The sequence below is a fragment of the Pipistrellus hanaki genome (assembly GCF_964339955.1).
Source record: "Pipistrellus hanaki genome assembly, chromosome: 6".
NCBI lineage: Eukaryota > Metazoa > Chordata > Mammalia > Chiroptera > Vespertilionidae > Pipistrellus > Pipistrellus hanaki.
The window spans coordinates 48960453-49093975 of record NC_140508.1 but is presented as its reverse complement, the minus strand read 5'-3'; the positions used below and the strand labels follow the sequence as shown (position 1 = coordinate 49093975).

At 39.2% G+C, this 133523-nt stretch overlaps 1 protein-coding gene across 3 annotated transcripts; it reads left to right on the top strand.

Annotated features, from left to right (window-relative positions):
- The first annotated feature begins 25538 nt into the window (after positions 1-25538).
- On the top strand, positions 25539-133134 carry RTTN (rotatin). Of its 3 annotated transcripts, XM_084887962.1 has the most exons (49): positions 25539-25645; positions 26001-26188; positions 27385-27562; positions 29759-29848; positions 32975-33065; positions 34380-34494; positions 35621-35771; positions 39301-39466; positions 40523-40704; positions 44047-44162; positions 50866-51036; positions 53409-53621; positions 54848-54960; positions 56226-56352; positions 61509-61634; positions 62743-62859; positions 63586-63725; positions 67261-67432; positions 69061-69160; positions 71135-71223; positions 71621-71738; positions 72618-72714; positions 73351-73419; positions 76973-77161; positions 77836-78075; positions 79410-79554; positions 82758-82912; positions 85456-85675; positions 85992-86120; positions 86588-86698; positions 88414-88572; positions 88882-88953; positions 92690-92879; positions 94160-94251; positions 99842-99935; positions 104310-104502; positions 105619-105709; positions 107103-107256; positions 108411-108548; positions 111104-111321; positions 114587-114692; positions 115745-115842; positions 116953-117030; positions 120986-121112; positions 123324-123526; positions 126976-127243; positions 130299-130402; positions 131415-131484; positions 132507-133134. In XM_084887962.1, exons 1-49 carry the CDS (start codon positions 25615-25617, stop codon positions 132590-132592), a joined length of 6690 nt encoding a protein of 2229 aa, XP_084744088.1. In that variant the 5' UTR covers positions 25539-25614; the 3' UTR covers positions 132593-133134. The 3 variants fall into 3 exon arrangements, 2 of the variants coding, with proteins under 2 accessions (XP_084744088.1, XP_084744089.1); XR_014795341.1 differs by lacking the exons at positions 126976-127243; positions 130299-130402; positions 131415-131484; positions 132507-133134 and having other exon boundaries at positions 116953-117025; positions 123324-123460; XM_084887963.1 differs by lacking the exons at positions 114587-114692; positions 115745-115842; positions 116953-117030; ... (4 more) ...; positions 131415-131484; positions 132507-133134 and adding an exon at positions 113093-113372.
- The last annotated feature ends 389 nt before the right edge of the window (positions 133135-133523 follow it).

Here is a 133523-nt window from a genome sequence, read left to right as displayed (position 1 = left end):
TCAAAGGCACCGGCTGTGTAAGAAGTACTGTGAGTTGTTTTCAGAGACTGGCTTCGCCTCCAGGATCCACGTTAATGTCACCTTGGCTCAGAGTTTTGGCTGGAGGTTGGGGAACAATAGGTGCTGAGCACCTTACACTAAGGGCTGAAGTAGGCCAGATTTGCAAAAGGAATGGCTCCAAACCTGTTTCACCAGAATTAGCCAACCTACCTAGCTTCAGGGAACAAAAGAGATGTGTTCTCTCCTCCAACGAGAGAGAGAGAGAGAGAGAGAGAGAGAGAGAGAGAGAGAGAGAGAGAGAGAGAGAGAGAGAGATCTGAGAGAGGAGAGAGGAGAGAGGAGAGAGGAGAGAGGAGAGAGGAGAGAGGAGAGAGGAGAGAGGAGAGAGGAGAGGGGAGAGGGGAGAGGGGAGAGGGGAGAGGGGAGAGGGGAGAGGGGAGAGGGGAGAGGGGAGAGGGGAGAGGGGAGAGGGGAGAGAGGAGAGAGGAGAGAGAGAGAGCGCGAGCAGGGTTGTTGCCTCCCTATGGTAAGCCAAAGGATGAGACACTTCAAGAAAACCAGAGGGCCAGACTGGTGCCCTTGAAGAGGCAGGTTGCACCTGGGAGTGAGGCAGGCCAAGGGGAGGGAGCCACCCGTGGACTCTGTGGACCTGTGGACCTGTGGACCTGAGGTAACCGACAGCACTGTGCCCTAGAGGGAATCAGAGAAAGCATTCTCCGACACTTGATATAACCGTGAGGAAGACTTTATTGTGATAGTTTTGAAGACTATTGCAGTGGGAGAGAGAGCAGGTTTACCTCTGAAAACAGTAAAGAACAGCGGGAGATTCATAGCCAACAAGCAGATTGAAGGCAGGTCAACGAAGGGAAAATTACTAAGAAGATACATGAGGTTAGGGGTATTCTTGCTAAACTATCACCATTTTTTGAGGAGACTCAAGCCCCAGTAGGCAAGCACTGAGACCTCCGGCCAACAAGCACTGCATGAGTGAGCCATCTGGAATCCCAAGCCTCAGACAAGCTTTTGGATGACAGCAGCCCAGTCCACACCTTGTCTGTAACTTCACAAGGGACCCCAAACCAGAACCATCCAACTAAGTTCTTTCTGAATTTTTGCCCCAAAGATACCATGACATACTATGTGTTTATTATTTATCCCCCCCCCCACTGCATTTTGGGGTGATTTGTTATACTGTAGTAGATAACTAATGTCCCCCATAACACCCCTCCCCCTTAAAGAAAGTGAGGAGTGATTTTCAAGTGGCTAATTTGTACATGAATATGCCCAATTTCAGAATTTTAAAGACTTTATCTAGTTTCATAGCAACATTGAGTAGAAAGTACTGATAATTATTTTGTAATCATAAAGCCCTTTTACATATTATATTTGAACTTATTCAAAACCTGGTATTAATTGATATAATAAAGATTTTTCTGTGTTCTTTTTATTAAAAAAAAAAACTTTGTGTGTGTGGAGGGAACATATTTGCCTTACCCTGGTTTACCTCCCTTCTCCATTAATATGAACCTGAATTATAAAATGTAATTTGTCACAGACTATATATTTCATCTTAGTCACTTAGTGAAGAGTAATGTTTTAAGAAAATGACATGCAATATCTACTGGTGAGGGTTCCAAATACACAAACTGCTTAATTCCAACCCATGTCCTCATCAACAGAACCCTGAGCATGTTCTTCACGTTTTTTTCTTCAACGTTGACATGAAAGAATCCCTCGCCATATCCATGGTAACCAGATTTTAGGGAAGACATGATGGCACAATCACATGACAAAGGTGAGGAGTGAACCAGTTTTCAATTCCATCTCATTCCTAAATTTTCGATCAAGGGAAATTGGAAATAACTGAAATGTAGAGTTTATAGTTCGCCGTATATTAATAATTATTACAAGATAAAGGCTAAGTCAGCCTCCCATGAACCTCTCCTTTGCAGAGGACCTACTGGGTCCCCGGTGGGTCAACTCATCACCACTGGAAACAGAGAATCTCTCAACTGAGTCGCTGCTAAGAATTGAGGGGCAGTGGAATAAACATTTATTCACAACAAATGGCTGGAGTGTAGTTAAGTTTTTATTTCCAACTGGTGCCGAGAAATGGTATTAACTTTTAGACAGATGGGGTTTAGGCCTACCGTGTGCCCACATAAAAGCTGGAGATCAATCCTGCCAGTTTGCTCAGTGGTTAGAGCTGACTAAAGGGTCCTGGGTTTGAGTCCAGTCAAGGGCAGGTACCTCAGTTGCAGGCTCAATTCCTGGTCCCGCTGCTACCAATTGATGTGTCTCTCTCACATCCTAGTTTCTTTCTCTTTGTCTCTTCCCACTCCCTTCCACTCTCTCTATAAATCAATGGAAAAAAAATATTTTTAGGTGAGGGATAACAACAACAAAAGGCTGGAGAACAGACTAGAATCCATCTAACTAGAAGATTCTTCCTATCTTGGCCCATGGGTTGTCCTAGGGCCTTGCTGAGGGCAAGGCCAAAATACCTCACAATAGGTGTACTTGTGCTCTGTCACACTGACAAGGAACAAAGTCTCCAATTTCAAAACCATGCTTTCACATAGCAAAAACTTTTACCCTAAAACAATTGTGAAGCAGTTGTAAAGCAACACAAAACTCAGACCTTTTCTGAGCAATAAAATGAATGCTCTTTATATTTTCTAGAATGTTATTTACTATTTTGTGTCTGTTATACACATTGAAAAAGGTGAATATCCATATACCTTCCTATTTTGAATAGCAGCAGACTTTCAGAAATACTATGATTAAATTTGCTGCTCATTTACAAGGACCCATTGCCTCAAAACACACGGGTTGGAATTTTATTTTAAGTCAGGGAATGAAAGTATTCAAAAGTTATTGTCTTCCTTAACCTTATTTATGCTGTTTAAACTCTACATCAGAGACTTTTAAATCAATTACCTAATATATATTTTTAAAAATTTCATCTTATGCCCTAACCAGTTTGGCTCAATGGATAGAGTGTTGGCTGCGGACTTAAGGATCCCAGGTTTGATTCTGGTCAAGGGCATGTACCTTGGTTGCAGGCACATCCCCAGTAGGGGATGTGCAGGAGGCAGCTGGTCGATGTTTCTCTCTCATTGATGTTTCTCTCCATCCCTTTCCCTTCCTCTCTGTAAAAAAATCAATATATATATATATATATATATATATATATATATATGCAACTGGGTCTCTAGCAGCCTGTGTCACTCAGCCCCAATCCACACTGGTTTTACAGTCTGTAGTTCTTATGCCCATAAGGACTTCTTTCCCCAGCTCTGGAATCCTGGGCTAGGGTTCTGGTGTGGGGCTGGGACTCCTTGCTCCTCCCGGCAGCCCTCAAAGAGGCAATCTCCCTTCCAATTAAAAAAATGGCACACTCGGGTTCTGGACCAGCCTATTCTGTGCCTCTACACCTCCTACCAATCTCAGTATGCTTTCTTCTTTACCTCTCTATTTGTAGTACTTCCACTCAGCCAGCTTTCCCACAGTTCTGAATGATGGTTGTTCTATAATTTAGTTATAATTTTGATGTGGTTGTGGGAGGCAGCAAGTACAGGTGTTTACCTATGCCACCATCTTGGTTCCTTACAAATTATTTTATGCTTATAAATAATCCTATCTAATAAAGACAGAATATGCAAATTGACCATCACTTCTTGACAAAGATTTGGTGCCTACAGCCAATAGGATGGAATATGCAAATTGACACAGCAAAGATTGCAGCAGCTGGGCTGGGATGCTTGCGTTGTTGCCATGGTGATGACACAGATGTTCCACCCCATCCTGGCCACTCCAGGCCTCTGTATGAAGGCAGAAGGTGGCTCTGGGCTGGAGCAAAGGTGGAAGATGGTGGCCTGAGTGAAGGCCTGGGTCCTGGGTGCCAGCAGCCAGGGGAAGGAAGGTTTATTCTTTTTTTGTTTGTTTTGTTTTATTTAAATATATTTTAATGATTTTTTTACAGAGAGGAAGAGAGAGGGATAGAGAGCTACAAACATCGATGAGAATCATCAATCAGCTGCCTCTTGCACACTCCCTACTGGGGATGTGCCCGCAACTAAGGTACATGTCCTTGACAGGAATCAAACCTGGGACCTTTCAGTCCGCAGGCTGATGCTCTATCCACTGAGCCAAACCAGTTTCAGCATGGAAGCCCTATTCTTGCACGAATCTTCATCAGGCCTCTAGTCTATATTTAAAAGGCAAGATCAGAACTTTCCTGTTAATTTTTTTAAATAACTAAAATAATAAAAGTAGTAGGCAAATTTTTATAGTTTCTTTTAATGTATCAAATCAGTGGGAATAGCCACACTGAGCTGCCCCTAACCACTAATTTTAGTGTTTCTTTTAAAAAGAGTCAAGCCCTGGCTGGTTTGACTCAGTGGATAGAGTGTTGGCCTGGGGACTGAAGGGTCCCAGGTTCAATTCTGGTCGAAGGCACATGGCCGGGTTGCAAGCTCTGTTCCCAGTAGGGGGTGTGCAGAAGGCAGCCAGTCAATGATTCTCTCTCATCATTGATGTTTCTATCTCTCTCTCTCTCTCTCTCCCTCTCCCTTACTCTCTGAAATCAATAAATATATTAAAAATAATAATAATAAATAAAAGAGTCAAATACCATAGCTGGTTTTGCTCGGTAATAGAGCATTGGCCTGTGAAATGGAAGGTCCCAGGTTCGATTCTGGCCAAGAACACTTGCCTGGGTTGTGGGCTTGATCCCCAGTAGGGGTGTGCAGGAGGTGGCAATCAATGATTCTCTCTCATCATTGATGTTCCTATCTCTCCCTTCGTCTCTGAAATCAATAAAAACATTATAAAAAAATTTTAAAGAGTCAAATGTTGCCCAAGAGTAGCAATAGTTCACTCTATCAGTGTCAGAATAAAACTTCAAAACCTTAATATCTGGAAAGAAGTAAAATAGTTGTTTTTAGAGTAAGAATCAGAACTGGAGCCTTGTAAAATATCTCCCAACTGCTTATCAAAGCCACCCTGAGTTCACAGCAATCCCAAGTGTCTTTCAAAACAAAATCCTTCTCATCCTAAATTAGTATTAAACATTTCTTGTTATTGGAAATGCATCCAGATTATAGGAACATCACTTAACGACTATTTGATAAATAGGAAACCCCATCACTAAATTAGAAAACAAACAAAAAAATCTTTATCTCAAAGTCCAGATATTCAACAATTCAGTCTCATTTCATTTACAAGATGTTCCAGACACAGGAAATTGGCTGCATGGTTAAAATCCCTGAGAGAATTTCTAGGAAGAAAACAAACAAGTACTCTGAAGCCCTACCCAGGTCTGGCTCTATGGGCTTGGGACCAGCACAGTTGCCCAGGATCCACAGTCAGAGGGGTCTCACAATTGTGGGTTAATCTCTGTGCTGGAATTGTGAATAGCTTTCTCTTCAAATTTGAATATTGTGAAATCCTGGGAGACAATGGAACATGCCCTGGGGCAGTAGTCCACAAACTCATTAGTCAACAGAGCCAAATATCAACAGCACAATTGAAATTTCTTTTGAGAGCCACATTTTTTAAACTTAAACTTCTTCTAACTCCACTTCTTCAAAATAGACTCACCCAGGCCGTGGTATTTTGTGGAAGAGCCACACTCAAGGGGCCAAAGAGCCACATGTGGCTCTCGAGCCGCAGTTTGCTGACCACGGTCCTAGGGGCTTGGAGCCTCAGCTCAGATAGTCCAGCTCCCACCAGTCAGGTTCTAAGTCACCTGTTCCAGGTCCCTGGTCCCTGAACTCACTTGCTGGCCCCTTTCTGGCTTCCTAGGGTCTACCTGGGTGCTGATGCGGGCAAGGGACCACAATGTTTTGGCCTGAGCATGGCGGAAGCTGTCCCCACTGTGTGCTGGCAACAGTGTGGCTCATCCAAGGTGACTGACAGGACCAGGCTCTTGCCCTCCCTTGTTCCAGGTGCATAGTGGGTCCCCCAGCGGAAGCTGCCGTACCTTGGGCAAGGCAGCACGCCTGTGGGAAGGGGAGATGCTTCCACTTTCTTGCCCCTCAGCTCAGGCAAAGGCATGCTGGTTTGATGCTGGGATGCAGTGGGACGAGGAGAACTGGGGATGAAGTGGGACCTAACCTAACCAGGTTGGGGATAGGGAACACCTGTGAGGGTCTGCCTTACTCTGCAGGAGGCAGCATAACATCAAAGAGCAAATAAAAACCACCTGGATGGGGAGAGCCAGGCCTTTAGGAACAATGGCTTTGTAAGTAACTTAGCATTTCCCAGAAATGGGGTATCCTTAGTAATGCACACAATTCTGTTACTGACGGACAACTTCTTCAGTAGGATCAGCAAATGGCATTTAAAACAAAATCCTGCTTGTGAAAGGAACCCTTTGCTTTAGATTGGTCACTTATGCTGCTTAGCATCTGCTTTCCACTCAAATCCATTCCTCACCCTTCTCTGCTCTGCACCTCATTCTATGGCGCCATCACCTGGGCCTCCTTACCCACTGGTGTCCAAGCAGGCCCAGCACTGTTAGGAAATCATATGTGAGTGGGCCCCAGAGCAGAGAGAATTCAGGGTGCTTGCTTCCCTCCCAACCCCTCACACACCCCCATCCTTCTTGCTGAGCTGCAGTTTGGACAGAGACTGCCTTCCTTGGCTCCAGATCCTGCAGCTGTGCCTCTCACCCACCCTCCCTCTCTCACTGGAGCTGTCCCTCTTCTTGCCAAATCAGGCCGCTCGGGGGGCTACGCACTGTTGCCAGTTCCTGGGTGTCATTGTCCCTAGTTATCTTGAACTCTGCTCACCACTCTGTGCACTGTCCCTGCACCAGCTGTCTACGGTTGGTTTCTCCTTCGGGTCTGCCTCTGTTCCTGCTCGCACTCTGATGGGTAGAAAGCCTCTTCTCCCTGGCAGGTGAGCGGATGGAATGCAGGCTTGCAGCGTGGGGGAGTTTCACTGGAGCGTACACTGCAGAACTACGCTGTCGTTTTTGTTTTCCGGGTAATCCTTATGCATACGCTGTGGCCTGGTAACGTGCTAAGTTGGAGAGGCTGGATGACAGTTCTGGGAATCCTCGTCTTTATAGATTTCTAGTTAGGGCAAGCCTCAGAGACACTGAGGGGGGCAGTGAAGTAGTAGTCCTGTTACTCTGATGTCGGGGAGATCTGTGGAAAGGCACAGGTATAGTCTCAGGCGTGTGGTTCTTTCCCTGCTGCCCCCCTCCTCGGGGTGGGCAGTACCTGGCCGGGCAGCTGCTTCGCCACCCCACATCCTCCTTTCCCTTCTCTGATGCCTGGGCCAGGCGTGTTTAGGTCTAAGATGAAAAGTACCAGCTTCCCCTGCAGGACGCAGCATCACCTAGTTGCAAGTGATGAGAGACTCGCCAGGCTTCAGTTTGCCTTTGGGGACTGCTGCTCATGCTCAGGCATCCCAGATCCGTCACTGTCTTTTCTTCCTGCCTGTGGCCCTGCAGACCAAAGACCAAACACCAAAGAGAAAGGCAACCGCCTTCCAGAGGCGGCCTAACCAGTTCCCATGGTTGTGTAGGGTCAACCCTTATACTACTACTTATATAATGAGCAATGTTTATAGTAGTCTGTGTGTCTAGTAAAGCCCTCAGGTAGTTATGCCACCATTCTTTTATCTTCTCACTAGAGGTCTGGTGCACAAAATTCCTGCACGGGAAGGAGGGGGGTGGTCCCTCAGCCTGGCCTGCACCCACTCACAATCTGGGACCCCTCAGGGAATATCCAACTGCTGGGATTTGGCCTATACTGGCAGTTGGATATCCCTCTTGCAATCTGGCACTGCTGGCTCCTAACAGCTGGCCTGCCTGCCTGCCTGCCTGTCTGATCACCCCTAACCACCTGCCTGCCTACCTGTTCACCCCTAATTGCTCACCTGCCTGCCTGATTATCCCTAACCTCCTCTGCCTCGGCTCCCGCTACTGCAGCTTCATCTGGAAGAACATCTGGAATGATGTCCAGAAGTTTGTTCAGCTGTCCAATCTAATTAGCATATTATGCTTTTTTTTTTATTATAGATATGTACATGTGAAAATGCGTTGTCTTTCTTCTTTACTAATGCTATTTCAACTATAATTCCAGAACCTCGTTAGCTTCTGAAATATCTTACAGATAACACTGAAATCTTATTCTCTTTGAGAACAAATTAACTAATTAACATCAATCTGATGCCTGCTTTGAGGCCATTAGCATCCTCGCAGAGGCTAAGATGCAGAACTAAAATTTGAATGAGCAATTTTTGTTATTTATCTAAGTATTTTATGATAGTTACCAGGCTTTGTAAAAATATTCTAAAAGTCATTAACTTATAAATTTTAAATAATCTGTGAATTTCATTTATCTATATTAATCCCTTTCTATTCCTTTTCTCTTAGGCTTATAAATATCTAAACTGGTCAGAAAATTTATTTAGTCTTTTGTTAAACTACTTTGAGTAGTTCCATCCCAGGGTTTTATCAATGGAAGGTAAAAACCTTCTGTCATTGGTCCAATAAAAATCCCTCCATTTGAGCTCATTTCTGATTGTAATATCTGAACTCTTTATGTCACCCATGTCCTCTGAGTGAAACAAAGGTTTTAATTAGTCTTTTTTTTTTTTTTTCAAGTCTGGAAGTAGCTACATTTTTATTTTCTTACTTTGGAATTTTTTGTTCAAAGTTAAGACTCTAATGCATACGTATATTGATTGTCTGATATCCATGATGTCTATCATGATAGAAAACAGGAATGACAGGTAATAACTTTCAGAACAAATTATGTCAGGACTTTCTTTTTTATGAAGGCTTTCACTTTTATGGATTGTATAATATTGTAGATTGTATTGAATATTTTTATATTAGAAAAAGGAAAACGTTTATTCTTGTAAAGATAGGAGTCATACACATGACCAGCATATCTAAGAATCACAAGACCTTTTCTTTCAAAAGGATTAAAAGGTGAGGAAAGTAGCATCTTAATTTATTAAATTAACACAATATTGAGTTATTGAATATAACACAAAACTATTTAGAAGGCAATTATACTTCAAAAATCCTTTTACATTCTCTAGCCTGAAAAAATATTATTTAATATAATTAGTAAAATGAGAGTTTCTCTACTACGTGAACTCCCTCTTATGGGATAAATAAGAACACGAATATTAAGCAGAACATACATTGTTCTATTTAATTAAATGACATTCCCAATGGAACTCATCTATCTGAAGAGAATAATGGATTCGGGTCATGTCACAGCTTTATAGAAACTAAGCCAAGACTTTCTTCTAATTTTAAGAACTATTTTCTAAATCAAATTACATATATTGGTAAGATGTCATTTTAGTCTAAAAAATGTTTATTTTAAAAGTAATTGGCCCAGAACCTAGACAATATTATATCCCACTAATTTTATAGTCCTGGGGAGCTCACTACACCTAGATGGGAAGTGTGGTCAGCCATTTCCTGAGCCCAGGTTTAATTTATAATTGACATGGTTTGTTTAAATCGGGTGAAGGAAGGGCAGAGAAACAAATTCATAGGACAGTCATATGAAATCAATATTAAACTTTCCACAGTAAAACATATTGTGTATAATTTATACTAACAAGTTGATTTCATTTGTATGATATATACTCCATAATTTTCTAAAATATAAGCTATCATGATAAACAATAATACCAAACCACAGTAATTACCTAGATTAAAAAAAAATACTGAAAAAGAAGCAGACAATTTCCATCCTGTTTTTAATGAGGAGATAAAGAAAGAGAGCATTTAGCCTTATAACTTTTACTCCTTGTTTAATGTGAAAATTATTGGAAATTTTGGGGAAAAAATATTATTATTTCAACAGCAGTTGAAAATTACCAAGAAATGCTTAGACCCAGAATTCCTAGTGGAATTCCCGTCAAGAAAGGTAAAGTGCTCGTTTCCTTTGCAGGAAAATAAATTAATGAAATTATCCTCTTTTAAATAGGTTTTTAAAAATTACTTTTGAATTGATATTATTTGATTTCAATATTTTATATTTTGTAACAATGAAATGATACTTTCACATATTATAACAATATTAAGCATGTTATTTCTCTTGGATTAGATGCCTAGCATTTGAGTCCATATCAACTTTTTACATATTCATGAATTCCCTAAACCTTAAGCATGGATGCTAGCTCTTTAACTGTCTTAACACCTTCAGCTGAACAGAACATTCATGTGCATCAGTCCAAGTATATTTATATATCTTTACAATGTCAACTACGTACCTCACCCTGTTGATTTTCAGCAGCACTAATTCACAGAGAAATTTTGCATGTTGCACTACTGACTGATTTCCTACGTGAATTCAAAGACAAAGATTGTGCTGTTTTAGACCTAGGAAACTTTATCGCCAGAAACACGTCTTCAGTGTTCTAAGGCTATGCAAAAATAGTCATGGGACTTTTCCTCACTCATATTTTTAATTTTTGAAGTAATGGGATATCAGTTCCACAGTATGAATTTTCATTCTGGAATATAACTTGCAATGCTAAATTTTTAACACAGATGAACCTATTTTTTGGATTGTTTGCCATGAAATCACCATTCCTTTGTTTGGACACTCTAATCCATTGCTCCTCACTCTGTTTAGATAGATTTATAGACCTATCGGACATATAAAGCTGATGATCTAGAAACGTTACTTAATGGGTTGCACCACAGTTTTGCACACTAATAACGTTAAACTTTCAAAGCAGTTTTGGGGAATAGGACTGACTCCAACATTGTTTTCCTTTAGGAAACTGCAAACCTTTAAAGATAATGAAAATGTGTTAAAAATATATAAGCATAAAATGTAAAACAGTGCATCAAAAACCTAAATGAAAGGTGTTCTTTGGAAATTAATATTCTTATTGCCATTTATTATCGTTTCATGCTTCTGCAATATTCATCCATCCATCATCAGAGCACTATAGAAATTTAGAAAATTTTAAAGAAGCAAGTGATAAACTTATTGTTTTATCTGAGGTTTAAGATAATGTTCCCTGCATGAATTTCATGCTTACTCTTTAAAAAGATCTCTTGTTACAATGGTGAATGGATTGCTTGATATTCAGCAGTTTGTGAACCCTTTGGAAAGGAAGCCAGGATCATAAGACTATGGCATGGTTTCACTAAAAACAAGTGATGTCACACTAACCTTATTTCTTTTTTAGGCAGTGTGACCAAAGGGGTAATTAGGGAGCATGCTGTAGGTCCAGGGTATTTCATCTTAAGAGCTCTCATATGATATCTTTGAGGATTCAGTAGAGAAATGTTAGCTAGAGGCAAGAACCGATTGAACTCAGGGTGAGTGGTCATAATGAAAAAATGTCAAATGATCATAATCACGGGCAAGCTTTGTCCTTGGCCCTTTGCTGATCCAAATTTATGAATGGGTTGGATAAAAAAAATATAGAGCCCCTTAGATTCCTAGCTAGTATAAAAAAAACTGAATAGAAAGAGCTGGACAACTGGATTGGATAAACTAAGATGGAGTTTAACACAATAAGTTCTTGATACTTGGTCTTAAAACATTGAACCGTATGGCTGAAGGAAATTTAGTTCAGCAATTTCAGTGAAAATATGCATCAACAGGAAGATGTCAGTGACCTTAGCAAAACTATGCTGACCTTGGGCTGCTTTACTGGGACTATAATGTCTAGACAAAGAAACATGTCACAATTGGAAGAAAGCAAACTATTGGATATAGAGGTTTTGAACTATACGGTTATACGGTTACTCACATAACTTGGGTGCATGGGGGGGGTCTCAGGTAATCTCCAGAGAAAAGCAAACAGAAATGTCTGCCAGTCAGCCCTGCACCAGGGAGGTTCCAGCACAGGAACAATGACCGTTGTGAGCACCTCCATCTGGAAGAAAGCTGCCCCCTAGTTCCTGCCCTGATGCCAGACAGTCAATTTCTCCTCATATGTGTCTGGATCCCTGGCACTGGAGCTCAGAGGACACAGTAGCTTGTAAATTCAGTTCGTGGTGCTGACCTTTTAAGAGGAGCAGCTGGCTCTCCAGCAGTCCCAATCCACACCGGTTTTCACAGCCCGTGGTTCTTATTGCCCGTAGTTCATACTGCTCTTGAGGACTTCTTTTTGCAACTCTGGGACCCTGGGCTGGGCATCTGGTGTGGGCTGGGACCCCTTGCTCCTCCAGGCAGCCTCGAAGAGGTGATCTCCCTCCTGATTAAAAAGTGGTCTAAGTGGGTGCTGGACCAGCCAGTTTGTGCCTCCGCACTTCCTACCAGTCTCAGCATGCTTTCCTCTTTACTTTTCTAGTTGTAGGGCTTCCATTCAGCCAGCTTTCCAATGGTTCTGGATGATGGTTGTTCTGTATTTTAGTTGTAATTTTGATGTGGTTGTGGAAGGCAGTGAGAACAGGCGTTTGCCTACATCGCCATTTTGGTTCTCATCCCCACTGGGAAATTATATTTTCTGGGTGCAAATTGGAGCATATTTGAGAGACAGTGACCAGATCGGAGTCACAACTACAGAAATGGGAATGTTGAATTGGGAGACAAGAATAATGAGGGCGTCTAAATTCATGGCTTTAAAACATTGAAAGGGTAGCCAGAACAGAGGAATTAGACTTGTGTATATTCCAACCCAGTAACACAGACCATTCTCTGCAGAGATTAATTGACAATCGCTTATAAGTGTGGAAGGAAGAATTGATGGAACTTGAAAGTTACCACTTTACAACTGCCATTGCAACCAATTGGGGGATCAAGTCCAGAACCCAGGCATGTGCCCTTGACCAGAATCAAACTGGGGACCCTTCAGTAACTATGCCAATGATCTATCCACTGAGCCAAATCAGCCAGGGCTTATTATTATTATTATTTTTAATATGAGAACTGTTTTGTGATTATACAGGAGAATATGTTTTTTAGGAGATTCATGTTGAAATTGAGGCAAAATGTCATAATGTGTAGTGTGGTGGTTCATCATAGTATTCCTTCCAATGTATGTTTAAAAATTTTGACAATAAATAGTTGAAAACATGAATAAAACAACATGAAAAGTGAACAAAAGAATTGGAAACAGGCTACTATTAATATTGGCATTTCACGTTAAAGTTGTTGTGGTCAATTCCTGCTTGAACACATCCAATTTTGTTTACTGGGCAGAAAAACTAGACTAATTACTGTCAAGTCAATATTAAAGTGCCTGGTATTAAAAATTACAACTCCCCTTCATTGAGTAATGGGTTTCAGAAAGTTATATTGGAAGACAGTAAATAAATGAAGACAGTAAATAAATTATTTATTCATGTGAAACCTAGGATAAAGTGATAAAGGAGAAGGGTATTCTGAGGAACTATACAAAGTTGTGGAAAATGAGCAGATACTGTTAGAAACAATTTGTTTAAGTAAAGCAAACACAAAATCTATGAATAGGTTTGTTCAAAATATTAGTTCTGAGAGCAGAATTGAGAAGTCTTTGCTTGCTGGTCTTAGGCGGTAATACATTAGTCTTGCCTCCAATTGCTTTGCTCCTCATCGCCTCCCCCTCAAAGGAGATTATGTCGAGAAACTACTGTGTATAAGTTTATCTTTTTTTAGAATACTATATATTTTATTGATTTTTTTACAGAGAGGAAGTGAGAGGGACAGAGAGTTAGAAACATCAATGAGAGAGAAGCATTGATCAGCTGCCTCCTGCACACTCCCCACTGGGGATGTGCCCACAAGCAAGGTACATGCTCTTGACCGGAATCGAACCTGGGACCCTTCAGTCCACAGCCCGACGCTCTATCCACTGAGCTAAACCAGTTTCAGCTATAAGTTTATCTTAAGTAAAAAAAAAAATTCAAGTTTTTAATAAGATGGAATATTTTTGAACTAGCAAAAAAAGACAATGTCATTTGGGAAAAATAGCAGTTATGTGGCTTATACCATGTAAATCTGATTTTACTCTTACTTAGCTTTAGCACCACGTGTGACAAACTATAATCACACCATGGTCACCCACGATTTCATTACAGCTCTTACCTACTTGTCGGGCTTTGTTTTTTCTTTACTTTGGCTTCTCTTCAAATCGTTAATCTTTTACCTTTTCTCTAACGGTGGGAAGAAAATAGATTTCATTTACATGAATCTAAGAAGATTTAAATATAAGGTCTCCCAAACTTGAAAGCTGATGACCAATATATAAAAATAGTTAGATTCTAATTTTTACTCAGATCCAAGCTTTCATTTACTCATAGAGTCACAGGCCAGAGCAAAATGAAGTGTTACAGAGAACAGTGAAAAAATGGGAGTGAGTACTAGGTTCTCAGTACTGTCGGTGGTGAATTAGAAGGAAGGTGTGGGCAGTGTTTGGATTCGGCCGAGACTCGGGGAGCAAGCAGTTAAGTACTATCGGTTCTGACTCTGTCTGAGGCCAGGGTGTTGGAGTGAAGGGGAGACGGGAGATACTTCGAAACCCATGAGAAAAGAGCATTTCATGAACTGTCCTGACAAATGGAAACGTCTTGGGGATGATTCTTCTGCACACTGCTGATAGTCAAGCTATCTCTCTTATTTTTAAGTGACAAGTGACTTATCACTTGCTCTCTAAAGTCTATACCTCCTAGAATGCTAGCATCTGTTGTAAATGGTAGCCATAGTTTCTTGACCACCGATGGCATCAGTCCTTTGTCTCAGAGGGGCCCACTGTTGGAGAAGCGCAGGAGGAAATAAACAGGTTGATTCCATTTCCCCCCACCCCCTCTCCCTAGTGGTTATTGCAAAACTGATTGGAACATACACTCACTCTTCAAACTCCCCCCCCCCCCCCCCCCCCCCCCCCCCCCCCCCCCCCCCCCCCCCGGCTTCTAAAGCAAAAGAAGAAACAAACGCTCCACCTTTTTGTGGCCTTTCTTTTCCCTCAAGGGAGCCTTTGAAATTTATTTAACTAGATTCCAGCTGGACAACAATTGATGGTTAGGAAGAGAAGGAAGCCTATAATAAGATTATGTGTTCCCCAATACTTCCTAGAAATTGCCCTGTGTACCACATTCCCCTAAGGGATGTCTTGCTGTGGTATCGTCCATAGAGCATCTTATAATTATACAGCCATGTATTCCCTTTCCTGCTTCCAATTCCACTGATTGACTTATCTAACAGTGCCATTATAACCCACATACCATTTTCCACTATTAATCAGTTATTCATGAGTTTTATCCATCTCTGAAGTCTGTTCATCAGGAAAAATAGCCTCCATTTGCATTTTAATTGACCAATGTACAGTGGTATCTGATAAAACAAATGGTGATCCCTGGCTAAGTAGAAACTTAAGTTTAATAAGATTAAAATCATCCTCATTTTATAGTTCTCTGATGAGATTTTCATAAATGCACTAAAGGAAAAAGTAGGGATTGCTTGTATGTCAAGCTGGTTTTACTGATAGCCATACAATTGGGGTTGTCAGAGAAAATATAGGAGACCCACTGAATTTGAATTTCAGGAAAACAGCAAATAATTTTGTACATAAGTATGCATACAATATTTGTGGCATACTTATCTTACAAATGTTCATTGTTTATCATCTCCTAATATAACGCTGATGATCAGTTAAACTTGGAATCACCAGCCACTCTAATTTCTGTGTTCTCTCATCAGAATATTGGAACATTGATTATGATAGAAATTATAGGAATGATTTTTTTGGCTAGATAAGACTCTTCTGCAGAAGTCTTCCTGTATGACATTATGGGAAGGTGGGTATTGCAAAAAGAAATGGTATGTGCTTTTATTTTTCAGTCAGTGTGCATTTTTGCATTGAAGTTCTGAGTTGTTTTATAGGTGGACATAAGTAGATATTTATAATTACAGTATTGTCTACTTGTGATTCTAAACAATGCAATACAGCTGATGATACAATGCAGCTTTTTAAGTGAAATAAGTAATTCTGCTTTAAATGTACTCCCACACTTAAAATATATGTATGGAAAACCATTGATATAAACTAGTTATTTTTCATGTCTGCCTACCTACTCATCTAGCTATCTGTCTGTTTATGTATCTATGGATCTATGTATCTATGTATCTATCTATGTATCTATCTATCTATCTATCTATCTTCTTTCTGTATCTATATCATAATGTTAGTAAAAACAAAGAAAAGCACAGATTATCAGACCTCCTTAACATAATCACTGTTAAAAATATTGCTTTACATTAGTTTTTATTCCATCATCCATGTAAATAAACAAAGTCTTAAGTTTTTAACTTTTATGAATCTGAAAAGGAGCAATACATTTCACTTTTCTGTGCATTGACTTTTTTCTATAGATAAACTGCAATATGTTTGAAAAGTATTTTCCATTAAATGCGAGAAAGTGTTTCTGAGTGTGTGTTGTTACTGTTTCCACCCACTAAAACAACATTCCATTGCTGCTCAAAAAATGTCACACTTTTTCCTCCAAAACATTGTCAGATATTTTCTTTTTAAAAAAATTCTTTGCTGGGGTATTAGGGAGTGAATATTATGCTGTAGACGTTTGCCTTATGTACCACTGCAATTAGGTTTTGAGAAAAATAATTTTGAATAAACAAAGAGATAAAGAACCAGGTATTTTATTTGTAACCACAGTTAAATCATATGCGATCCTTTGTGTCTGGACACGGGAAAGGCAAATATGAGGCAGATCCCATTAAGTTTTCGTGCCCCGGTGGGTGAACTGTGTTGTTTATTGATATTCACTTTACAAAAAGGGTTTTCACACAGATTCAAGCTATTATGTATTATTTGGAATTCCTTCAATTAACCCGTATTTTGCTTTGCATTGTAATGCCCTACAGATTGTGTAAAGAAATGTTATCACTGTTAAATGGAATTAAAAAGAAAGACTTTAAAAATGACTTCAAAATGTTCAATAAGACTATTTTTTGTTTGTTCCTGGCTCCAATCTAAACATCCCAGTAAGCCTGCACCAGTTGGTGAGTTTTCCATTGTGCACGAGGTGTCCCCTGTTGCTGTTGTTTGGATAAGCCTGATACTTCCCACTGTGGCCTCTACCACACCCCGGTTAGTTTTTCCTAACAGAGACACACCTTTGAAAAGTATGCAGGATGTACTGCCTCTTTTTCCTTGTTAGAAAAGCTCACCATTGCTCGGGTTGTTCAAGCCAGTAAGTAAATCTGTAATGAATAGAGAAATGATTCTTTATGGAAGGGCAGTTGTTGAAAAAGGCTGCAAATGTTCAAATAGGAATTGGACTTCCTCTGAATACCTTCCTTCAGTTATGGAACATGCTCTTCAAAGAGATTGTTATCTCGGATTCAATTCTGTCTCCCAACAAGTTGGAGTTAAGATGGCCAAGAGCAATGGTTTACAAATTGAATTTCCAGAGTTGTACTCTCTTCAGATTTCGTGAAAGGAACCACCCAACTCCAACCCAGAGAAGGCAGCCTGGATGCATGCTGGCCCATGGGGAGGTGCTTCCGTGACGGAGCTGGTTCTCCAAACCAGCACAACACCCTTCCATCTTCTGACTCAGGCAGAGGGCCCTCCGCCCCTCCTCTTCCTCGGGTCATGAATTCCTCCCCACAGGCACACACACAACAGAAGAAAGAGAAAAGAGGAAAAAATGAAGCGGCAGTGATAGTCACTCAAATATTTTCAGGATACTTATTGGCCAGGCACTTTGGCACATAGGTCCCAGTGAGCCTTGGCTGGTTTGGCTCAGTGGATAGAGCGTCGGCCTGGACTCAAGGGTTCCGAGTTCAATTCCAGGCAAGGGCATGCACCTTGGTTGTGGGCACATCCCCAGAGGGGGTGTGCAGGAGGCAGCTGATTGATGTTTCTCTCTCATTGATGTTTCTAACTCTCTGTCCCTCTCACTTCCTCTCTGTAAAAAATCAATAAAATATATATTTAAAGAAAGATAAAATAAAATAGACAGTGATTAAGTCTTATTAGACATCACACCGTGAGGGTTTAGAGCCAGTCGCCCCAAGGTGTGTCTCAGTGGTGAGCAGATTTTTGGAGCTAAAGGCAAGTTAGTCTCAGGTTCAAAAGAAACTTCTGCCCCCCCCTTAACTGACTAGATTAGAAGAATTTGAAATAGGGGCCTTGGCCATGACAAGTGATTGTCCGAGATAACAATCTCTTTTGACCTGTCTGTAGAACAGGTCAGACTCATTCACTAAGCATATGCTTGTCTCACCATCCTGCAGTAGCCCTCAGAAGCCCCCAAAGCACCTCACCTCCTCCCTGGCTCAGGATGTATTATGTCCCATGTTCTTCTTCTGTCGCTGAACCTCTGGTGTGTTTGGGGTGCCTGACTCTCTCATGTATGCGGGGTTCCCGTATGTATGCATTACATTTGGTTATTTGCTAATCTGTCCCAGGTCTGTTTGATTATTAGACCAGCCAGAAGAACTTTGGGCATACAGGAAAGTATGTTTTTTCCCCACAACGCATATACCTGGTTGCTCCACAATATAAACTTGTTTTTATTTCCCCCAAGTGTTACCCAATTTAGCTTGCTTAGGAAAAAGGCTAACGGTTTTCAAGGGAATGTGTCCTTTTCTGCAATAAAATAAGACTCCTAGCCACTAGGATTTCCTGCGGAACTGATCAATACTTCTAAGTGGAAAACCTAGTTTGGTAAAACAAGATCTTAACAAGGAAGATCTTTATCCTTCCTCAGCCACTTAATAGCACCGAATTCAACACTGTCTTGAGGGACAGCTTTTCCATTGGGAACAACACTTGTTCATTGCCTATTACTCTGTGTGAAGAAAGGTAATATATGGCCAGAAAATATTGTCTGAAAACAGCCACAGAATTTTGTGACTGTGATTGGGAAATAGGATTTCGGTTCCTTAATGTAAAGTGACACTGAGTACACTGTAGATGCGGCCACAAAGGAACTTATACATTATTCAGTACACTTTTAAAGAAATGTTTTTATTGATTTTAGAGAGTGGAAGGGAGGAGAGACGAGACAGCAATGAAACATGGATCAGCTGCTCCTTGCGCGCCCCCTAGTGGAATCAAGCCTGAAATCTGGGCATGTGCCCTGACCTAGAATTGAACTGGTGACCTCATGCATGGGCCAACACTCAACCAATTGAGCCACACCAGCCAGGCTGCACGTTTATTCTTATGATGCTGGAAATAAAATTGCTTCATTTGCTGTCAGATGTACACCAGTTAATGACATAAGATATTTCTGCAATTTCTAATGCCAACCAGCTCATGTAATATTTACCTATATGATGTTTAGGTAATTGTATACAAATTGTGTCTATGTGCTACATATTTTACATGCCCTTGACCGGAATCGAACCTGGGACTTTTTAAATAGCCGCTGACAGGACAGTGACTTGTTGTTGGGATCTTTGCATCCATCACCGTGTCTCTCACCACCCCCAGGTGAGCCCGGTGGGCTGAGGCCTGAGGCAGCTGCAGGAGCAGCTGTGTTGAGCTCACCCCTTCTGGTCCCAGGAAGGACATTGCTCCTCTTGGAATCGGCTCTTCCTGACTGCCCCTTCGGGCTGGAGAGACTGTGCCCCACAATATAATTAGATGGCAATTCTAATCTACTAATTTAACTAACACTTCTTTTGAGCATTGTGCCACTTGGCACAACATTTCTGAGACTTATTGGAAAAGGGAACCATTTCTGGGCATCCAGCCGTCACTTACTGGACCACTCTGGCACCTTCACTATTGGATTTAAGTATTCTGTTCTTCTGTGTTGTGAGGTTTTCAGCCAAACCTATTGATGTGTGTGTTCATGAAGACGAACGGTCTGCGACGCACCTGCCTTCCTGAGAAAGGATCTTATTACCAAAACAGCCAGTTCCCGCCAAGAAGAGGGCTTGCGTCTCTTTGGCTGGCTGGGTGCTGCATCAGCGGCCTGTTTGGTCTCTGTGGTCATTGTGCTGGCCCAGGTTTCCCCCTTCTCCTTTTGTTCTGGGAAGGCCCCACTGCAGAGAGCTCTCCATCCTCTCCCTTGGAAGCAGGGCCTGCTGTGCCCAGCGCTGCATCTAGATTGTGCTCCGATATGGGAGCCATTGTTCTAGTTCCTGCCTCCTTCTCAGGGGAGCCATTCAGGCCAGAGGACATCCAGAGAGTTACAGTGGGCACCTCTCCCTCCCGCCCGCAGCTGTCAGCAGACACAGTACCCTTTCTCTGCTTCTATTCTGGTCACCCTCCTCCCTCCCTCGTTAGAGGACTCCCACCGGACTCGGTGAAGGCAGGACCCGCAGAGTCAGGAGTTGCACCACAATCCCTTCCTTTGTTCCAAGGACAGCTAGTTCCAGCAGCGCCCTTAAAAAGTGGAAAGGCTCCCACAGGGAAAGCCAATTGAAACTCAGAATACCTTGGTGGGAAAGAGAAGCGGAACCTCCTCCAGCCAACTCTGTGACCTTGACCTCGGTTTCCACATCGGACAAAGGCGAGAGTGGACGAGAGCCCTCTCTTTGTTCTTCTTCTTCTTTTCTTAAAATATATTTTTCTTGATTTTTTACAGAGAGGAAGGGAGAGGGACAGAGAGCCAGAAACATCGACGAGAGAGAAACAACGACCAGCTGCCTCCTGCACACCCCCCACTGGGGATATGCCTGCAACCAATGCACATGCCTTTGACCTGAATCGAACCTGGGACCCCTCAGTCCGCAGACTGATGCTCTATCCACATCTACTAGTAATGCTTGGAGAGTCTGGTGAAAGCCACAGAGTAATAGTGCACTTGTACAGATAAAAATATTATAAACAAGCTAGGCACTGACTGACACTCTGGAGGCCCCTGGCCACTGGGTGGAAAACAAAGAAGTCAACAAACAAAACTATGACCGCACTGCCTCTAAATCCATTTGGGAGTCTTACAATCTGTGACTCTAACCTCCTCATACAGGTTCTGGACCTGACTCGAACGTCCTCAAAGACTACAAGTGGGATCCTATAGTATTTGTCCTTATGTGTCTGGCCTGACGTAATATAATATATTCAGGCTCATCCATGTTGCAACATATGCTGGAAACGAAGATCAACAGTAATTAATATAAATGTGAGGAGTCCGCCAGAGGCTGGATTTGGACTCTCTTTGAAACTCACAGGGTGAACTTCCATTTTATGACCATTTAGGCTGCCTCAATGGCCTAAAGCAAACACCCCAAAACCTGATAATCTTACTGTTTACTATAAACATCACCATTAATATGTCTGTTTGCATTCCAAAAAGGCAGTTGTGTATTCTAGTAAACAAAGCAGCTGGGTAAAGGAGACTCAGTGGAACTTGACTGCCCTATTGGAGTTCGCCCTGGCCTCCCCCCATAATAATTAAATTATTCTTGTCTTGTGTGTATCATTTGTATGTTCAAAGCTCTTTGTCCAAGCCTTTGAACCCAAAAGCCACGCTGGCCGTGACCTTTCACAAGCATGTATTATAATTTCATTCTTTTCATTATTTTTAAAATTTTATTGATTTGAGAGAGAGGGAGACACAGAAATATTGATTTGCTGTTCCACTTATTTATGCATTCATTGGATGTTTCTCCTAGGTGCCCTGACCAGGGATTGAACCTGAAACCTTGGCATATGGGATGATGCTTAACCAACTGCACTAACTTGCCAGGACCTATAATTTCATTCCTTTTAAAGAATATGTCCTTGTATTGCCGAAGCCGGTGTGGCTCAGTGGATAGAGCGTTGGTCTGCGGACTGAAAGGTCCCAGGTTCGATTCCGGTCAAGGGCATGTACATTGGTTGCGGGCACATCCCCGGTGGGGGGTGTGCAGGAGGCAGCTGATCGATGTTTCTTTCTCATCGACGTTTCTAGCTCTCTATCTCTCTCCGTTCCTCTCTGTAAAAAATCAATAAAATATATTAAAAAAAAAAGAATATGTCCTTGTATAAATGAGCCACATTTTGTTTATTACTCCATTGACGGATGCTTGGGTTGTCTGTACATGATGGCTCTTCTGAATAATGCTGCTATAAACATTCATGTACAAGTTTTTGTGAATAACATGCTTTCATTTGGTGGTGAGGGGAATAGACCTAGAAGTGAAATTGCAGCATCAGACAGTCACTCTACATTTAACTTCTTGAGGAACTGTTGACTATTTTCCAAAACTGTTGCAACATCTTACATTTCAGTGCATAAGGGTTGCAATTTCTCCATATACTTGCCAAAAGTTGTTATTCTATGACTTAAAAAAAAAAAAGTTCCATTTACTTTTTTTAATTGAGGGGAAATTCACATAATACAAAATAAAAAATTTTAAGTGTACTATTCAGTGGAAAATAAAGAGATATCTGTACATCCTGTAAGAAAATAACTTTTGCAAGACCTGGCTCTTAATGTGGCATCTGCAGCTTTCCATTTGGCTATGAGATCTCTTTATTAATAAAACCGTCTTTTATTTTAAAAAGTAAAGTGTACAATTCGGCAGCATTTAGTAAATTCACAATGTTGTGCGACCATCATCTTAACTAGGTCCAAAAACGTTTCCATCACTCCTACCAGGCTTTGTACCCATTTATCATTCCCCCCGTGCGCGCACCCTCCCCCCCCCCCTTCCCTTCCCTCTCCCACCAGCCCCTAATAAACAAAAATCTGCTTTCTGGCTCTATCAAATTTCCTATTTTGAATATTTCATATTGTTATGGACTGAATTGTCCCTCCCCCACACCCCCCCAATTCATAGGTTGAAACCCTAACTCCCAATGTGACTGTATTTGGAGAGAGTTCCTTCAGGGAAGTAATTAAGGATAAATGAGGTTAAAAAGCTAGGGCCCTAATCCTATAGAACTGGTATTTTTGTAGGATGAGGAAGAGTAAACAGAGAGCTTCTCTCTTTCTCTCTTTTTTTTTTCTTAAAGTATATTTTATTAACTTTTCACAGAGAGGAAGAGGGAGGGATTGAGAGCTAGAAACATCCATGAGAGAGAATCATCGATCAACTGCCTCTTGCACACCCCCTACCGGGGATGTGCCCGCAACCAAGGTATTATACATGTCCTTGACCGGAATTGAACCCGGGACCTTCCAGTCCGCAGACCGATGCTCTATCCACTGAGCCAAACCAGTTTCGGCGAGAGCTTCTCTCTCTGTCCCGCACTCAGAGAGGAGAAGCCACTGAGGTCTCAGTTAGAGGCAGCTTTCTTCAAGCCAGGAGGAAGGCTCTCACCAGAAACTAAGTTTTTCCAGCATCTTGACCTTGGACTTCTCGCCTCCACTGAACTGTGCAAAAGTAAATTCCTGTTGTCTCATCCACCCAGCCTGTGGAATTTTGTTATGGCAGCCTGAACAGACTAATACATAGATACATGGAATCATATAATACATGGCCTTTTGTGACTTGCTTTTTTTTACTTAATATAATGTTTTCCAAGTTCATGCATGTTGTAGCAGGTATCACTACTTCATTTTTTCTTAAGGCTGAATATACAAATTCCTCCATGGGGTACATTTGGGTTGCTTCTACCATTGACTATTTAAAAAAAATTACATATATATATATATATATATATATATATATATATATATGTATATATATACTATTGATTTCAGAGAGGGAGAGAGAAATACCCATAATGAGAGAGAATCATTGATGGGCTGCCTCCTGCACACCCCGTACTGGGGACCAAGCTTGCAACCTTGGCATGTGTCCTGACCAGGAATTGAACCATTATCTCCTGTGTCATAAGGTCAACCCTCCAGTACTGAGGCACATCAGCAGGGCCCGAGGTTGGTTAATGTAAATAGTGCTACAATGTATGAGATTTCCAATTATCTCCCCGAAGTCATTTCCTCTATTTTTGATTATAGCCATTGGGCCCCGCCCATTGGTCGATTGGGCCCCGTCCACCAGGAACTGTCACCCAGGGTGGGGGAAGGCAGCCACTGTTAAAACCTTGGCCAGGCAGGCCTAGGGATGGGCTAGTGGAGTCTCAGTTAAATACCCACACCTCTCTTTCCTCCCACTCTCTGATTTCCACAGCGACAGGAAGCCACGGGCCTGGAAGGCTGGAAGGTACAGATCACTTACTACTGCAGAGGATGACTGAGGGGGGAGCAGGAGTTGGCAGCAACTCAAGAATAACCAACAGGCTATCAGCGCTCCGTCCCAACTCTCCCCTCTCTCCCCTCCCCCCAGAGCTAATTTGGTCACCTATAATTTCTCATTCCCCTTCTTTTGACAGACTCCCCCTGAATCCTTGCCTTTTTTTACATGTAGTATTTTCTCTGGCAAGAATCCCTTTACTCCATTCCTTTGCCTGGCAAATAAACTCCTACTTAACTTTCAAGATTTGTTCCAAGGTCACTCTCTACATACGCAAAGGAAGCAAGGTCCTAAGAATATTAATACAAAGAAAATTAAGGCCAGATGCTTAATTCCCCACTTACTAGCTGATGTGACCTTGGGTGAGGCACTTCTTTGATTGTAAACCCCTTCTCTCCCCGCCCCCCCCCCCCCCTTTTTTTTTTTGGCAAAATAGGAATGGGAATAGCTGCCTTGACATCCCTTTCCCAGGAAACTGAAAAGGTCAGTGAGATAAAATATTCTCTAAAATGCAAACCATTTTACAAATTCAGTTTTGTCCTTGCTTTCCCATTGCTTAGAATGTTTCCCCTCTTTGTTCACATGTGTTAGTGCAAAAGTCAACTTTGGTGCATTCAAATACGAATTCAAACTTTTACCCGGCCCCCCTTTACCCAATTTTACTTCTGTCTGCAGCACCTTTTTTTCTGCTCTCTTATCTCCTTTTCCCCATCTCTCTCCTCTTGTGGGTTGCTTGTTTATACTGAACTTGTTGGACATTGTTTGATTTTGGAGGTACATTACACAGTTCAAAGAGGGTAAGTCATTTAGTAACGCGGAGTATGGGAATCAAATCAAATCAAATCAAAACAAAACAAAACTCTGCATTCTAGCAGAAACCGGTTTGGCTCAGTGGATAGAGCGTAGGTCTGCGGACTGAAAGGTCCTAGGTTCCATTCGGGTCAAGGGCATGTACATTGGCTGCGGGCACATCCCCGGGATGTGCAGGAGGCAGCTGGTCGATGTTTCTAGCTCTCTATCCCTCTCTCTTCCTCTCTGTAAAAAATCAATAAAATATTTAAAAAAAACAAAAACCCTCTGCATTCTAAATTGTAAAGTTCTGGGCCTGGAGAAGCCAGATTGGCAGGGTCATAAGCGAATCGCTGCAGAGCGAGGGTCACGGCTGGGCCGGGGTTCTGTCGCAGCCCGCGCTCAGACGCGGGAACCCAGGCCGGCGGGCGCGGGGGCGGGCCCGGAATTCCTGGACTGGAGCACGGCTGGGCCTGAACTACAAGTCCCGACGTGCCCAGCGGTCAAAGCCGGTTCCACCTCGGCTTGCCTTCTCATTCTTTCCAATCCCTACCTGCGAGATGGCTGTGTGGGAACTGCGTGGTAACCATTATAGAAAAACTCTTAAGCTTCCCTTGGGACGCAGGGCCGGGAGCAGCTAGCGGAATGGCTCTCACCGGCCGGGTGGTTCGCCCCGGCGTCGCGGAACCCGCTGTCCCACGGCCCGAGTTTCCGGGGGGACAGTCATCGTGACCGGACGCTGTGGCGCGGCGGTTTAATTCTCCGGCGGCGGCGGCGGCTGAAAGAGAGGGACGCGATGGTGTTGACGGGGCTCATCAGGAAACTCGGTAACAGTCAGAGCCGTCCTCGCGGGCTTCGCCTTCCTGTCGTTGTCACTGGCTGACATGGCCGTGTCACGTTTCCCTTCCGATCCCGGCCTGACCAGGGCAGTCCCCGGGGACCCGTGTCGGACTTGATGTCAACGCCGCAGTGCGTTAGCCCGAGGCACCAGCGGCCCAGCTGGTGGAAGCATTGTTCCTCTCTGTCCTCCTGACCCCGCCGACCCCCGCCCTCTGACCCTGCGCCCTCCTTTCCCTCCCCCGGCCCCCGGTCTCGCGTAACCACGGTTCTGGGGCAGGTGGCGGGTGGGCGGCTCGGGGCGGAGGGGAGCGGAGACCGGCTGCGAGCGGCGTGTCCCCGCAGGTCACCAGCTGGCGGAGATCCGCGAGCGCGCCCTGCGGACTGTGCTCTGCAAACTGGAGCTCAGCCTGATCGCCGCCGCCGACCTGGCCCGGGACCGGCTGCTGTTCGTGCACCTGCTGCAATGGTTCAACTTCCCGTCGGTCCCCATGAAAGTGGAGGTTCTCGGCCTGCTGAGCAGGCTGGTGAAGGTGCGAGCATCTCGACGTAAAGAATCAGAGGAGCGAGCATTTGTTGGAAAGTTCATGTAAAAGATTTTTGATTTTTTACAGAGAGGGATAGAGAGTTAGAAACATCGATGAGAGAGAAACATCAATCAACTGCCTCCTGCGCACCCCTCACTGGGGATGTGCCCTGCAACCAAGTTACATGCCCTTAACCGGAATCGAACCTGGGAATGTAAAAGGTTTTTGAAAAACAACCGGGGAGGGTGCATTTTTAACTCATCCGGTTATAGGACCATGTTTCCTTTTTTCTTTGATTTGTGATGTTAAATCTCACATTGTTGCCACTGTGCTTTGAAGTGACACAGATCTTATGAGTTCTGGTGGATTCTGGGTTTCGGGATCATCTTGGGGAGATTAATAGCTGTCATTCTGTTTTTCCCGGGTGTTCTGTTATTTGCATGTTAAAAATTGGGCGGTGTCCACATGAAAAAGGACTCGTTTAACAATAATGTTACAGACCATTATGGTTAATACATCTCACAAGGGGTGTTAAATTGCCTTTCCTATATTTGTTTTTCAGATTTATGTTCCTCAGCATATCTTGAGAATAGTTAGTTGCCAGAGTCAGATGTCAAACTGCAAGTTTAACCGTTCAAAACTGTCAATCGCTGTGCAATTGTGGGTGATTTTTTTTTAAAGATGTATTTTTATTGATTTCAGAATGGAAGGGAGCGGGAGAGAGACATAGAAACATCAATGATGAGAGAGAATCATTAATTGGCTGCCTCCTGCATGTTCTACACTAAGGATTGAACCCGCAACCTGGGCATGTGCCCTTGATCAGAATTGAATCCTGGGATCCCTTTGGTCCACAGGCCAACACTCTATCCACTGAGCCAAACTGGCTAGGGCCAAGGTGATTCTTATTACTTTGCATCCTTTGGCTGGTTGGAGGTAGGAGAGATAGGGTGAATGTCAGTAGACAGAAGTAATAAGTAGGAATTATAGTGTTCAGTGTCTAGGTTTTTCTCTCGTAGTTGTTGTTAAATGTTTTATGTCTCTATAAACCTGTGTCCTATTCATGGAAGTTCTTTACTTTTGGGTATTTAAGTGCAAGATTTAGTTTTTAAAAAAGGAGCATCTTTTTTAAAGTGTTGTAAGATAAAGTCTAGTCTTTGATATATACTGTTATTCACAAGACACTCTTCTTATGCTTTCAGTATTCCCCAGCAGTCCAGCATTTGGTTGATCTTGGTGCAGTTGAATTCTTATCTAAACTTCGTGCTAACGTGGAGCCAAGTCTACAGGCTGAAATCGATGGCATTCTGGATGGACTTTTTATTCTTCCTTCAGAAGTCCCTGCCCTGTGCTCTGCATCTTACCAGACAGATCAGACTGGTAACTCTTTGGAATCATTCTGATGCATTCAGTTAAAATATAAATATACTAGTGGCCTGGTGCACGAAATTACTGTACATTAAAAGGGAATTAATTAGAGGAAATCTTTTAATACTGCTATCTGCCCTTTCTCTATAATAGAAGTGTCAGAGATGAAAGAAAATTAGTAAAATGTATATGAAAATCTCCCTCTTGTCAGAGTCTGAGGTGCACCATAGGACCCAGAGTCAAGTCCCTGCCCACTTACGTGCACCTGGAAATCAAGTGAGACCCAGACCCGGCTGGTCCCACTCCCATCAAGCCCGGCAGGGCAGGGGGTGCAGCCTCAGGTCCCCTGGCCCCAGCACGAGGGCATGAGGGCATGATGACCATTTGCATATTAACTCTTTATTATATGGGATTGGTTCTAGTGTTTAATGGCTCTAGTGTTAATTGGCTCTAGTGTTTATGAGGAAAGGGACCTTAGATTAAAAAAAAAAAAAATCCCCCCAACTTAATTTTCTTGTGTTAACACACATGTGCTTGACCTTTTTTCTCTTCCCTACTGTCAGAGGAGGATACACTTGTATTTATTGTTGTTGTTTTTTTAGAATATGTTTTTATTGATTTCAGAGAGAGGAAGGGAGAGGGAGAGAGAGAAACATCAATGATGAGAAAAAATCATCTATCCACTGCCCCCTGTCTGGGGATTGAGCCTGAACCTGAAGCCCGGATCTGTGCCATGATTGGAATTGAACTGGACGTGATTCACGAGTCCATGCTCAATTCCCATGCCACACAGGCTGGGCTTTATTTATTGCTTTTTTTTTGGTGAAGTGGCCTAAAAGTTTCTTTTTGTGAGACCAGTTTGACACATTATTTATTTAACAATAACAGATTTTTTTGAGCACTCGTTACCATGAGCTAGAGATTTTTCTCAATGTTTTACACTTGCTTTTTTGGACTGTTTTTCATGTAAGGGGATGTTAATATGGGCCCTAGCTTATGACTTTTTTATGGGGTTCAATCAAAATGAGCTGCACATGGTATAGTGTATAAAATCAGAGTTAAAGAGACATGGATTTCAGTCCCAGTTCTGCCATTAATTTTGTCACTTTGGCTAAGATTCTTAACAGCTCCAGCCTTTAGTTTTCTCAGCCCAAAACTGGTACAGCGAGAAAGAACATTTTATAACATTATTGTGAGGATTAAATGAGCAGTGCCTGAAAAGAGCTCAGCATGAGGCCCGACATCCATTAGCCATTGAGCTGTTAGTGACTCTATTTGTGTTCTTGTTATTTTATGCCCAATAGAGTGCCTTGAATGTGGAAGGCATTTGAATTGATTTAAAGAAAAAAAAAAGGCTCATAAAATTTATGTGATGGGGTGGTAAAAAGTGTTTCTGCTACCACATTTTCCTCTGTATTAGTGTTGTACTGCTGTTGCTGTGACTGTTGGTACCACTGTTAACAAGAACAGTGGTAAATGCCACTTATTGGGTCCTTGCATGATTGTGATTTTTAACAACGGATTGTACAATTTCTGTCTAAGCCATAAAGTAGAATCTTAAATTGTGAATTTTCAAGGTAGTTCCTTATAGATGAGGTTAGAAGTATGGTCTAAGGCAAATGTTTAATATCTGAATTAATATTAAGAACTGTTGTGAAAACTTCAAACAGAAAATTAGAAAATGTAGTTTTAACCTTTTTCTCATTCTCATTGTCATTGTATCTACACTGCTGAATATGTTAGAATCATGAAAGACATTGAAAGATAGTGCTTGACCTCTTTGACTTTGACAACTTTTTAAAAAGATGTTAATGAAAATTTTAGTGACCAGGCACTGTGTAATTGGAATACAAGAGAGGAAGGAGGTAGACTTAGAAGCAGAGATGAACAGTCCTTGAATAAATACTTTGTAACAGATTCTTTATGTACATTGTAGATATTTTATTCTAACAAATAATTATATTAATGGTAAAAGAAAAAGGGAGGAAAAAACCATTCAATTTGAAATTAGCTCAACATTCACATTTTTTATCTGTTTAGGAAGACAGACTATTCAGAGAAAAACAAAACAAAACTGGGTTATGTTTCTAATTTTTAAAATGATTTAAAAACTCAAGAGAAAACATTAATTTTGAAATGAGTACCTTTCACTTGTAGCAAATAATGAATCAATAATAATACATGCAGTAATATGTATTTTCTTTTCAGAATTGCCACAGCCGCCTGAAATCTTAACGGGATATTTTCCTCAAGATAGAAGTCATTTCCAGCAGATGGAAGTGCCTCCAGCACCCTTGGGTGAGTACATGTAGGGAAGTAGATCTGCTGACCTGGTACATCAGAAATTGATGTACTTTTACTCATTGTTGTGAAGACACATTATGCTCAAACTTGAATGTTTCAGCACCATGCTGAGTGTTTCCGTTTCCTCAAACTAGTTTGGGATGTAGAGTCTAAATGGTAACATTTTATGTTATTCTAACTGCATTTGAGCAACTGGATAGGCGGGTGGTAATGGTGGCATTAGTACTGCCGTTGCTTGTTGGACACAAACCCTTCATCAGGGACTGTGCTGTGCACTGTGCGTTCTCATCTCATTCTCCAGCTCACTCAGTGTACGTCTTCCAGACACTCAAGCCAAGACACAGCGTCTTCTTCATGTCTTTATTTGTCTTTATCCCAACATCCGCTGATTCTAGAGTTCTGTTTAGAGATCTCTTCTGGGACTTTTTGTGTTGGGTTGTGTCCTTCTCTGCTCACATGCCACCTCCTTAAAGAGACTTTCTTGAGGACTCTATCCAGTGAACACTTTCTGTTTAGTTTTCTTCTTATCACATACCATGATCTGAAGTTATATGTTTATTTCCTTCTTGTTTCTGTCCCAATAAGCTTAGTGATAGCTGCAAACACAGCTTTATCTCCCTGTGCAAAACGATGCCAACCATGTATTAGGCACTCAGTGTATACTCTTTGCATAAATGAATCTTCATGAGGTCCCAATGAGATTATTATCAGTGTCCCCGTTTTACTGATGAGGACACTGAGGCTGAGAAAAGATGAAACCTTTATCCTTGGTGCCCCTGCCAGTTCGGAATGGTTAAGTAATCAAGTGCTTCACATTTTATTGCCTGTGTGGTTGGAAAAAATGTGTGTTCTAGGGTATATTTGCTGACATCAGGGATTCAGTTGAACTCAGTTTGGGTGCTTGTTTTTCAAAAGGTTCTTTAGAAACTCTCAGATTGAATAATAGCATAAGATAGAACAGAAAATTTGTTCAGCTGTTAAAACACTTTATCTTCCCTTTTTGGAACAATTTTGTTAGGCTTAGAGGGAGCTTTGGATTTGAGATGGTAGTCCTTTGTGTGTGTGGCTGAGTGGCAGTGAGAGGTGTCTGAAGGGAGCAGAGCGTGGTACTTGAGTGAAGCTGCTGAAAACAATAAGGACACTTGTGGGGATGCTTTTGCAGGTGAGTTGCAGTGTGTGGATTAGTGGTCTGCCTTGTTTTGGACACATTTTTATGTGCAGTGTAAGCCTATCCTTCCCTCCACCCACCTTTTGCTTTTCTCTGAGAAAGCAAACCCTGCTTTTATGTTAGCACTTTTATTTATTTATTTATTTTTAAATAATTTAATCTTTTTTTTTTTTAAATATATTTTATTGATTTTACACAGAGAGGAATTGAGAGGGACAGAGAGTTAGAAACGTCGATGAGAGAGAAACATCGACCAGCTGCCTCTTGCACACCCCCTACCGGGGATGTGCCGGCAACCAAGGTACATGCCCTTGACTGGAATCGAACCCGGGACCTTTCAGTCCGCAGGCCGACGCTCTATCCACTGAGCCAAACCGGTCCCAGCTATGTTAGCACTTTTAAAAGATGCAATTGTGCGGGGACCGGTTTGGCTCAGTGGATAGAGCGTCGGCCTGCGGACTGAAAGATCCCGGGTTAGATTCCTGTCAAGGGCATGTACCTTGGTTGCGGGCACATCCCCGGAAGGGGGTGTGCAAGAGGCAGCTGGTCGATTTTTCTCTCTCATCGACGTTTCTAACTCTCTGTCCCTCTCAATTCCTCTCTGTGTAAAATCAATAAAATATATTTTTTAAAAAAAGATGCAATTGTGCATTATTTATGACATTAATAATAATTATCTGAATATAAAGATTCCATGCTCTTTTCAAAGCATTAGGAACAAGGATTGTTTATCATTTGGAAGGGTTTTGTAGATACTATTTCTCAGTGTTGCTACCTAAACCTGTACTATATAAAATCTGCTAAAAAATGTTAAGAGAGTAGATCTTTAATGTTCTTACCACAAGAAATAATTAGTAATTATGTGAGAGGTTGGAGAGGTTAATTAACTCTACTGTGATAATCATTTTGTAGTGTATGTGTATTAAATCACCATGTTGTACACTTTAAACTTATACAATGTTAGATGTCAATTGTATCTCAATGAACCCAGGGAAATATGCCTATTAAAAATTAGTTTGAACTGTGGTAGTTTAAAATTTTGTTGATTTCTCGTATTTCTTTTAATCTTTGAGGTTGAAGACATTTGATTTTCAACCTTACAGTCTTCAAGTCATCTTCAAAGAGGTTTAAGCATCTAACACCATTTAGGATATTTAAACATGACTAATTAGATATAATATGAGAAACACCACATGACCTCACTCATTTGTGGATAATAAAGAACATTATAAACTGATGAACCAAAAGATAGATATAGAGACAGTATATCAACAAGTAGACTGTCAAATTACAGCGGGGAGGGGAGGAAGATCTGGGAGAGATAATAGATCAACCGAAGGACTTGTACACATGCATATAAGTACAAGCAATGGACACAAAACTCTGGGGAGGGAGGGGATGTGTGGGAGGGAGGGAGGGGGGCAAAAAAAAAAAATCAATAAAATATATTAAAAAAAAATAAAAAAATAAAAAAAAATATATTAAAAAAAAATAATATGTGATTTTAAAGTCATTTTTAATTTCTGTAATTAAAGGTCTCCAAATACCATTTCTTTTTATCTTGGCTTTATATTCTGATCAGTCAGTAAAATAGAAAATGCAATTGAAACTAAATGTCATGGGAATGGCCGGGGAGAGGTCAATGGGGGAAAAATGAGACTCATGTAATACTTTAAACAATGAAGAATTTAAATAAAAAAAACACACACTCAACTAAATGTCATTCAGTATGAGTTTGTGTTTAATGCTCTTCTAATTAAAACCTATGAGTTTGTTTAAAATACGAAAAGTGTGCTCTGTTATTTATCTTGTGGGTGGACACATTTGCAGCTGGCCTTGTTTGGTGCATTGTAGGCTCCTGTATATGTAGCTTCATTTGGGGACTTAGTTTAAAGGTGAGTCTGTCAACATTGTCTTCTTTGATGGCATAAGTTGTGCTTTTCCATTACCAGCGACTCAGACTGTGAGGTGTTTGAAGTTTTCTACATTTCCTTGGCTACCCCTGACCTCAACCGACAGACACGTCCTCTCCTCTAATGAAAGGTATAGTGCCTGATGTGGTTCAGCTACTTTTGCTTCACTTCTAGCCTTGCACCTGGTAGTCACTACTATACAATTTCAGCAGGAAGAAAGACACAAGTGGCTGTGAATGGAGTAATGGGACGATATGCATGATTTTCAGTATTTCAGAATATAAGCCAGAAAATTCCTGTTTGCCTCTAATCAGGCTGCAGATTGTGGCTAAAGTCTCATGTGCTCGTTCATCATCTCTGATTTACCAGCCTCCGATTGGCCATTGCTGTGCCTTTGCTTAGTGAAAATGGAGAAATTAAACATAAATGCAGTCTTTTTAGTAGACAGTATGTTTATTTCAATTAGGCTTTGTGATAGGTTAGGGACCCCTGATCTTATGTAATGGATGTCATTACCTCAATCCCAACATAGGCAGTTGATATATAGAAATTGGGAGAGTATCTTAATGTCTAGTTTCTTTTTTTTTCTGAAACTTTAATTTCTGTGACTACTACAACAAACACGCACATGCGTGCACACCTGCACACACACATGAATCTGGAAAATAAAGACCAACTTGCTAGCATTAGGACCAGAGACAGGAAGATGCTGTGAAGTGATTTTTGCTGATGGCACTTCTGAGGCCTCAGTAAACTCTCTTGGAAAAACATATTGAAGAGGTAGCTGCACATGGGGAAGGGGCAGGACGGACATGATCTGGCAGTTCTGAGTCAGTCCCTTAGGGAGAGAGATGCTGTCCAGTGCACAGCTATGGGTGGGGGATGGGGTTGGTGGACTGGAGCTGGGCTGAGAGAGGGGGGTTGGTTTCTTGGGGTGGAGGGTGAACCACTGCTACATCCCTAGGAGGGAGACTATTGTCTGAGAAGCTGAGGGTTATCCTCTGTACAGAGGGGCCTTCCAGCTTGAGTCACCTAGAATAGAGAAGAGCAATAAGGAGCCTGATTCCTATAATTAAACTGTATAGTCACTGTTATTTTTTCTGTCTTATTTCTTAATTCGCATAACAGATGTTATTGAATTCTGTGCCCTTTGACCTCCTTAATCTCATTTAGCAGCATTGTGATAGGCTCTGGGCATGCCATCTTGAGAGGGGTCTAGTGGGGGTACAAAGCCCATAGTTGACATAGCAGCAGATCCACTACAGGCTGTGGAAGAAGCGCCTGTCCACAGTTATTGTTTAGGGACCAGATCGAGGAAGGCTTCCCAGGGGAAGCGATGTGTTGGCTGAGACCTGGAGGATGTGAGTAGAGTCATTTGCTACTCAGTGACTTAGAATCTGGGATAGGTAAACTCTTTTAAAAAACAAATAATGCTCTTTTGTAGCTCTTTAAGAAGTAGTAACCACACTTTGATCTGGAACACCTGTGAACTATTGAAGGACGTTATCATGCAAGATTTTCCTGCTGAGATTTTCCTTCAAAGGCCGAAAATTGTTCAGGTGTGTATGCTTTTTAATTGTTTTAGGTTTTGGAACAGAGAATTTTTGGAAGGAAACAAAATTTGCAACATAGCAGTCCTTAGGAAAGAATTGTGCACTGCTGTATTTGAAGGATAAAATGTTTAAACCACTTGTTCTCTGACTTATTTGGGTAGTGGTAGTTCTTCTGATAGGAGGTAGCCTCATTTGACACATGTAGTCCAATTTGGCTATTCTGAATTTACCACTTCTGGGTCACTTAAAGGGTGAATACTAGTAGACTTTGGAAATTGAGGGTAGGCAGCAGGAACCCTCCTAACATTAAGAATAGCTTGTTTTTCTGATTATCTGGTATGTTAGGCACAGTGCTGGATGCTGAGGGAATGTGATACGAGCAATGAAGATGGGTTCTTTGCAGTCTGGTCTGTTGCTTCTACAGCAGAGACTTTGGGACCCAGGCTTGTACAGCGGAGGCACTGGGACCCAGGCTTGTACAGGAGAGGCACTGGGACCCAGGCTTGTACAGCGGAGGCACTGGGACCCAGGCTTGTACATCAGAAACACTGGGACCCAGGCTTGTACATCAGAAACACTGGGACCCAGGCTTGTACAGGAGAGGCACTGGGACCCAGGCTTGTACAGGAGAGGTACTGGGACTCAGGCCTGTACAGCGGAGGCACTGGGACCCAGGGCTGGAATTGGGGCATATCTCAGAGAATGACAGTTATTAATCCATATGTGGCCGCTGTCAAGTGATAGCAGAGGAAGAGCTATTAATTACTAAAACGTAGTAAACTGACCTAGCTGTTTGAGATGTGGAAACCTTGATGTGTTTTTAGGAAGTACTGTGAAACTTCATGTCCTGAATGGGGAGTAAGACCTCATCCTGTGTTCTCTCAGAACAGGTGCTCACCTAACAGGTTTTAGATGTAAGAAACACTGACTATTCTATTCACATTTAATTTTATTTTGACCCATATTCTTGCATTATGCCAAATCACTTTTGCCCATTTCTGTTTCTTGCCTTCAAATATTTGGCAACTTATTTGCTTTGATTATTCACTTAACCTTCCTTCAGCTTCACATCCTCCTTTGAAGTTGAGCACTTGGTTCCCGTGATCATTTTCATGGTTCTTCTTCATTTCAGAGCCTTTTCTCTCTGCTGAAGCTGGCCTTTGGAGGTGAGGGAACACCTCGCTTGGCACTGCAGTCAGTGTCCTGCTTGCAGCAGCTGTGCATGTGTTTACGACACAGACTTCACTTCTACCGAGATCCAGGCTTTTTCTCTAGCAAACAAGGTATTTATATTTATTTATCCATTAGTTACTGGTGGTCTTTGCATATTCTTCTGAGAAAGAACCCCATTATACATACTGTTAGGAATTACTGTATTGTCACAAGGTAAACTCCCATTCCTCATTCCTCAGCTAATGATCACCTTTGAAAGCACACTGTGAAAACAAAGTGTTGTTGTAAGCCAGGAACTAGGATTCTGAGCCTAGCTGTTTGGGTATTTTAGCAAATTATATGTTGTGTTAATAAATTGTTTGGATTGAAAAATACCGATTTTTATATTATGACAACTATTTTTATGTAACTTTTGATGTCAGAATTTATATCATCACAATGCCTGACTTTTCATGGAAAAAGCACCACCTAATGGACAAATATAGTACTAGGCTGGCCTTCTCAAAACTATTTACAATTTACTGGTAGTATTTCAGTGCATTGAAAGTTGAATACTGATTGGTGATCATGCTAATCCCTCCTGCAGCCCCTGGTAACCTCTAGTTCAGTGATTTTTTGCCAATCTGAAAAAAAAAGAAAAAAAAAAAGGGTATTATTTTGATTCATTCACATAGGATGGCTGTTGTTGTGTTGACTATTGTCATTTTTTTATTTGACAGTCTAAAGGAAAAGAGGTACCCTAACTAAGTAGTCAGGTATTACAAGTTTTAAATTTTTTTGTGGCACACTGGTTGAAAATTGCTGCTCTAGTTTATTGAATTGTGTGTTCTAAGTACCTCATACAAGTGTAATCCATGCAAGGGGAACCTGGCTTATTTCACTTAGCATAATATTTTTAAGAGTCATCCACATTGTAGCATATTCCAGGACATTCTTTTTATGACAACAATTTTCCATTCTAGTATATGCCACATTTTATTTATTCACTCATGTGCTGATGGACTCTAATGTTCTTACCTTTTGTTATTGTGAATAATGCTTGGTGAACATTGGCATATCTATTCAAGCCCCATTTTCATTTCATTTGGGTGTATATCTGAGAATGCAATTTTTGGGTCATATGTTAATCCTATGTTTCACTTTCCTAGGAACTGCTCCTCTATTTTCCACAGTGGCTGCCACCATTTTACATTTGCATCAACAATTTATGAAGTTTCCAGTGTCTCCACATATTTTTTATTTATTTAATATATTTTATTGATTTTTTACAGAGAGGAAGAGAGAGGGACAGAGAGTTAGAAACATTGATGAGAGAGAATCATCGATGAGCTGCCTCCTGCACACCCCCTACTGGGGATGTGCCTGCAACCAAGGTACATGCCCTTGACCGGAATCGAACCTGGGACCTTTCAGTCCGCAGGCCGACGCTCTATCCACTGAGCCAAACCGGTTTCAGCGTGTCTCTACATCTTACCAACACTTGTTATTTTCCTTTTTTTAATCATAGTCATCCTAGTAGTTGTGAAATGGTACCTCATTGTAGTTTTGATTTGCATTTCTCTCCTGACTATTGATTAATGACTAGTGATTACCTAGTGACTCTTTTTGTGCTTATTGGTCTTTCATACACCTTACTAGAGGCCTGGTGCACAAATTTGTGCATGAGCGGGGTCCCTCAGCCTGGCCGGTGATTGGGGCTGCAGGAGGTTGGCCAGCCGGCCCTTATGGGGGCCTATTGGGATTGGCTGGCTTAGGGAAGGGGCCAAGGGAGGTTGGCTGCGGGAGTGCACTGACCACCGGGGGCAGCTCCTACATTGAGTGTCTGTTCCCTGGTGGTCAGTGCGCATCATAGTGACCAGTCATTGGGTCATTCAATCATTTGGACACTTAGGCTTTTATATACTAGTATATAGGTTTAGAGAAATGTTTGTTGAAGTCCATTGCCTATCTTAAAATTAATTTTTTGTTATTGAGTTTTAGGGGTTTTTAATATATCTTGGTTATTAAATCCTTATCTATATATATAATCTATATATAAAGAGGTAATATGCAAATTAGGCTGGGATGCTGTACTGGTCATGATCAGATCAGGAGGAGGGGCCTGGTGCGGGCCCAGAGTCTGAGAGAACAATAGACAGGGTGGCCTCAGAGCCAGAGAGAACAACACACAGGGGGGCCAGCCCCTAACCCCAGCCCTGCGGCTGCGGTGCTGGTCTGCTGAGGCTGAAGAAGAGACAAACCTGCAGGGGGGCTGGGTTCGATTCTGATCAAGGGCATGTATCTAGGTTGCAGGCTCCTCCCTGGCTGGGGCCCAGGTCAGGGCTCATGCAGGAGACAACCAATTGAAGTGTGCCTCTCACATTGATGCTTCTCTCTTCCACGCTCTTTCTATCTGTGCACAAATAGCCACAGACCGAAGCTGGCACCACATTTAATTGAGAAATAATAAAGGCCGTATTTTCTTAGGAATTTGTTCCCCAATAAATGCAGATCCTAAAGGTCCCAGCATAGACAGAAGGTGAAAAAAAGAAAAATAAGAGTACCAGAAAACAGTCAAAACAATCACAGGTTACATAAAAAGTACTATGATTTCACAAACAGGTTACATAACAAATGAGGGTGATGGGGAGCAAAGTGGGAGGTAGGTATTTGTTTCTCTCACATTGATGTTTCTTTCACTCTCTCTTCCACGCTCTCTAAAAACTAATGGGAAAATAACCTCAGGTGAGGATAAAAAAGAAGAAAGAAATGTTATATCCAATGAAAGAGACATCTTGAAAATCCCTAAAGAAAGTTTGTCATTTTTTTCATGGTGAAGGGACTAGAGTCTATGTTAATGAAAACACTTTGGCGGCTGTGGCGGCCAGCAGTGGCAGCAGCAGTGGGGTGCTTGGGGTGGTGCCTTCCCCTGATCAGCCCGGTTGCCTCCCACAGAGGGAGGCCAGACTGTGGCTTAGGCCTGTTCCCCACCTAAGCCATCAGTAGGACATCCCTTGAGGGCTCCCAGCCTGAGAGGGAGCAGGCTGGGCTGAGGGACACTCCCCGTCCCCAGTGCACAAATTTGGTACACTGGGCCTCTAATCAGATATATAATTTGCAAATACTTTCTCCCATTCTGTATGTTGTCACTTTTTTTCATAATGTTCTTTATTTGACTCATGGAACTTTTTAATTGTGAGGAAGTTCAGTTTATTTTTTGGTTGTTTGTGCTTTTGGTGTCATCAAAGAATCTATTGCCAAATTCAAGATTATGAGGATTTATCCTTATATTTCTCTCTTAGCTTTAGGATTTTAACTCTCATATTTAGGTTGCTGATCCATTTTGAGTTAATTTTTGCCTGTGGTTTGAGATGGGTTTCTTGGGGAGTTTTCAGCAGGGCGTGTGTGATCTGATGTTCTGCCTTGACCATCTTATGTCATAAGTGAATAGTGTTGGCTAGACGGCTTCGTATAATCAGACTAGATAGAAACCTAGATGTGCTGAGTGAATATTTGCAGGAAAGGTTGACCTTTGTTTTTATTTTTACCCCTATAGAAGTATTCCTAATACATTAGTTTTGTTAGAAATATTGCATATTGCATAATCAGTAATCTGTCTCTACTAAGGGATAATTTTCTTCTTTCCCCCCCACCCTCCAGATACAGTTTCCCAAAATTCCTCCTTGTCTTACTGCTATGAAGTAAGAGTTACTCATCATTCTCAGAACCCTTCTCCAGGAAGCAGCAGCCCCCGGCCTTCTGTGGTTGGACGCACAGGCCAGCGCCCTAGAGGAGATGGCCAGGATTGGGATGCAGTGTCGTCCAGGTGACTGTGGGAAAGCCTGGTTAGCTTGTGTGTGGGTTTTAATTTCACAGGAGATCATTATTTTTCTCTGTCTTCTCTTTTGTAACATTAGCTCAGGTATCGCCTTGGGTTAAACCAGTGGCTTTCATACCTCTTTGATCACGACCCACAGAAAGACATAAATATTATATTACAACTCTGTACTCAGCACACAAGCATACAATACACTCCGCTTGTAGATTTTGCTCCTAAGTGTCAACTTCCTCATTGGGCCTTTCAGAGCTTGAGAGAAGTTGGCTTATTTCCATATTTTTAGGATGTTTTGGATATGGAAATTGAAGAAGTGACAGAACAAGTTCTACATGTGCAGTAGCATTAGTGTACCTCTGTGACTCAGGTTCACTTGTGGATGACATTAAAAGTCCAAATTTTAGGATCTTTGCAAATGTAAGTTCAGGACTTCTATACATATTTATCCCCACTATACCACTTTACACCCAAAGTAAGGATCTTTTTATAAAGAAAGCCAACATAGATAGGATGTTTCATCTTTTGGTGTATTTTCAAAAACATTATGTGATGTGGAATATACTAACTGAAGTAGTCTATTTCTTTTGCTTTTCTGGCATTTTCTAGCATTCTTCAGTTAGTAACATTGGCTTACTTTGAATATTTGGTGGAAATCACAGAAAATCTAGTCAACTAAATGAACTATCGAGTTTTGACTTTATGAGTTAATTTCAGAAGAACTTTGCATTGAATTTTCCTGGTTTCCATAAATGAACAGGCTATCTTTGCTAATGCCGATTGCTACAGTAAGAATGTTGACACATTTCTAGAACATCAGTTTGAAAAGCAAAATAGAAAGGCGTTTTTGGTTCCATTGGCGATTTTGAGCCATGTTGATGGAATTTAATGCTGTGACTTCGTCAGAGTTTCTACAAATCCAACCAGAACTGTTACATGAAGCATTAGACGCCTGTCCAACCTGAGGCTCCCAGTGCATCATCACAGAAGTGCTGTCCATCTGTGTGTGGACCATCTCCTTATTCAGGGATTGTCCTGTTTGTTTCACAGTGGGAGCAGCAGTCATGAGCATGTGAACTCCAGGATTTCCGTCCCCTCACCTCTGGATGTGGCACACTTTGACCTGCCCGAGCTGGAGGCAGAAGATACTCTGCAGCTGCAGTTCCAGCAGCTCAGCCTCCCCCAGTTCTGTGTCTGTCTCCTGGAGTCCACAGTGCCTCTCTTGAGAACAGGTCTGTTGTTTGTGAAATCATAGTACTTTTTATGTAACCTGTGATTGTTTTGACTGTTTTCTGGTACTCTTATTTTTCTTTTTTTCACCTTCTGTCTATGCTGGGACCTTTAGAATCTGCATTTATTGGGGAACAAATTCCTAAGAAAATACGGCCTTTATTATTTCTCAATTAAATGTGGTGCCAGCTTCGGTCTGTGGCTCTTTGTGCACAGGCTTCACTCCGTGTGGCCGCTTTAAATGTAATAACTGAGAAATCCATGCTATTGCAGTCATTTAGAGAAGGTGAGCCACACAAATAGACCAGAATAAATAAATCTCTGGCTTTTGCTTCTTAGGAACTTTCTGATTTGCTTTCAGTTCGTTCTTTTTACTCGGTTGTTACTTAAGCTATGAATATGTTAGAAACACACCTACAACTGGATTCTTACCTTTGCAATAATTTTTCCTAAAAAACCCCCCAAAACAGACAAATAACAAAACTTAAAAAAGCCAAATGTTTAATATTTTCTTTCCAAGGTACTAAGTAAAGTTGCAAAGGTGTATTATATATATACACTGGAATGTAGTTGTAATGTTAGTGACTAGTTATAGAAAGATACCAAAATGGCGAGGGGCAGACAGTCCAGCAATCAAACAACAGTTACTATGAGTTGAGCTGCTTGGTTTCATGTGCATTGTTTCATGCTTGCCTCACACCTGCCCTCTTCCATTGTGGTAGTTCTGCTTCTATCTCCATGTTACAAATCAGGAGTCATTCAGAAACTAGTTCAAGGTCAGACAGCTAAGAACAGACTTGATCCAAGGTTCTTCTGAAGCCAAAGTCCACTCTCTGAAGCACTTTGCATTTTGATGGTAAAGAAAGATTTGGAAGCAATAATGATTTTTATTCTCTAAATCTATACATTTTCAGTAATTGATAAACTTGTTGAGATATAAATACAAGTTTTGCCTTTTTTTTCATTTATATTGGCTGAGTAAAGAATGTATCACATGCTAATGGTTCTTAAGTCCTATGGCTACTTTTTGCCTGCTTGAGGGTGATGGGGAGCAAAGTGGGAGGTAGGTATTTGTTTGGAAAGCATTAAAATTTTTATTTTATCCTGAGGAAAACTGTACACCTAACTTCTGATGGAGTGACTTTGCTTCTGGGAGATAGGATGTATAGTAAATCAGGTACCAATAATGTGTTGAAGGAAAATTTGAACTTAGCATTATAAAGTCCTAGGAACCCAGTGAGTGATTCCCAATCATATGGCTCTGCCCACCCTCGAGTTGCTGATCCGGCCCTGACTCCCTCTCCAGCTCTTGAAGCAGTTGTGGCTGCTGATCAGGCCCTCCCCCAGCAGAGGCCCCAGCCACCCTACCTCTGATGTTGTGTGCACAACCTCCTCCTATCTGGTTGACCCGTTTTGACATCCCGGTTAATTAGCATATTATTCTATTCTATTTTACACACACACACACACACACACACACACACACACACACACACACACTAGAGGCCCAGTGCATGAAAGTTGTGCACGGAGGGGGATGTCCGTCAGCCCAGCCTGTACCCTCTCCAATCTGGGACCTCTTGGGAGATGTCCAACTGCCAGTTTAGGCTCAGTCCCTCAGTTGGACATCCCTCTCACAATCTGGGACTGCTGGCTCCTAACCACTCTCCTGCTGCCTGCCTGATTGCCCCTAACCACTCTGCCTCCCAGCCTGATAGCTCCCTATCACTCCCCTGCCAGCCTGATTGATGTCTAACTGCTCCCCTGCTGGCATGATCGTCCCCAACTGTCTTCCCCTGGGAGGGGGGGGGGGGTGCTGAGGGCACTAGACACCGCCATCTTGTGTCTGTGGACACAACCATCTTGTGAGGAAGTGGCAGTCAGCATATTCCCCTTTTATTGGCTTTGGGTGCCATTATATTGTGAGGGTGTGATGGTCAATTAGCATATTCCTTCTTTATTAGATAGGATACTCACAGCCCTGGTGGTTTGCCTCATCCCAAGGCAACCACAGTGGCTGGCTTGGCCCTCGCAGCTGTGGCTTCATCCTGGAGGTTGTCCGGAGGGATGTCTGGTCTAATTAGCATATTATGTTTTTATTATTATAGATATGTTTGTCTGCATGGTGTACTGAGAGGAATAGTTTTAGATTTAATGGTTTTGCATTTAACCTTTCCTTAATTTGCTGTAAAAAGTCAGATAATTATGAAGCTGTATCTTGATACATAAAATTTTCTAAATGTTCTCTTGCTCTTTTGTGGTATATTATTGCATAATTTATAATTGTTCAATATCATAAGAGATTTCTAAAAGAACTTTCTCCAGCTATTCTGATGAAATGATTAATCTAGACCCTAATGATCTAGTAGTTTACTTTTATTCATTAGAAATTGACCTTTGGTATGTGGACAGGAAGGCTGAGGAATGTCCATCTCACTTAGAATTGTGGATTATGGCATATAGAATTTGTTATTATGGCTGTATGGAGAAGGGCATTATGCTGCTGGGTGTGGCACAGTTCCTTAGGGACATTTTTTAGAGTTTAATGTGAGCATGGGCTTGAGAACCTATTTCAGATAGAACTTTTTTTTTCTTTTAAAATATATTTTATTGTTTTTTTACAGAGAGGAAGGGAGAGAGATAGAGAGCCAGAAACGTCGATGAGAGAGAAACATCCACCAGCCGCCTCCTGCACACCTCCCACTGGGGATGTGCCCGCAACCAACGTACATGCCCTTGACCAAAATCGAACCCGGGACCTTTCAGTCCTCAGACCGACTCTCTACCACTGAGCCAAACCGGTTTCGGCCAGATAGAACTTGTTTAAGTTTCTTCAGCTAATGCTAGCATGGACATTTATTCTTCAGTTGCTCCAGTCCAAGCTTAGCTTCCCAGGCAGCTCCTGTGCAGGAAATACAGTTTATGACGAGGCTTAAGCCTTGTGGTACTACATAGGAAATCCTTCGAATGTGTTTTCTATACTACCCTGGTGCTTTGTCACATGTTCCATGTGACATGGATGGTCTCTGAATTTGAAAAATTAGTTTAATCTGTCTCACCATACTTATAGTTAAATTACTGCCACTCTCTTCTTGAGTATCTTTCTCACTATGAGCACATTTGATTCTTTGTAGTTAAATAGAGTATGATTAGAATAGAAGTCTTTAACGGTGGCTGTAGATTGTGGCTTCCCTGTTTATCTCTTTCAATAGTTCTAAAAACATATAAGATATTAAAGAGAAATAGGAATTTGGGGGCAGGACTAGAAAATTGAGCAATATGGCATTTAGTTATTGATTTGAAAGTTAACTTTTTTCTTCTCTCTCTCCTGACTGTTTTTCTAGGTAGCAGACAGATGATAATAAGAGTTCTGGAATTGCTTGCAGAGGATTTAATACTTATTGGTGAAGCAATTTCAGTAGATATCTGGGACGACAGCAGTCTTTTTGCTATAGATATGGTGAGAATCAGTTATTTCCTTGGGATTTGGGTAGTAGCATTTTATTTTATTTTATTTTATTTTGGTCCTTTAAAACTGGCATCATTGTCTCATTAGGCTTTGAATTTCTTTCTTTTAGACACAGCAGTCCCAGGCTTATTTTGTGAATAGTCTGGAATAGGCCAGTTCTCCAGAGATTCTGGTTTCTTTTAATGGAGGAGTATGTATCAAGACCAAAACAAGCCATTAGGGCTGCTTTTTGCACATTTTTTTCATGTAGGTGTATGAATATATTTATGTGGGTCTTAACAGTTTTAATAAAGTATAATTGTCATATGATAAGCTTGCACATGTTTCTTAAAGTTTGTTGCTGCATTTTGACATATGGATACACCCATGATAATAGATTACCTTACATTTTTTAGAATTTTATATGAATATATTCATTGTTTGTATGCTTTTTTCACCTCTTTTTCCCCCCTTTAGTTTGATTATTTTGAGTTATAGCCATGTTGTTGCATTTATTAATTTTATTGTTGGGTGCTTTGTTTTTTGCTATTTGTATTTTAGTAGGGGAAATATTTTGGGAAATATGGCATTACATTTTATTTTCTTTGAAAGAAATCTTTTGATTAAGTAATATTTTGCATGAGCAATCAGTACATGTACAAGAGCCTTAAAATATTATATTGTAATATAATATTTAAGACATCTATGAACTACCAGAGTGTTTCCATGTAGTTATAAATTGTATCCTTTTTTACATTTCAATGTCATAAATCATTTGTCATTTTATATTATTTATTTTGCTGTTATTGGATAAACTTTGTTTTCTTGAAGAACTATGTTCTGTATTTTAATGTAAATTGTAACAGCCTTTTTTTCTTTCATTGTCAGAAGCAGAAGTAAAATTTATTAGTTATAAAAATATATATTGACTCTTATAGTTATGATAGTTTTTTCTTTTTATGTTGTTTTGACCTAGGTCTGTGTTTTATTAAACTTTGTTATATGCTGCCTGAAATCCTTATGAATAGAGGTTAGACCATGAAAAAAACCAAACACAAACAAAATACTGATTTTACTTACTATCAATACCCATTTCTAGAACTCCCAAACTTTCTTTTAAAAACAAAAATTTATTGAAAAGAAACAAGTTAAATATTTTTCAGTTGGTATAATATATTGTTCAAGGCCTTCAATTTCTTTATTTATGAAATAGGGATGATAGTTCTTCATTTTAGTCTTTCTTTAGCCCTTAAAGTTACCATACTACTTTGTAGTACTTTTAGAAGATTTTCACATATTGAAGGATTTCAACAAGTGAGTTTTTTCCTTAAATGTGTGAAGACTGCTTTATCAGTTGCTTCTTAAATTAACTTAAATTTTGTTGGCCAGAACATTTATCTGTAAAAGTTAGTCGTTCACTTTTAACTTTTGGCTGCTAGTCTTTTATGATTCAGTGAATTACTTTTACTTTAAAGGTTAAATCTGTTGTATAAGTGCCAGTTGGTATGTTAGAAATGTTAAATAAAAAAGTATTGTTTGACATCATATTTGATCTACTTGTTTAAAAGAATAAATTCCTCAGGAAAAATCTCAGTGCCTTGACTATCTAAATAATAAAAGCATAATATGTTAATTAGACCAGACAGCCGAACCACCTTCCAGACTAAGCAGTGCTGCGAGGGCTGAGCTCCTTGCAGGAATTTTGTGCATCTGGCTTCTAGAATATTAATAAAAATAAACAAGTAGAATTACTTAATGTTCTACTTTTGCCAAGTTTAAAAAGAAAGAAGTGTTTTTGTTGACTCATTAAAGGAACAAAATAATAAATGTGTTGTTACCAATTCAGAAATTAAATACCCGAGGAATCAAATCTCTAGATCTTTCCAAATAGTGTTAACAGCATTCATGTCTGGAACGCTGTCACTCAGTTTGTGTACGCATAGCAAAAAAAGGGAAAAAAAAAATCTCCACAGTTGAATATTTTTTATTTAATTTGAAGTAAACAAAGAAATACGATTTTTATTAAAATTATTATATTTTGTTAAATAAAAAATTCATTGATAAGCATTGTAAAAGTTAGGTTGACCTGAAGGGTGCCGTCTCTTTGCTTCCGTTGAAGCCAAGGCTGTTTCCTTTTTCACACCGTAACTTAGGTCCAGGGAGAAAGGAGCCTCACCTCCTGCCGCATAAACCCAGACGGTGGGGCTGGGCTCTGTTCATTTTTGCCTTCTCTGTCACTCCTGTCATCCCAGTGTCACTGAAAGCAGTCTTTTCTCCTTTTCTACGATTCATTGCTTCTCGATTCATGCCAGACCTGCTGTGAGCCAGTAACTTAGATGTCTGGGCCCGTGGGAAGACTTGCTAATTGGAGTTCAAGTGGGCTGAAAGGGTTGAGAGCAGGCTTCATACCCAGTGAGGACTCACTGCGGGGAATGGACCAGACTGTGAACTTGTAACTGGGTTAGTGGGGTCTCTAACTTACATACACCTTCCTTGCTGTTGCCCTAGTCAGAGACAGTTATTTTAGTTCACCACACATTTCTGATGGCCTGTCATAGGCCAGGCACTGCAGTACAAGATGAATGAGGGGCAGCTTTCACTTTGGTGGGACGTAGGTCTATTTATTGTGACACTAGTAAAATGGAGGGAGGCATGAATAATAGCTAAATAAAGATCAATTAGACATTCTGCTTACTAGATAGATACTATTTAACCACACTGCTTATGAGGCCATTTAATCATCACGACCCAGTAAGGTAGATATCCAGGTATAGATGAGAAAATGGAGGCACAGTTTCTTTTTCAAGGTCAGTTCTATGTTTTACTGCCAAGGGTGCTTTGAAAACATTGCCATTTTAGGATCTCGGGAAGAGCTTTTTGTAAATCGTGACTGAACTGAGTCTTACAGTAAAATTACGACTTGGCTAAGCAAATTAAAGTAGGCTGTTTTACCTGGTGAGGGAAGAGAATGGCTGTTTGGTGGTAAAGGGTGGGGCTAGTGGGGCAATGAAAGTTACTATGGGAGGTGGAAATGGCACAAAGGGCTGGGAGCCTGCTGAGGCTCTGCTTCCCGCTGGTGCTGAGTGGGTGGCAGTCGTTCTGAAGGCAGGTGAGCTGCCCTTCAGAGGGGAAGTGCCTGGTGAGGGCCACACTTAGTCTAGTGATGGGCTGCAGAGTGGGAGGGAGAGGGGTGTGAGGCTGGAAGCATATGGGGGACATCCTGTGCCAGTCCCTATTTCAGATGCTTTACGTAGTCCACAATCTGTTTCATGATGTGCAGAGACTGAGAAATCTTGTTTGCACTATAAATTCTGTTTCAGTGGGAATATTTAGAATATTATCCTAATCGGGTATTTTAATTTTGTACCTTCTTTTGTAAAAGCTGTGAATATCTTCTGAAAACTGCCCACCCCCCCCCAACAACTACTTTACAGGTCTTTAAACATTGTTTTAGCCCAACAAATTAAAACTGGACTAGTTACTATTTTTCAATCCTTTTTTTTTCTTAAAAAAAGCTAAAAAGAAACCACTTTTATTTGGCTTAGAAAAAATGCTGAAATTGTGAAAATCCAAGACTGATTCACATAGTACTTCCTTTCTGCACTAGAATAAGGAAAATTATTTGGAACAATTTCACAAGTAGATAGACTTCTTTTTTTTTTTTTTTAAATATATTTTTATTGATTTTTTTACAGAGAGGAAGAGAGAGGGACAGAGAGCTAGAAACATCGATGAGAGAGAAAGATCGACCAGCTGCCTCCTGCACACCCCCTACTGGGGATGTGCCCACAACCAATGTACATGCCCTTGACCGGAATCGAACCTGGGACCTTTCAGTCCGCAGACCAACGCTCTATCCACTGAGCCAAACTGGTTTCGGCACAAGTAGATAGACTTCTAATAAAAGCCCTCTAATACTGAGATATTAAATATGTTCAAAAAAAAAAAAAAAAAGAAGGAATTCTTATCATTTGCAGCAACCTGGATGGAATTAGAGAATATTATGCTAAGTGAAATAAGCCAGTCAATGAAAGAAAAATACCACATGATCTCACTCATTGATGGATAATACAGAACATTATAAACTATTGAACAAAAAGGTAGATACATAGACAGTAAAGCATCAAACAGACTGTCAAATTACAGCGGGAAGGTTAGGGAGAGGTGTGGGAGATAAGAGATCAACCAAAGGACTTGTATGCATGCATGTAAGCATAACCAATGGACACAAAACTCGGGGGGGTGAGGGCACGTATAGGAGTGGGGGGGGCGGGCAATGGTAAGATATGTACACATATAATACCTTAATAAAAAAATGAGGGAAAAAATAAATATGTTCATTGATTTACTAGGTGTACTTGTTAATAATGCCGGATTTTGTAATCAAAGAAAACATGATAATTTCAAGAGAAACATCAAAAGTGCTTTATTCAAAGTAATGTCCATCGCTTTCTACACATTCCCCCCATCTTTCAGGAAATTTGTGGATACTGTCCCAATAGAACTTTTTTTGTTTTGAGGCAAACCATTCAGAGACCCAATTTTCCACTTCTTCATAGTTTTATTTTTTTTTAATTTAATTTATTGATTTTTTACAGAGAGGAAGGAAGAGGGATAGAGAGTTAAAAAAATCCATGAGAGAGAAACATCGATCAGCTGCCTCCTGCACATCCCCTACTGGGGATGTGCCTGCAACCAAGGTACATGCCCTTGACCCGAATCGAACCTGGGACCCTTCAGTCCACAGGCCGACGCTCTATCTACTGAGCCAAACCAGCCACAGCTCTTCGTATGTTTTGAAGTGCTGCTCAGAAAGTGCATGTGCCATCGATCAGAACAAGTGGTAATCTGAAAGAGCAGGGTTTGGTGATTATGGTGTGTGGGTTAGTAATTCCCACAAGATCTTTTAATGTGTTTTTAACTGGTTTTGAAGTGTATGATGGTTGTCATTATGAAGGAAAATTACTTTGCTGTGTCTTCTGGCATATTCTGGTCGTTTTATGATCAAATTGTGGTTCACATGGATTATTTGTTGTCAGTAGTGATCAGTATTAATGGTTTCACCTGGCTTTAGAAACTCATAATACACTACACCTTCCTGATCCCACCAAACACAAAGCATTGTCTTCTTTCTGAACCCATTTGGCCTTGCAGTCGGTATTGATGGTTGACCTGGATCAACCCATGATTTTGTGCATTTGGGATTCTCAAAATAAATCCACTTTTCATCGCCAGTCACAATTCGAAGTAATAAAGAATTTCTTTCATGCTGTTGAAGCAACATTTTACTGATGACTTCTCAGTTTTCCATTTGTCTTTCATTCAGTTGATGAAGCACCCATTTTCCTTCCTTTAAAATCTTTCCCATTGTTTATAAATGATCAGAAATTGTCTGCTGAGCAACATTTAATCTTTCTGCAAGTTGTTTTTGAGTTTGACACACATCTTCATCCAATAGTGCTTGTAATTGTTCTTCAAGCTTTTTCCATTGACCTGGACGTTCTTTGTCTTTCACATAGAAATCATCACTTTTAAAGCATTTAAACCAGCATTCACAAGCATCTTGAAATGGAGCATATTCACCATAAGCTTCCCGAAGTATACAATAACTTTTTTTTCAAAATAAAATAATGAATTATAACTCCCCGCAAATGCTCTCTTTTAGGCACAAAATTCGACATTTTTAAGCATAAAAATATCTATTAACACCTTCAGCAGATTTTACATACAAAGTTTTGAAGCTTGCTGTCAATACTACAAAATAGCATACACGTCAAATTGCATATATTCCAACATATGTGTAGCTTCATCTATTGAAAAAAATCTGCATTAATAACCAGTACACCTAGTAAATTGTAAATTGCCAAAGTTAATCTTGAGTAAAAAAATATGTTGTAGGAATATACAAGTATTATTTTAATAAAGAAGTGTGTAAAATTATTGCCAGCTAATGTGATAAGATTGTCACTATGTTTCTGAGTTTTCTCTAGTCCAGTAGTTATTATTAATATAATGGCTCTTCATTTTTTTATTTTAGTTTAGTTTTGTAAGCTTTGCCCTTATTTTGGTTTTAATTTTACTTTTATTTCCTTGGGATCAGAGAATATAGCCTTAAGTATACATATATTCAAGTTCTTTTTGTGATTAAGTAAATGGTTGGTCTTTGTCAATGTCCTTGGAAACTTGAGGAGTTGTATTCTTTGCGATTTTTAAAGTTTATATCTATTTATTTTATTAATTAGGCTCAAAAAGACTGAGTGAGAACCTGTAAAATCCACCTTCATTTCAGTAACTGGTTGTACTTGATATTATTGTATGTTATTCAAACTCATTCATATTTGGTCCTTACTATTAATTATGCATTTCATCAACAGACAACGACCCCTTTTACCCAATCCTTTTTTTAATCATGAATTATTAAATTATTAAATACTTTTATTTTATGTATTTTGTTAATTTTTCACTACACATTTAATTTTTTACTTTTTGTTAGAAGTCATCAAAGTAAATGCTTAAAAAACTGTTAGTTTTTAAAAAAAAATTTAGATGTGTTTATCATTCTTTGTTAGCAGTATTGGCTCTTCTTATTGAGAGGAATAATTGTTTTTTGTTCATTTTTGTTATTTAATGATAATGTTTTAAATTGTCCTCTATGACATTTGCATACTGACCCCCAAATTGGTTGTTTTCCCATTTTGTGTTTAAATGTTTGTAGAAAGAGAAGCTGCTCGCAGTGCTGGGGTCCCTGGGAGAAACCATGTGCTACCATCAAAGCAGCGTCGGTGTGGAGCACCCAGAGGCCCTTCGCCAGCTCCACAGAATGGCCTTTGTCAGCATCTCACTGTTTGCAGCTCGGCTGCTGCAGGTGCTGCTCCCTGTTGAAAAGGTAAGGCACTACGGTACATCTACACAATGGAATACTATGCTGCCATAAAAAAGAAGGAATTCTCATCATTTGCAGCAACCTGGATGGAATTGGAGAACATCATGCTGAGTGAAATAGCCAATCAATGAAAGAGAAACACCAGATGACCCCACTCATTTGTGGATAATAAAGATCATTATAAACTGATGAACCAAAAGATAGATATAGAGACAGTAAAGCAACAAGCAGATTGTCAAATTACAGTGGGGAGGGGAGGAGGATCTGGGGGAGATAATAGATCAACCGAAGGACTTGTATACATGCATATAAGTACAAGCAATGGACATAAAACTCTGGGGAGGGAGGGGATGTGTGGGAGGGAGGGAAGGGGGCAAAAAAAAAATCAATAAAATATGTAATAAATAAATAAATAAATAAATAAATAAAATGAAAAAAAAAGAAAGAAAAAAAAGAAAAGGTAAGGCAGGGAGTGGTGCTCACCTGTAGCTTACTGAATGTTACATATACACATAGTAAATCCCTTCTGATCATTCCACGGTGTACAAAGTGGAAAATGGCTAACAGTTTTGACAAATCATATGATAGAAAAAAACATTAATTCTGTAAAGTTTCTTTCTTTCTTTTTTTTTGTTTTTTAGGAACTTTTAAATATGATGGTGTAACATGTTTAGACAGGTACTTATTTGGGCAGGAGTCATTTAAAACAGAGATCAATAAATTGTTTTATTTTGACTTACGTTAGTGTTAGAAAAATGAAAAGCCAGTTCTCCAATTTTTTTGAAGGTAGTTATTTTTTATTTATTTGGCTTTGTTTTTAAAGGCAAATCAATACCTGTAATTTTTGGTAGCTCTTCTAAATATATTTAAAACTTGGAAGTTCATTAAAATAGTGAATATGGTCATTGAAGAGACTGTAATCAAAGTATTGATTTATAGATGCTTGTAATTGTTTTGATTGGTTAAGAACTTTAACATGAGATCTAAACAAAGATGTTACTCCAGTGCTGTTAAATTTCTCCTCCCGTTTATTTAAAGACAAGGTTATGCTGCCCTCTGCCTGTTTCTAACCCACCAAAAATGGAAGTAGATTTTGACTGTGAAACTTTCTATCTCATGAGGTTGCCAGTTCCACTGAGTGTTAGCTTCATGAGGGCAGAGGTTTCGTTTTGCTTCCTGTAGTGTTTCCAGACCTGCACTGGTGTCTGCCATGCAGCAGGGGCCCACAAGTATTTGCAGGGAGGGAATAGTAGGTGATCAGGTAATTCAGTTGCTTTCTCTTTTCCCCCACTAGGACAGTTCTTCACAGAATAATGAAATTTTGCTTGACTTCCCAATAGCTATTGTCTTAATAGTCTGGTTTTATTTTTATGCTTAGTAACCTAAACATTTGATTCCTATTGTTTTTGATATTTAGTTGGTAACTTTAAATTCCTTTGATTTAAAGGAATGATTTAGCTGATTCAGCTCTTAATCTTAGTCTTTCAGGCAGTTAATGATTATTTTTAAAATAGGTTACTTATGAAATAAATCATGTCCAAACTTTCTTTAGTAAAGACAGCACTTTCAACAAGTAAGCTCTGCCCAATGATTTTCTCTGCCCAATATTGAATTTTTAACTTTTTATTTTCTTAATTGATGTATAAAATCCTATCATGAAGTTAGACAATTATTAAAAACACACACAATATTTTCAGTTTAAATAATTGATTTAAGGTTATAAAACATCTAATTCCATTTGGGGCCTGTTGACTTTGTACTAGTTAAGGATCAGTTTTCTGTGAGTGTTATAGAACTGCTTTAAATATTTTATTGAATTTTTCCTTCCCCCTCAGTATAAACAAAACCAAATAAAAGCGGTTTCTGTTTAAATCCGTCTTTAGTTATACGTGGTTTAGTGTTATTCAAAGCAGCATGTACTTACTGAGCCCTGGGGTATGTGCTCAGCTATGGTGGCAAAGTGTTCTTGTTTTCAGGAGTTTATTGCATTTTTTTTTGTGTGTGTGTGATTGCGTGTACATATACAAAATACTTAGAGGAAGAGATCTCATGCCTTAAGTTTATAGCAGAGGTAGACACAAGATGCTGGGTCCAGGGGAGCATAATTCTAAGCGTTGGGGTGGGAAGACAGAGGTATCCTATATCCCAAGCTTGGAAAAGAGTTGAAATTTGGACTTGAGATATTCTGGGATTAGGAAAATTGTATTGAATAAAGCCATACAGGTAGAAGGTGTTTTGGGGAATAGAGGTTTCTTTAGAAAAACAGAGATGTGGAGATAGAGAATTACTTAGAAAGTTGAACTACATTTATACTTTACCATCTTTATCTAAAATGTTTTTTAATTAACTTTCTTCTCCCCCCACCATTTATCAAGGCAAGCCACTTTTTACCAGAGTCTATGTCAGCAGCATTATTTCTAGTTTCCTTGGACATGCCTATTTCTTTGGAATATCCCAATATTCACGAAGCTGCTGTGGCCTATTTGGAACAGCTGAGTTCTGAAAACTACAGCGTTTATAAACGAGCTGCAGAGGCCGTGTATTCCATTGAGTGTACCTGTAACTTCCTGTCTATTGTTGGGAAGGAGGTAAAAAGCTTTATTAATATCTCTTTTAAATTCCTTTGATAAAATATTTAGAAAGTGTAACCTATACTTTTCAAATTGATAGACATACAGTAGTTGAATTGTGAGACATAGGATACATTGTTAGTGAATGGGTCAGTTAGAGTAAAGTAAGAATATGGCTTGTATAAAATTAAAATGAAGACTTTAGGTTAATGAACAGTGTATATAATGAAACCAGTAGTATGAAGAAAATGAGTAATTATTCTCAGTGTCTTAATATTTAATAGTGAGTCTCCTCTTTGAAGTGGCATTGTATATGAAGAGTAACACAACGTAAACAAAATTATAAGGACCATTTTAGTGCTTACTTGGAGACACATTTTTTTCTTTAATATTTATAGACCCTTATTTATTCACATAAAGAGCCTGATATTGTTATTAAATAAAGTCATGAACTAGATTGTAAGGCATAGGCTTGCCTTTGGGTACAATGTTGTAGCAATAATTATGTATTGTTCCTTATTTCTTTTAGAGATACTATTAGGATATTCTTTAGAATGTTATAAATGAAAGGGTTGAGTCTTAAGGTAGACACTGACTACAGTAATTGTTTATTGTCTGGAAATATCAAATTGGGTCCTTTAGATCTTAAAAAAATTTGGGAAAAATTTTTATTTTTGCTCTTACAGTGGAGTCTGTCTGAAGCTTATATTTCTAATTTTCCCACTATTGTTTTTTACCGTCTTCTTTTTGCCATATCTTGATTCCCTTGGTTTCTTGTTTCCTCCATGATAGAATTTTGAATTGTCTTTAAGTTGAATTATTTCTGTGGCTTTCTGCATTGTCAAGTTAACCACACATGTATTGATTGCTCTCATGTTTTCAGAACTGGTCAGGATTCTAGAAGGGGGAGGTGTATTATAAGAACATGAGCCCTGCCTTGAGCTACAATTAGCAGGGACATAGGACTACAAACAAGTAGTCAGAGGACCAGGCCATTCAATTATAAGCTTAAACCTGCTCAGAGATAAATAATACACAGTCTCATATGGTAAATGTAGGGATTCTCTCACATTTTTCTTCCTGGACTGACATTTTAGATGATTGTTGAGAAAATGGACTTAAGCAAATGTAAAGGAATCTCAGGGTCTCTGAATAATGCAATTTCTTAAAGCTGCTTAGATAGCTGTGGAGAATTTTGTTGTATATGAATTTGACATATGTTTTTTTTTTTGTTTTTTTTTCAGGGAGAGAAGAATCTTTTAGAATTAGTGGAGATGGCAGACCATGCCTTGCAAAGCTTTTCCTATCATTATCATTTATCTCTCATAGAGGAAATCATCTACCTTTGTTCAAAGATGTAATATTTTCTTTCTTAATATGATTATATTATAGGACATTGTGTGCATGTGTGTGTGTGCATGTATATATGTGAAGTTAGGAGCATTGAAAATGAAATTGGTCTTAAATATTGTTATTTTTTAGTTTAAATTGCTTTTACGTGTGTCTGATCTTTGAACTGTATAAGAACTGTATTAAGACAGTTTACTGTTTTATTCAAGAGTAAACTTTAAAATGCCATGCTATAACCTAAGTGAATTATTCTTGGATTTTACACATTTTTAAATAATTTTTATTTTTCCATTGATTTTTAGAGAGAGTGGAGAGGAGACACACACACACACACACACAGAAATTTAGATTGGTTGCCTTAAGCCTGCAACCAAGGTACATGACCTTGACCAGAACTGAGCCCAGGACTCTTCAGTTAATGGGCCAAGGTTCTATCCACTGAACAAAAATGCTGGGGCTATACATTTCTTTTGGTATCCGTTAGAACCAGATATTTCATTTGACATCATGTCCTTTGGGTTTATCCATGTGACAAATGGAAGGATTTTTTTTTTTTCTTTTAAGGCTGAATAACATTTTATTGTATTTATATACAGCTATTTTCTTTATTCATTCATTGTTGGATGGATACTGGAGTTATTTCCAAAAATTGACTATTGTGAATAGTGCTGGAATGAACATGGAAGTACAGATATCTTTTCAAGATATTGATTTAATTTTCTTTAAATATATATATGTAGAGGTTGGATTGCTAGATCATATGGTATTTCTATTTTTTTGAGCAACCTCCATGTTTTCCATATGGTTACACCAATTGATATAACAAGTATACTTTTTTAAAGACATTGTTAGTGTTTTTTATACTCTTTTTTTAAAAAATATGTTTTTATTAATTTTAGAGAGAGGAATGGTGAGATAGAGAGAGAGATGGAAACATCAGTGAGAGGGAAACATCAATTGGCTTCTTCCTGCATGCCCCCTTCTGGGGATTAAGCCTGCAACCTGGGCCAGGAATCAAACTGTGACTTCTTAGTTCATGGATTGACACTCAACCATTGAGCCACACTGGCCGGGTTGTTTTCAGTACTTTGTGAGAGAATATTCCTTACCATGAAACAAGTGTGTGCTTAGGTAAACACTAATATTGGGTTAGTTAAATATGATCTCAGTTAGGAAAATTGTAATAGGAAGAAACTTCTTATACTATGCCTTTCAACTTCCTTTGTTTGCTATTTCCTTGCCTTATATGTGGATATTTTATCTTTTTGTTAGCTGGAAATCAGCACAGGCCAGTCCATTACTACAAGGGGAAAGTCAGAAAGTGTTTCTGCGTATGTTGTCTCACCCATTGCTACAAGTGAAAGTTGAAACTTATCACTGCTGTCTGGAAATTGTTAAGGTGGGTTTTCTGTCTTGTGAACTAACAGTGGATTTCCTTCTTATAACTCCAAATTAAAGCACTTGACCTTTTAATCAGAATTATTATCGTAAAAATAGATGGCAATTATTAGTCAACTCAAAGAAATTTGAATCAAATTCCCTTTATTTATATAGTAAGTCTGCCAATTGAATTGTTTTATTAGAGGGTTTTTTAAATAATTACATTTATGTTGTGTTATTTAATGATGGAAAACTCTAAGGAAAAATACCAGGTATTTAAAAGTGATCTCTATGCTCAGGAAATACTTTATGTTATTATGGCTCAATTTATGTAATTTCAGGTCTGTTAAAATATTTTTCTTTTGGAACATATTTGTTTTCTATGTTTTTAAATTATAAAAATATTTCAGCATAGAATAATGCATAGAATATTAACTATTTCAATATTGAAAAGACCATTGTACATAGCACAGTATTGAAAAAATATGTTTTTCTGTACACTTGAAAATGTTCTCTTGTATATAACATTCTTGCAAGTACTATCTATATATAATGGATGTTTACATTTTGCCATTTTACTTCCTTTTTTATACAGAGAAATAAAAATATTACAGTTTTGGCGAAAGCTTCTTTTCTTTTCCTTCTTCCTTTTTCCACCAAGGTATCCTTGCTTATAAAGTTGGCGTTTATCCTTCCCAACCATTGCTTTTATATTTCTTTATTATATATGCATGTCTTTATAAATACTGTATATATTACTGTTTTATACTGTACATATGTTTTTGTTGTCTATTAGTTTCTTTCTTTTTTTTTTTAATAAATTTTTATTGTTCATATTATTACAAATGTTCCTCCCCCACCCCCTCCATTGCTCTCCTCCACCAGGTTCCCACCCCACCCTCTGCCCTTTCCCCACACCCCATTGTCCTCATCCATAGGTGCACAGTTTATGTTCAGTCTCTTCCCACATCCCCCTCTCCCCTTTTCCCCAAGAATTGTCAGTTCACTCCCCTTCCATACCTCTGATTCTATTATATTCAACAGTTAATATTGTTCATCAGGTTTTTTTTTTTTTTTTTTTTAAATTTTCTTGGTTTTTAGATTCACTTGTTGATAGTTACATATTTGTTGTTCATAATTTTTATCTTTATTTACTTTCTCTTCTGAAAGAACTCCCTTCAGCAATTCATATAATTCTGGTTTGGTGGTGATGAACTCCTTTAGCTTTTTTTTTTTATTAGTGAAGTTCTTTATCTGGCCTTCGATTCTGAGTGATAGCTTTGCTGGGTAGATTATCTTTGGCTGTAGGTTCTTACTATTCATCACCTTGAATATTTCTTGCCATTCTCGTCTGGCCTGCATGGTTTCTGTTGAGAAATCAGCTGACAATCATATAGGTGCTCCTTTATAGGTAACTACCTGCTTTGCTCTTGCTGCTTTTAATATTCTCTCTTTGTCTTTTGCTCTTAGAATTTTAATTATGATTTGTCTTGGTGTGGTCCTTTTTGGATTCCTTTTGTTTGGAGTTCTGTGCGCTTTCTGTACTTGTAAGTCTAATTCTTTCACCAGGTGAGGGAAGTTTTCTGTCACTATTTCTTTCAGTATGTTTTCGATATCTTTCTCTTTCTCATCTTCTGGGACCCCCATAATTCTGATATTGGTTCGCTTGAAGTTGACCCAGAGGTTTCTTACATTATCTTCAATTTTCTGAATTCTCTTGTTTTCTTGCTTCTGCGGAGGAGTGTCTTCTGGCTCTTTATGTTCCAAATCTTTGACTTGATTCTTGTGATCTTCCACTCTGTTTTTAGGACTCTATAATATTTTTTATTTCAGACAATGTATTCTTTATTTCTTGTTGATCCCTTATCATTTCTTGTTGATTCCTTATTAATTCTAGTTGATCCCTTTTCATATCCTCATAGGTCTTATCGACCTTTTATAGGAAATTCTTGAAAAACCTTGTAAGCATAGATTTAAACTCTATATCCAGTCGCTTTTGTCCTCCATTTCTTTCGTTTGTGATCTATTTTGTTGTCTGGGCATTTTCACAGCTTCCCTGATGAGGCGGGGTTTCAGGGTGGAGCCTACAGCCTTGGCTTCCCTCAGCCCCGCCCTATTCGGCTCCTGAGTCTCAGTATTCCCCAAGGTCCTTCAGTACTCATTGCAAGCACCTCTGAGAGACAGGTGCCCTCGATTTTCGCCTGCTACCAAACAGTCTAGGCTCTCCCCCAATGAGCCTGGAACTGGGGTTCAGTTCAGTTGGAAGTGGAGTTGGAGGTGGTGTTCAGAGCAGTCCAGAGCTTTTGTCTCCTTCCCGCCAGGGCAATCCAGCGGCACAGCCAACCATCCCTTCTCTGCTTGTAATGTGCGCGCCTCCGGGACCTCCTTTCGCCACTCCCCCGGGGTTCCGCCTTACAGCCCAGCTCCCTATGGATGAGCTTGGGTCCCCGGGGACTGGCCTAGAACTGGGGTTCAGAGCAGTCGGAACTGGGGCCCAGCACACTCGGAGCTTTTATCTCCTTCCTGCTAGGGAACGCCAGCCAGGCACTCAGCCTCCCTCCTTTCCGGCTCCATTCTCTCCGCGCTCGCCGCATATCTCCGTACCTTAGGCTTTTACAGCTCCTCCGCTCCTCCTGGTTTTCTCCTTGCTTCTCGTTGTAGAATTTCCAGTCAGTCGACTTTCCTGTAGTTCTGGGTAATGTCCATTTTATATTTTAGTGAAATTGTTGTGTGCGGCTGCGGCTAGGTGTTTACCTGTGCAGCCATCTTGGATTCTCCTCTTTGCTGTCTATTAGTTTCATTTAATCATAGGATTTGAGATCTACCTGGTCCATTCACCTTAACTGCTCTTTAGTTAGCATATTCTTTCTTTTCTTTATTGATAAACTGGAGGCCTGGCACATGAAATTCGTGCCTGGGTACAGTGCCTAGGCCTGCCCTGCAATCAGGGGCATCTTCTCCAGCTGCCCGCAGCCGGCTTTGCCCCCGGCTGCTATGCACCACTGGTTCCCTGATTGTCATCGGATGATTGGAGCCTGATGGCTGGGGGAAGGGACTGAGAGGTCGGCCATTCCCACAGGGCCTAATCCGGCAGTTGGACATCCATCTCACAATTCAGGACTGCTGGCTCCTAACTGCTTGCCTGCCTTCCTGCCTGATTGCCCCTAACTGCTTCTGCCTGCTAGTCTGATCACCCCTAACTGCTTCTCTGCCAGCCTGATTAATATTGTAGCTAACTGCTCCCCTGCCAGCCTGGTCACCCCCAACTGTCCTCCTCTACTGGCCTGATCTTGCCCCCAATTGCCCTCCCCTGCAGGTCTGATCTCACCCCCAACTTCCCTCCCCTGCAGGCCTGATCTCGCCCCTAACTGCCCTCCTCTGCCAGCCAATTTGGTTCTGATTAGTCGTTTTCTTGCCAGTCAGCATCAAAAGCTCTGTCTCCTAGGCGGCCATTGGCTCCTCACAGTTCACCCAGATTTGGTTCTGATTGGTTGGTTTCTATACCAGTCAGCATCTTTGGGTCTATCAACGGGGCCTGATCAGAAAGGCAGGGCTGATCAGCAGCCCTGGTGGAGGCCTGGAGAGAAATGGAGGTGTGGTTGCTGACCATGCCCAGAGAGAAAGAGAGAGGCAAGTGCTGATCAACAGCTGCCACACAGGCTATGGATCAGACCCTGCTTCTCTCTTCAGGCCTCTCTCTGGGCCTGATTTGCAGCCCCCTCAGCAGTCAGAGCTGGGTCACTGTGCCTGCAGCTGTAGCAGTAAGTGCTGGGTCACTATGGCAACCCAGCGTTGACTACAGGACTGACTGCGGTTGGTCGAGTCTCCTGGTTATTGCAGATGTGACAGATCCAGGGTTTTTATATATTATTAGGATAGATTGACTGCTGTTTTTCCTTTGCACTTTGTGATACTGCTTTGTCCTTGTTGCATAAATGCAAATCAATTATATTAATTAATAGTAGACTTCTCAACAATTAAGTCAATTATTAGTTAATATAATTGATTTTGCATTTTATTCCAGTTGCTTTTAAGATCTTGTCTCATTACAATGCATATTTGTAATGAGACAAGAATGTATACATTTTAAAATTTTATTTACTTGTTCAGCACTCTTCAATCTGAAAACTCATGTCTGCTCGCATTTCTGGGTAATTCTTAGTCATTATTATCTCTCTTAATTTTGCTATTCTCTCCAAATGGAGCACTCATGAGATCTATTTTAGACTTTATTTTATCTTTTGTGTCCTTCAGGACATGTATATTTTCATATCTCTTTTTGTTTTGATGGAATTCCTCAACGCTGTCATTCAGTATGCTATTTGTTTCTTTAACTATGTATAATTGGCTTTTTAAAATTTGTGGCAAAATATACATAATATAAAATTTACTATTTAAATCATTTTTAAGTGTACAGTTAAGTGGTGTTAAGTACATTCATGTTTTTGTGCAACCATCAACATTAATCATCTCCAGAACTTTTTCCTTTTCCCAAGTTGGAACTCTGTACTCATTAAACAAAAACTCCTCATTTCTCTACCCCTCAGGTCCTAATAATCACCATTCAATTTCTATCTGAATTTAACTATTCAAGTTATCTTATATTAGTGGAATGATTTATGTATGTGTCTGGTTTATTTCAGTTAACAGTATCTTCCAGGTTCATCCATGTTATAACAGATCAGAATTGCCTTCCTTTTTAAGGCTGAATAACCTGCTGTTTGTATGCACCACATTTTGTTTACCCATTTCTCTAATGGTGGACATTTGGATTAGTTCCATCTCTTAGCAGTTGTAACCAATACTTCTATAAGCACAGGTGTACAAATATCCATTTGAGTTCCTGACTTAATTCTTTTGCGTATACCGTTCATTCATCATGTTATTTATTTATTTCTTTTATGTCTATCATTATGAACAACTTAATAGACTTGGTTGTCTCAACAGTTTGGTTATCTATTTAATCAAGACTGCTTGTTGGCAGAAAGTAACATAATACATATCTCATGCAGACTAAAAAACTGTTGGGAAAGAGAATCTTTTCATTCTCTCGAGGTAAAAGAAAAGTTTCAGTGAAGTGAAAATTAAATTGGAATTGAATTTTAAACAGAGAAAGATGAATACTTTTAAAAAATCATCACTAATTTTAAAAAAACGTTTTGTTTTATTTTACAGGAATGTTTAGGTGTCCATAATGTTACTAAACCTGTGTCTTCACTCTGTAGTGGAATTCATTTTCTACTTCATCCAAAAGTCCTGTATGAAATCTCTGCATTTGGCATTCAAGATTCCAAAAATGAGGTATGGTGTGTTATAAATAAGTGCAAAAAACTGTAATTCTTTAGACACTCAGCTAAATCAAGGTAATATCCTAATATAACTAGAGTGTGATGAGAAACAGAAAATAAACTTGTCTTTGATGTTGGGTTCATACATGTTGCTTGTTTAAATAAAAAGAAATGTTATGGGAAATGTGAGAATCAAAACACAGTACAGATGAAACATTTTACTTACGTTTTTCATCTAAGATATAGAGAACCAAACAGTCCTTATAGTGAGCAGGTTATTTCACTGAGGCATATTTTTGTTCAGTGGAAGAATATACTTGAAATTCATATACTGGGGTTTAGAGGGGGTTTTGTGCCCTCTCACAGTCCTGGACCCCTCTGGGGATGTTATGTCTGCTGGCTTAGGCCCGCTCCCCATTGGGAGCGGACCTAAGCTGATAGACATCCCTCTCACAGTCTGGGACCCCTCACTCCTTACCACCCTGCTTGCTGCTCCTTAGCGCTGCTGTGGAGGCGGGAGAGTCTCCTGCCATCGCTGCTGTGCTTGCCAGCTGTGAACCCTGCTTCTGGCTGAGCCCACTCCCCCTGTGGGAGTGCACTGACCACCCGGGGGCAGCTCCTGTATTGAGCATCTGCCCCCTGCTGGTCAGTGTGCATCATAGTGACCAGTCATTCTGGTCGTTCTGCTGCAAGGTTCCCTTAGACTTTTATTATATACAATAGACTAGAGGCCCTTTGCAGGAAGATTCCTGTAAGAATCGGGCTTCCTGCAGCTGTCTCCGCCGCCCCGCCTGCTTCCCTCCCTTCTCTGCCATCCCTCTTGCTTCTCTGCAGCTTTGGTCCCTTCTGCAGTGCTTGGCTTCCTTGGCTCTGGGCCTGGTTATGCAAATTAACCGCCATCTTGGTTGGGTTAATTTGCATACTCGCTCCTGATTGGTTGAGATCAGAGTGTAAGACTGGTTGAGAGCAGAGTGTAAGATGATGCTAGAGAAATAGGAACAATTTGAAGGATGAGATGTTATTTATTGCCCCTTTCTAGATTTTATCATGTGTTCCAGGTGTGTCCAGCAACTCAGGGACCACCTCATTTTGTCGGGTATCTTGTCTGTGTTATTGGGCAGGTGAACGCTGCCGCCAAGGCCATCCTGCTGTACCTGCTGCAGGGACAATTGATGATGACAGCGCTGACCTGGAACAGGTTTATTGAGTCTCTATGTCCTGTCATCCCAGTGCTGCAGGTATGACATGTAGCCTGCCTTTCTGATCCTTGGATGCATGAACAGTGAAGGGTTTCTGGCAGAGGTGTTCATCTGTGCATGTGGGCAGGAGGTTCAGAGTGAGGTGCTGAAGTGACATAAGGAATAAAATCAGCCTTAGGTGAAGGCTTTGCAGCCAAGCTAACAGTGCCTTTAAGTAGTAGGCTTTCCATAACTAAACTTGCTTCATGAATGATTTCTATGCATATATGTAACTAGAGTTTTCCTTTGGTTAATGAACTCTTGGAAACAGTATTTTAGCTGTCCTGTGGGTGTTAAAGGAGTGAGGAAAGTCCAGGTTCCTGACCCTCTCAGAGAAGGTGGAGGTGGGGAGTGCCCTCAGAGGAACAAGCTTGTCGAGAGGAGCTGTGAGGCTCATGTGGTTTGGTTCCACACAGGTATGTCTGCCGTACTCCACCTCTCTCCTGTGAGGACAGGTCTGAAGACCTGGGGCCTCATCTACTAGAGTCCCCTGAAATAGAGAAGTTGGCAGGTGTCCTAAGGATTGGCATATTTTCCTGAAGTTCTTCAGTATGGTTTTTAAATAGTTGTAGGTAGGCTTCTTACTGCTTGTAGTAACTTTTTAGCTGAATCGAGAGATATTTTTGAGTTGCCTGACAGGTCAATGTAGTTCTTATTTTTAAGTTAAAAAATTAAGCAATGTGTATAAAATCCAACCATCATTTCTTTTTTAATGAAACCTGTTAGGGCTATGCTGACCCAGAAGACCCTCTGGGGAACTGCATCCTCCTCCTAAGCAAGGCGAGTTCTGAGGGAGGCGAGGAGATCCTCCCCTCCACCACCCGGCTCAAGTCCATGCTGCGGCTCCTGCTTGTGAAGAAGCCGTCGTAAGTGCAGCAGAGGCTTTTGAATGTAAAAGATGAACGGGGCCATTCTAAGAAAGTATGTGCAGTCATTACATCAGCTGGGACAGCATAGCATGAGGAAGGTGAAGGAAAGTGGTTCTTTTATTAGAGAGAGAGAGAGAGAGAGAGAGAGAGAGAGAGAGAGGGAACCGCTGGGTGAAGCTGTAAGCAGATGCAGGTGTTTTGGGTGATTTCCTGAAACATACTGTCCATTCCCAGTGCAGCGGTTGCACCTGCATCTGCTATAGCTGCGGCTCTCGGTGCTGTTCAGAGTGCTGTGCGCAGGTAGGGGAGCCGTGCAGATCAATAGATTGCAAAAGGTACAGAGCATCTCCTCATTTGCTCTTTTTAGAAATGGTTAGCCTGCAGTGATCCTTTCCTAAACATCTGTTCTGAAAATTAAGGATTTCACAAAGATGTAGTAGACAGTTGCCTCATGTATTAGAATGTGCAGGTGGTTTAATCTTGCCTGGCTTGTCCTTTGACATTAGTGTCAGTATCCTTTTAACTTTTTAAAGAAAAACAGAAGTGTGTGGTTGCTCCCTATCTTTCAATGTAACATGTGTGTTCTCTGGTGCTCTCTTAGGTAACTGGTTAATTTTCCCTCATGGACAAGAGACAGAAGTTTAGTCAGAGGGATAAGCAGTGATGAGAAGAAAGAGTGGATTGAAAAGCTGGGAGGAACAAACATGTACTTTTGACAGTGGACAATTCTGTTCTCTCCAACCTCACACCACAGTAAAACAGCAGCTTATTTATAAGCAGATGATTAGACTGAAAATAAGGAAGTAGGAGGAAATAAAATATGAAGAGAATGGAAGGAGGAAAATTAAAAGGAGATTATAAAAATCTCAATGTAGTGTAGAGAATAAAGTTAGGGGTGATGCAGGGCAGATGGAGTGTGTGTGCTCCTGGGGGTGGGGGATTGGCTTCCACACTTTCATTCATGTGCTGGTGTAGCACGATCCCTCCGCCCAAATGATCACTGAACACAGGAAGTTTATTTCCTTGCACCCCAGGGGGCCCAAGGTCTCCTGGTAAACAATATTCTTAGCAGGCAGGGCACTCCAGCGACGGAGTGAAGGACAAGGCCAGACCTCTCTTTGGGTAAGGTCCTATTACACAGAACTTAAGACAGTTTGTATTTCATATTTGCTTTCATTATCTGATTCATTTTACCATAACCCACCAAACCATAAATTCCATTAGGCAGGAACCCTGTACATTGGCTGATCTTTACACCATCAGCACTTCATGGAGTACCTGGAACATAAATATGCTCTAAATGTACTCATTGAAAGAAATAGTGTAGAGAAATGAATAACTGGATTCTGCTGTCCCAGGCTAAACTCCAAATGATGCTATTTTGTAGACCAGAGGAGGAGATGAGTAAATACATGCTTCACACATCCCACTCTAACTTTCTTACTGTGGTGGTGACTGTCCATAACTGACAGCACTGGACTGGAATGAAAGGAGCATGGGAAAAAGCATTACATAGGTGTCTTTGCTGTTCTTAGCTTTCAAGAGGTTACAACAAATGGGAGAGGGAGAGTTGCCTGATTCTCACACCATCTTGGAGTAAATATTAGTCTCTAGAGATGTTTTTTTATGATTTTAAATTCCTGCTTAGAATTGGGAAGCACTTACTGAGCATCACCCATGTACCTGAGAACTGAGGTTGGCTGTGGAAACCCAGCAGCACCCAATACAGACGGGCCCTTCCTGAACTGGGCATGGAATTGAGAAGAGAGGTCTGATTAATTACACTTTACTAGAGGCCTGGTGCACGAATTCATGCACAGGAGGGACTCTGGGGGGAGGGATTGCAGGAGGTTGGCCAGCAGCCCCGTCCCAATCATGGTGGGGAGGCCCATCGGGGCCCCCACTGGGTTGGCTGTCACAGTATGCATAATAGCAGCTGGACATTCCAGTCATTGTGGTCGCTTAGCATATATATTGTAAAAACGCTAGACCAGTGCTTTGATAGGGCACTTCAGGGTGTCATGACACAGCAAGGTGACCCAGCCCGTGGCTATGGTAAGGAGGCCTCCCTGAGTATGCAGGTTTTAATTGTCTTATAAGTAGTACTTGGGTTATCGCTTAAAATTTGCCCAGTTCCCATATAGTTCAACAGCCTGTCAGGTGTGATAAGTAACTGGTTGTCACACTCTCCCAACTCCATGCCCTTTGCCATGTGATGGTTTTCTGTTTTCCCATTCCATTGTCCAATAGCATGCAGTATGTACTCTTTTCTTAAAATCTCAATGGACTCAACAGACCTTATTTCTAATTCATTCCAGATAAAACAGAATTATGAAGGGAATCAAAGTATTTCCATGTTCATATTTGAGAGGAAACTATTTGATCCCTAATATAAGATTTTTATGCATTGCTGTGATACTAGGTATTAGTGTGATACTCCCCTTGAGGTCTGATCTAACATTGATTCTGCTCATGGATCATTTTTGTGATTGAGAACGATCACTGGACTTGAAGTCAGAATTTAGATTCAATTTGACTTATTGTCAAATAAGTCAATGTGATGTTGACTGATGTTCACAGTCTTAGTGAGTCTGTTTCTCCATTTGTAATTACTGATTATTCTTTAATTCTGATGTTTAGTAATAAAAATAAAATTGAAAGAATGATTGTAGTTATCCTGTGTAATAAAGAGGTAATATGCAAATTGACCATCATGCTCTCACAGGATGGCTACCTACAACCAGGCCAGCAGGGGAGTTAGTGAAGGTCGACCAAACGACTGAACAAGCAGGCTTTGTGGGGAAACCAGGCTGGTAGGGGGGTTAGCGAGGATCAACCAAACAACTGAACATCAGGTTGTGTGGAGTGACCAGGTTGATGTGGGGGGGGGGCATGAGGGGCCACCAGGCTGGCAGGGGAGCAGGTAGGGGCAACCAAGCAGGCAGGCAGATGAGCGATTAGAAGCCAGGAGTCCAGGATTGTGAGAGGGATCGGGCCTAAACTGACAGTTGGGACATCCCCCAAAGGGTCCTGGATTGGAGAGGGTGCAGGCTGGGCTGAGGGGACCCCCCCTCCTGTGCCGAGTGCATGAATTTCATTCACCAGGCCTTTAGTACACTAAATATTTTATTTTATTTTATTTTATTTATTTTTTAAATATATTTTATTGATTTTGTACAGAGAGGAAGGGAGAGAGATAGAGAGCTAGAAACATCGATGAGAGAGAGTCATCGATCAGCTGCCTCTTGCACACCCCCTACTGGGGATATGCCCACAACCAAGGTACATGCCCTTGACCGGAATCGAACCCGGGACCTTTCAGTCCCCAAGCCGATGCTCTATCCATTGAGCCAAACCGGTCTCGGCAATACACTAAATATTTTAATAGAAAAAGTAACATGTTATCAGTAATTTTATTATAAGCATGTCTAATTACTGTGTTGATATATAATAATGTGTTGTGACTGTAGGCCTCTGTAGTTTGTAGACATTGCATGTTACAGAAGGTTGCCTTGTATACTTGTTTTTGCAGGGTCCGTTCACTAGCATTGAAGCTGTTAGTTTGTCATCTTACCAGGGAGGAGGGGGCTGAGAGAAAGCGCCCTGCAATGGATGCCAGAGTTCTCGCCAAAGCTACTAACTTATTTATTGTAAAAAAACCTATTGAACTCAAATTGGATGACAGGAAAGAGCTGATTATTAAGGTAACTTTTGAGTTTATTACTCTGTGGTTGTTTGATACTGAACAGATTAATTTATTGAGTGTCTACCAAATGCAAGGTGTTATGTCCCTTTTCATTTAGTACATATACCACAAATGTAATGAATTTGAATAATGTCTTAAGAACAACATAAGGCCAATTTAGTGGAAAAAAATTTTGTGATGACTCTTAAGACCATATGTCATTGACATAAAGCTATTTAGAATTCTTGTTCTCGTGTGGAAATTGTCTACAATAGCTAGAAAGAAAAAGTTCCTTTGATAAAATTTTCAGCCTCTTCAGTGTAAAAGGTAAAAATAATGTAGGTGTAAAGGCAGTTTATCTTTTCAGTGTAGAGTAGACGCCTACGCCTTTTGACCCACATGGAATAGAAGTGAGGCAGGATAGTAAGAAGCTAGGAAGATTCCTTGGCAAGTGAAATGGGGAAACAGACAGACAGCTGATTCAAATCGGCTCTGCCCAGCATCCTGTCTCACCCCCCTCCTTCTCCCCGCAGTCACTCTCTCAAGCATTAAGACCTCAGGACAATGAATTTATGATTGGTATTAAATAATCTTAGGAACAAAGCTTTGGATCTGTTAACCACAGTGTCAGTCTTAAAATGGGAAACACGTTCAATGTTCTGTCAACCTGAGTGTTTGGAACTGTATGACAGCCATGGCAGGAGGACTGGAGAACCTTCCCTGGCCACATACCAGGTCCTTTTGGGGACTCCCTGAGTCCTAAGCACTGGTGGTCCCTCCTGTGTCAGTGTGGTGGGGAGGAAGGCCAGGAGTGGCCATTTTAGAACTGTCTTGTGGGTGTTTAGGGCCAGCAGATAGTGGGTGGGAGAAAGGAGGAGTGTTGTTTTTGTTCTCTTCTCTTTTCCTTCTGAGTTTTGCCAGCTCAGATCCTGTCTTAGCATGGATGTCAGTCACGGTCTGGTATTGGGGTGGCTTGTTGGAGTGCTGGGCAGTAAGTTCCACAGGGCTGCCATCTTTGACGTCTCTAAGTGGGAGGAAAGGGACAGGACCAAGGGAATTGCACCTGTGGCTTCTGGAGCAACAGAAATCCTGAGTCACCAATCTGGACTGCTCATCTCAGGATGCCTGTTCCTACCTGCAGGGATATTTTCCCTGAAATTCTTTAGGCAGCTAGTGATCAGGAATGACTTCCTAGCAAAAATATACATTAAAAAGCTTGCCCTAACCAGTTTGGCTCAGTGGATAGAGTGTCAGCCTATGGACTGAAGGGTCACAGGCTCGATTCTGGTCAAGGGCAGGTCCCTTAGTTGCAGGCACATCCCCAGTAGGCAGCTGAACAATGTTTCTCTCTCATTGATGTTTCTAACTATTCCTCTCCTTTCCTCTCTGTAAAAAATCAAATATATATATATATATATATATATATATATATATATATATATATATATAGCTTATTGACAGGGTGGCTCTTTGTTTGAGGTCCTAAGTTCCTCCCTGACGTAGCACATTATTGTTGCATATTTGCATATAAGTATGCCATTTATTTAAGTAAGTTGACTTTGAGCTTTTGTTCTTACAGTATGAACTATAAAATTTTCTTGGAGAATTGGAAGTAGATAACAGTTTTTTTTCTCTTTTGGTTTGCAGTTGGAGACTGTTGAAAAGGTATATGAAATCTTTATCTCAGATGACATTGACCTTGTTTTGAGAAAGTCAGCTGCAGAACAGCTCGCTGTGATCATGCAAGGTAATATCATTGGATGCTGTTTTGGGTTGGCAGGCATTGGTTGCTGCTTGGCCTGGTCTGTCCTTTTTATAGCTCTTGAGTTAAGAATGGTTTTTACACATTTAAAGAGTTGTTAAAAAAAAAAAAAAAAAAGTGGGATACTGTATGTGGCCAGAAAAGCTTCACTTATTATCATCTAGCTCTTTATAAAAATACTTTGTTCACCCTGGTCTGCATTATCTTTATTTTACCTGTAGAATGTCACTTTATTTTACCTGTAGAATTACCTTCTAAGATATTGACCTAATTTCTAACAGTAAATTGCATGTTTCTTTCTCAGTTTACCAAGTATATGGTAATTTTATTTTGTCCCATCTTTCTTAGAGAAATTAATCAAACAGTACTTTGTTGGAGGGTAAAATAATAATATACTATAGCTATATTTTCTTTAAAGGCTTATTTAAAAACAGAACTTGTAAAATATAGTTAACTTTGTAGTGTTGTTAGTCTATTCTTTGGATTAGTTTTTTTCTTTTACCCTATATGTGACATCTGAAACTTATCTTTAATATTTGAGAAAAACAATAACTTTGTACTTACATGAAAATGTTTTTACTGAGTGGGAAAATGGGGTATGGTTAATATTTCTATCCTGGCATTAGTGGAACTGGGTGAGAGGAATTAGAAAAAGCATACACAGCCTGCCTGTGGCTTAATAGCAGTAACACAGACTCTACAAAATAAATCCCTACAAATGTGGAGAACCTTGACAAAAATGATTCAAAACTTTTAGAAATAAGTGTTCTTTTAGTATTATTAACATTTCAAAAATATAATTTTGGTATATTCCGTGTTGGGGGGTGGGCAGCGGAAACTACTTTTTCAAAAAGTGGCAGCTAAAGATAGTTGGAGTAAAAGCTACTAGTCCAGTATGAATATGTATATTTGTTTGTTTCTCAGTGTATGTTTTCATTGAAACGATAGGAGAACAAATTAAGAAAATTTGTTTGCAAATTTTTTTAAATGCTTGTAACTAATTGATAAGCAAGTAGATTTTTGGAGCCAGTAATATCTCGTATGTGTATCTCTGTGTGTGCATTAGTTTGTTTGGGCTGCTATACTAGGACACCATAGATAAGTTGACTAGTAAACAACAGACATTTGATTCTCACAGTAGTTCTGGAGACTGAGAGTCCAAAGTCAAGGAGCCAGCAGATCTGGTGTTGGGTGAGGGCATGCTCACTGGTTCATAAACAGCCTTCTCCCTGCAGAAGGGCTGAGGGAGCTCTCTGAGGCCTCTTTTCTCAGGGCACTATTCCCGCTCTTGAGAGCTCCACCTTTACGACCTAATCTCCTCCCAAAGGCTCCACCTCTTAATACCATCACATTGAAGATTAGGTTTCTACATATGAATTTTTGGGGACATAAATATTGAGTCCTTAGTAGTGCACACACATTTATACTTATTAAAAAGTAATTCATATTTTTTTGGAAATATATAGTGTATGTTATAATCCCTTTTATATTTACTATTAACAATTTGAAGTTAGAGATCTTGTTAATAGAAAAATGATCATGTTGTAAGCCATATTTGTACATTAACTTTGAAGAATTCTAAACATTTTGAGTTAATGGTTTTAGAGAAGGGAAGAATTGTCAATGAAACAATATAAAGACAATAATTTGTCCTGTACAAATACAAGGATTCATTTGTATGCATAAAATTCTAGTACTTTTCAGAGTGAACTAGTTAATTTAATTACTCTTTTTTAACAGGTTTATTTTTTTACAGTTCAGGAGTCAGATCTGCTTGATACTTAATAGTTTTCAAATTGTTCAGAGGTATATTAAAGAAAAAAGTTAAAGTTTTATCTTCTAATTTTAATACCAGGTGTAAATATTTTTAATAGTTTGAAAGTTATGTGGATATCTGTTCTATGTTATTAAAACTACAGAAAATGTTCTTTAACTTTTAATAACTTTTTTTGTCTGCAGATATTAAAATGCATGCTGTGGTGAAAAAGTTGTGCTTAATTGACAAGATAATTGAGTATTTAAATGAATGTGTGGGTGAGGATGGTGAGGTAAGACTACTGCCCATGTAGACATGTTTTTACAGATTGGTATTTTTATTAATCAGATCCTAAAGTGAATTCAGCTAAATTTGCATTAGTCCTTGGACTTTAAGTCCTGACACCATTACCTTCCTTGTTCATTTGTTTATTTCTAAGAGTGGGACCTCTGTAAAGAAAAACTAATCTTAAAATTTCTATATGATGTATAAGCCTGAGTATATACAAATCTTATTTTCAGAGGAGAATAATTTTTAATATTTGTTTGCATTTTTGTTTCACACAATTTTGATAAAGCATGCAATTTAGAATGAGATAATAATAAGACTATGATAAGATAATACTCCGATCTGTTTTAGCTCACCTTAGAATTAATGCACATAGAATAACTGTGTTTCCTTCTGGCCAGCTGATAGAATGTTTGATCCAGCCCAGCCTCACACTCCTTAGGAAGGTTCTCTCTGCGGACCCAGATGCCCGTGCTTCCCTCGCACAGCAGGCTTCTCTGCTGACACTGCTGTTTAGAGGTAAATAAGACACATTTTGTTAATGGTGAAATCAGTCTTAAGTTTTAAGTGGTATTGTTTAACTGTAGGAAACATTTACTTTCCTTTTAGTTTACAGATAGCCAACTTTAAATCACTGAAACCCATTGCAATAGAAAGTGTTCAGTACTTTTGTGGAAGCTTCCTGGTAACTCTGGAGCTGGGAGAAGCTGACACCTGCGATTATCCTGTGCATGTTGATGGAGCTGTCCTTTGGAACTCAGACAGCACCTGCTGTCTGTAAAGAGAGAGCTGTGGCTGCAGTCACTACTGCCTTCTTTCCAGCATCTGCTTCCTCAGCCTTGTTTGTTTATGCCTTTACATCTTGAACCTTAGGTGTGATATCTGATTATGTTGTTAAATGAGCATTAAGAGTGGCTTGTAATGGTCAAGATATACAAACCAAAACAACACTCATACAAATACAACATTTTAAAGTCAAAAAGTCTAAGTTCCATGATTATATGTTTATAGGAAAGGGCAGATATTGAAATCTTTCAATGAGCAAACTTTAGCCAAACCTTTAGACTTGGCAAACCTTCTTAGACCCTGGATTAGTTTGCTTCTGATGAACTGAAAGTGGCCTGTGCCCAGTGAGTGGGTATGGTTCCTGCACCAGCAACGTGTGTGTCTCTGGGATTCAAAGGCTCCTCCCACATGTACCAAGCAGATATTGTTGTCGCAATCTCCAGGTCATGCACACACACTGCACATTAGAGGGCCACTGTGTTGGTAATGCAAGCTTATCTGTCAACATTGCCTTTCTCTGAGAATGGCATCTCTTCCCTTCCAGTTAAGATATTTTAAATTTGAAGTTCATCCTTTCTAATATTTCATAACATTATGCCTCTTATTTCTCAGTTTCCTTGATATTTCATGAAGATTATACTGTGGTGACTGAAGTTGGAGCATTATTTTGCCTCCTATTATTTGATGAAGTATCAAGAATGGATATGTGGTGAGCACTAAGACTTAGAAAGTATTTTTACTCTCAATTATTTATATAAGGTTTCTGGTGCAATCTTATATCAACACATAGAAATTTCTAACTTATGAAGCTTATGCTGTCTGTCACTGGTAGATATACCCCGGATAATTCTGGGTTTGAGTAAGCAGTACTAAAAAACCCATTGACTCAAAAAGTCACCCTGAACTTTTATTTTTGAACATTATGAACTATAAAATTTTAAATTACTGCAGTAATTTTTGTTAGTAATACATTTTCCGGTTCTCAAGTTTGCATGTTTTTCTTTAATATTTTATTTTAAAAAAATTCTTTAGGAAGATGTTTAGGATGATAATATCTGTTTACCTCTGAGCTTGAGCAGGGTCAGCAGGAGAGGACACCAGACTCATCTGCCAGTCCAGCACCTGCATAGTATGAATCATTTGTCATATGGACTTCTAAAGAAAAGCACAATTTACCTTCATAAGCAAATCCAGGAAGTAGCAAATTTGTTAAAACTACACTAACTGATAGAACCAGTGGCACCTTGTGAGTTAAGTCTCAGTCAGGGCAGTGAGACGAGTTGTGTTGTTTGACAAAGCTGTGGTCCACTCATGTGTTTCCTCTTGTGTTTTCTTTACAAACCAGGTCTGTTATTCCTCCCAGTCAGCGTGCTTCGTCATCGGTCTTCAGTTTGCCGGTTTCCATTTTTAGAAGGTGACATATTTCTGTCTTTGTTGTTCTTGAAGGAGAACTATTGTTACAGAAATGGACATCAGAATCTGTCAGTCTGTCACAGTTTTCACTTAGCATTTAAACCATGTGACTTAGTGTTTGAATATTCCCTTCACTGTATGCTTTGAGAGGTCAGTGACTGTACCTCTCCAGATGTTTCTAAGAAAGGTTGGAAGAACTAGACAGTGAGCTGGCATAACTTCCAGTCTAGATTTAGCAGTTGTTAACTCCTGGGCCTCCTCTCTCTTACTCTTTCTCATATATTTATTTATATGTAATTTTCCCTCTCCTAAACTCTTAAGTAAACTTCAGATATACTTTTATTTCCCTCCTAATTATTCTAGCATGTACCTCATTAAAGCTTAAATTAAGGACATTTTCCTACATAACCACTTGTACATACAACATGAATAAAGTATACAAATTATGAGTATTGTTGATAAATTTTTCCAAATAGGCCATGTAACTACCATGCAGATTAGATAAGGAACATTGCCAGCAATCTAGGAAACCCCTTCACGCTCCTTCATTACTTTCCACCACCCACATAGGTAATTCTATCTTAATTTCTGTTACTGTATCTTATTTTTGCTGGTTTTGCACTTTATAAATAGATATATTCTTGTGTTCAGCTTTTGTACCACGTGGAAAGATTTTTCCCGTCGATCATTTCCATTGCTCTCTAGAGTTCAGTGTAAGAATGTGCAGCAATGAATTTGTAATTCTGTTGCTGATGGGCATGTGCTTTGAACACACATGGGTCAGAGGATATTTATATGTTTAGTAGATGCTTTCAAACAGTATTCCATGTGGCTGTAGTAGTTTCCATTCCCAGTAGCAGTGTGAGTGCCAGCTGCTCCACATTCTCACCAGCATTCGTATTTCCATCACCCACTCTTTTTTTCTTTGTATAAGAATGTTCATAACACCCTGGTGAGTTTGGCTCAGTGGGTAGGGCATTAGCCTATGGACTGAAGGGTCCCAGGTTTGATTTTAGTCAAGGTACATGCCCAGGTTGCGGGTTCTATCCACAGTAAGGGGCGTGCAGGTGGCAGCCGATCAATGATCCTATTTCATCATTGATGTTTCTATCTCCTTCTCTTTCCTCTCTGAAGTCAATTAAAATATATTAAAAAAAAAAAAGAATGTTCATAACAGCTTTGCCGATAGTAGCCAAAAGCAAGAAACATTCCAAATGTCTAACAATAGGAAGAATTGATAAAAGAACCGTGCATACAATTCTATACAATCTGTGGAAACTGTTCTTTACACAACAACGTGAGTCTCATAGACCTAATGTTGAGTGAAAGAGATCACCAAAGGCATATATATTGTAGATTCCATTTACTTACAGTTCTTCAACCGGTAAAGTTGACCTGTGGTAAGAGAAGTCAGAACAGTAGTTACCTCTTGGAAGAGCGTAAGGAGAGTATCAATTTACAAGAAAAGGAGAAAAATAAACTTTCTGAGATGATGGATATGTTTTTTATTTTATTCTGGGTGGTGGTTACACATGAATACATATATAAAAATCCATCAGGCTATCTACTTAAAATTGTGTATTTTAAAGATAAGTAAATTATATCTTAACAAAACTTATTAATTTAAAAATACCTTTTCATAGCTTGGTAGATATATTGCATGTTGTCTAATTTTTACTGTCGTATGATATTCTGTTGTTAGACTCTAGTACAGTTTGTCCCTTTTCCTGTCGGAGTATTTGGGTTGATCCTGTGTTTTTGCTGCACTATACAATCCTGTAAACATAATTGTATAATAGTAGTATGACTCCTGATATGTGTGTGCGAGAATTCCTCTTGGACACATTCTTAGAGAGAAATGTCTTGATTGTAGACATCACCCACTCTTCATGGTCTTTGGGTTTGGCTAAATAATAAAATACGCAATTACAGTAGGTCATAATTAGAATGAGATGCCATGTGTGGTGCTGGGCGCTATCTTGGCATAGAAGCCCTATTCCCACTAGAAAAGGTGATCTCTGGTCAGTGTGCACAGGCCTGCTCTCCAGGTTCCCACAGCATGTCACAGAGCTGCAGCACTAGGTCTCAGGACTGTGGCTTCCCGCTGTCCCACATCTCCCAGTACAGATGCAGGGAGCCACCCTCACTCTCAGCAGAGCAGCTTAATAAGATTGTTGACATTCTACATCTTTTTGGTTGTCTGGTTGTCAGGAGCCAGAGAGTTTGCTCAAGACCATATTTGTCCACAGGGTAAAAAATAGGCTTTGTTATGCCTTTAGTCAAGTAATGTTATTTATTTATTTATTTTTAAAAAATATTTTATTGGTTTTTCACAGAGAGGAAGGGAGAGGGATAGAGAGTTAGAAACATCGATGAGAGAGAATCATCAATCAGCTGCCTCTTGCACACCCCCTACCAGGGATGTGCCCGCAACCAACGTACATGCCCCTGACCAGAATCGAACCTGGGACCCTTCAGTCCGCAGACCGACGCTCTATCCACTGAGCCAAACCGGTTTAGGCAGTAATGTTATTTTTAAAATCGTGGTCCATCTGGTAGATGTGTAGTGGTTTCTAAAACTGGTCATGATGTAGTACCCTTTGCTTTTTATTAGTTTCTTCCTTCTACCTTCCTTAGGTTTAATTTGCAGTTTATTTTCTAACTATTAAAGGATGTCCTTTGATTGACAGCCTCACCCCTTTTCCTTCAGTACCAGCCCTAGCAAGTAGGCTCCTGTTCTGGGTCCTTCCCACTTAGCTCCATGAGTCTTTTACTACTTTCTTCTTTCTGGCACAAAGAGATGTCCCAGGTTCACCTTCAATTTCCCCGTCTCAAACCTAGCATTAGCCATTTCTCTAAGGAGCCCTGATTACTTTTGTTGAAAATTACAATTTTTTAAAAGCATTATTTTTACTTAAATTATCAATCTGATTTTTATATAGAGACCTCTACCTTAGCCTCTTTTATTGAGATGCATGAAATGAAAAAGCACACAAAAGTTCCCTGTAGAAATCTTACCTGATTGAATTTATCTAACATTAGTCATAAATACATGAATTAGGAGTGTGGTATATGTTTTATTAGCAAAATTATTCTTTAACATTTAAACATGCGAGGCATTGTTGTTCTGTTAAACACTGTTAAATTAACATTGATTGGTTTAAGAGATGTATATGGCTGTGAATCTGTTTTTAGATCTAAAAATATTTCTGGGTTCTCATGGTGACACACAGTAATTAAGTGATTATGGGTGTTGCAATTATGTTCTCAAGTAAAAACATAATTCTGTCAGGCTGTGATTCTGTCACTTAGTGGTCATGGTGACTAATTTTAAATATCTACAAAATGGGTATAACATCGCCATGGCATATAACTGAATAAATGGTAGATTATTATACAGTAGAAGCGGTAAAAGAAAAATTGGGAACTGATCTCTGGCTTGCTCTAGAATGGGAGGCACAGAACTATCCCTCATTTGTAGCTCATCTTTTTGAGAGGCATTTGAGAACTTAAAATATTTTAATTATTTGTATACATTTTTTTTTTTTTTTTAGGTATCACCTCCCAGTGCATGTTCTTGGTCACCATGCTGTGAGTCCTTACTCCATAGTGTTGCCATTATCTGCTGATTGTTTGGCCTTGAAGCCAGTCTCAGATATGCTTCGGATAGCTTGGAACCTCTCATGGTATCATGGCACTGAGAATCTGTTGAAGCAAGTGGACTCTGAAACGAAAATCCAAGAGTAAGCTGTTACATTTAGTTGAAAAAGTATTTACATTTGCCTAATTAGTTAGGTTTTATTTTTCCTTTAGATCAAGTAGGTGTTTTTTTTTTTCTGTGTGTGTGTGTGTGTGTTTTACTTACTGTTATCTGCTCTTGCTTTTGCACTGAAGATTATAATTTTTACTCTGTTTTAAAGATTACATTACTTTGTTCATTACTTTTTAAAAACTAACACACAAGGGAAGTACATTAAAAAACAAAGAGCACCTATACTGTTTTAGAGATTATACAGAGTTTCTTTTAGTTAATTGATGCAAATCACTAAGAAAAGTGCTCTGGATCAGAGTAAAAGGACAGTAAATGTATGTAAGATTGTTTGTTATGATTGTGATGATGATGATGATTTCTTCTGAATATCTTATTCTAATCTGTTAATTCTTCCTTATTTGAGTGAAAGTTACTTTATGGTTGTATAAGCAGGAAAATGTCAATGTAAATACTTAGGATACTAGTATAAAAGCCTAATATTGGCAGATACACACCAGATTTTCTTTGGGCTGTGAGTCCACCTTTAATAAAAAAAAAAAAATTAAAAAAAAAATGAAGATAAAACAATTTGGGGTAAGAATTTATAATAAAAGTGAGTTTTTATTTAAATACCTTTATGTCACTTTCTTTTTTCAATTTGTGTAGATTCTTAGCCACATTGAAGTTATCCTCAGAGGACACCCTTACTCTGAAGGTGACGCACACAGCCAGGGGCCTGCAGGACTGTCTCCATGCCGTCGTTCAGGCTGCCACCCATAGAGAAGTGAGGGCTGCTGTCACCAGCATGAGTTTTTACTTTCTGAACGACAGACTCTCTTTCAAGGGGGGCACGGGCCCATGTGGGGCAGCCTTGAAGTCCTTGGCTTGGCACACCGCACTAAACAGGTCAGTGTAAGCTCCAGTCTACCTATTGCAGAGACCTGGACTGAATTGTGTTTGGGTCCATCTCCATACCTTTAAGATAAGAAAGAGCATGTATTATGAGAGAAATGCTTTTATAGAAAGAAAAACCTCAGGACTTTTGTCACCTGCAATAAATATCTAATAACAGCAAAAGAGAAAAACAAAACAAAACCGAAATCACTACATTTTAGAAGGAATTACTAATAAACTTACAGCAATTTTTAAAATATCCTTATCATGGAAAATTTGTTATCTTATAAAAGTAAATAGCCGAAACCGGTTTGGCTCAGAGGACGGAGCGTCGGCCTGCGGACTGCAGGGTCCCAGGTTCGATTCCGGTCAAGGGCATGTACATTGGTTGTGGGCGCATCCCTGATGCGGGGTGTGCAGGAGGCAGCTGGTTGATGTTTCTCTCTCATCGTTGTTTCTAACTCTCTGTACCTCTCTCTTCCTCTCTGTAAAAAATTAATAAAAATATATTTAAAAAAAAAGTAAATAACTAGGCTAAGACATGAATGAACAAACAGAATATTTATTCCTGCCCATATTATAAATAACTCAGGACATCAGTGGATTGGTGATGTCCTGTAGCAGGCTGTTTTGTTTTGCTCTTTTTCCTCCCATAAGTATATGATCTCATTTTTCTTTTTACTGTGAATTTCATGAAGTTGATTGCCCAATGTGGAAGCCCATTAGTAGCTATGGTAAAGGCTCTAGCTCGTCGATATAGCATGTTTAACTGGCAGCAGATGGTTGCTGCACTTGAAATCAACAATACTGAGAAGCAGCAATTGGCAGCAGTTTTTACATTTTAGCCCCTGTGACTCTAGAACATGGGAAACTTTCTCATTAAACATGAAATTTGCTAACTCCTTTATTTAGGTCAGCTGTCACAATTTGATTTTGCTTTTCTGGTGGCATGTTGGAGAGAGCTGATGCTTAAATTTCTGGAGTTTTGCAAGTTAGTTGGTTTAAAGAGAGCCACTCTTTAATATTAAATTATGTAAACTTATAATTAAATAGGTTAATGAAAATTAAGTGATGATTATACAAAAGTTATTGCTTCCTAGTAATTATTTTACAACACTTCCCTATTATCTCTGCTCGAGTTTATTTGTACCTATTACATCTATGATATAGAAAGGCTACTGTGCATGTGTGTCACACTGTGGCTTGCAGTTGGCCCTGGGGGTATTTACACTATGGAAATGGGCAAACACAACAAGTCAGCATGCCTCTTCTCAGCTGGTGGCTAAATATTTATCAACCACCACTTTAAGAGCTAGCAACCATAATTATTGTCTTCTTTGTTATAGGTTTTTACAAGTGCTTCCTGCTTGCATTGAAGATGAGAAACTGCTAATAGATATCATACATTTTTTAAATAAGTTATTGAAGGAGCAAAGAAAAAATTCATCCGTGGAACTTCTAAACTGGCTTCTAGAATTACTTCTTAGACCTGTAAGTGCTGTTAAGGAATTTGCATTTTAGGTGCGACAGTGATTTATTTGAAAATCATTAATATTATATTATGGAAAAGTGACATATTTATATAGCCTTGCTAAGTGAATTGCTACTCATGTTGTATTAGAGGGCTCAGAGCAACATGGCTTTCTTGATGTTGTTGTAACTAATTGTATTAAATTAAAAGTCTACAGATGAATGGGACTTTCAGTCCTCTGTTTATAAAACCTATTCTCTTGGAGTTTTCTGCTGCAGCTGTATTTTCAAGTGGGGATCTTTGCGTGGGGGGAGTGCAAACAGGCACGTGAGAGGCAGGGAGCCAAGCCAGATGGAGGCAGTGAGGGTATGTGAAGGTGAGGGTGGGAAGAGTGAGTCCAAAGGTGCTCAGGCTTTAATGTAGTATCATCCTAAGGAAAACTTGCCAAAGAAGCTAGCTCACTATGTACTGTTGGTTTATGTGTTGTTGTTTTTCAAACACCATACAAATTTATTTAACCCAGTAAAGATAATCCTTTTTGCAAGTAATCACACATAAATAACCAAAAATTAGAAAAGAGGGCCTAAATTGATAAAGAAGATAATAGACATTATAAGACATATATTTTAGAGAGAGTGGAAAGGAGAGGGAGAGAGAGAGAAACATTGATGTGAGAGAGACACATCAATTGTTTGCCTCCTGCACATGCTGCGACCAGGGCTGGGGATCGAGCATGCAACTGAGGCATGCACCTTTGACTGAAATCAAACCTGGTAGGCCCCCTTCAAGTCCATGGGCCCATGCTTTAATCACTGAGCCAGACTGGCTAAGGCTGTTACAAACATTTTAATTCTAAGGCACTTTGGGAATTTGTTGCACTACTAATCTATATTTTCATATAATGATATTTTGTTAATATATAAAAGAGCCTAGAAGTGGTGAGTTTGAACATCTTTCTTGACAGAATGAGTTTTTGATGGAAGTTTGTAAAAGTGGGATCATACTTTTTTGGGGGTTGGCTTTTTAGAACTATACTGCGGATGTCTCTTTTTTGGCCACTTTCACAGGCACATGTGCATGCAGACTTTATGGGGGGCATTACACATTCTACTGTTGTAGTTTGCTGATGGGTGGAAAATGGGATATGATGGATGGAAACTGTGTGCTAAAAGAAAATGAACCATCATTACAGAAATTGTTGCCTTTTGGAGGTCAGCAGTGACACAATAATGACTCAAGTAGTTGGTTTAAAATTAGGATTGAATACTAATGTCTAATGACAAAACCTTCAGATAGGATTAAGCACTTAAGGTTACTAAGTAAAGACATCTTTTCTGCTCTCTTTTGTGCTTGAGGAGTAGTAATTCATCCTATATTTTATAAGTGATGCTGCTGAGGTTCACTAAATCTCAATGTTAACATGTGAGCCCAAGATAGGTTATAAAGGGAAAAAGTCTCAGCAGTTTACTAGCAAACACAAGTTATGAGTAGAATGAAATTCTTTGGAGGAATCTTAATTTTAGGTTATACATACTGTATCAATATAGTCATATAAAGTTATATTTTACTAAGATGGATTTTGTATTAAAATAATTTGTTCATTTTGTCAGTGTGTATGGGAGTTGGAGGCACTGTGGGTCTAAATCCACCTTTGGTTATGTGGGGCTAAGAATACTATAGAATATATATTTATTTTTATGAACTTATCAAATGCGAATCTTGATTGTTTTATTCATATATGAAACATGAAGTTATAGTTATGTTTCATGTAATTTTACTGGATCCAAATGAGGCAGTTCTTGCTCAAGATGAAAGGGACAGGTGGTAGAAAAAACGGCTTAGGTGTGAAACAGTAAAGGAAATTAAAAGCAAAATGTCTCTCCCCAGTACTTTTGAAAGGCTTTCAGTTGTATTGTTTGCAATTGTGTGTACCTGATTGAAGTATATTCTACATGTTACATATGTAAACAGCTTAGAATTTTCTTCCCATTTTTTCATTTCTTTTTTCTAAAGAGAATGTGGTTATTTTTGAATTGAGTTCATTAGGTGAAGGATGTTAGAACAGCAGTAATTACATTTATCTCTCTTTGTATGTTGTATATGCACTGCTCTGTTGATTGACATAATGCTGGGAACAGAATATTAAATAACTTTGCAGTAAAAAGGTTGTGAGATTAGGTTCTTATTCTGCTAATTCTTATCACTTTGGACAAATTACTCGACCTCTTTATAAACCTCTGTTTGCCCATGTGTAAAAGAAGAAAATGCAAGTTTTCTACTTTAATCAAAAAATTAAATGAATCTTATTTTATTTATTTTTAGCACACTGTCTGTGACATTATAGGTGTTTGAAAAATACTTCGTATATCAGTTAATATTTTCTATTCTCTTAATATCATTATATTTCTCTAGTTACTTCTTTAAAAATGAAAAACAGAAAAATGTTTAAATAGCATTAGTTTTATTTGTTTATTAGCCTAGGAAGTTGGCAAAGATTACAATAGTAGTGATATCAGCACTGGTTGGGATGCTGTGTCTTCTCACACCATGTGGGGTTGTGTGTATTAGTAGTACACTTACTGTAGGGACAGTTTGGCAATGTTCATCAAAAGCAATAAACTCTTATAATCTTCTGATTCAGTTATTTCATTGCTTAAAGTTTGTACATAAGACATTATTAGAATTGAGCCCACTATACCACGCAGTGAAATTATCAGTCACTAACTGTGCAGTGGTCAGTGTGGTAAATAATCGTGGTTGAAAAATACCAGATATTAGAATGTTTTTGAAGAAATAATAGTAATGAAGTAAGGAAATGGTTAAATAGTGGATTTTTTTCACTTGACCTCAGTTTTATTAAAAATATAGAATTATAATTTTATTTATACTCTACACATGCAAAAAGAGGAGTATGTGCCAGGAGGTTAAAAGCTGCTTTTCCTGTGAGATGTGATTGTGGGTGGTGTTTGTTTCTCTCATTATGCTTCTCTGTGTTTTCCTCAGTTTTCTAGAGTGGATATGCTTTTCTTTTGTTGAGATGATACATGAAGCATCCTTTGAGTGTAGACCATCTGCAGGAGGTCTAGAGAGACCCACACCTGCTGGTTAGGTAACACCACTCTTAATTACCCCAGAACACGAGGAGCAACAAAAAACCTCCATAGGAAACAACACACAGCTCAGCTAGAGAGTAACTATATTCTTTACCCATTTCATTTTTCAGAGTCCAAACCCTCTGTTAGACCTGCTGGTTCTGACAGAGTCACAGGCCCGAGAAGAGACAGATGACTTCCGGACGGCTGTCAGGCAACAGCTCCAGAAGGAACTGATGGCTCTTTACAATTCCCTGCTGCTCAGTTTCGGGGCGGTTACTAACAGGTACTTTTGTATCATTGAAGGTTAGAGGACGTGGATAGGGAACTGGATTCTCTTTTATTTCCAAGGAGTTGATTTTTTATTTGCTTCAAGTTAAGAGAAGGAAAGACTTCAGTAATCATTGTGGTGGTCTGTTTTCATTTCAGCTGAATCTCTGCTGCAGCCTGATTGCAGTTTCACATGGAAAGTGTTTCGTTTTTCTCTAAGTTTTAGTTCTTGGTCATCTTTTAATTCTCTACACATCAACCTGAGAGGTCATATCCATTTCTATGAATTTATGAGTATTTTTACATTGATTATTTCAAATGTCTGTCTGGTTCTGACTTCCATTTTTATTTTAAAAATTAGCTAAATTTTACTATTTATTTTGATTATTTAAATGTGTACAGTTGATGGCTTTTGGTATATTCACATTGTTGTGCAACTATCATTATAATTCCAGAACATTTTTATTACCCACCCAAAGAAACTTTGTACACATTAAACAGCTTCTTCCCCACACCTTACCCAAGACCATGGCAGTGATAATGTTCTTTTTGTATATGGATTTGACTGCTCTGGACATTTTATACAAATGGCATCAAACAGCATGTGGCCTTTTGTGTCTGGCTTCTTCCACTTAATATCGTGTTTTCAAGGACCATCTATTGTATAGCACATGCCAGTGTTTATTTCTCCCGATGACTGAGTAATAGTCCTTGTATAGATATACCGCATTATGGTTATCCCTTTATCTGTTGGTAAACAAATGAGTTGTTTCCACCTTGAGGATTTTAGATAGTGCTGCTATGAACATTCATATACAAGTTTGTGTGCAAACATATGTTTGATTCTAAAGATTATACCTAGGACTCATATTTTTGATAAATCTATATTTAACATTTTTGGGGAGAGCCAAGCCGTTTACCACAGCAGTTACACCACTTTACATTCCCTCTAGCAGTGCTTGAGTGTTGCCATTTTTCTACATCCTTACCACCACTTGTTACTGTTATCTCTTTGGAGAAGCAAGTCCTTTTCCTGTTTTTGAATTGTTTTATTGTTGTTGAGTTGTCTTTATATATTCTGGACGTTAATCCCTTATCAAATATATGTTACAATTTTTTCTCCAATTCTGTGGGTTGTCTTTTCACTCTCTTGATAATGTCCTTTGATGCATACAGAAGTTTTTACTTTGATTAGGTCTTCCTGTGCTTAAATCCCAAGGATCTGCTGGAGGGAGAGGCCTGATCCCACACACATGACATTTTGTTAAAGCAGCCCTGATTCAGCTTAACACCTGGTTAGATCCAAAAGATCAGCCCATAACCCAAGTCTGGTGATCAAAGGGCAGGCCATTACCATGAGAAATTATTATGTTCTTCACTTTAACTAGCTCTTTTATACAAAAGTTTGATATATAATAACAAAGAAAGCGAATTGTGATAGCACAGAAAAATGTCTCCCATAATTAGGAGAAAAAAGTCATTAGAAACATATCTATAGATGTCAAATATGAGAACTTTAAAGCTACCATTATAAATAATATTATTTTAAATAAGCATAATAATTATTAGAGGAACATATGGACAAGATTAGTAAAAATGTGGAGAGATGGAGACTATAAAAAAGAACCAAATACAAATTTTTCAACCAAGAATTACAATTTTTAAAATAATGACTTCATTGTATTTTATTTTATTTATTTTTTAAAATAGATTTTTATTGATTTCAGAGAGGAAGGGAGAGGGAGAGAGAGAGAAACATTAATGATGTGAGAGAATTATTGATTTGCTGCCTCTTGCATGCCCCCTACTGCAGATCGAGCCTGCAACCTGGGCTTATGCCCTTAATCTGAATCGAATCCAGGACCCTTGAGTCCACAGGCCGATGCTCTATCCACTGAGCAAAGCTGGTTTGGCTCATTGGATAGAGCGTCGGCCTGCAGACTGAAAGGTCCCAGGTTCGATTCCGGTCAAGGGCATGTACCTTGGTTGCGGGCATATCCCCAGTAGGGGGTGTGCAAGAGGCAGCTGGTCGATGATTCTCTCTCATCGATGTTTCTATCTCTCTATCCCTTTCTCTTCCTCTCTGTAAAAAATCAGTAAAATATATTTAAAAAAAAAAAAACTGGCTAGGGCTTTCTTTTTACTTTAGTTTTCTGTGGAAAAAAAAACATTTTAGTGAATTAAAAATTTGAATTTTTAATGATAGTGAATGATTAAAAGTATAGGTTTAGAATATGTCAATTAAATTCACTTAAAGTATCCATTTAATTTTCATTCCAAGTTTTCAATTTTTTTGTGTGACAATACCAGTATCCATTTATGTATTTTTCAATTATTGCTGCTATTTTACATTTTATACCCGAGATGCTATTTTAACTATTCTTTTTTTTTTTTTTTTAAACTTTTCTTTAGAGAGGAAATATTTTCTGCCTTTTGTCTTAATTTATACTTTTCTGATAAAGTATTTGTTAAGAATCCTTTGCCACCAATAAGACAATCACCTGTTAAGCCCATCACACTCATCCTATGGTTGACTTTTTCCTTCCTTTACATTCCCAGGAAATGCTTGGAACTTTTTTACGTTTTCCAAACACAGCTGGCTCTGAAACTGCTCCAGTGCCTGAGAGTCACGGATGCTCCTCACTTCTATGGCCTCCCTTCCCTGGAGAGGACCTTACGAGGGATGGCTCACCTCACTGCACTGCCCGGGTGGAGCTCACATTCTCCTCTTGCAAAGCCACTCGAAATTTGTGGGAAGTACTTATCAGGTCTCCTTGAAGTAAGTAAAAATAACCAGTGACTGTAACAGCAATAGCAACTCTCAAATAATAGTTGTTTACTGTTCATTCATCACCTCCTGTGTGCCACGCACGGGTAAGTTTTAAAGAGTTTTATTAATAAATATGTAGGAGTTTTTGTTTTAATTGTGGTAAAATTTACCATATTAACCATTTTTTAAATGTCTAAACGGAGAGTAATACATACACTTTACGTGGTTAGGATTCAATTCAGATATGTCAGTAGCAATGATATATTTGGCCTTTTTCATCATTCAGAGTAACACTGCTGTGAAATTGCTTACATTTGTTTTTCAGGTCATCACTTCCTTTTACGTGGAACGCGGAGGAAATGCCATGTCTTTCATGGGGAAGGGCGTGACAAAGAGCACGATTCTTTGCTTGCTTCACTTATCTCATGAGATGATGGCCGAGGCCCAGAGCTCGGTGAGAGCATTGAGAGCTGCCCTTCTTCCAAGCAGCTGCTAGAAAAGGAATGTGCGATGTCTAGTACATTTTGAGCCTATATGTTTACTATATGAAAATATTTCTTTTGACTTTTCTTCTTGGAGACAAAAATGATCTTTGACTGAGATGTTTCTTTGTATTACATATTATAAAAGTCTGAAGTCTGTTTTGATTGAAATCTGGCTTGTGAGCTACATTGTTTCTGAATCATGGGGAAAATAGCTATTCTGAAGAAAAAAATGGTATATTTAGCTTTTTAAGGGGAAGCTAATATTTTTGTTTGCCTTGTTTTGGCTAAATTAATGAATTAAAACCAAGTCTTAAGTGTATTTTTACTTTGTTTTGGTTTTTTAAAATTAAGAGTTATTTAAATTCCCTATATTTTATTCTTTGAGACTTCCCTAATATATTTGTTTTTTTTTTTTTTTAATTTTTTTACATTTTAGGAGTGGATGCCACTTTGGTTTTTGCCTTTGGGTGGTCATGGTGAGGAGCACACTCCTATGCAGCAAGGATTGGCTTGGCTGATTCCATTGTGGGTGGATCGAGACCCAGAGGTCAGTGTGAAGAAAAGTTGAGTTATGATGGGTAGATAAAAAACAAAGGACATAAAGCATATGCATATACATATTCCTGTCTTCCAAAATGAGACCATTGTAGTGACTGTACCTTAAACTTTATTTAATCCCATCTTAGCTTGGGCTGCCATAACAAAATACCGTAGAGTTGGGGAAGGGAAGGACTTGAAGAACAAAATTTTATTTTCTCACAGTTCTGGAGGCTTGGAGTATTAGGGGAGAGCTGTTTCTTGCCTTCGGATGACCACCTTCTCATCAGATCAGGATCCACCCTTAAGACCTCATTGAACTTTCATAACCAGCTGAAAGGTCTGTCCTCAAATACAGTCACATCAGGAGTTAAGGCTTCAACATAAAAAATTTTGGGGGTATATGTTTCAGTTCATAGCACCCCCTCTTCATCAGATTCATTAGGATACAGATTAAAAACAGAAAAAAAGATAGAACAGTGAAAAATATTGGAAAAACCCAGCCATTTTCAACCAATTTAGAAGGATAGCTGCCAAGTGATATTTGAGTGTCATTTAATAGAATAGTTCCATTATAGTGCAAAGTTTTATATTAGTAACACATTTTCTATATGGTTGTCATACAGAAAACTGTACATATTTAACATGCACAACTTCATGTGTTTGGAGATACTATCACTACATCAATGTCATAAACATATCTTTCACCTCTAACAGTTTCCTCCTGCCTTCTCTTTGTTTGTTTGTTGTATTTTGTGATTAGCAAATATTTAAGTCTGTAATACAGTGCTGTTAACTATGCACACTGTCCACTAATTTCAAGCAAGAAATGATTATATCCTATTATACTAAAAACTTTGATTTACAGAGATATTATTTGATCTGAAACTAGAGGTTACATTTTTTTAGACACATTAAACTTGGACTTCCTGCAAGTTTCTCTCATGAACTTGTTGCTGGACTATATCATGACCACATTTTTTTAAATTGCTTTATTGTTATTAGTGCAATACTGTTTTGGGGATCATAAGTCAGAAATTCATCAAAATGCGTAACTTATAAATGTCTTATAAAAATAATTTCATTACTTATTTTTGAAAAGAAGGTTCAAAAAAGTTAAAACCATTTATTTGTAAGAGACACTAAGAAAGATAGAACAGAATAATTGGTAATCTCTTTAAAAATGAGGGAGACACAGGAATTGGTTCATTAAAGATATGTAAGTGTTCTATGCTTTCCCTAGAAAACGTCTTGTAAGCTATATTTTTTATTCTAATTTATACCTGGTTTTGATTTTTTGGGGACATTTGCTTTTATTTAACTTTTCCCCTTATATTATTGTTTTCTTGAGTCATGGAATAGTATTTTATTCATTCATAAACTTATATAGGGCATTGTTTTCTACCAGTGTCTTTATAATTTAGGATTGTCAAGACAATGTCATAAAAGTATGATATCTTATGTACCAGAAAAATTAAGAATTTATAGTAGGGAATCAGATTCTTTGACAACCTTCTTTTAATTTTTAAATTTTTATTTTTTTTTAATCTTTATTGTTGAAATATTATAGATGTCCTCCTTTCCCCTGTCTCCTTCATTGAACTCCTCCACCTGGCTCCCATACTCCCCAAGCCTTCACCACACTATGGTCTGTCCATGGGCTGTGCATATATGCATATAAGCTCATTGGTTAATCTCTTCCTGCCTCTCCCTTATCTTGAACAGGTGAGGTTCACTTCTCTGGGATTAGGATCTGCACTGACCACCCTAGAAACTGGCTGTGTGGCCTTGGCTAACAGCTGTCAGAACATTTCTGGTGGGCTCTGGGGAACTGTGGTGAACATTCTTCTGGACCAGTTGGAATGCAGCATGGTGCGCCGAGAGGTAGGCCCGTCTGTTTAGCACCTTCTCCCCTTTCCCTTAGAAATGCATGTGATGGTCCTTTGACCATACCAACTCCCTATTGAACATGGTGGACTGACCCTTGACCATCATCTCTTACGTCTGCAAAAACCCAAATAAAATGGTGGTAGAGAAAGAAGAACATATTAATTCACAGTAAATATTGGAGTCCTTTAATGGCCTGTTGACATATGCATGAAACATGCTTTTGTTACTAACTTTCAATATGCTGGTTATTTCAGAGGTGGCAACCAGATGGCAGTATTGACTTTTTTTTTTTTTTAATTTCAGGCTGCATTTATTCTTCAGAATCTCCTTGTAATTCCAATGCCATCAGAAATTGTAAAGGATTATACTTGGCAGGTGGGTGACTTTAAACAATGGTCTACCTAGTAGATAGTTGAGATTAATTGATGATAAAGTTTCAGCATATATATATATATATATATATATATATATATATATATTTCATTACTGGTGAATTTTCATACAAGGCAATAGGATCTCTTGAAAGAAAATATAGAAATTTTCTTAATGCTTGATCAGATTTATAAATTCTGCTCTGTAGTGGTAAAGTAACTTTATTATTATTTTTTCATCCTCACCTGAGGATAGCTTTTACTGATCTGAGGGTGGTGGTGGTGTGAGGGTGAGAGGGAGAGAGAGAGAGAAGAGAGAGACATCAATTGATCAGTTGCCTACTGTACGTGCTCTCACAGGAAATTGAACCCACAACCTTTTGGTGCTCCTAACCAGCTAAACCAACCACTAGGGCTGCAGTGGTAAAGTACTAATTTTAAACAGAAATGAGTTCACACAGTGTTTACTAAGCATGTGTTGCACAAGTCGTCATGTCTGTTTGGTTTCTTCATCTAAAATAGTTGCTAAACGTTTAACAGTTGTGACCTCAGCATTTTTGATGAGTGCAGCCTACTAGTTGTAATACTCTTTAAATAGGTGTGTCTAAGTAAAGCAACAAGCAGACTGTCAATTTACAGTAGGGAGGGGAGGGAGATCTGGGAGAGATAATAGATCAACCGAAGGACTTGTATACATGCATATAAGTACAACCAATGGACATAAAACTCTGGGGAGGGAGGGTATGTATGCGAGGGAGGGAGGGGGGCAAAAAAAATCAATAAAATATATTAAAATAAAAAAAATAAATTAAAAAAAAATTTGGGGAAAAAAAAATAGGTGTGTATTCTCTCGTGATTAGATTCAGGTTCCGTAGTTCCACAGAGAAGCCATGGAGGTAGTGTTCTCAGGGCAGTGTATCAGGAGACCTGCTTTCTCTGTCCCATTGCTGGGGATACTAACTTTGCTCACTTTTGAGGTAAAGTCCCCAGTGTTATTCATTGTGGTGTTAGGGGAGATACTTTGAGACTATAAATATCTATTTCTTATCAATTTTTTTTCATTAGTTTTAACTTTTTTCCACTCGAGATTCTTGTCTAAAACATTTGTTACAGAATGATTGCCAAATGGTGATTTTTTATTTCCATCATTTCTTCTACATTTATTACATTTTATTCTAAGGAAGAGCTTTCCTTTGTTCCCCATTTATTTTATTTTATTTCACTTTTTAAATTTTATTTAGACCAGTATTAACTTCCAGGAAACTTAGTTTGTTTCATGGGTTATAATCTGTTTGTCATTAGTTAGATGTTTAAATTATTCCAGATTTGCCCAAAAGGAGCCCCTTCATAAAGAGTTTTTGTCCTTTTCACATGTCTTCAACAGTCTTCATCACTTTCTGGTACAGCAAGATGTTCTAGACTTTTCCAGCCCCAGCCTGGAATCAGACATCTGCTCAAAAGCCCTGATTTCTGTTGATTAGAGGTGTGGGTTCTACATATGCTCATTGTTTGGGGCGGGAGAGATGTCATTAGTGCTGTGTACTCTTGATGGGCATAGCTGTAAACTGTTTGCATATGTGTTTGTGTGTGTTTTAGATAGCGGTCATTTATAGTCATAATATAGATTAATTTCATGTTCAGTGTGATAATTATTAGTGCACATTTTTCATTCTTTAATGTATTCATTACAAAGTATTGATTTAACAAAAACAGTAAGTAGTGTTAGAGAAGCAATATCATCTTAACTATATTTATAATTTATATGTAGGTAAGGTTTTCTTGTGTAATTAGGATCATTTTTCTATTCTTGATTGCATTATAGCATTTAAAAATTTTGTTATGTATCAAAATATTTTTTTCTTCTGGAAAATATTAATTCTCTGTTCACAAATGTAATGTTTATTTTGTTTCCGTTTCCTTCTGAATCATAGCTAATGGATATATTAGAACTCTAATGCTAGGAGTAAAATATTTTTGAATATTAATATTATAGCTTATTACATCCTTGAAAATAATATTTTCAAATTAAATATTCTATGACATAATTAATTTTTTATTTGCAAATTCATTTGTAATGGCTCCTAGTGATTTTAAGGGTTTTCTTGCTTTGCATGCTGTCCTTCTCTGCTTCCCTGGCAATTCTGCAGATGATCTGGCAGCCTAGCACTCACCTGAGGGCAGGGCTGGTAAGAATATAGACATCCTGAGTCAGAGCAATTGGACTGAGTTGATCTCCCCAGTCCGGGGATGACAGCCCCATCAATTACTGGTGGACCTGTGGCGGGGAGCCTGGCCTGTGTGTGAAAGGCTCCATTGTTCCGGCCCTGGTAGCATTAGTCATCTGGAAGCCTGAGTCAGACCATTTTTGTGCGTGTGCTGGGCTTGGCTTCACTGCTGAGTAAAGCTCTGTTGTTAATATGCTATTGCCACTAGGAAGCTGGGGCCTGTGGAGATTCAGGCTTAATGTTTAGTTAAACGAAATCGAATGAAAAATAAATAATGGTCGTGTAATAATATGCATGTATTTCAGATCATTTGGTTTCCTTTGAGAAGTTAAAATACTTTGAATGAACTTACAATGAAATTCACTATCCCTTTCCATTCACAGAGACAGCTTTGCCTCCTACTGATTTTAATTCTTCAGCATGTTTGCAATAATGTTTGTTCCTGTGCTGTGTCGACACATAGGAGTTAGCTCATTTAAACAATCTCCTCCATTGTAGTTCTATTACCTTCTTACTTTCTCCATGGGTCGCCCTGCTGTTTCTGGTTCTGTTATCTATGGATCCCGCCTCTTGGCTCCACTTAGAAGGCAAGAGAATGTGGCTAAGCTGTTCCTATCTTTATATTAGTAGTGTCTCCTCACTTCTACTGTAATCTTTGCCAGTTTTATCTTTACTTTTACTTTGTGAAGGCTGATTGCGTTTACATTCTCTTCTGCAGCCTCCATTTTATCTATGTAGGTTGATTCTAAAAGTGAAAACCACTAATTCGCTACAGATATACTTATTGGGCTGTGGTTACACTTTCTAATCTCTGCTTCCTGGACCATGACCACTCTAGCCTCTGTGTGTGTGTGTGTGTGTGTGTGTGATTAAAAATATTTATTTGGGTGATTTTTTTTTCAAACCGTAGCATTTTTATTTATTTATTTCTTGCACTGTGAGCTTATATCATATCTCAAGTTTTTCTAAGCTGTTAATCATCCTTTGTCTTTAGTTATAATTTCCTGGTGGGAAGTGTGTGTCGGTGCCTGTGGCTATTCCCCTTGGCAGGGTTAGATCAGCAGAAAGGGAAATGGCAATCAGCTTTCACTGTGGATATTGATAAGGCCATGCATTCTCTCTAGCTTATTCATAGGTACAAAGACTAATTGTGGATGTAATTACTGGACCACATTATTTCTGATATTTTAATACTTATTGTTTTGTGTAGGTTGTAAAGTAGCTTTTTGAATTTATGGCTCAAGTACATAATTACTTGATTAAAGTTGCACCATTTTATAGAAGAATTTTAAATTAAATGGCCCCTCAAGAGATGGAGTAAAGCCTCTGCCTTCAGTGGATCATTAGGCAGCAAAGACGTAGAATGCTGGGAAGTAATGAATGCCCTAGGCCTGCTGTGCAGGACAGGGAGGGGAGAGGCCAGGTCACACCTGGGGAGTGTGGGGAGACAGTGGGTCTTTTTGAAGAAATCATGTGATAATTCACTGTCTCTCTTTCTCCCTCTTTTTCCTGCAGGGCCCCTGTGTCCATGATGAGGACTCTGGCCTGTCGCTGGTAGGAAAGCCCGCGCTGCAGGCTCTCTTGTATCACTGCCATTTCTATGAACATTTGCATCAGATGGTGAAACATTGTTACCTGGGACTGTATACCTTTGATTCAAGTTGTTCTGCTCCTAATGGAACTTCAGAAAGCAGTGATTTAAATGGTAAGTACATTATATTTAGATTTTTATAAAATATAACACCTTTTAAACTCTATTTGTTATAAAATGTTTGAAAAATAATGCCAAGTACACAGGAAAAATTGGTTTCTTCTCTGGTTCCACTTTCCTTTGTTGCGTTAGGGTGTATTTTCCTTCAGGCATCTTCCTCTATAGCTTTTGTTTGTTTTATATAATTGTGTTCATATCTTATGTATGTTTTGTATCCTCTTCTTTCACTAAACATTGCCTAAGCATTTTTCTACATTATAAATACTTCATAGAAACCATTTCTGAAATCATATAAATGTTTCATAAGTTTTCATACCCTTCAGCAAAGTTTTATACTTTTCTCTACTATTGTTTTGAAATTTGGAAAGGTTCATCCTAGGCAATCAGGAATAAGACCTTCTCCTACCAAGTTCTCTAATTTGTTTTGCTAACATAGCAAAAATTATTTATATTTGGCATGTTACTCATTTATCAAAATATCTTGCTGAAACTTTTTCATTTCTGTTTGTAGATTCTCTTGTAGTATAAGACCTTAACATGTAGATAATAATTATGTCTTATGTTAATTTCTAATGATTTAAAAATAATAAATTTTAAAATAAACTTTAAAGTAATTAAAAAAAACCTTGACATAATTTTACACTTACAGAAAAGATACAAGAATTCCCAAATGTTACCATTTTATAATATTTGCCCCCATGCCATGTGTATGCATATAATTTCCCTGAGACATTTAAGAGTAAATTGGAGTCATGCAGTTTCTTTATCATGAAATATTTAAAATCTCTAATTCACTTTTCTGCTCATTTCTTGGAGGAATTAAGAGGAAAATTAAGTTTGATGACATTTTGGACATTCTAAATAAGTGTCCATCCCCATTTAATTGTTTGGATGTCTTTGGACCTGTGTTACTCAGAGCTTGGCCCTGGAGCCATGTAAATGTATGGCCCCGCCCTGATTTGGGGAATGGACAGATGTTCTGGCATTGGATCCAGGAACTGCTATAACAGGCTCTATGTTTCTTAGTCACATTACATTTGCGATTTATCAAGAATGTGCTCTTGATAAATTGTGCTAGATTAAGCTAAAGCACAGTCAGCTAATTGCATTAAATTTTCTGTAAAACAAGCTTTACATATAAATTAATTAGGCAAATAAAAATTAGACCAACCTCTTCTCTTAGTTCTTGATTGGTTTCATGTGATGACTGTTTTTCTGTTAATTGTTTCAATACCCAGGAGACTATTTGCTTGACTGCTTTCCTATTGTCACAGGTTTGGATGACTCACTCAAGTTTTGGAGGGCACCATCTAGAATGCCCCATCAAGACCAAGACCCAAATTCTCTCTCCACTTCGGAAACAATGGTACTTCCAAAGAATTCATAAGTGCTTCCTTTGAATCTGTGAAACAATTTGAATTTACATAGTGGAGAGAGAAGCCTAGTAGGAATTCTAAGGTTTGTTTGGTTATAACAGCTGCAATTTACTTGAAGTTCTGGCTGAGCAAAACAAGGGGCTGCCTTGCTCAGGTCCCTATACTGACCATCCTTTTAGATGAGTTTCCACCCTCTTTCCTGTCTTCTCTGATTCAACCAAAACTTTAAATGTTATAATAATTGTAGAAGAAGAAAACAGATCTTCACTGATTAATAATGCTTGAGTGCCCTGAAATTTTGCTTAAGAACAAAGCAGTTTGGAGATAGCTGACCCCCTCAAAGATTCCAGATGGTACTAATGGACACATTTCTACACACATGCATTAGACAGAAGCTCGTCCTGATCATATGAGATACCTGGAATTTATGTATACCTGCCTTTTTTCTTTTTCTTCCCATTCATAAGTTACTCTATTCTAAAAAGTTTGACACACTAAATATTTCTAAATAATAGTAATAAATGGTACTGGTTTTTATTTGTTTTACAAGCACACAGAATCATTTATTCTCCACTGGAAAACAGTATGTTTTATTGGAAAGTGTTTTTGGAATAATTATTGTGTTTGTAGAACCTAGGATGGAAAGGTTGTCACCTGTGCTTCCAGGAGCAAAACAGTATGAGAATAATAGCTATTATGCAGGCATTAATAGGAGTCACTTACCACACAGTTTCTCAAGAGACTGATACTTTTCCCTACAGTTTTAATAGTCTTTTATTTTTTTCTAGACTCAAAAGAGAAGAGTTGGTTTTCAGTGCTAAATTGAACCTTTATTTGGAAAAGTAGAATAATTACCTTGGTTCCACTAGATGTCATCCTTTCCTTTCCAAGCTAGAAATAGTATCTGTCTTTGTCGCAATAAAAGAAATAATATGATTAAATGCAAAAAGGAGTTTATTTAGTTCACAGATGGACAGCATTAATATGTGCTTAAAAGTAATTCTTCTTAAGTTACCCTGTCTGTTTCAAGGGCTGTTGACTAACCTGAAAATATTTGTACATTTTTCAGTTCTTTGCTCATAGTAGCTGTCCAGTAAAAAGTAATTGCTCTATTTAATGTTGAGCTATCTTAGTTATTTTGTAGATATCAAGATGTATTTATCCTTTACAAAAAAACTTAAGTACAGAAAGTGAAAGCAAATCAAACTCTTGAATTTCTCAATTTTATAATAATATAATATAAATATTACAGATTAGTATACTGGATATACTGAGAAAAACTTTTGAAATTTATTATTTGTTGTAATCAAATAGAAGCATTTCTTTTAATGTGAAAGCCTTTAACTTGTTTGTGCTAGGATGCAACATACACTTTGAGAAATATGTAGCAATGGAATCTGTTTTTTAAAAGAATTTTTATATATAGTCCTATGTTAGATTTATTTATTGAAGTTTCTAAAAAGACTGGTATTATCCATTAGAATTTTTACAGTCAACTCTTTTTTTTTTTTTTTTTTTTTAACTTCCAAATAAGAGTTTGGGCATCAGTGGCTTTATTCACCAAAGTAGTTTAATTACCCTAATTCTGCTCATCTTATCATGCCTGACATACTCTATCTCTTTGTCTCAACAGAAGAAAAATCTGGAGGATTTATTTATTATACCAGTATTATTTTAAACCTAAGCTCTCAGTACCTAGACTAAATAAACCTTTCTCAGGCATAAGAAAAATTTAAAATTACAAATTGAAGCATCAGTTGCATGATGAAAATCTTGCTAATAAGCTTATGTGGTTATTTATATAACTGTTTAGTGTATCTCACAGATTTAACAAAGGATGCAATTTATTGATTTATGTTTTGCTTTTCCATTCAGTTTTTCTAAGGAAAGCTCTATGATTGATTTGGGTCAGATCTTAGATTATACCATAGAGACTTGATGGGGTAATGTAACGGATATTAGTTCAGTTACTTGGCTCTGGAAGGCTTGGAATTTTGTAAATTACACATAGAGTAAGGGGTGTCATTTCCACCTTGGTGGTATTGCCCTTGTAAATAAGCCAGTTCAGAAATGGCTTCCGTCTAATTCAGTGGCCCCATCCCCAGGCAGTAGTTGTTTTTCTTCCTGAAGTCACTTTTCTAGTTCTCAGAAGTATCCAAACTAGATAGGGGTTTATACCTAGTACATACCAATGTGCTGCAGCAGCTTTAGGACCAAATTTAGTCTAAAAAATAGGGTACACGTCTACTCACATTTTTTCCCTTTTTAAAATAAATTTATTGGGGTGACATTGGTCAACATGAACATATAGGTTTCAGGGGTGGGTTTCTATGTTACCAGATCTGTATATTGCACTATGTGCCCACCACCCAAAGTCAACTCTGCTCCTGTCACCTTATATCAGGACCTCCTTCTCCCCCGGCTTCCTCCCCTCTCTAGGCAGAGCCGAGAGCTGCCAGCTACAGGGCTGCATCTGTGGACCAGCCGAGCTTTCCTCCATTCCCAACTCTATGTTTACTCCTGGTTTCCCACCTTCAATGTGCAGGTCTCTCAGGCGTGCCTCTATATTGAGCAGGGAATTCTTTGTTGAATTATAGTTGGTTGACTTGTTGAAATCTCAGGAGAAGAAGCCAGGGAATCTCTTATGCTGCCATTCTTCTGACATAAAGCACTTACTCACAATTTTAAAACATGGGAAAATAGAAGGTATGAAAAGTTTCTAAGGGATTTTAGATAAGGGTTAGCCAAGAGAGCTGAGTCTGTTTTTGGCTATGAAGAGTTAAGATGTAATAGCTTTGAAGATACAGATAGATATTTCAGCAGAATACTAGTAAAATGGCATGAAATATTAAAACTGACATTAGAGAATTATGGCTTGACTTTTGTTTGATGGTAATTGAAAGTTATTTCATAGACTGGAGAGCAGGCCAAGGACAGTTACCTCATTTTTGCCATGTTTTAAAAATGTTTGTACCCTATTTTTTTTCATATCACAAACCCTCATTTTCTTCCTTTGTTATCTTTTAAATTTTTAAAAAATTACCTGTTTAGGCACCAATGCTGCTTTTGATGAAGAGAATGAAAGGCATTATGAGTTCATTTAGACAAATAAAACATGCAACTCCTAAATGAACTTTGAAAAAATTTTAAAGTATCCAGTGAACTCCTTTGTTTCTATAAGGCAGAATACCAAGAAACGGGGTTTGAACATTTGATACAGTTTCTTCATAAGATAAGAAACTGTTTTTAAACTCAAGTTCTACTTTGATATGGTAAATGGCTTTGTTGTTTCTTGCTATTTCAGAAGGACTCTCACAATAGTAACTGTTTATGTTACAATGAAACATGATTTAGAACTCTTCTTTAGTTATCATATCTATTGATAAGCACATCGATGAAGGTTACTTTTAGTGTTTTTAAGCAAAGCACTGTAGCTTAAGTAGCATCAATTTCTCTGCACTGACAGGCCTTTAGTGCCTCTGTAATACCAGTGTGGTGATAAGGCTACAAATATATAGACTCAGTTCAGTAAAACTCAGTTTCATTTGTCTTTTTATATAGATGTAAATTTGAAATCTCAGGATGTGTCATGTGGCAGATGTGAAAGAGAGAGAAAGTCTAGGTTGTGGTTTTGCACGTAGGCCATCTTAACGACTCAAGTCTACTGAGTGTGCGTGCGTACAAACGCACATGCACAGTATCTGCTAAGACCCAAACTAGGAGGATTAGGTAGAGATGACTGTTGATCCCTCTGGGATCTGTGGGGGCCACAAAGCCTCAGAGTTCTTAACTTTTTATTTCAGTGCTAGTCTAAAAAATGTTAATGTGACTATACTGAATATAAAATAAAACAATACAGCCTATTTATGAGTTATTTACTTAGACTGAAATTTATTTAGTTTTATTTCTTGACAACTATGTGTGTAGCTTACATTCTTGGCTACAGCTTCCTATCACTTATTTCTTGTTTTTGCAAAATGTCAAGCTTAAAGTGGTGAGAGATGATTAAGGTCTTCAAGTTGAATGGGGGAACTTTAAAAACTGTATATTAACTTCATCTACCATTTTCTTCCAATTTATATTTTTTGTATTATCAGAAATTGTGCATGAACATAACCTTGGTTTTTGCTTTCATTCTATTTTATATATCAAGTCTAAGATACCCTACTTGAAGTATTAGGATAAATGTGCCGTAAAATGTGGGGAGGGTTTTAGTATTTGAGTATGTGAGGCAGGATTGATTCCTAAGTTCACTTGACATCTCAGGCCTTCTGCGTACACCAACATGGGCCTTATCCAGGTCTGTGAAGTTCATGCTATCACAGAGAAGTTAAATTGATGGTAAGAAAAAGAGTGAACACCTCTTTAGATAAGGTATTTTTCACATAGGAGGTGCCAAACTCATCAGTTTGGGCTTCTTCAAATTAAGGGAGGCCACACAATCTTTTCATCTTATAAACCTGTAGTGAAATTGTGTTTGCCTTTTACAGAATTCCTGTTATATTTAATGTTTTAAAAAGTGTTGTATTCTGAAACATAAAATCAGCATATTGCCTATGTTTTTAGAGTTTTTTTTTTTTTTTTTTTTTTTTTTTTTTTTACAATATGGGGAGAGATAAGAAAATTATTTTAGTATTTATGGTAATTTCTTCATAGGCACTATTAAAATTTGTGTGTGCCTTTTAAAACTTTAAAAAGCTCTTTTGAGTTAAGAAATCAAGAAATTAATTCAAAGAAAATGGAAAAACTCACTCAAAGAGATATATGCACCCCATGTTCATTGCAGCATTTTTTACAATAAGCAGTATGTGGTGACAACCTAACTATCTATCAATGAATGAACCAATAAAGAAAGTATAGTGTAAGTATGCAATGAAATATTCAGCCATAAAAAAGAATGAAATCTTGTCATTTGCAATAAGGGAGGACCTCAAGGGTATTATGCTAAATGAAATAATTCAAACAGAGAAAGACAAAAACAGTGTGATTTCTCTTATATATGGAATCTAAAAAATAAATAATTAGAAAGATAAATTAAGTTAATAAAAAACAGAAAATGCAAAATATCTCAAGGACACAGTGAATTATAAAGTTGTATATTTCCACCTTTTAACATTTAGGTAATAAGAGAAAATAGGTCTTATTGGGACCTTAATATCCTTAATGGGTTTCAAATCAAAACCTCACTCCTGTGAGTTACTGATTTACATAAACTGTCACAGATCCTATAAGAAAAAGTAGAAACTGCCACTCAAAGGCCCTGGCTGGTGTGGGTGGAGTGTCATACCAAACACCAAAAGGTGGTGGGTCCAGTCCCCGTCAGGGCACATACCTGGTCAGGGCATGTATGGAGGCAACGGATCAATGTTTCTCACATCACTGTTTTTTTTCTTTTCTTTCTTTTTTCTCTCTTTTGTCCTTTCTCTACAATCAATTTAAAAAAGAAAAGAAAATATGGAACATTTTCTAGTAGCAAGTGTTTTCGACTAGCAAGTGTAGTTTTGCTGTAAACCTTCTGTTTAAGGACATCTGTCTTGTGCTTCATTTCCCACGTGTAACAATTTTCTTGCTGGTCCATAGGTGGCATCTTCATCGGGGAGTGTGGGACTGTCATCACCGGTGACCTCAGCTGCAACTCTCCCGGAAGCCTCACACGACCAATTTGTGGCTCCAGGTACCCTTTAGAAAGACATTCCACTTTCAGAAAGAAAAGTGACAAGTTGGTCCAGACAGATATTTTGAAAGTAAATGTCTAGATAAGACCAAAATTAAATAAGTCCCAGAACAAAATGTCTAGATAAGAACAAAATGAAATGTCACAGAACATGATGGAATAAATTGGAATAAATATATCAGAGAGTTACAAAACAAATACTTTTAACTAATAAATGGGAATTTGCTATCCAAAAAATTATCTGACTGCCATATGGTTTCTTCTTAGTTAAGCATAGATAACTGGAGAACTATGAATATTAGTTAACTTCATTTTTTTCCCCTCCTTTGGAAAAAACACTTTAATTTACCACAGTGATTGTGAAAGTGAAGAGAATCTGATCCTGCATGTTATTCAAAGACTATGCTTCCATTTTAAAGCACACAGAATCCAAAGAGTCTTTATTTCAAACAAGTAATGAGTAATCTCGGATTTATTTTTATTAATGACAGTATGTAAACTTGACACTTTGTGTTAGGGACTGCTTCCAACTCTATTATGCTTCCACATGTACATATATATACATGTACATATATAATTATATTTGAAGGTTATAGTTTAGCATTGAATTCCTAACCTGCAGGGAATATACTGTCTAAAGAGAAGGTAATTTTAAACACAGGAAGTATAAGCGTCTGCGCAGAAAATGCTTTCTAAAATTTTAGAAATACTACCTGCTTAAGACATTAGTATGAATTTTTATTTCAGTATTTGTTCCATAACTTCCTAAACAATTTCCCATGTTGGTTTTTAGGAGTTTATATTGACAGTATACAAAAGTGTTTAATTGTAGGAAATATTTTATTTTTATTTTCTTGAGCTCAAAAGGAGCAAACTCAGATTGTTTAAATAGCTAAGGGTACAGAATAGGAAATTTTGATAACAAATTTCATGAATATTTATCTCTAAGGCTACGTTATATTACTCCTTTTTTGAACAGCTTTATTGAAATACAATTCATATGCCATGCAGTCCACCAATTTTAAGGGTACAATTCATTGGTTTTAATATATTCACAGAGTTGTGCAGCTGTCACCACAATCAGTTTTAGAATATTTTCATCACTCCCAAAAGAAACCATTAGCAGTCACTGCCCCTCTCCGGCATCTTCCCCAGCCCTACACAGTCACTAATATATTTTCCCTCTTTATAGATTTGCCGGTTTTTGGACATTTCATATACATGGAATCATACAACATGTGGCTTTTTGTGTCTGATATCTTTCACTTAAGCATGATGTTTTCAAGGTTTATCCATGTGATAGCATGTGTCAATACTTAATTCCTTTTAATTTCAAAATAATATTCTACTGCATCAATATGCCATCTGTTATTTACCCATTCATCAGTTGATGGTCCTTTGTATAATATTTGTTTCGCTTGGCTATTTTTGAATAATAATGCTATGAACATTTATGTACAGTTTTTTTGTGTGGATGTATGTACACTTGTGTGGGCTTTTTTGTTTCATTACTCTTGATTTGGATTCTTTTCTTTTCTGGGACTGTGCTTAGAATGTATATTCATGCACAGTTTTGCCTATCACCAATCCCTTCAGTGTATGTAGTTGACAGAAAAAGTATTCTCACCTTTTTTCGGAGTCTGCACAGTCCTTGTACGGTGCTGGAGAGCATTATACTTATGTTGTCAGTGAGCCTCAACATCAGAGCAGTGTGTGGTGCTTAGACGTCTTTAAATAGTATTAAGATACAATATCTTGTAAGTGATAATGAGATTTTAGTTCCCTCAGTTGGAACGTCTGGCAGGATTTTCCAGTGCAGCTGGTTAGTCCTTTTATTTCTTATTCTGTTCTTCTTGATTAACTTGGGGATTATTATGTCCCAGTGTGACTTAGAACAGGATAACAAGTATATTTCCTGGCATATACATTAGGGCCCCTTTAGACATCCAGCTTTTCATTTTTAAATTAGTTTCTAACTTTTCTAAAAGAAAATTATTTTATGTTATAAGAAAACCATTAATAGGATCTCATGGTCTTTAAGCCTACATTTGATTTATAAAGTTCAATCACTACAAAATAAGAATGTTACTCTATTTGAGTATTATACATATAGATAACTGGGATAATTCTGTCCAGATAAAATATAAAAATTATATTGAATATATCGAGTGAGTGTGAGTTTCCTCAATGCTGTGCTCCTCCTGTTTTGCTTATGTTCTTTTCTGCTGTATGGTTGTCCTAGAAAGACATGCTGGAGACATGTAACACATAGTTTGTGAGTAGTATTTAAAAATTTCCCTTAAAACTATTTGAACTTTTTCTGTGGAAATACCTAAATTTAATTTTCCCAGTATTATTTGATTCAAAAGGTAATATCTTTCTTGATAATATAGTCCCAAAGTGCCTCCCTGAAAGAATTAATTAATTATAGAGGAAAAAATTATAACTTTATAGTGGAGAAACATAGCAGACCCGACTTTGATCAAAAGGTCAAAGTTCACACCACCAATAATGGGACAAGGAGGAATCATTATTCTCCTGATATGGTGTGCTGAAGGTCTCCTCAGAGGGAAACACCCAGCATCTGACCTTTTACCACGTAACCAGTGTCAGGTCCTGAAAGATCAAGCAAGACAGAGCAGTTCCTCCAGATGAGGACTTGAACGTGATCCCTACCTGGATCCAAACAAGGAAAAGGAGTTTTTCCTTTGCTATAGAGCAGTGGTCGTCAACCTTTCGGACCTCACAGACCACTGGTTAGAAACTGCTGCTATAGAGGACATTCATGGGATAATATGTGTGATTTGGAAAAGATAGATTAGATAATACTGCTTCTTCATTGTTAATTTCCTGGTTTTGATAATTGTCCTGTGATTATAAAAGACAAATCCCTGTTTAGGAAATTAAAGGGGTTATGTCTGCAATTTACAAATCCTATATAATAAAATTCTATATAATAATCCTACATAATAAAATATGCAAATTGTCCCCTTGGGCCGTTGTTGGACTGAGAGACGGGGAGTTCGACCGCTTGCTGTGACATGCGCTGACCACCAGAGGGTGGCACGGAACATGGTGGGTGTCTGCAGTGTAGTGCTGGCAGCGGTTGGCATTGGAGGCCCTGCCAGCCCAATGGGCCCGACAAGAGCGGGACCGAGTGGGACTGAGGCGGGATGGTGGAACAGGGAGCAGGAGGCTCCAGGCCAAGGCAGGTGCCAGTGGGGGCCCGATCGCCCCGCTGATCTTCCCATAGACGGTGACCAGCAGTGGTCAGGCTGGGACCGCTGCCCAGCTCCCAGGTGCTGAGGAAGTCGGGTGGAGGGGGGGGGGGCTGGCCCCATTCCATTATCCTGCAGGCAGGATGGTAGAGCAGGTGAGGGGGCAGTGCCAGGTCAAGATTGGGTGCCAGGTGGGGCTGAGGGACTCCACCCATGCATGAATTTGTGCACTGAGCCTCTAGCAGTACATAAGAAGGTAGGTAGATAGATAGCTAAAATATGATGAAGTGTTAATATTTAGGGATCTTGCTGAACGTATATGGCATTCTTTGTACCTTTTGTAAATCTGAATTTATTTAAAATATAATGTTTCTTTAAAAAAGAAATAAGGAGTGATGGTCATGAAAGAGTCTTGAGGCAGATCAGCTTTCTTATTAGCTGTTCCCTGCCGAGTCTTCTAGGGAAGCTCCACAGTCTCATGTTGTCAGTTCTAAAACCCAGAGTCTCTGAGCACTGAAAGTTTTCTCAGATGCACTTGTGAGAACACTCGCTCATACCTCAGCGCATGTGCTTGCAGCATCTGCCCTCTAGTCGTCTGCTGACCGTGATTATGCACATGCCATGTGCAGAGATGGTATTATGCTGTTGCCCAAGATCCTGCTGGAGGTGTTAATTTACATATGGTATTTGTAATTATTATCTTTCTAAAATCTAAAACTATTTTGAATTTTGAAACACTCTGGTCACCATAGTTTCAGAAAAAGGACTGTGGACAGTGTTTTTGTTCCTCTGTGTCTGAATGCCCTGCCTTTCTTATTTGGCTTTTGCACTTTTATCCAAGATACACACACACACACACGTACATATACACAGAGACACCCAGGTGGACATGTCTGTGCACACACTCATGTGCATTGTGTGTATGGATATGGGGACACACTCACAAGTGTACATGTATGTATGTGTGCACACACAGTGGAGGTGGATGTCTAACTCCCCATCATCATAGTTGAGATGAGTCAAGCACTCAGGGAATTCCATCTCTCTTGGGCACGTTAAGGAACTTTCCTCTGATCAGCAGAGTTTGAGACTATTGCACAAAACTACAAAGTAAACAAAATAGTGACATTTTTTTTATGCTTGTTTTCTATGCTAGGTCAGCCTGAAACAGTGTCCTCACGGCTCCCTCATGACTCGTCCCTTTCTGCTCTCCTGCCCAAACCATGTATCCTGGTCACCCCACCCCTGCTGTCAGCTATTTGCAGCCTCTCAGACAGCCTCCTGGTGATTGCTCCACAAGACACAGCATCTGCCTTCCGACAGGCTCGGCTCATAGAGCTGCTCTGTGGGTAAGAGAGAAGTACTCCAGAGTCATGGTGGTGGAGGTGAATCTCACAAGTTGTATTCATGACTCACCATATGGCTTCATGTTTTGGATAGTTCTTCATTATTTGTAGGCTCATTACGTTTCAGGTTTTTGCTTTTGCCAGAATTGTACTGACAGCTTTTATTTTAGATCCATTAAACCACTTGTATTGATTTGTTATATTGACTGTTAATTCCCCCCCCCAAATTCCCCCCCTCCCAAAAAAAAAAATCCCAATTTTGTAAAATTCAGAGGCTCTAAGCTCTACTTATCCTCTACCACACTCTAGGACTATTCAGTCCCCTTGTCATTCTGACTGGAAAGAAGGAGTTTGGGGATTTAGCTCTCTCGTGGTCATATAAAAAATAATGTCCATGGATTGAAAAAACCATTTAAAAAATTCATTTGCAGTTATTTAGTTATGGAGACTGAAAGTATTCTCATAGAATTTAGGGAAATTATGATATGGTTAATTCATTTATCTAGTATGAATAAGCCTCTGACATAATTTTTTCTGATTTTCTTATTGGTTATATGATATAGTTAACAGCGGTTTGCTGTTCTGTTGACTAATGAGTTTGCCTACCACTGGTATAGTAAGGAAGGCCTTAGATAATTTATAAATATTAACTTACTTACAAAGAAGTGACTTACAATGCATAGAAAAGTAAAATACATTATCACTGAGATGAGCTTTTCCTCTGTTATGTTTGTTTCACTTTATCTCCTTTTGCTGACCAATTTAAGGTCTAATTAGAGGTCATTCGCTCATTTGTGTTGCAGCCTTGGAAAGTTACTCTGCCTTTTGAGTGTCATTGATGACACCTACTCAATAGGGTTAATGTGAAGATTAGAAGTAATGTTTTAATAAGATTTCGTTACATGTTTTTTGTCAGAATTCTGCTGCTTCCCACCCAAATTTATCTAATAAGATCCTTTCCTGTGTTGTAAAATAGCTTTTTATGAACATTGACTTTCTTTATAAAAATCTTTTCTCTTGAATCCTTTTCAAGGTTACATTCAGACTTCAAATTCTGACTAATCTTTAGTTAGAAGCCTACCAAACAATTGAAGGGTTTTCTTTTTCTGTCCTAAATAGTATCGCAGATGCCACCCTCATAGAGACATGTGTCCAGGAACTCAAGGCCCCGCTGCCTTCGTCACCCCCAGTGGAACACATGCAGGCTCAGGTGAGTGTCTGTCTGTGTGTCTGTTTGCTTTAAGTACCTTCTCAAGGACCTGCTGCATACCAACAAGCATCTTCCCAAGTGAATAAAACAGACATCAAGAACAAATCCATATATGCCTGATGATGTCATTGATGGACATCTAAGAAGAAAGTCTAAAGCAGGGAAAGGGAAGTGAGGTCATAGTTGGGAGGTAGAGTTTTTCCACATAAGGTGGTCGGGAGGCCTTTCAGACAGTGACATGCGACTTGAAGTAAGTGAGAAAGCTAGTTCTATGGGACAGAGCAGGTTTGTGTTTGGCCAAAAAGCAGCAAAACCAGAGGGACTGGTGCAGACATGAGGACAGGTGAAGTTAGAGGGTATGAAGAGCCCCATAAAGGCAGAGCCTTGCCTGATTTGTGTGTACCATTAGTTCCTCAGTATCAACACAGCACCTGTCCCATGGCAGGTGTTTATTCATGTATCATTTATGTAATCCTCACAACAGTCACATGAAGTTAATGGCCTCAGAATGAGGTGGGAGGAAAGTGTGTGTGTGTGTGTGTGTGTGTGTGTGTGTGTATGTGTGTGTGTGTGTGTGTGTGCGCCACACAAACCTGTTCAGAGAGGGGCTTAGTATATCTCTCTAAAGTTGATTTGTATGGACTATCTCATTTCCAGGGAATAATGGATAAATGACACATCACAGCTTATTGTTTAATTTTTGCCTATCCAGGGAATTATAATTTTAAAAAGTACTTTTGTCAGTTTTTAGTACTTCTTACAATATTACAAGCAACATTCTAGAGATGGTTTTATTGGTAGTATTGAGGAAGATTGAATTTTATCTTTGTAATAAAGAGTAGTATTTTTATGCTGAAGGATAGTTGAGGGAAAACTTCAAATTATTTGCATTTTATTTGTAGTAATGATTAGGCATTAGGCTACCTCCCCAACCCCCAGTTGTGTACCTTGAAGAGTATTTTGTAATTTTTCTTTCTTTCTTTGCAAAATTATAGGCTTTATGGCTTTGGAATGCCCTTTTCTGCTTCATTTAGAATATTGATTTTATAATTTAGCTATTTGAAAAATTATATTTATAAACCTTTCTAAGGGTTTCTTTTTTCTAAATGGAATTCAGTAGTTGACTTTATAAATATTGTCTGGTTTGATGTTACTATTATAGTTTATGGTGGTTAATGTGACCATTAACAATATCTTTATGAGAAAAATAATGTTTTGTCTGCTATGCGTTCAATTTAAGATCTTTGAAAATTATGATTATTATTTTTTTAGCCTTTTATTAACTTATTTACAAAGAAGTGACTTACAATGCATAGGAAAGTAAAATACATTATCATTGAGATGGGCTTTTCCTCTGATATGTTTGTTTCACTTTGTCTCCTTTTGCTGTTAGGTATCCTTTCTCCTCGAGTACCTGGTGTCTTTTTCCAGGCTTTTACAGTCATGCTTATTGGTAGATCCTGACCTTGTGATTCAGGATGAGCTTCTGAAACCTCTTATTGCAAACATCATCCGAGTTCTTACCATATGCACCAAAGATCTGTTTGGTAAGCTTTATTTTTTAAATTAAGCATGGAAATAAATAATATTGAAGAAAAAAAAATATTCTGCACTAGATATCCACTTCAAGGTTACATTTTAGGTTGCTTTTTGCCAGTGTTTTAGAAGGTTTTATAGCTTGGATGTGGTAAGTGGTGCCAGGAGCTGAGGGAAGTCTATGGTGTAATAAAAGACCATCCCTGTGTTGCCAGTATATTATGGAGTGTGAGGAGTACTATGAGCTGTATTAATTATTCTTATAAACTCTTCTAAGGCCAGATGACCTACTAATAACTCATTTGCAATAAGAATTATAAGCAAGTCTAGCATATAATATCACATTTTTCTTAACTTCTAAAAAGATTAAAAAACATACTGATGAGAAGTTGAATATGCTACTTAGTAGTAGAGACAATTAAAAAAAAAGTAGGGCCTGGCAGGTATTACTTAGTGATTGAGTTATCAACCTGTGAACCAGGATGTCATTCAATTACCAGTTAGGGAACATGCCTTGGTTGGGGACTTGATCTCCAGTAGGGGGCGTGCAGGAGGCAGCCAATCAATGATTCTCTCTCATCATTGATGCTTCTGTCTCTCCCTCTCTTTTCCACTCTGAAATTAGTAAAAATATATTTTAAAAATAGAATTGTTATCAAAATTAATATGTAATACCTGTCTAAAATAGTTTATAATGAAGTAATTGATCATTTGGCAATTCTCTGCTTATCCATTCATTCATATCTAGTCCTTTGAATTTTATGGATTGGCTGCTAGAAGGGAAGAGAAAACAGGAAAACCTTCACTTTTATAGAAGTAATACAAACAATGACATGTTTTTACAATGTGCCCAATAAAAACTTCTGAAGTTATGGCTTAATATTCAGTTTGTCATGCTCCCTGATTGTTGTCAAATGTGCTTTAATAAGAGGAGATGTGTCAATGTGTGTATATTTGTCTATGGCAAGATGGAAGAGAGAGATATTTAAGAAGCAATACAGAAGAGAAATTAATTGGAGTAAATTCCTGCTGAATTATGTTTGTCTCCATTTGACAAGTACATCCCTCTTATTTTAAATGTAACGAAGTGGCTGGTGAGTTTCGTATTTTAAAAAGTTCATTTGTTTTGCATTAATAACTTGATATGTCTTGATTGACTTGATAGATGCAGAGTTAGCATCGGCATTTTATCAGACGTGGACACATTTATTTAACCTCCTGGCCACGCTCCTGAGGAAAGCAGGAACTGCCTCGCTGCCACCCATCACGGCGGGCCTGGCCAAGCACTGGGCGGCAGTGGTTGGTAAGGAGCTGCTGTCACTGGCTTGGGATCTTCTGCTCGTACAAATGAAGATAATCATTATTTACAATTTTATATAATAATGTGTTCTCTAAAATTAAGTTATTATGGCATTGCCCCTGAAAGGGAAACCCAGGTCCTTGCTTCAAGGCATTTGTAGTGTTCTTGAGCCTCCAAAGTGCATTTTAGAAAAATTGAAACACATTTCAGGGTACCAAAACACAGGTAAGAACAGCCTGTGGCATTATGAAGATACAATATGACATGATTACAAAACAGTGAGGTAGATTTTCTTGAGTTGGTGTGAAAACTGCGTTCTTGTCTCACATGCATGCTTTTAGTGTGAGTAAATCTGCACGTAGCATCCTGTGTACAGTCACATGGAGAGTTCTAGTAAAAATGTCTAATCTCAAGTCACAGGGCTTTTCTTACAGCACAGAAATGTAGTTATTTTTATGTTTTCCATATAATAGTTATTGACTAGAGTAAATAAATGATTATTTTAAAACAAATGATTATTTTAAAATAACTACTGTTTAATTTTTTATAAGGTCTCATCTAAATTTTTGCATAGCAGAAACCTTTTTTACATAACTTTTTAAGTAACATTTGTGTTACTTTAAGAAAATTATCCAGTTTAAAAATCTTCATAATTGAACTTAAGTTTCTAAGTTATCACTAATTCAGTTGGCTTATTTTCACATTTTACTTTATCATTTGATCATTCTGTAAAATTAAATGGGTGATATATTTTTTAACCAGAGTGTATTTCTGAAGTAATCTTTATGGGGAAATACATGTTCAACAAGAAATGGAATTGTCAGATTCCTCAATATAGGAATTCTGAGTTTACTCTAAGGGGAATAGCATCCATTTAGAGATCATTATTTTGTTAAAAGAGACAAATATTGGAAGAGATTGACTGGGTAAGACTGAAATTCTTTGTATGCATCCATGGGGTTTATTTACCACCTGAGCCACTAATACTGTAAAACAAGGTGCTTTATGGGGCTCACAGCACACCTCAGCCAGCTGGTCCGCATGGTCGATTATCTGTTTTGTAAATCACTTTTACTGGAACATGGTTGCACTGAACTCGCTTCCTCACTGCCCAGGTTGCTCTCCTGCCTCGGTGGTGGTGTTGTGCAGTTGTGACAAAGGCCCATGACCCACAGAGCTTACAATATTCATTCATTGTCCAGGCCTTGGCAGGAAAAGGTTGCTGACCCTGATTTAAGCCTGGTGACCTGACACTCTTTCTCTAGTGATAAAATAAAGACATTAAATTCCAAGTCTTTCCACAAAACACATAGAGTTTTAGATTATGGTGCTAATCAAAAATAACATACTACATGACAGTTAACTTTGATAATAGTGATGTTAATGAAGTCACAACTAATAAAAATGATCACTGATATTCCTTGCCGTGGAGTTATTTGTTTTTGTTTTCTTTTTTTCTCTAGTCTAGTCCATGTACACATATACATTTAAAATACCTTTTGGTCACTCAATAACTTAACGTTGTCTATAATAATCTTTGCTCAAACTTTCAAACTTGACTAATAATTAAGACATTATTTACATGAACAGAATTCTCATGAAACTCCACTGCTGATTAAATTATTTTCCTTATGTTACTTAAGAACATAAAAATTTCTGTAGCCTAAATCTAGGTAGAAATTCTCATGATTACAACTCTTACACAAGTATAAATCCAAAGTAATATAAAAGTAAGACAATAAAATTATAAACCAGTGCTATCAAATTAATAAAATTAATGTAATGAAGCAAATGTTCTCTTGATTAAATTAATCAGTGCTCACAACAGGAGATGAATAAAGACTGATTCAGCGTAGGTTCTTCTGAGTTTGTTTGCCTGTTCTTTCCACTCTGTTGTTTGCAGATGGGTTCATCTCACTCTTTTCTCTCAGAGCTACTGTGAAACCGTGTTTCCTGCATCAGTCCAACACTGCATACTAAGTCTTGCTTTAAGTTGGTTGTCATCCACTTGTTTGAAAGGGGAAACACAGTCACACTTATAAGTTGGTAATCTGGATAGAGTATAGTTACATTAACATTTTTTTTTTTTTAAATTTCAGAGAGAAAGCGAGAGGGAGAGAGATAGAAACATCAATGATGAGAGAGAATCATTAATCAGCTGCCTCCTGCATGTCCCCTACTGAAGATTGAGCCTGCAACCTGGGCATGTGCCCTTGACTGGAATCGAACCTAGAACCCTTCAGTTTGCAGGCCGATGCTCTATTCACTGAGCCAAACCAGCTAGGGCTACTTTAACTTTTTTAGATTAACACTGAAATAAAAATTAAAAAATTAACTCTAGAGCTCAGATTTAAAGGATAAAACAAAAATTAAGGAGATTCCTTGATTTTGTATGTTGTCTTAGTACTATTCAAATTACTTTTAAATAGTAGAGTTATTCTTATGGTACTTGAACTACTGATCACTTTACTTAATTAAAAATTAATCAGATCAGTCTGGTTCACTTTTTTTGGAGGAAATTTTAAAATATTTACATTTGGAATTATCATTTTTTCTAGATATGTTCTGCAAATGTGTGGATTTGTCTACCACCTGCCCCTCTCTCTGCACTGCCAGTCTGCAGTTCCTTTCTATTCTCTTGACTGAAGAAGCAAAGAGGCGTCTTCGGGATAAGGATAAAACAGATTCATGCCCCAGTTCAATAATGGCTTCACTTCTCGATAAAACTCAGGAAAACCAGAAGTCTCTAGAACGACTTAATGAAGCCATTATTCAGGTACGTGATTTTTTTTTTTTATTTCTTTAAAACTTTACCTCAGACCTGGTCAGGTCTCAGCTCTTTGGAGCGTCATCCCATACATCACAAGGTTGTGGGTTTCATCTCCTCTCAGGGTGCATACAGGAGGCAACCGGTTAATGTTTTTCCTTTCCTCTAAATTAGGGGTGTCGAACTCAATCAGAGAAGGGGCCAAAATCTAAAATCCAGCCTAAATCGCGGGCCGAATGGTTTACTGAACAGTCATAAACTGACAATGTCATAAACTGACAGCGGAGTGCAGTGATGACAGCGCGGTGCGGGCCACATTGCAAGGCCTGGCGGGCTGGATTTGGCCCGCGGGCCTTGTGTTTGACATATGTGCTCTAAATCAATAAATATATCCTTGGGTGAGAATAAAACAAAACAAAACAAAAACAAAGCACTTTACTTTTAGTATTGGTCTTATAAAAATGTTTTTAATCATTTGATTTAAAAAGTAATTAATACTCATGACCATTGAAATAACAGAAGAGCATATAAAGTTAAATTATTTCTTGCCCAGTTCCATCCTGTAATGTTGACCAGAATATGGTGTAAAAATTCAGAATGAAGTATTCGTGATCTAAGTCCAGCAGTTCAACACAATAGTGTGTCATATGGCCACTGGGTATGCTTTGGGGATGAAGGTTTAATTCACAATTTATTGCTGTTAAAATCAGTTTATATCTTTGAAAATATGTTCACTTAAGTGACGTTTGATTTTTATAAATGAATTACATGTGTTTAAGGAGGTTATGAATATAGAAGGAGGCAGACCTGGTTGTCACATGTGTGAGAAAATGTCCCCCTTCCAAGTTCTGATGCCTGTTTTGTCTTTTAAATTATTTTTTGTAATCCTAAAATATGAACCAAGGTTTTTTTCATCAAAAACCAAAAACCACTGTATTGTTATTTTATAAATAGGTTAATCATAAAAACAAGTGCTTCCTAAGTGGCACAATAGTGTTTTCAGATAGTTATTACCATACATTCCAATATTAAGAATCCTTCTTTGCAGTAACCATGTGGCATCCTGCTTTAGTCTTCTCACTGGAGGTGAGGTATTGTTTCCATTTCTAGGTGAGCAGAAGGTGCTTCCTATCCGATGACTTGCTACCATCCCTTTGCTGCTTAGGATTTGGGGACTTTTGCCCTCTTCTGCCTGAGAGCATTCTGCAGATCCAGATCCTCTGGCAGGTCTGCATGTGCAGAGCAGCCTTGAGCAAGCTAGAATACAGACAGGCGGACAGAGGTAGGGCAGCTGCCCGGCCAGCTCCGACCTGCCTGGGAAGGGTCATGGGGCTCCTCATGGGACCTGGCTCTCCTTCCCAACAGGTTATGGTTGCCTCTGAGCACGGATAAGGAACCTGATAAGGGGTCCCTTGATGTTTTCTCTTCTGCCTCTCTCCAGCAGCTCCTTCAGAAATTGGATCTCTAGGGGGAAAAAAGACCTCAAAGCATTTCTCAATGTCACTTCCCAGGAGGCCATGGCTTTCCTGTAGCAATGACCGTATTCATTCCACTCAATTTTTCTTCATTTTAAAACCAAAACTGGACACTGTTCCACTGATCTCATTCTTCATCAGAACACAAGGTTTTATTCCCAATGATTAATGGAGCCTGATTTTGTACCTTAAAGAATATAGTAACAGGAAACTCAGATCCGCACCTTGACAAAAGTCCTCCCCAGCTCCTATCCAAAGCATTATTCATGGAGCCAACATGGATTTCTTTCCCTTGATGAGGTCAGCGTGCTGACCCCTCTCCTGTTCATGCCAGCAACTCTGGGAGCCTTGACCACTGCCATGACTGGTCCCTCGAGCCAGTCCTGACCAGATGAATTCAGAGACCTGCAGGTTGGCTGTTTTATACCCAGGCTACTTTCTCTTGCTTGTTAGTGGTACTGTGTTTCAAGGAACTATGATTGGACTTGTGATAAACATGGATCCACATAGGGATGATGAATCAAGTTAAAACAATGCATGTAGAAGAAATGTGTAGGAATTTGTTCAGTTTACCATGCCCTTATTTTTCTTTAAATTTTTATAGTATTATAAAAGTTATTGTCTATAATCTTTTGCTGTTACCTTCTTGGTCAAGGAAAATGAGCCACAGGGTACCTCAATGATTTTCTTAATGACTAACTAATTTTCCCCACCATTTCCTTCAAATTACAAAATATATAAAGAATTCTATGTAGATATGGGTACATTAACCAATTATTTAAACTGTGTTTCCTAATAAATCATTCTTTTTGTTTATGTAAACTGTAGGACATGAATATGTGATATTTGTTAAAGGGCCCATGCTAGTTTAAGTCAAAGGAATTGTATCTTCATTCTATAGTTAGTAGATTAACAGTACTTTTCATAAGATCAATTTGGTTTTTCTCATATCACTAATATGTGCAGTTTCAATAAGTATGTGTAGAGAAGAGCAGTTTTCCTATTATTAGCAAAGATTGAGTTTATAGACAAATTAGGATTCTCATGGTTGACTATAGGATTTATTCCAAATTATTTCATCATCCTATAATACTTCCTGCCTTTCCCCCCTTCTTCCTGGTTACACTCAGCATGATCTTTATCAAGCATCCCTGGCCCCAGGAATCTAACATCTAACCCACTGGCCCAGGTAAAGACCTGCCTTGGGGGCAGCAGCCTGAGATGGCTAAGGTGGAATCACTGCTCCCTCTCTGTAGGTGCCTCTGGTCACATCGCCAAGTACAAGCCTCAGGTGAAAGTGGAGTTGCGTTTAGTAATCATGCTGTTGTATATTTTATGTCAAGTTATAATTTAAGCTCAATTTTAATCATGATATTCTAAAGCTGGATTATTTTGAAAATTGCTGGTAGAAGGAAAAGTTATGGAATTCGAATTGCCTAATATTTAGAAATCAAATTGTGAACTCTTGATTCAGATGGTGGAATTGAACTTCTTGAAATTGTAATAAAATGTGTACATATACCCACATGAGAATAGTATCACAAAAGATTTCACCTGAATTGAGTCAGGTCTTTAGAGCTAGAACACCAGTAAATGGGAAGTACAGAAGAGAGAAAATTAGAAAATCTTCACAGGGTAGCGGACAGACACAATGTGGGCATTCTGTAGTGTTTACTCAACAATAGGAGGGAAGCAGCACCGATGAAAAACCCTGGTATACATGTGTGGGGGCTCAAGGAGAAAGGCAGATGGCCTATATTTAGGGGACATAACGTGCAGGTATTCTGTTCTCTTCACAGTGCTACGAAGGGAAACCCTCCAAAGATGTCTTGAAGAGAGTGGCCGCAAACGTGCTGTTGTCGCTGCTGGCTGTTAGTAGGAGGGCTCAGAAGCATGCTTTGAAAGGTGGGCTGCCTGACCACCATGTGTTTTTGTGCCATTTGTCAATTTGGATTTACTGCTTGTTTGTTTTAATTTTTTATGAACTCTACATGTAAAAAAAAAACTTATAGGGTCGCTAAAAAATAGTTAAACGTGCATTACTTTTGAAATATAAAGATTACGTGTGTAGATTATTTTTTGTGCAGTGATTTCTACTCTAGAGAATATGTAAATATTATAGAGGCTTAATAAGTAACACCATTCAATCCTATCTAATAAAGAGGGAATATGTTTATTGACGCTCACAATGTCTGCAAAGATGGCAATGCCCACAGCCAATAAGGCGGGATTATATTAATTGACTTCCCCACCCTCATAGATGGCAGTGCCCACAGCTACTTGATAGTGGCACCCAGTCCCCTCAGCCCTGCTGGGTGGCAGGCCTGGGAAGGTGTTATCGCGCTCCTGCCTCTGAAGTTCCCCAGTCCTCTCAGCCCTCCCGCTGCCCTGGGCCCAAGGTGCAGGCAAGCCTTGGATCTCGACTGCCCAGCCACCCAGGGCCTCCCAAGGCTCAGGTAACCAGGGCCAGCTGAGGCTTGCACTGCTGGCAGTGGCAGCAGCAGGGGTGTGATGGCGGCATCGCCTTCTGCTGATCATCGGGTCGCCTCCCGCCCCTGAGGGCTCCCGGCCTATAAGGGGGCAGGCCAGGCTGAGGGACTCTTTCTCCAGTGCATGAATTTTCATGCACTGCTCGTCTAATTTTATAATAAATGTTAGTGACCACAAGTACTTATTATATATCTGAAAATAAAAAGCACACCACATAGTTTTGATGGTGATAACAATAGCACTAGATTAGTGGTCGGCAAACTCAGTAGTCAACAGAGCAGCAAACCGAGGCTCTAGCATGTTAGTTCTCTTATATTTTCCCTCTGATTCATTATTCTCTCACTGAAAATACTGACATGGAGCTGGTCAGAAGTTAAATGTGATTTCTGAGAATTTCATGATACATGTGATGTTGGCTTGCTGGGAAATGGCATAGCCTTTTGCTAGTTCTGATTCTTGTCTTTCAGCTGATCTCATCGACAACTGCATTGAACAGATGAAGCACATCAGTGCCCAGCTGAGCCTCGAGTCCCTGAGGCCAGGGAAAGCCGCGCTCAGGAAAAAGGTGACAGATTCTACAACTCTGCACACGTAGGGATCCTCTCGCCAGTGTCCTTGTGCTTAGAAATGACACCAACATTTGGTTGAAATGAGTGTCTGATTTAGAAGGAAGGCACAGATAAGTTAATGTGATTTCTACATTAGCAGGTTGTGTGTGTGTGTGTGTGTGTGTGTGTGTGTACATTTAAATGAAATGTATATATTATATAGTTGTAAACATTTTGATAAATTTTATATACAACTGAAAGAAGATTTTTTCCAGTGAGCACAGGCACAGTAGGAATGAGCTGTAACTCACTGCCAGGCACTATTCTAACATCTTCCTCTTTACTACCCCGTGTCCACTCATGACAACACTGTCATATAACTACTAGTAATGGATAAAGCCAGTATTTGCCCAGTTCCAGGTGGTTGGAGAGCTGACATTCTTAACCTCTGATTATTGCTTTCCATGATCTCTGAGTGTCTCTTTCTAGTGTTTAGTCTGTTAGACTCAAATGGCATGTCCACAGAAACTCAAAATAGCCATTGCTGCCACATAAAAGCTGTTAATAACTCTGGTTAAAAGATCTGCCACATAGGCTCCTTGAGAAAATGGACGTGAATGTGTTTATGAACATATAAATATACATGTGTCTATATAGCCCAGTTCAGCAGAGCATGCTGTATGTAATAACTAGTTTCTGCTGCATTTGATTAGACACTGAGAGAAAGCATGTGTAATAGTATCATTGATGCAGGGTGTTAGGTGTGCGCAGCTTCTTGCCCTGCCTCCTCTCCTCTCCAGGCAGAGGCCTTCACTTCGTCATGGAGAAAGCCAGCCAGCACAGATAGGATTGAAAACCAGCCAGTACCTGCTTCATTTTATTGAGAGGGAGCATGGAGCTTATTATATATCTCAGTTCCTCCATGCTCAATAGAACAGAAATGGCTTTTTCATGGTGGATGCACTCCTTGAGATACGGTCACCTTTCAGAGATCGTTAGCTTGTCAGTGGCTGCACAGTGATGGTGGTCAGGGCTGCACGGTAATGGGACCAGAGGGAAGCAGTGCTGTACATAAAGGTGGAACATGCCCTTGTGCTCACATCCTTCACCTGCTTCTGTCTGAACAGGAGGATGGCTTCGTTAGAGACTTAAGCACCGCCATGCAGCTTCTGAGAAACTGTCTCTATCGGAATGAAGAAGGTAAAGTAAGTAGCGCCACTTCTCAGATTCTTGTAGCAGTTTAATTTCTCTGTGAGATGATGCCGGTGGGAAAATGGAAAACTTTGGTTTTACATGTATTGTTGACTGTTCTTGGAACTCTGTATTCTCCGAATCTTATTCTTTAGCACCGATGACAGTTCTTACAGCAGCATTTTAGCTTTGTCACTGAAACCTGGACTCTGGATGAGGGTTTGGTAACTGCTCAGACAGACTTGAGCCTCTTTCTGCCCTGTTATGCGTTTCACTGGCTTTTTTCCTGAGATAGAATGAATGGGGTGCCTGTCTTCTAAGGCAGGACTTTTCAGATAGCTTTCCAAGGGGGTAAGTGGAGGTGTCTGTTTACTAGGAATAGGGTGAGTGTCTCCCCCTTCTGAGCAGAAAATGCTCCCCACTGTTGCCGAGCGTGGCCCTGTCCCCCTTGACCATCTCAGGAGGCTCTTTCCTCTTCCCTCTTCCCTCCAGCTCCAGGGCTCCCCCTGCACATTGACTCAGCCTGGCCTGGGGACCTCTGAGAATATGCACTCTGTCTCAGCACCGATCCGCCCCTGAAAGACCGTCGGGGCACTGCACAGGGCGCTGTGTCTCATAGTGAGACAGTCTCTGAGGCACTGGCTTCCTCACAGAAAATGAGTAAGACAAAGAAATTTCAAAAGCTTCCTTTAAAAATAATGTCTTACCCTCTTTTGCTTTTTCTTGGGATAAAACTGGAAAGCACACAGTATTTGGAAAATGAACACTTTAAACACATAATCCTTAAGCTGTCTTAAATGATTGTTCAAGACACATGACTGATAGTTTACACTTCCAAAGTTTGATGGGATTTAAGTACTTATACATTTCATTAAAATCCCCTGCATATGAACTTTTTACTCAAAATAGAGGTGATCTTTATTAACTTTAAGACCCTTTTTGCTCTATAGTGTGATGCCTGGGTGCAGCTATTAGCCCTCCATGACTCAGGGAAGGCCTGGGTCAGACTTGCTTCTCTGGATTTGGAAGATGCTAATTTGGGCACTGGCACAAATATCTTTGTTCACACTGTAACATGGTAGCCATGTATAAAAAGGCCAAACCGTTTCTGCAGATCTAAATTGTCGATAAGGAATAAATTCAAAAGAGAATATTTAGATTACTCTTGAGTATAAATACAGTCCTATGAGGCAAAGATTCTTAATTTATTTTGCTACTCCAACTTACACTCTCATTACTAACTGTAGGTCACTCTTATGGAATTTCACTGATTAATCCACCCTCACCCTACCCCAGTGTCTGTATATTAATAACATTAAGGAGTTTTTATTCTGGGATGGTGACTGGGAAGAAAATGAATTAAACAGTGAACAAGGTCAGAGGTAGGGGTAGTGGTAATCCAGGCAAGAGATGACGAGGCAGGTGGAAGGGAGAAGGAGGGAGGGGAGTAAATCTGAAAAGGAGGAGAAAGGTTGAGTGACTTCTAGGCTCTAGATCAAGCATGTCAAACTCGTGGCCCGCGGGCTGCATGTGGCCCACAATAAGTATTTTTGCAGCCTAGCCAATATAATGGTATGTAAGAAACATTTTAATAAAGATTTTGTAACTTAAATTTTACAATATCCGTTATATATAATTATTAATAATGAACTACAACCTTTGCTGATAACTGATTACTATAATCATGTTGCGTTCATTTCTCGTACGTGCCTTACGCAAAGGTGCACCATTTCTCTCCAAAAACAGTGACTATTTTAGCAGCTGATTGCCACTTCTTGTACTGACTTGTTTGGTGTGTGCAAAGGAAATAGTTTGCTTTCGGAGAATAAGAAAAAATAGGTTTATTTGCATTATGCTTATTGATTTGTGCAGTTATCCAGTGTCTGGTAAGTTAATGTTCAAGAAAAAACATTAATTTTTATTAAAATGCTCTGTTATTTTATGTTAACAATTACTCATATCAGCCCCTTTTATTCAGCATGTCTCTATGGAAATAAACCTATATTTCTGTGAAAATTGAAGCTTTCGTTTTTTGTGGCCCACATAAACTTAAACCTTGTTTATTTGGCTGGTGTTAGCCTTTGAGTTGGACATGCCTCCTCTAGATTGATGCGTCCTAGAATGAGTGCAGGTGTGAGAGAGCCTCACGTTCAGGTCTGATACTTTATTTAGCACAGTGTCTGTAGGACGTCTGAGTGGAACATGGCTGGTCATTAGTAGATACATAGCTCTGTTATTAGTAGATACATAAGGGTGAAACAGGCTGGGATATTAGGGGTTATCAGTACATAGGTGGTGTTTGTACTGGTAGCTGTGACTATTGTTAAAATTTTCCAGGATAATGTAGAGTGAAAGTCCAGGTCATATTCTTGGAAAATATAACGAATAGCACGGAGAAGGGAATGCTGGGGAGATTTAGGAGATAATCCAGGCTAGAGAGGATCCAAGGAGGTAAAGGAGAAATGAAGTATAATAGATGAAAGTTTGGTAACTGCAAAGATGGGTGTGGCCTTCTTAGTACCATAGGATGGAAAATATATCAAAGTAAGCTGACGATTAAGTAAGAGGTGGGCAGTGACAGCAACAAGAGTATTTTTTCTGGAAGCTTGGTCTAGAAGCAGCATTCTGATTTAGGACACATAGCATTAAAGGAAGTTAGTCTGTGTGTGTGTGTGTGTGTGTGTGTGTGTGTGTGTGTGTTTCTGTAATCTGAATGTGAACAAGAAATCAAACTGGGTAAAGTGACAGGGAGAAAAGAACTAATTGATGTATCAAGAGCCTTGAGGGGCAGGTGGGCCATGTTCCAGAACACAGATGGACCAATCAGTCTCCAGAACAGGAGACTGCCAGGCAGGACGAGTGGGCAAAACACAGGTGAGCTGTGTGGACAGAATGCGGAGTCGAGAAGATCACACCTGCTTGTTTCTGTGTCAGCTGAAACAGAAGCAAGGTCACCAGCTGCAGTCATACGGGTGTGTTCAGGCCCGTCCTCAGGAGGAGTGGGGAGCACGGAACGACTGGGAGTAACTTCCCACTCTCCTCTGCCAGTGATGCTGCATAAAATTCTTTAGGGTGTGTGTATTGATAGGAGCTCCCACGGGTCAAATTGCCTGCTGATTCCGGTTCATTTAAAATGGCTGTGTTTGCTACAAATAGTATTTTCCCAGTTTTACCTGATCTTTGTAATAAAAAAACTATGAGTTACTTCAGAATTTATTGATTTAACATGCTCTTTTAACTGAATTTTACTATACTCAGATGACTTAAAAGCAGTAATCTACCCCTGATCAATCCGTTTCTCTCTGTCCACATTTACCAGATCTGGGTACACACACATTCACATAGAGGGAGAGGAAGAACTCATCTAGCAAAATGTTTACTTTACCAGAAAATCCCATATCAGAGCATTTACAGTTATTTAGAGTGTGAGATGGCACCCTCCTGCTTATAGGACACATTTAAAGCTGTTTTTGTGCATTTTTTTCTTTCTTTTTTTCTTTTTTTTTTTTTTTTTTTGAATATGTTTTTTTTTTCTTCTTCTTGATTTTTAGAAAGAGAGAAAAGGAGAGGGACAGAGAGATAGAAATATCAATGAAAGAGAAACATCATTGACTGGCTCCCTCCTGCATACCCCGAATTGAGGATCAAGCCCACAACCAATGTACCATGACTAGGAATCAAACCTGTGATCTCTTGGTTCCTGGGTCAGTGCTCAGCTGCTGAGCCACACTAGCTGGGCCGTTTTTCTGCATTTCTTATCCAAGGTGAATAACCTGGCCACCTCAGGGTGGAAGGGACCTCTTGATACTCCAGGCTCACAGGACAGTCTGGGGACAAAGACTTTGAAGCCAGCTCGCGCCATCAGAGCAAAGATAAATTCAGTGGTGGTGATGATTGTTGTGGATTTGGTTTAATTTTATATTTTGCTACATTCAGACTGATGCTGTCTTTATTTCCTTTCTGTAACAGGAAGCAGCTCTTGAAGCTCATCTTGTCCCCGTCTTGCACTCTCTCTGGCCCTGGCTTTTGATGGATGATTTGTTGATGCAAATTGCCCTGCAGCTACTTTGTGTCTATACAGCAAATTTTCCAAGTGGTAAGTAGACCCAATGCTACCTTCCAGGAATAAAATCTGCTAAAATACTAATTTTATGTAATGTTGTGAAAGTGGACTGGGAAAATGAGTACATAGTTTGGAGTATTTCTCCTTTTTATTGAAGATATGCTGGTTAAAGGCATACTTTCTTGTAGGTGTCATGAGAACAAACAGAAATGTTAGTATGTCTGCTGAGATAGGAAGTCATTACACAGCTCAGGGAATAGAGAGGGAGAAACTGGCTTGATTATATCAGTGGGAAATTGAATTTAATAGGAAAATTGAGTGTGAAAATTATGCTGTAAGACCTTAAAAATCAGATAAAAGTTAAAACTGTTACAGATGTGAGAGCAGGACACTGGTATGATGAGGGGTAGTTCTAGATTCTGTTGGTTTGGTAGTAGTTGGGGTGCCTCTTTCATTCATTCCTTTCACAGACATTTTATTCAGTGCCTCCTATAGGCCGTGCTGAGGGAGATAGCAGGGCAGAGGCGATTTGAGGAGAGATGAGAAGGTGAGAAGTTGCTGTTTAAGTGGAGGGAAGGAGAGCCTGTTAGGGAGGTAAAGTAGGTTTGCTGGTGGTGTGAATTTTCCATTGGGAGGTTAGGGTCATAAATGTCAGGTTTAACTGGTTGGCAAGTTTGTGCACTTTATTCTGTCAACGTTCAGCAGCTCAACAGCTGGGTTCTCTAAATAGCAAAAGATAATCAGAGAAAGAATTGGAACTCAGAACAGTCCAGAGTCCAGTGTGAAGTTTATCTGACTCCCTGATAGTCTGACTGGCCTCGGCCTCCTCTCTGGAGCTGCAGTCCATTCAGCTTGTGTCCATGGCCGACACAAACGGACCTAAACAGACCTTCAGATTGCTGAACTCTCATTGTGGTGTGTGGAGTGTTATGTCTCCGTATCACCTTCTCTACCCTACTCTTCCTCCTTAATTTATTGTAGGATTAAGGGAAGAAAAGAGGGGGGAAAAATCACTTGCTAAATATTGAGCAAAGACATTTACTTTAATATCAATCTTTTGAAACTATTATCTGCATTACTTTTATACTTAAAATTGATGTAACTATTAGAATGGGATTAGTTAACTTAATTGAGAAAGAAACTTTCTATTTTCCTGTTTGATTTGCTTCCAAGCAAAGTCACATCATTGGTGACAGTTTTCTGTAACAGTTAATGGAAACAGTGCTATTAGATACTGCTGTAAAGTGTGCACACAAGAAAAATCAGTGTACTTATTCAGGTTTGCTGGCCTTCTGGTGTAGTTATACTTAAGCTGGCCTTCACAAGTTAACTAACTTTTGGTTCATGTAGCGGTATAGTCAGATGTATTTCTGATTCCTTCATGATGATCTTTTCCCCTTGATAAGTCCCACATGGTTGTATACTTTACTGAGGAGACATGAGACTCTGGAAAACCGGTTGATGCCTCTGCCAGCACTTGCTGCTTGTGGGCTGTGTGACTTTGAGCAGGTCGCTAACTTCTCCAAGCCTGTGCCTTCATCTAGCATTTATGGCTGTAGCATTTGTCCTGCCACCCCACTGCAGAATTATTGTGCTTCTTTTTTTCTCTTCTGTAAATTGAATGCCTCTTAGACCAAGTTACCTCCCATTTCTAATATTCTGTTCCTATTTAAGTAGATGTCTTATTTGGGAACTATTTCAAAAACCTATAATGCTTATTTTAGTCTTTATAAAAAAAAAAAACCTTAATGTATGGTGGGGTTTTTTGTTGTTGTTGTTGTTTATTTGTTTGTTTATTTGTTAATCCTCACCCAAGGATATTTTTTTTTAAGAGAAAGTAGAAGAGAGAGGGTTGCGGCGGGGAGGGTGTGAGAGAGAAACATCAATATGAGAGAGACACATTGATTGGTTGCCTCCTGCCTGAGCGAGGCTGAGGAACGAACCTGCAACCCAGGTACATGTCCTTGACCAGGAATCGAACCCATAACATTGGTCTGAGGGCTGACGCACTCCCGCTGAGCCACACCGGCCAGGGCTACCCCTAGTGTTTTTAAATGCTCAATTGCGATCCTGGGCCTTTTAGTGAGAACAGTAGCCCAGGAGGCTGACCACGGATAATACCAGCCTTGGTGCTGAGGTGCAGTCTGCAGCTTCATGTCACTCGATAGATTGTGTTTTACAGCTCAGGTTGTTCTGAACTCAACAGTGAAACAGAAGATGTTGTGACAAGTTGTTGTTTTTAAGGTTGCAGTTCTCTTTGCTGGTCAAGTTCTGGACAGTATCCCGTTCTGGCTATGAACAGAGGAGCCCCCGGCAGCTCCTTGATGCTGTGTATCCTGAAGTTGGCTTCCCAGGTGCCTCTTGAGAACCCCACAGTCCAGCAGATGGTCTTCATGTTCCTTTCAAACCTGGCCTTGTCTCATGACTGTAAAGGAGTAATTCAGAAAGTAAGTACTTAAACTCCTTTCCATCGTAGAAAAGGTAGTAAAATATTCCTGCCCATCAAGAATATGTGTGGGAAGTCTAGAACTCAGTCTCGGGTTAATTCTGCTTTCAAGGCATTTTATTTTATTTTTTATTTATTTATTTTTTTAAATATATTTTTTTATTGATTTTACACAGAAAGGAATTGAGAGGGCTAGAGAGTTAGAAACGTCGATGAGAGAGAAACATCGACCAGCTGCCTCCTGCCCACCCATGAATGGGAATGTGCCCGCAACCAAGGCACACGCCCCTGACCGGAATCGAACCCGGGACCCCTCAGTCCGCAGGCTGACGCTCTACCACTGAGCCAAACCGGCTTCAGCCAAGGCATTTTATTTTAAAGGATGGTGAAAGGATTAAGAGCGTAGCTTTCCTTAAAGCAACTTATACTTGAAAAGTAACAGAAGCTAGAATATGATTAAATCATTTATTCCCTTCTAGTTTATCTTCTTAGCTTTGGATTATATTTTATCACTCTCAAAAATGAGAGTTTTAAAAAGGCAGCTGTCTTATGTTTATTTCAAATTATAAAGTAATATACTGGTATTTAAACAAGACCAAATTGAGCAGTAAATTTCAGTTCAATTTTGTAGTCAAAATGGTTTATGAAATCATGGTTCCTTTTTCTTCTAAGTTAGACCTTAGTTCTTTATGACCAAAGAGGTGATTTTATCAGTCTCCTGGAATCCAGTGCCTAAACTTGACTCTGGTCACCGGTTTAACTTAGAGTACTTAAAAGGGATTGAATGGTCAGAATAAATTCCAGCACAGCTATTCAGTTAGACTGTATTCAGGGGCATGTCAACAGAATCCCTACAATGTAAATTGGATGTTACTTAGTAGTACATGCTGATTATTTGTGTATTTGTCTTTCTTTTACATGAAGGCCAAAATAAATTCCAAATGTACACAGCGTTCATAAAAACTGAGTCTCCTTTTCCTGTACTGTGTCCTCCCCCCTCCCCCCTCCCCACTAAAAACCCCACTGTGAATGCAGTCTCCAAGTAGCAGTCCAGTCTTAAGGAAGGATGGAGGTTTTCAGTGATGTGCTGGAGCTAACTTGTGTGGACTCAGGAGTGTTCTCTTTAATTTTCAGGAATTTGCAAGCCAGTTGACTCTGGGCAATATCTTGAAATCAGCCACAGTGGTGGTATTCACACCAGGTAGATTGGCAGAAGGTGCAAATCAGGAATCCACTGCTCTCACTGGAGCCAGATTTTACTTCCAGCTCATGGCTGGATATTTTCTTCATATATGTGTCTCTCTGTGTGTTGAATGTGTGTGTGAATGAGTGTGTGAGTGGCTATGATTGTAGGTGACTTTGAGTGTGAATGTGTGTGCCTCTGTGTGTGTATGGAGTCATTTTGAACTGGATGCGTGATTAATGTCTTTCCTCATATGCAAGAGCACAAACCTGGCACAGCGCTTTCTCCAGCTTCTTGCAGAACATACAGGTAGGAAGCAAAGTAGAAACACCCACATGCAGTGTGGGTCCCAACCTCAGGGCTGAAGTGTGACTTTTAAGACTTACTTAAAGGAGACTTTCTCCTTTTAACATATTCAGTTTCTTCATTTTAAAAATTATTAGGTTAAACAAAATTATATCTAAGGCATCCTCAGCTCTCACTCTCGAAGCATATTTTTGTACGTTGTGATCAGACTGTGAGGTGTAGGTCACCTACATTGTTTTCCCTCGGCTACAGTAAGTGATAATGAGTCCTGGACACCTACAGCATCCCTCTCTGCTCCTCAGCTGCAGGCATTAGAACATGTGGCTAATGCTGTGCTACAACTCAGATTCGAAAGTGCCTGCTTTCTGTCTATCATGATATGTTTCAGCACGTTTCACCTGATGTGGGAAACTATTAAAAAGCATCGGTGGGCCTAGCAAAAAAGAAGGAATGCCCACAGCATATTTCCTTTGAAGCACTGCCATATAGTTTATCACTCTCGTCAGCCCCAGATTTCCACTGTCATGGCACATTCTAGCTGCATGGGGGACTCACGGGACGAATGTAAAAAACGCTAACGTGGGCCAACAGGTGAGAAGTAGGTGCCAGTGAGGGCACGTGCAGTGCAAGTGGGCGTGGGGTTCCCCAGCCTGCTTGGTGCTTGTGCGATGTCGCTAATATCTTTGTAGCTGACTGCATCCACATACTCAGAGTTATTTTACATAAAAGTTAAATTTATTTCATATATTTAAGCCATCATTGTGATTTTAGCTGCAGGAGGATCCAGGAAATAAGCCAGAGTGGGTTATGAAACTGGGAGAGAGATGAAATGATGAGACCTTCAGGGCAGTTATGAAAGCTAAGTGATCACATTCCTGCTCCTGGATCACTTGTGCACCTGGCTATGGTTCCCATGCTCTCCTGGGCTGCTTCCTCATATGGTACTTTCATTCATTCTTTCTTTGCATGCAGATTATTCTAGATGATAAGTTACTATCCTTCACATAGTTAGGGATGTGCTGCAGTTTTGTGGAAGGGTTTTATTCGGAGGTTGAAATGACTCATATACTTTAAGTGATGGAGCTTTCTGGTCTCTAAGTTTACTTGTGGTCATGAGTGACATGTGGTCATGAGAAATCTATAAAGAGAAACAGTTGGGGCAAACAGAACACAAGCTGCACCCACAGGTTATTTTGTAGCTCTCATGTAGTTGTAGAGATTCAGGTGTCCTCAGTCCTTCCTGGGTCGTTACCTGGTGTTCAGGACCTCTTTGGATTTATTTCTTTTTTTATTTTATTTTGAAGTTTTTATTTATTTTTAGTTTATTTTTTATTAAAGTATAGTTGACATACAGTGTTATAGTAGTTTCAAGTACAATGTAGTAATTTAACATTGATACCATACGATTTGATCATCACAGTAAGTGTAGTCCCCATCTGTCAGATACACAGTTTTACGATATTGTTATTTTCCCTGTGCTGTACTTAACACCCCTGGGCTTATTTATTTTATAACTGAAAGCTTGTAGTTCTTATTCCCTTTCACCCTTTTCACCCATTCCTTTCCCCTCTTCCCTCTGGCAATCATCAGTGGGCTTTGGTACTTTTTCCTCCCCATAGGATAACTTGAATGAGTAGCAAAATTTCCAGAAGGCAGACTGAAAGAGAAAACTCAAGAGGCCTAAAATAATCCACAAACTGAATTATCAATCCTAAATAATTGAGTTGACTGTAACTGCTTTATCCATCATCAGAAAAGGATTACTAAGAATTAAAATTTGAAAGCTATTTTGTTCTCCATTTTTTACTTATACCTGGAAACAATGGGGTATAGGGGTGGTATTGAAGGAATGAAACATTAAAGGTGGGAAAAAGAGAGTAGAATGCTGGTTAATTGGTCTCCGAGGGACTAGGAATGCAAAGTCTCAAAAAGAAAATAATGTTCTTTCTATTTATCCACAGACTAACTTCTTGCAGAACTTCCTGTCTCTCACATTGCCGAAAGGAGAAAATAAACATCTCAGTAACCTGACCATTCTCTGGTTGAAGTTGCTCCTGAACATATCATATGGAGAAGATGGGCAGCAGATGATCCTGCGCCTTGATGGCGGCTTAGATTTGCTGACAGAGATGAGCAAGTTCAAGTACAAGCGCAGCCCTTGTCTGCCTCTCCTTATTTTTCATAACATTTGCTTCAGTCCCGCCAATAAGCCCAAGATTCTGGCCAATGGTGGGTATCTACTTTATACGCCTCACATAGACACACACACCCCTTTATACATATGGTAGTTCATAGCATATTCTGTTCAGGTTGAGACACAAAATAGTTTTATAATTTATTTGCCAGGTGGTTATGAAACCCCCACTGTGTTCAAGGCACCTAGGGAGGCAGAGGCTGTGAGAATGAGGCAGGAATGAGTTAGGTGTGGCTCCAGCCCTTAAGGAATTACCTCCAGTCTCCGGAGTTGACAGGTCATATCGCTGGGGGACACACTGGGTCCAGGAGGTAGCACAGAGGAGGAGGGTGCGCGGGGGCTCAGGCTTCATCATGTCCTCCCTCGCTTTGAGCTAATTCTGGGTGCCAGTGAAGCCAGCCCTCACGCTGCCTCCCTGCTTTCTTTCTCTTCAGCTCCCTCTGTCTCCTTTCCTTGTTTTATTTTTCTCCACAGCATGATCACTGGCTGAGACACTCTGTTTTGGGGATATGTCTGTTTATGCCTAGTTTGCCCACAGTGGGACATACACTCTTACAAGTCACGAGGTCATTGCCTGATTTCATGTTCATTGGTAGCACTTAGAATCGTGTCTGTGCTCACAGCTGTCAGTGGATATGGATGATAGAGATCCTCAGCAGGCAGGGGTGTGCAGGACCCATGCATGTGGCAAAAGTAGCCTTACAGAGACTTCCTTCTCTGAGATGTAGAGCAGGGAGAGGCGAGGACTGGGGAGCGATCAAAAAAATTTTGAAGCAGAAAGAGAAGTGGGAAGATCGGTTTCTGTAACCATATGCTGTATCTGTGAGGGCTGTGTGGCTTTCATAGGGAGGGATTTTGTAAGGAGACACTGTTATCGGGGGGGAAAGGAGAAAAGCTATGGGTGACAGACCCCGCACACCACTCATGAGGTCATTCCAGCATCACTGGACAGTTTCTCTGGCACCATTTCCTCATCTATACAGTGATCCCTCCTTCCTTGGTTTTCATAGAAATTAGTTTATAAACACTTCAAGTGCCTACACTGTATATGGTTCATGGTAGATCCTCAAGATACATGAATGCTCATTTCTTTTCATGTTTTCCACTTAATTTTTCCTTAGAGGGGCTTCTCTGTAAAACGGAGTTTTCCAAGTGAGTGGAAATGATTCTGCTCACTTTCTTCATGGGTGCAGCTGTGATTCTGTTTTCCTCAGGATTGTTATTGAATGTGGAAATGCATGGGAAGCTTTCAAAAGTTTGGTCAGTCAGCTTTGAACTGGTTTGTAGCATTGGCTGTTTTTTCTGGTGCAAATATTTTTATTATAGTTGGTTTCAGGCTACCAACATGACATCCCTAAACTTAAAATTAACTCAGTATCACTAAGAAGAAAGGAAATAAATATTCAAAACCCTTCACTCTTACTTAGTTAACTATATTTTACCATTATCTAATCCTCCTGATGTTATTTCTATGTTAATGTGGGAATTTCATACCTTACAAATAGACTTGTAAATGTTTTATGTATTTTAAAAAAATCATAGTTGATACACAATATTAGTTTCAGGTTTATGTGTATTTTGTATGCATGTTATGTTTCACAAGAAAATGTTTGTTTGTTTTTTAATTGACCCACTTGCATTACCAAAGGGGGCAGCATATTATTGACCTGTATGTGTACTTTATTGAAGCATTTTAAGAGATAGTACATGGTAAAAGGAGTGATGATAAATCTGTGTAGATCATCTGAGTATTGGTACCATGTGTAACAACATTGCTGGGTGATATCAGATGGACACACCATTCAATGATGTCCCCAAGAGTATGAGCTGCCACTGTTACCTGCCATAACATCTGTGATACAGGCTAGCTGTGGTGTATTAGGGTAGAGAGAAGCAGGGGTCCATGGAAAGAGGGTGAGGTCGGCCATGGTGTGTTGACAGGAAACAGCACCCACCCACCTCCACCCACCCTGTCCCCACTGCTCAGAGCTCATTTTATGAGCAGATGCTTTTTTTCTTTTTTTCTTTGTAAAGACTTTAAATTCCTTCAAATTTCTTTGAAAACCCTAAATAGACTCACAGAAACAGCATTCTGTTTGCCTTAAATATGGAATCTTTCATCCAACTAGTATTAGTTGAGCCCCTGAAGTAAAGCGGTGCTGTGGTTGGAACGTGCAGCGGTGAGTGGGCAGTCGGCCCTCTGCCAGGCTGCTCTGTAATGAGATGCTCCAGCAGGGGGGGCGTGACCCGGGCACAGCATCCCCATAACAGTGTCTCAGGGTTGTAAATCACGTACTGTAGAGGAGAATGATTCAATGTAATGATATGTAAAAGTAAGTAATAAAACAGCTTCACGTAATGTCCGAAACACGCTGGCATCTCCTTGGCACCGACTTCTCTGCATCTTCACCTAAAACCAGTAGCTGCTGAGGATAATTTCCAAGTCTTGATTTCATCCTCTGGCTGGCTGTGCAAAAAAGGGGCTTATCTTTTGGGTTGATCTTCCTTTAAATTGCTTTTCCTCTGATGCACACATCCACACAAACATTTCCCCAATATGTCCAGTTCTTTTGTAAAAGGCTTACCCCATGGTATTCCTTCACTATTATTTTGTAGAAGTCCGTGCTATTGATATGTTCATGTAACAGTCTTTAAAAGTTATCACAAGAGCAAATCCGTTCTCCTGCATACCAACACGTGAGCTGTAACTGAAGAGCTCATTAGTATACCTCATGGTGTAATTACTTCTCCACCGTTATATATATATATATATATATATATATATATATATATATATATATATATATATATTTTAATTTTAATGTGTTTGTTTTTAATGTGTTCACATGGCTGTGCCATTGCTGAATTAGGGCCAAGAACCACAAGGCCGCTGCTGCTTTCTTGGCCACTCTGTGTCTGTTGTGAAAATTTGACGGGTTGTCCTCCCTCTGCCACATGTTATGAAGATAGTTTTAGCTGCAGTGATACCAACTTTGTATGCATCTGATGGGAGGACAGGGCATCTGACTGGTTTAATATATACCAGGTAATGTCTGGGACTGAACCTTTTTTTAATGTCTCTTTTATTAGAAAAAGTGATTAATGTACTGGCTGCCTGTCTGGAAAGTGAGAGTCCCAGCGCTCAGAGGATCGGTGCAGCTGCACTCTGGGCTCTGATTCACAATTACCAGAAGGTGAGTTTTTACAGTCTTTGTTGTACCTTGGGGGCGAACACCAACCTCTCAGGCAGCCAGGGACCTCAGAGGAGTGTCCACTAGAGCTCAGAGCCTGTGGCCCATGCATACCCTCATACAATTAGTAAACTGTCACTTCAGGTCTTCCTCATCTAATCATTTCAACAGGCTCTCTCATCTCAGAAGAGTCTCTCTTTTGAGTGAATTTTCCCTATTAGTGTAAGTTGATTTGCCATATTGGTGCAATGTTGATATAGATTATGTCTGCTAAAAGAAGTGCCAAGGGAAAATACATCTTGAAATAAAACCAAATAGCAAAGTTTTATCCAATGAGAGGCCTCCCTATCTGAGGCCGGGCAGTCACTGACTTTTGGAGGAGCCCAATCCTCAGGCTGCAGGGCAGGCAGGTGGGGACTGGTGCCTGTTCTCTCAGTACAGATCTCACTCCTGAGAGAAATGCCTCTGTGTGTCTAGCAATTAATGGTGGCCAGGTGACACTGTGAGCATTGACACCCATCCCCGTGGGCTTCTCAGCTGCCATAGCTTCTCAGACTCCACCTACACGTTGGGTGGAGTCCACACACCCAGGGACGGAGGTGGCTGCTGTCCCTCTCACCCATGTGTCCTCTCACAGGATATGACACTCTGTCGTCACTTAGTGGATATTTGTTGACCGGTAATGTGGTATGCTTGGTCTGAAACCTGAGGTTTGAGGGAATGTGAAGTAACTAAAGCTAAGATGAAGTAGTTTAAAATAGTGAATTGAGATTAGGGAGAAGGGGAAAGGGAAGGGAAGCAAGAACAAGCAGCAGGAGAGAAGAATCGAGTTAGGAAGAGAAGGCTTTGCTGACACTGTGATGGTATGTGCTAATATCTAACTCTCTAGCTTCGTTACTACATTTTATAACATCCTGCTTACTACTGTGGTCAGGATAGCAGAGTGAGGATTGTATTCTGATCCCTAACACATCAACACAAGTCTAATTCATGGCTTGTTCCATGTTATCTCCAGGCAAAAACGACTTTGAAAAATTCATCAGTAAAAAGAAGAGTGGATGAAGCATATTCCAAAGCAAAGAAAAGTAAGTTTCATCATGAGAGATTGCAGTTAAACTTGGAAGCTATTCAGCAAATAATGAATGAAATATTTGGGCAGTTCGCAGCAAAAAAACAAAACAAAACAAAAAAACCCAGTTTTTTCTACACTGATGTTTTACAATAATGTTTGAAGAACTTTTTGGTTGAAGCATTGACCAGATACTGATATTTGGTCCATGCTTTTCCTTGTGACATTTTAAAATAATAAAATATAATGGTTTCTAACAACATGTCTGTGATCTTTCTCCAAGACAATTTTTTCTTGTATAAAACGTTGACAGTGCTCACCACTATACTAAAGTGTGTTCTTAGGTGATAAGAACTGGACCCAATTAGAATTGGCCTTGGACAGAACACTGACCTTACTTCAGGAGTGGAGTTAGTCTTCCAGAAACAGACCCGTTGCCCATATCCGCTGGGCCCTGTGATGCACGGGGCAGGAGGCGGGCTTTCCTTTCAAGTGCATTTCCATTTTAAGTGATGCAGGTTTTCAAGGAGCATTGTTCTTTGGCCACTTTGACCACTTTTACACTGAACTGTGTCTTCCCCACCTTTTTATAAGTCTGAGTTTTTATAAGTAGATTTTAGATTTTTTTTGTTTTGTTTTGGCTGTGACCATGAGTTTCTGGAGTCACGGATAACTGAGTTACTGTCCATGTTTAGGTGTTAGGAGAGATGGTACATAGAAAGAACAAGACAAGGCATTCATTTGGGATTGTGGATAATGGATCTGTTATGGAGGTGCACTGTTTTTAGTTTATATTTTTTGGCTAAAACATTAATTAAAAGTAACTAAATTCTGCAAGTTCATTATTTTTTTTTTACAATCTGAAATATCCTAATGCCAGTACATCAAGGAATTAAATAGAACGTGGTCTATTTTTGCTATTAAGAAATTGTACTTAAGTGTGTGTGTGTGTGTGTGTGTGTGTGTGTGTGTTCACTCTCAGGTGTAGTGCTAAGTTTACCAGTTCGTTCCTCCATACTCTTTATTTTTCTCTCTCAGCTTTTTCAGACTCAGAAGAAAACCCACTGAATGCCTATTATTTGAAATGTCTTGAAAACCTCATGCTGCAACTAAGCTGTCCCTGAGGACTCAGTCGCTCTGCCCTGCAGCCACAGCCGCTGGACAGGTGGACAGCGTGAAGCCAGCTGTGTGCACAGCTATTGCCCAAGGACAGGCAAGCCCTCTGCCCGGGGCGACACCTTCTCTCCTGACGGACACTGAGTGGCGCCCAGCTCTGTCCCTTCACCTCCCGTCAGCTCTGTAGTTAAGAGCAGCCGACCAGAAGATGATGGAAAAAGTATGGAAAGTGCTGGGGACATAAACGATTTTACCTTTTCTATGCAATTTGCCTTATAAAAATCCTATTTAGTAATTATTTAATAAAATGTTTCTAGAAACTGAAAATTGACTAATAATTGCTGCCTACAAACTTAATCAATCTCATGACTATACATTTTAGGAATGGAAAGAAGACATTGTCTTCTGATTTCCTTTATTTTCATTTTTAATTTTTACATGAAATTTAGCTCTTGTCAATATAAACCCTTGTCTTTCAAACCTTTATATTATCCAGAACATACACATGGGTGATAGGATATTTGTATGTAAGAGTGTGTAATTTTGTGAGTAGCTTTTTTCTACCATGTTTAGTGATATTAATACCTTCCCATGTGATTTATAAATGTTATATATGCATATTTTTTACCTTTCAACTTGTGAAATACTATGTAATCATGAAGGAAGAAATAGAGTTTATGGTCATGTAGGCCTGTGTTCAAATTCCAGCTCAGCTCAAAACACCATGAAGAGAAAGACTGAAAATCTCTCAGGAACAAGTCCTGTCAAGCATGATGACAGACCTCTTCACTTACAGGGGTTATGAACTCAGAACACAAATCCATGTCAGTTCGAGTATTAATGACTTTCAGCAGGTTCTGAACACATTTGAAAGAAAGAAGAGAAAATGGTGTTGAAGAAATGAAAAATAAAAGGGGTGTGTGTGTGTGTGTGTGTGTG

Coding starts and splice junctions, on each gene's coding strand:
- RTTN (XM_084887962.1), top strand. CDS start 25,615: ATGGTGTTGACGGGGCTCATCAGGAAACTCG. Junction 88,954..92,689: donor TAAAGGATTATACTTGGCAG/GTGGGTGACTTT, acceptor TTTTTCCTGCAG/GGCCCCTGTGTCCATGATGA. Junction 114,693..115,744: donor TCAGAAGCATGCTTTGAAAG/GTGGGCTGCCTG, acceptor CTTGTCTTTCAG/CTGATCTCATCGACAACTGC.